This window comes from Acinonyx jubatus, chromosome E4 (genome assembly GCF_027475565.1).
Source record: "Acinonyx jubatus isolate Ajub_Pintada_27869175 chromosome E4, VMU_Ajub_asm_v1.0, whole genome shotgun sequence".
NCBI lineage: Eukaryota > Metazoa > Chordata > Mammalia > Carnivora > Felidae > Acinonyx > Acinonyx jubatus.
In genome coordinates, this window is record NC_069395.1 from 2114342 (window position 1) to 2249407 (window position 135066).

A 135066-nucleotide genomic window follows, 5' to 3' on the forward strand; every position below is an offset into this window, starting at 1 on the left:
AAACCAAGAACCTCTGAGGGTGCACTGGGTGTCCCTATGAAGGAGCAGTGGGGCCTTTGGAACCAGATCTTCCTGAGGTTTCCCCGTTCCCCTACCACCCCTGATGTACCCCCGCAGCCACCCCTGGGGAGCAGAGCACCTGTACCCACCCACCCCCCTTTGATGCCTCAAAGAATTCATCAGTGAGTTTTCCCTTGTTTGAGATTAGCACAAGGCTAGTGAGTCAAGCAAGGCTCTTACTAAAGGCAGGAGACCACAGATAGGAAATACATGTCGGGTTAATCGCACCTACACAACACTGCTACCCTTCGGTGGCTCAGGGCCTCTACATGACTCTTCTCGCCAGGCCCCCCAGCCTTCCTTCATGGTCCTTGGAGCTCCCGTGTCCTGAGGTTGATGTCTTCCATGGGTGACCAACACCATGAATGGCTTCCCTCTTCAGAAAAACCTCCCTGCCCACATGGTGATCTCACCCTCCAGGCCTGAACAGCATGACCATCTATCAACAGTGTTCAATGGCTTCCACGTGTACCCGGGACTCGGTTCATCTGAAACAAAACTTCCCTTCTCCAGACACACCTGGGGCTGCAGCCCGACCACCCCGTCAGAATTCCAAGGCTCAGTTTGGGAGCCACTGGCACTCCTCCGTTTCCTTCCTCCTGTACCTTCACCAGGCGGTTTCCAAGCCCTGTTATTCTCCCTTTTTAATATTTACTAAGGGGCACCTGGCCGGCCCAGTGGAATGTGTGACTCTTGATCTCAGGGTTGCGAGTTCAAGTGCCACTCTGAGTGTAGAGATTTCTTAAAAATAAAATCTTGAAAAATAATATTTACTAAATTGACCCTCTCTCACTTGCAAAGGACCCCACCTGGGCCTCAGTTCTGCTGTCAGGAGGAGCTTATACAGGCTGGAGCTTTCTGAAATGCAAATCTGACCAAACCCCTCTTTTACTTAAAACCCTTTGAGGGGGGCGCCCGGGTGGCTCAGTCGGTTGAGCATCCGACTTCGGCTCATTTCATGATCTCACAGTTCGTGAGTTCGAGACCCGCGTCGGGCTCTGTGCTGACAGCTCAGAGCCTGGAGCCTGCTTCAGATTCTGTGTCTCCCTCTCTCTCTGCTCCTCCCCTGCTCATGCTCTGTCTCTCTGTGTCTCAAAAATAAATAAGACATTAAAAAAAAATTAAACAAAAAAAACCCTTTGATGGCCTGACCGGGGCACCTGGGTGGCTCAGTTGGTTAAGCCTCTGGTCTGACTTCGGCTCAGGTCATGATCTCACGGTTCGTGGGTTCGAGCCCCACGTCGGGCTCTGTTGACAGCTGGGAGCCCGGAGTCCACTTTGGATTCTGCGTCTCCCTCTCTCCCTGCCCCTCCCCCACCCTGCCCCTGCTTGTGCTCTTTCTTTCTCAAAAATAAACATTAAAAAACAAAAAACCTTCGATGATCACACATCTCCAGAATAAAGTGCAAATTTTGGCAATCACAGCCCTTCACAGTGAGGCTTCAGCTTTATATGCTGTGCCCTCGACCTGCCCCATGCTCTTCCGGAGCACACCGCTCTCCTTCCCCACCCCACATGCTCTCCCTGCCAGCAGGAATGCCTTCCTTGTACATGTTTGCCCAGGAACTCCGGATGCCTTCAGACCCAGCCCAGACACCTCCAAGGAGACTCTCCTGATCTCTAACTGGCTTGGATTTGGGTGTGCCTCAAGTCTGATCCCACAGCCCACTCACACCCTTCCTATGTGACATTTAGTACAGACTGCTGAGTCAGGTGTTGAGTGTTGCGTCACTTGGCCCTTGTCCCCACTGAGCTGTGAGTTGCCTGGAGTCAGGATCTCGATGCGTCTGGTCCGTCTCTCCATCTCCGGGGCCTAACAAACGGGCTCACACAGAGTAGGCGCTCAATACACGCTTGTCGCATTTCAGACGGAAAGATGGCGGGAGCAAAGATACGAACGATCTGTCAGGGCCCGGAGCGGGCCTCCTGGTCGGCCTGGACTCCAAGGGGTGTGCAGCTGGGACACACGGGGACTAAGCCTGAACAAGAGTTTGGGCTGGCCCTTTGAGGGGGCTGGGAGCCAAGCGGTGGGGTTTGGACTTGGCCCAAAGCCCCCTGCGATGTTAGAGGACCAGAACTGCACAACGGGGGCGGGTGGGGGTGGCCGGGGAAGGGGAGGCAGGGTTCGAGAAAATAAGACAGCTATGAAATAGGCATCTTCCAGCTGATGAAACAGCAGCGTGGAGAGGGGGACCGCTCAAGGCCGCACGACCGCGAGGCGGTGGGACCGGCAGGCAAGCCAGCTGCGGACTGCAAGTTCAGAGACCTTTGTGCCCCGCCACAGGGGGTACCGCGGTCCGTGGGGCTTCGGGGCTGTGCAGGTGTGAGTGGATGCCCCATCAGTCAGGATAGGAGAGGTCATGGTGCAGACGCAGTACTAACATCTCTGTGGCCCGACACGCTTATTTCCTAGTCACACAAAGTCCCTGTCCTACTGGACAGCACCGGAGACCCCTTAGCGACCCAGGCCACTCTGATGGCTCCCGCCGCTCCCCCAACAGGGACAGAGCGCTTGGAGCACAAGCGCCAGTGCGATTTCGGGAGCGACGCATGTCTTGGCCAGAACCAGTCCGATGACCGCGCCTGACTTACGGTGACTGGGAAATACAGTCTTCTACGCGTCCAGGAAGGAGAGCAGGGCAGGAGATGCCTGTGGGCTGTAGTGATGCAGGCCACACAGTCTAAGGAACAGAGGTGCCAGAGACAAAGGACAGGGGTTTTGCTCGGGGATCCGGGTGATACTTCAGGGCACCTCGCGGGCGCAGGTGGGTGTCCCCTGGAGCAGTGTCTGCGGAAGCTCGGACACGGTGAGGACAGGGGACACAGGGGCCGCTCGCAAAGGCTGTTGATGGGAGGCCCGGGTTCTCGGTTGTGTGGGCCTCTCCCCGGGGCTGCGGTCGTGCCCACAGCGTGGCATCTGGCTTCCCCAGGGGCAAAGGACGAGACGGAGAGAGAGACGGAAGTCACGACTTGGCCTCGGCAGTCTCAGGCCTTCCCCTCTGCGGCGGTTCGCGGTCACGCATGCCCACCACGAGTCGGGGCGACGGACGGCTGCGCGAGGGCACGAGGGCCAGGTTGGGGCAGCTGGCGGCCAAGGGGAAGTGGAGTCACATCTGGAGGAGAGCGGGCCCTTCCTGCTTGGCTCCTCCTCTCTGTCTGCCGCGGGGGGGGGGGGGGGGGGCCGCACCAGTGAGGTGCGGCCCGCGGTGGCCCTGGGGAGGCAGGGCTGGGACAGATGAAGAACCCGAGGCCCAGAGCGTCAACCATGTGACGTGGACTCCCTCCACCTCCGTCTTCGCACCCAGCGTGGGCCTCTGCGCACACTCGGCAGGTGTGGGGGCGGGAACAGGGGTCCCCTGCCCCTGCTGGAGGGCACCAGCTTGGGGGGCCCGTGGGGATGCCTCAGGACCACAGGGAGAGGCTCCCCGGCACTGTCAGAGGGAGAAGAGGGCAGACACGCCCGCGCACTGTGACCATGGGATCCACGGCAAGTTGTTGTCACAGAAAGGGTTTCCAGTAGTGAAGCCTCCCCCCGACCATCCCCTTGTTCCTGACCTGGCCTTGGGTGCTCTTACGGGTGTTCCCGTGTCCCGAGATCCTTCGGGAGACTTCCTGTGGGACAACCCTCTCCTCCTGGGGCTGCCTCTGCTTTTGACCCCGCACCTGGAGGAACCTGTCACCGGAAAGCACCCCCTCCTGCTGAGGGGACACCCCCCACAGTCACCCTCTCCTCTGCCGGCCGCACCAAAGAAACCAGAACCCAAGCCCGAGTATCAGAAACGTGTATTCTTTTTCTTTTAATAGTAAACCTCTTTACAACAAATATAGTGAAAGAGTTTTCAAACAAAACTCATAAGAATCCCGAGGACTTTGTCTTCTTATTGTGTAGAATACTAAGAAAGCATCACCATACAGCACGAAAAGAAATATTGAAAACAAATCAACAGTCACACACTTGGACGCGCCCTGCCCGGGACCCAGGAGCGGCCCCAGGAGTGTGGGTGATTGTCGGGTTCCGGGGGCGGGGGGCGCCTCCATGCCTCCCCTCCCTCTCCCCCCTTCCCTCTGGGACCTGAATGGGGAAGACAAAGAGAATCCAGATTCTCCACAGAACATTCCAGCCCCCTGCCCCCACACAAACCCCACGCCTTCCACCACCGCTCAGGGGGTGGAGAGAGGCAGCGGAGGAGAGAACCGGAGTTCCCAGGCTGCAGGCCTCTCTCTTCCATGAAAGCCTAAACTCACCCCCACCCCTCCCCGGGAGATTCCAAAGAAGTCAGTTAAAAATATATAGATATAGATATTTCTAGATACACTTTTACATCATTTCTGTCTCTCCAAACAAATAAATAATCATCAAGAGAAGGTGCTTTACTTCCTTCCTGTCCAAGGTGGGGAGGGCTGGGTCAGGGTCAGGGGTCGGTCTCGCCGTGCCGAGTGCATTGCTGGGCGGGAGGGAAAATGGTGTGCTCCAACGGCATGGGAGGCTCCTCTTGCCCACTGTCCCCGCGAGCTTGGGAAAGCTGGGGAGGGAGGGGCAGTGGGGGACTCCAGTGATTACATTGGCAAATGCCCAGTTCTTAGGAGGAAGGAGTAGGTGGAGACAAATTTGGCTTGTGAGAGGAAGAAATGAAGTCCTCACTTGAGGTCCGGGTTCCCAGGGACCCATTCATCTGGCCAGCCAGGAGCCCCTACCCCCAAGAGAAAGCCCGGGGTACCGCATCACAGAAATGTCACATAGTCATTCACGGACCAGCCCCCGCCCCCAGGGGGAGAGAAGAAAGACAGACACACATCCACACGGGGGAATCGGAAGCCAGGTTTGCCATCACAAGGCAGACGGCAAAACTGGTGAATATTGCACCGCGAGCCTCAGGGGCTCCCGTCCCCGCCCCGTGTCTGGTGGTGGCCAAGCCCGGCTTCCAAAGGTGGGCAGACTGGCGGCAGGAACAGCCTGAGGAGGGACGGCCAGGCACCCGAGGTTTACTGAGCGCCGATCATTCACCCATTCGGCATCTATTGAGCACTACCTATGGCAGACACGGGGCAGGGCTCTGGGAATGCATGCACAAGGCTATACCCTGAACTGTCTTTCCAGGCCCTGATCAAGTCTCATCGACTCTTGAAAGTCCCTCTAGGAACCTGCAGGAAGACCGGACGCGCTGTGTGCCCAGCCAGCAGGTGGGGGTTAAACTCTGAGTAAGGAAGAAATCACTGCCCGGGCGAGGAAAATGCTTCCAGAAGGAACGGGAACATGAGTGTCACCCTGAAGGCAGGGCCGGGGTGGGGGAAGAGTGTACAGCCGGAAAGAGAGCTGTGTGTATGCAAAGGGCCGGGGGCCAGGGGGGCGGCCGCCTGTGCGTGGAGCCCAGGAGAGGTAGGGCCACAAGGACAAGCAAATGGGGCGACTGTCGGATCCCCCCCCCCAACTGCAGTGCAAGCCTGTCAGAACTCAGCGTAGAACAGGGCCGGGAATGGGGATCGGGGTGGAGGGGCACGTGTGGCACACAGCCACCTGTCGCCCCCCTCTCCCCTCCCCTCCCAGGCACGTGCACCCACAGAGATGCCCTCAGAGCTCAATCGACACAAGTATCCGTGTATATGCCCAGACAGGCTCAGAGACACACAAAGGTACGCCCATGCACACACAAATACCAGATGCCCTCGTGAACACGCTCAGGTGCTCGTGTGGTCACACACACCCCTTGATCTGGTTCCTTCCCTGCGTCAGGTGTCAGAATACTGCAAGCGGCTGGGTCACAGAGGCAGGCACAGTTTCCTGCCACAGACTGGGCCTTGTCTAGTCTACTTTCCCACTGGGCTGGGATGAAACCCCCAGGGAGCGCTGCACCCCCAGGGTAGAGGAGCAAGGCTTCTGTGAGGGATGGGGGCGCCCCCCACCCCAGTCCGCCTGCACACACTACCTCAGGCCAGGCCCCTTAGATGGGGGGGGGGGGGGAGGTGGATCGCAGGCTGGGGGCCTGCCCCCTCCGCTTTGATCTGTGATCCAGCCTGAGGTCTCAGGACCCCGTGCTGAGGCTGCCCCCACTGGGGCGGCAGCAGGGAGGGGTGGGCTGGGGGGGAGGGAGGCAAGAACAACAGCAGAAGAATCCCATCTGTACAGTACGGGCCGTTTGAGTCATTATTATTACAATATACTTTGACAAAAATAGAATCTCATTTCATATCAATACAACAACAACAGAAAAAAACAGTTTCCTGGACTGTTACACTGCTAACGTTTTCCAAAGGTTGCTATTTACAATTACAGTAGCCAAGAGGGAAGGCGGGATGCGGCCTGGGGGTGGGGGAACAGGAGGTAGCAGACCAGGAGGACGCCCGGAGCGGGGTGGGGGTGGCAGGGGCCCGGAGGGGGCCGGGGAGGGAGGGCCCAGGCGGGAAGGAGGGAGGCGGGCCTTCTTCGGACCTCCTCCCGCATCTCCCTTCTCCCACCCTCTGGCCACCCCGGCGTCCCTCCTACGGGGGTGTGGGGACGTGTCCGTGCAAGGAAGAGCGAGCCCCACTCACACCTGCCGCTGGACGCGAGGGTTCCGACCCTGCTGAGCAGCCTCACTGCAGCTTCCCTCCCCTCCCTGCGCTCTGGGGCCGCTTCCTGGGGCTGGTGTCAGCTGAGGGATGGGGCTATTGCACTGTGTGTCTCAGAGAAACCGCTAGGGAAGGAAGGGGGCCCCGATTCGCCCCGCACCCCAGCTCTCTGCCCCCAGCCTCAGATTCCCAGGCGGCCTTCCCAGCCCACAAGCTCGGCCGGCGCTCCCACACCTGGGGGTGCAGCTCGCTCGAGAATCAGTGAGTGTGTCCTGTGGAGGGGGGGGGGGGGGCATGAGGGGGCTGGGCTTGGATACTCCGCCCCACATGCCTGTGGCCGCAGGAACAGCCCAGAAGCAGAGACCCCTTCCAGAACCTCTGCCTCACCTCCCCGCCGAAACACAAACCCATCCGTCCAGCCGACTTTGGGGTTCAGTCTATTGTAAGGGGGTTTGCTGTTTGGTAGTTTTTTTGGTTATCTCCCTCTCTCTGGGGGACGGGGCGGGAGGGCTCGGCACCTGTCCTGTCCCAAAGGCCTATCGGGCTCCCCACCCCCTCCTGCAGCATATGTGAACAACGTGCAAAGTGTCCCCCCCCTTCCCGCAAAAACAGCACCCCTCGCCAGTAAAATGGTGGGGGTGCAGAAAGAGGGGACGGGAGCATCCCCTCTCCAAAGCGAGAATCCAAATTAAAAAAAATATAATAATAATAATAATAATATAATAATTATACACAAATGTAACCGTCAACAGGACACGGGGCACAAAAGGAAGTGGGGTCGAGCGGGAGGAGCCCGGGGCGGGGAGGGGTGGGCGGTGAGATTGTCAACTCTTCATCAGGGAGGCTGAGAGGAGGGGGGTGGGAATCGTCACTTTAATGTCTGCGAAGAGAGGAGATGGAGAAGGGGTGTGAGGGCCCAGGCTGTGGGGGTCTGCGCCCCCCACTCCCCTCTCCCTGCAGGGCCAGGGCACTGGAGGCAGCCGGCGGACACGGGTGCGGGCCTGGTGCTGGAGGGACAGACGGACGGGCCCGTGGGGGTGGCGGAGGTGGCGGTGCTGCCCCACGAGGGCGACGCAGGGGCGGGGGGGGCGGGGAGGGGGCCCCGGGGTGCAGCGGACACTGGCGGGCAGGAGGGTGACGCTACAGTACCCAGGTGTCGAGCCGCATCCTCTTTACGGCGGAGCCGTCGGCCTCGGGCTCGGGGGCCGGGCGCAGCAGGCCCAGCGTGGGCCCGAAGTCCCCCCGGCCGTCGTCCCGGTCCCCGGTCTCGTAGGAGCCACCGGCGGGGCTGCTGAGGCCGTCGCCAGGCTCAGGGCGGGTGGCCGGGAACACAGCTGGAGGGGGCGGCGCAGGGCTGCGCTCACGGCTGGGGGACACCGGCTCTGACTTGATGCTGATGTGCGGGTGGGTGGTGACCGTGAGGGCGGCCCCCACGTGGGGCAGGGGGCTGCCCGGGCTGGGCACCGGGGGGGCAGAAGCAGAGGAGGTGCGCAACACAGGGTGATGGGGGGGCAAGGGAGGGAGGAGGAGGAGGTGGGGGTGTGGAGGGATGAGCGGACAGAGAGGAGACAAGAGAAGAGGGGCCGCGGGAGGGAAAGAAGGAAGAAGCCACATTAGTTCTTTCTGGCCGGTGTCAGCCACGGCCCCTTGGTACTCTGGGCTGGCAGGGGAGGGGCTCCGGCTGGGTCTCCGGGGCCGCTCGGCGTTCAGTGCCCTATGCTGTCCGCTGGTGACAGGGCCCTTCGAAGGGGCCCCAGCTCCCCCAGAGGACCCCGTCTTCCCGCCCTCGGCTCTGTCCCCACCCCTCCCACGGAGCCCCGGGACTCACATCAGGCTGCTGAGAGACACGGGGACCAGGTGGGGCTGCGCCTGGGGTGGCTGCTGGGGCTGCTGGGGAGGCTGGGGCGGCTGGGGCGGCTGCGGCTGCTGCGGCGGCTGGGGCGGCTGCGGCTGGGGCGGCTGGGGCTGCTGCGGCTGCGGCCAGGCGGTGACGCTGCTGAGCGACAGCCCCCCTGGCGAGCTGAAGGCTGGGAGGGAGGAGAGCTCTGCGCTGGTCAGCTGGTAATCTGCAGGGGCGGGGGAGAAGGGGACAGGTCAGCGGGCGCACCCCCGTGCGGCGTCCGTCACTGCGCCGGGCACCGGCACCCACAGCTGAAGCGAATCGTAACCAGCACCAGGGGCTGGGTTTTTAAAACGGCCTTTAAGTCGTTTCTTTTTAACCACCCGTAAGTATCGCTTTCAGAGTGTCGACTGGAAAAGAAGAGGAAGAAGTCAGGAAGGCCCAATATACGTCTAAGTGTCACCTCTTCCACTGCCAGGACTTCCGGGGCCTTTCCCAGACAGAGGGGCGTCGCGGGGACACCCGGGGAATGGAGTTCTGGGGCAGACCACCGTCGCCGTCCTTCCACCCGCGGCCTCGAGACCGCCCACACCAGTCAGGGAGAGGAGGGCGGCGAGGCTCCACTCGCCTGCCCTGATGGGCCCCCGCGGAACAGGGGGGCGGGGAGGGGAGCGTGCCCTCAGCATAGCCGGCCAAGCCTCCCCCGGCTTCTCACTTTCTAAATTCCTGTCTTCTGAAGAAGCTGTGGAATCTCCATCAGAGACTAAACCAACGCGAGGGGGTTCACGATTTATACGCGCTGGTGTATTTCACGCTGCAGCCTGTTTGGGGTGGTTTAGTAGCGTCCCCCTGGGAGCCCAAGGTGACAACGGCAGTGGCAGTGGGCACGGGCGCACCCCGCGTGCTGTCGCCGCCACACCACCATGCTCTTCCTCGAGGAGTCGCATGCTGTGGCCCCAGCTCCGTGCAGGGAAGACACTGCCGGGCACAGAGCAAGGGGAAGGGCAAGAGCCACGTGGTCAGACGTCCTGGTGGCCTCCACGGAGGTCCGTGAGCGGGGACAAGCGCCTTGCTCCCTGTTTATGGACCGGACACACGAGAGCCAAACGCACCACACAGCGGTTGTGAGGACCGAGCTCTCACACGTGGGGCGCACACAACAGAATCTGGCACTCAGGAAATATTCCACATCCACAAACGAGGCAACTACAGCCTCTCATTTGGGGAGCCTCTATGAGAAGCGTGGGCTTCTCACAGAGAAAGCCAATGGCTGAGCTGAGGCAAGACCCCAGGGCTTCCGATTACCCGTAAATCCCCCCTAGGGATGTCCGCTCCACACTTGCCTCTGATCTTCTAAGATCAGCCAGCAGCTTCGAGACACCTGCTTAAAAACCAGAGCCAGGGCAGGAGGAGCCCCTAGGACCAACTCCTTGCCACACTCATCTTACAAACAGGAAGCCCAGCCTAGAAAGGCGCACTGCGTCCTTGCCCGCCACCCTGGGCAGGAGGAACACGGCCCACAGGCCCACTCGATCTGCTCCCGGAGCAAACAGAGCCAGACCTCCGCAGCCAGGGTCAACAAGGGGCCAGGCCTGTCCCTTACCCAGGACATTACCGGAGCCAGATCAACCTCAGCCAGAACTTGAACGGGGGCCAAGGACTATGAACGGGGAATAACTAAACAGCGGTGTGTTTGCCGGGGTTTTGTTTAGATACCTAGGGTCACCTGAAAACACGTGCTGTTTAAACCGAGGCCTGCTCACCTATTCCTGCAGCAAGAGAACCGGGGCCCCTGGTCTCTGGGACAACGTGAGGAAGCCCACACTTCCCGGCGGGGCCGCAGGGCCAGGCTCAGGGTCACAATCTGCCCTCACGCCAGACTGACAAACGGAGTCTAAAGTCTGGCCCTGCTGGGTGGGCGCCTGTCCCTGGTTCATGGACACTCACTAAGCTCCCCTCCTGCTTGAGGAGACCTGCAAGGGCCACAGAAGGCGGCAGGAAGGCACCACCACGTGTTTCGGGAGCCCCCCAGACAACAGCTCCTGGAGAGTGGCCTGCACTGCCCTCTGCCAAACGCCCTGCCAGCCCCCAGGGAGCCTGAGAGACCCCTTGCGGGCCCACGACTCTTCCAGATGAGGAGACCGGGGCCCAGGAGGACGGCCGCCTGAGGCTGCCCCAGGACAGCGTAACCGGGCAGTGGGTCCACGTACAGGAACACACACAGGGACAGGGGACTCATTAGACACCTGGGTGATAAGATCTGGACACAGACACACGTCAGGGTCTGGCCCCTCAACATGAGGTGCTTCCCCCAGGTCTCTTACCTGCCCCAAGGGGCATCCCTATGGACGCTGCTGGGTTCTAGATTTTTGCCCAGGGGGAAGAGATAGGCTCTTGTATTTGGTTTTGTTTTTTTTAATTTTTGAGCAATCTCTACACCCAACGTGGGGCTCGAACTCACAACCCTGAGATGGAGAGTTGTACGTTGTGCCAACAGAGCCAGCCGGACACCTCGATTCTGTATTTGTACAGGCGTCATGGTGTGATTCTGGAACCAGGGTGTGGGGTGGCTGGACAAGCGTAGGGGTCTTTTGGTCTAGTTTGACCTGATCACAAAACAGCCCTAACGCAAGCTGTTCCCGAGCGAGGGAACCGGCAGTGGGGGGTGGGGGCTGCAGAGGTTTCTTCCCGGGAAACAACTGCTCTGAAAGGAGGTGACAAGGCACGTCCCCACTGAGAAGTCCTTCCTGATGCAACAACAGAGTGCAGGCCAGGATGGCTGAAAGTGTCACAGGCTGTTGCTGGGAGGGGACAGTGGGCAACACAGGCCAGGACAGCCCCGGGGACCCAGCACAGCCTGGGCACTGGGTGTCCTGATTTCTTCTACCCAGAGGCCTCTCCTGCACCCCCTGAGAGGCTCTCCACCTTCACACCCCTCTCTGACCTTCCCTTTGTCAGGGCCCTCCTCTCCCCTCCCCATCACCCCCCCCACAGCAGAGCCACCTCCTGGGTGAGAGGCCGTCTCCTCCCTCCTCCCCCTGCCCGAAGCCCCCAGCTGGCCTTCCCCGAGAGGCTGGGCAAACCCTCCTGACAGGCCTCCCTCTCTCTGGCCTCCTCCACCTGTCCCTTCTCCAGGAAGCCTGCCCTGCCCCCCCAAGGGCAGCCTGAGTCATGTGCTCAGCCCCCCTCCCCCCCACCCCTGCCGCTGGCCTGGCCCCTCCTCAGACAAGGAGGTTCCTCAAGGACAGGAACTCCTCTTCCATTAGGTCCTGTATTAAAACGAGGGATCCCCAGTTAGCAAATTTGAATTTCAGAGAAAACAATGAATAGTTTTTTTAACACGAGTACGTCTTTGGGACATGCTCTAGCAGAAAAAAGTCTTTGACACGTATTTATACTACAAGATTACTCGCGGTTTTATCTGAAATTCAAATTTCAGGGGGCATCCTCTCTCTTTCTATTTGCTGAGTCTGGCACCCGCAGCCAGGTGGGGGCTCCCCGCTGGGGCTGGAGCACCCCCCTCCCCCCTCCCCCCTCCGGGGAACAGTGCCCCAGCGCCAAGGGCACGCAGCCACTCACCTGTGTTGTAGGCAGTGGGCATGGAGGAGAAAGGGAGGCCCTGGCTGAGTAAACTCGGTGTTGCCACGGAAACCACCGGGGTGGTGAGCGAGTGGGTCGACTGGGAGGCCCCAAGGCGCTGGGCGTTGTTCTGCAGGAGAGAAGCGGGTGTCAACGGGTGGCGGGGGGGCGGGCCCGCCTGGCGGGGACGCCTCGGCGCGGACACGCACGCCGACGCCGTCATGGGGACGCCGGGGCCCAGCGAGGGGCGCATGCACGCGTGCAGGGAGGAAGGCGCGCCCGGATCTGCCAGGCGTGGCGTGTGCCTGCGTGTGAGCACACACGCGTGTGGGGCTGTCAGCTCCATCTGCCGCTGAGTCACTTGTTTATTCCAGCTCCACGCTGGGGCCGAAACTGCCGCCGTGTTGGCCGCCAAAGCCCGCCTGCCTTTTCCAGCCTCTCTGGCCTCCCGTCAGGGAGCTGGGGAGGGAGGAGCCCCCGCCCCGCTCCTGGCTCGGGGCCGGGATGGAAGCGTGAGCGCGCGTGCGCGGCTGCAAGCGCCTGGGAGCGCAGGTGAGGCGGGCTGCGAGCGGGACTGAGCTGGGACTGAGCTCGAGGAGGCCGAGAGGAGGCAGGGAGTTACCAAGGACACCCCTGGCCTGGCCCTGGGCCGCAGCTGCCTCTGGGAAAGTGCTGCCACGGTCTGGCTGGCACCCCTCCCAAGGAGGTCCCTGTCCTGGGTTCCAAGAGTGCTCAGTGGGACTGAGTCAGAGGGCAAGTATGGTCCAGCCCCGCCAATGCAGGCGTCTTGGGGCACATCCAGACGGGCCCTCCAAAGCCAGGGGCCGGCCCAGCCCCTTGCGCGCGCGTGCGTGCACGCGCGCACACACACACATACACACGCACACACAGGGTTAAGGGGTGTCTGTGTGAACGCATCACATAAAGACGTCCACGTCCACACAGGTACAAACACATGCATGTCTAACCCTGACCCCTGCCCCATCCACCTCTATACCCCGCTTGGCACTGAGCACAGCTCCTGGCAAACAACCGAGTAAACAAACAACACACACGACACACGCAGGCGGGAGGCAGGGGGCACACGCACACTCCATGCTGGGGCACGAGCCACGGGTGGACCCGGACTTCAAAGCCACAGCACACACCTCACAGCCTCAACTTACCAGATCTAAATGGTCCTCAGTCTGGCAGCGGAAATAAAACCAAGGGGCTGGTTCAGTCTCTGACCTCTGCACCCCACCCCCAGACCCCTGTCCCCACGGCCACCCCATCTACCTCTTCACACAGGAGCGGGACGGCTCTCCAGCCTCGGACTCCAGAAAATGCTATATCCCAATGACCACCAGGTACGAAACCTTCACAATCCAGTCCTCATGCTTCCACAGGGATGTCAAATCCCTCCCTTCCTTCTCTCCCACCTCCTGTCCCTTCTTACTGCCCTTGTGGGTGGCACTTCCACATTCCAACCTCTTGCAGGGCCCTCGGAGAGAAAGCTCAGGAGAAGTCCCGCCTCTACAGTCTCTCTCCGGAGGTTCCACCTGCTGGCTAGCCTCAGGCTCTTCCCCCTTCCCCAGCCCCTACCCCTCAGTGAAGACACCCACTCACCAGGTGATGCATCAAGCCCTTTCCTCCCTGGGAAGTGATGACCCTCAGGTCGGGCTTGCGGCTGGGGGCTCCAAGCTGGGCGCTGTGGGCGGGCGGGGGTGGAGACTTGGCAGGGATGCCCTTGTTTAGACTGTTGCCATTGGCCACAGGGAGGAGGCCGGGGGAAGCCCGGGCACTGACGTAGCCATTCCCTGAGAGAAAGAGATGGGGGTAAAAGGAGAGATGCGGACCCAGCCCTCAGCCCCGCTAACTCCCCCCGCACCAGGACTCCACGCTCAGGCTGCCGGTGGGTGCCGAGCTCTCGGTTTTCCCCTAAAACCGCCCTGACTCCGGCATCGCCGGGCTCATTCCTCTGCCTCTAAGTGATGTGCGATGGAGCTCGCGGTCGGGAGCCCTAAGGCCGGTAGGAAGGAGTGGCCACACCCTGCGGCCAGCCCTTCCCACCTTTCCTCCGCTTGGTCTCAGACAGGAAGTCCTGCCAATCCCCCCACCTGCCCCGACTGGCTCACGGTGGCCCCAGCTGGAGAAGGGGTGGGTAGCCCGGAGCTGCCCTCAGTGAGGATCCCGGCCCCCGAGGCCAATCGACGCAAGACGGCGCCTCTGGCCAGGAGACGGGTGCCGCGACTTGGGTGAGTACATGACAACACGCCCGTGGCCCTGGGGCACACGAGCCATCGCTGGCGGCGGTGGCGTCACTGGTAATGGGGAACGGACGACACAGCCACCACCACAATTACGGTGGCAACAACAGGCATAATAACTACCTCTTCCGTCTGCCCCACGCTCGACACCGCACGGGACTTTCACGTGCACACGATCTCATTTAATCCTCACGCCCGCCGTGCGAGGCAGACCGGACGTGGCCCCTCAGCCCTATTCACAAAAGACCAGACTCGAGGCCTGGTTGCCAGAGGTGTGAGGACTGGCCCGGGGCAGCACAGCCGGGCGGAGGCCAAGCCAGGGCTCGCACCCGCACCCCACACGCTGGGCCTGGGCGCCTGCAAGGACCACCAGGAGTGCCCGGGAGTCTGCAGGTGCTTCTCTGGCCCTCTCCTCGAGAGGAAAAGGAAGTCGCCATCCCCGCCTCTGACCCCGACACACAATCACTGCCACCAAGGTGTTTATGTGGTGCCTGGGGCTCAGCTGGGGGATTCTAAGGCCCAGAGAAGTGGCGATGACCGCAGTCAGACATGTCACCTTGCTCTGTCCCCTGAGAGCACACTGTTCCCCTGGAAGTGTGGGGCTGCCTTCATCCCAATTCCCGGATCACTCTGGGAATGGCAAGAATGTCAGGGTGACGTCAATGGTGACATTCGAAGTCACAATCACCAGTCGGACAACAGCACAGGGCGGGAGAGGCTGTCGGCTGCCGGGGGTCTGGATGGGAGTCCATCGGCAACACCATACGCTCCAGATCCCACCCAGGTGCCCCCACTCAACTGAAAGGACTTGGATCTTCTCATCCAACTAGAAATGTTGGTTCATTCCCCCACTTTGCCCAGAACGCCCTGGGACTACGTCTCTGATGATCGTCCACACACCAGTCACTGCTACGGACAAAAGAGACCCATCCAACTCAGGCCCCAGCATCTTCCTCTCATCTAACGGGGGTCCCTCTTGGTCCCTGGGCCCGCGAGGCCGCGAGCAGGCAGGCAGCTGAACTCACCGACAGGGCTGGGGCAGGCTCCGTTAGCACTGGTGAGGTCTCCCCCCAGCATGGCCCCTGGGGGACAAGCAGAACTGTGATGAGTCGGCAGGACGCCCCCTTCCACGGTATATCCCGAGGGACCCCGCAGCGGGAGGAGCCACACAAACGGCAGAATGCTGCACTGGGTGCAGGGAAATACCCAGTGCTGGAGACGGAATCCCGAGGTCCCCGGCACGGCTCGGTCCCACCTCACCTGCACTGGCCGGCCGCTGGGGCAGGCCCGGAGACACGCTGTTCCTCTGCAGCGCTGGCTGCTGGGGGGACAGGAGCCGGGGGTCCGTGAGGGATGACGTCACCAGGGAGGGGGTGACCAAAGAGCCGCTGGGATTGCTGAACTGCAGTGAGCTCTGGTTGGACACAGGCACCGTGACGGGCATAGCAAAGTTGGGGGCCGGCACGGCTGACTAGACACAAAACGGAGAGGCAGGGTCAGGCCAGGTGACCCCTCGCCCCGGACCCACTCTGCCTGAGGGGGCAGGCAAGGCTTCCTCTTGTCTCTGGGCTGTGTGTCCGAGGGCCAGCAGCTCGACCTCTCTGCCCTGGGCCCTCTCGGAGGAAGTACGCGGGCGGGGTGCCGTGGGGTGGAGCTGCGCTCACCACAGACAGGCCCAGGGACGCCCCAAGGCCCCCAGAGGAGGTGGTTAGTCCTCAGCCAGGCGGGACACACAGGGAGCAGGTTAGAGGCCCTGCGTACAGCCCCGAACGCACCCGCACAGCTGGGAAGGGCCCGCTACCACCGGACAGGCCACCACGTCCCTTGTCGTCTCCCGGCGCCCCGCTCGCCGCCCTCCCTACTTGGAGGGGGTGTCGGCGCAGGCCCGACAGGGTCCCTGCCCTCCGGCGCTGTGGACAAGGAGCACGGGGTCCCTACTTCCTGTCGGCTGAAGCCCTCACGTCATCTACACACGCCTCGCCGGGCAGAGGGACGCTCCAGGCCTCTCCCGCTTGTGCTGCGTCCGACACGACACGCGTCTCGGCAAGGGTCACGGGGTTTTCACAAGCAAGGTCAGCGGCTGCTCGGGGGCGACCGACGCCCCCCACGGCGCAGGGCGGGCGTCCGTCGGGGGCAGCCGAGGGCCGGCGCGAAGCCACACCATGCAGCACGGGTAGGCGTTCCTCCACGCGACTACTCACGGCCAGTCTATAACTCTGCATCATTTTATCAAACTCCTCGTCTATCTTTTTATACTTCTCCTCCGTCTGGGGGGTCAGGGCAAACACCTCGTCCACCTCAGGGCTCTCACATTCCCTGTGTTTCTTGTGCAGCGCCTGGGGGGGGGGGGCCGGAGGGGCCGACAGGGAGACAGTGAGTGGGGCTCACCCCGTAGCGCCGGAAGAGCCCGTCCAGCTCCTCGCTGGCGCGTCGGTACTTGTCCTCCAGCAGGGGGCTCTGCTCCAGCGAGTCCTCCCCGTCGGGCTCCGGGCTGTCACAGCCGTTGAAGCCCTTCTTCCTCAGGGTCTGCAAGCGCACCACTGTGTCAGCTGGTGGGGGGGGGGGGGGAGCGGCCAACCCCACCCCGGGGTGGGGGGTGTGAACGTGTGCTGGGTGGGTGGGGGCCCTACCCCAGAATGCGGCATGCACTTGGCACAGACCCCTCCCTCCAGGGTGGCAGGTGGGGAGGGGCCCTCAGGAAGCGCCACGGGGGGGACGGCAGCCGGGGCTGGTGGTGCCCCGCGTGGCCCCTGAGCTCCGGGAGAGAAGCAGAGAGGGAGACGGAGGGAGAGGAAGGAGGGGGAGAAAGGTCAAGAGGAAAGCAGCGTCTCTGGAACCCCTACGATGCGACGCCCGAGCGCCGTCCTTGCCCAGAGGCCGGGGGCTCCTCGCACATGCCCACACGAGGTCGGGGCACGCCCGGTAGGCCTGGAGTAGACCCCAGGGCTGCCGCCTTCTTGTCAGAACATCTTCACAGATGTGGTCGGTCTTTAAAGTCAATAGCGAGTGTAAGTGTTCCGTCCTAGACCAAACCTGTTTTCCCGGACAGGAAACTAAGGCAACTTCCTCCCCACCTCGGAATTAAAGTCCCTCTCGGGGAAGGCAAGCCCGTGGCTTCCGGGCACCTCTTCACTGGCAGTTCCGTGCCCTGGGAGGGCACCTGAGCGTGGCAGGCTCCGAGGCCCTGGGAGGCTGACCCGCCCAAGGCCGTGTGGCCGGTCAGAGCCGCAGCTGGATCCCAAAGCCCGTGTCCTTGGACGGCTCGCAACACTGGCTCTTTTTGAAACGGAAAATTGGGCCACAGGGACCCACAGAGGGGCCGCGGCGGAGCAGGGGAGACAGAAACAAGGAGGGAGACAAAGGCAGAAGAGTGGGAAGCAGGAGCAGCCCAAAAGACGGAGGAGAGAGCGAGCAAGCGAGCCCGAGAAGCCAGAGCAGAGCCCAACGAGGTGAGCGTGAACTCGGAGAGGCTGGGCGGGCGGCCCCCACCCGACGTGGACATCCCGGTCCCGCCCGCCTCCCCCGGCCTGGGCTCGAGCGAGCGAGCGCGAGAGAGGATGTGGGTCCCACGGGCGAGGGGCCGCCAGGGGCGGGCCAGGCGCGCGCGCGCGGGCCCACCTCGATGATGTCGGCGTTGGTGCGGCTCTCGTGCGGCTCGTTGTACTCCGTGTACTTGAGCAGCACCTTGTCCATGTCGGTGCTGGCATACTGGAACAGCTTGTTGGAGTGGTTGAAGATGATGAGCGCGATCTCGCAGTCACAGAGCACGCTCAGCTCGTACGCCTTCTTCATCAGCCCGAACTTGCGCTTGGTGAACGTCACCTGCAGGTGGCGGGGAGGGGGGTGGCCAGGTCTGGCTCAGTCAAAGCCCGCCCAGGAGCCCCTGGCCCCGGGGAAGAAACAGGCCAGCGCCTCTCTGCCAACACAGGGCCGAGAAGGAGAGCCTAGAGCCGACTGGCTGAAGGGAGAGGGTGTGGACGCACAGAACGCCACACCTCTGCGCTGGGGGCTATAAGGAGGTCAGGGAAGGAGAACAGAAGGGCTTCCCAGCTCCTCCCCTGGAGTAGGAGGAGGGGAACAATCCCTCTTGGGGAAAAGGGGGTGTGCCCAGGGATGGCCTGAGGCTTGGGTATGGCTCCTGGGTGGGCAGTGGGGGGCACAGGTCCGTGTGCTTGCAGCAACAGAGGAGCCTCAGAGTTCTGAGACACAGGGTTCCAAGAGCTGCGGGAGGTGGGGGCTCCTCTCCTGCCAACTCAGTCCTTCCCCTTCCATGATAGCCTCCAGAGGCCCCCTCCTCCAGGAAGCCCTCTTGGACTGGCGGGAAGGAGTGGAGGCAGAGGCCAGCCCCCTGCCCTCCTCACCCCACTCTACGTGGCTCCAAGACCTCCTCACCTGTCGGTTCCGCTCATCAGTGATTCGCTGGATCTGAATCTTTTTCCTCCCCATCTTCTCCGGGGATCCTCAGTGCTAGGGAGGGGAGGGGATCGCTGGGTGGCGGGTCTCGGCACGCCTTACACTGTGCTCATGAACGGCCTGGGACCGGGGCTCAGTTCATGGTCTGCAGGACGCCTTCTGCGCAGCCTCCTGGGAGAGGAGGGCCAGGAGACGGCCGTCAGCCCGGCGCGTGCCAGCACACAGGCGTGCAGGCCAGGCTCACAGCACCCCCGGGGGAGGCTGGGCAGCGCCCAGCCGCATCCTCAGAATGAGGAAATGGTGACGTCCTGAGGGGACGACGGCATGCCGTAGCCAGGCACCAGCTGGAACTCGCACCCAGGGCCCAGGCTCCGGCCCAGGCTCTGTCCACACCAGCCCTGCCGCGCTCCGGTTCGAGATCACACAGAGCCGGTGTCCAGGGCTCTGGGTCTTGGAGGACGCCCTGCACCCCTTCCTCTCCCCGGACCCTGCCCAGAATAGAGACCTCGGGGTGCGCCGGCTGCCCCTCTGGCCTAGAGCGGCACTTGCAGTCCTGGAGCCCGGTGGGCAGAGGGCACCTGCCCTGCTGAGGCCGTGAGCGGCTACCTCGGTGCACCTGCCAAGACAGCAGGGCTCTGGGGCCCCCGGTCCGGAACACAGCAGAGCTGGGCTAGAGCGCTGGTCCTCGCACCAGCCTCACGGAACCCCGGAGCCTGGAGTCCCCGACGGGGCTGGGCGGCTGGGAGGGCTGTCTCCCCTCCGCCAGGGTTTGCTCCACGCCCATCGGCACTACTCGGTGGGCCTCGGCCTACGAGTTTCGTTAGAAGAAAGGGTTCTGCTGCTCAAAATGAGTCAATACGTGGCCACCGCCCCCCAGTCTAGAGCAGAGGCCTGCAAACTTTTTCTGTAAAGGGACAGGTAACAACTACTTTAGGCCTCACAGGCCACATGGCTCTGTTGTAACTACTTGACCACCACCGTGGCGGGAAAGCAGCAGCAGACGACACATAAACAAATACGCGTGGCTGAGCTCCAGCAAAACCAGATTTATAACAACAGGCACGGGTCACATAGGGCCCAGAGGTCACAGTGTGCCGAGTCCTGCTCTGGAGGAGCGGGCCACGTCTAGAACCCAGGTTCACAGCCGCGGGTGTGCATGGAGGAGGCCGGGGCAGGCACCGGGAAGAGGGCGCCCCATCTCACACACCCATAAACCAGTCATGGCCCACGGCTGAGGAGCCCCAGTTCCACAGCCAGGACGGAGGACGGGACACGGAGCCCTTCCAGGACGGGAGGGGGCGCGGGGATGGAAACCCAGCCTGACCCAGAAAAGGTACGCGCTCTCGGGTGTGGAAGAGGCTGGTGCCCTAACAGGCTGGGTGAGCCCTTGGGGCCTGGAAGGGCCCTGGGTGGGGTGGAGGCAGCTGACAACCCCTGGACCCCTTCAGCTCTGTGATTCCAGGAGAACTGGGGGCGGAGCCTTCCAGGACACCGAGCAAGCGGGCAGTGAGCACGAGGCCCGTGCGTCCTGAGGCCACTCTGATTAGGTCTTAGGAATCCAGGCCTCCCCTCCACAGATATCCCCCCCCCCGTAGAGCCCCAGGCAGAGACCCCACTGCAGAGTCCAGGGAGGTGGGTTCTCAATTCCCCCCCGGCCTGGGCAGAGGTGGTAGGCATGCCTGTACTTAGGAACCCCCTCCCCAACCCCCATTTCCAGTGGCTGCTGAGTTTTCCTGGAGCCTTTCCAGCCCCTCTCAACCGTGGCCCCCAAGGTGCCAGAGCAGAAACCAAAGTTCACCCTTGCCGGCATCTCGGCCACGGAGGGCAGGGAAGGAGGGGATCGGAGGACTTGGGAGGAGCCAGGGATGCCTCTTCCCACCCTTCTCCAGCCCAGCCTCAAAGAGAGCTTCTGCTCTGTCCTGAGACCTTCAGGAAACAGCTAGAGGGGTCCTGCACCCCTCTCTCGCCCCAGAGATGGATCCCAGAACCTCTTCCTCTCTTCCTTGCCCTCAAGGTGCTCCACGGGCCCTGGGCCTCCTACTGCCCCCCTTGGACAACACCCACACGGCCCAGGGGGCCCAACAGACACCCCATTCTTTGCCTCTGATGCCCGTCTCAGCCAAAGCCCCACCTCAAAGGCCCCTGCCCAAGGGTTACAGCTAGGCTGCTTCCCCGTGCGACCCCAAGGCTGTGTCTTCCGGAGCCGGTGATCTGGGCTTGGCAGAAGGGTGGGGAGGGAACGCGGAGGACAAGGGGGCGAAGACGACGGCTTTTTCGACTAGATTCTGGGGCCTGGCCATGAAAACCCCAATCTAGACTGGTTAATGCTGTCACTGCTGCACTTCTGTGGCTCAGAGCACCCACCTTCCCTCCAGCACCCCTGTTCCCATCTCCCTCTCACCACCTTTTGTGCGTAAGCAGGTTCTCGCGGAGACGCGCCTCCATCAGCTTATGGCCAATTCTGCCTCCTCCTCCAAGTGGAGAGAGAACCCTGTGTTTGCTCTCACGACCCCCTGCAGCCTGACCTTGTTCCTGTGGTCCTCGGGGCGCCCTGTTCCTTCCCTTCTAGCGCTCGTCACGACCGTCCGTTAGTCCAAGGCTGCGCTTCCGTTTCATGCCTGGCTCCCAAGTTGCTGGGGCTTCGTGAGGGCAGGACCCACATCTGTCCTTTCCACTACTCCACCCCTGGAAGGAGCAGCTCAGGAAATGTCTGCTGAAAGGGCAGATTCTGTCACTGCTGTGACCCTGTGAGAAGTGCTCCTCGTGGTCTAACTTCGGTCAGTCCTATTGCGGGACCGGCTCCTTTCCCTCTGTCCTCCGTGGGGGCGGAACCCTTCTTCCCCCAACCGCCCCGAACTCGTACATTTGGATACCGTCTACCCTCCAACCACGCCGGCCTCTCCAGGCCTCAACTCTCCCGGCCCTCCGGCTGGTGCAGAGGGTGAGACTCTAAAGTCTTCTAAGAAGCAGCCCTGAGCACATGGATGGGGTTGCTTAGGCAACTGTCGCCTGGCAACCAGCTCCCTGGCTGATCTCCTACACCACCCCCCCACCCCCGCTTCATGCTGGGGGAGCTGGGATGTGAGAGGGATCAGGGCTGAGAAGACAGGGAAGCCAGAGACCCCCTGAGCGTCCTCCGGCAGAGGGGAGTCAGGGATGAACAGACCAGGCTCCATCCATCCCCGGTCTCTGCCAAGGTACCCCAAGCACCTCTATAACCAACCGCCCATGTCCCCAGGGCCCCGTGCCCACTGCCGCCCCTACCTCTGTGCCAACAACACCTGCCAGAGCACGAGATGCCCCTGCATCGGCAGTCCTTCCTCCTATCTAACCAGGAGCCCTCCTACAGAGCAGGCTGTCTGTAATAATGTCTTTCCCCTTCCATCCTTTCTATCCCTTCTATGCTGCCGCAGTCTGAAAGCCCTGGGGCGAGGAGAGGAACGGGGCACACACTTTGGAAGAAGGGCGCTGGGGCCTGGGTGGGCACAAAGGACCCTATAGAGACCCTTCCCGAGGTACGGAGGCCCATCCTGTCCTGCTTCCCTCCTACTCAATTAGGAAGAGCCTGATGAACACCTGGACCTCCTTAATGAGCCCTCTGCCTGATCACGTCACCAACTGCCGGGAGCCAGAGGCCTGGGCATCTGTTCTCCAGGTGTGTACCTTTTCTCCCTGGCCCGGCCTGCCCCCATTCCTCTTCTCCTCTCTGGCCTGCTCCTCTACGAAGCCCTCCCAGACCTGGCTTTTGGCTGTTTCTCCTGGAGCCCAGAGCTTGAGGGGGCCTAGCAAGACGCCAAGGAGACAAGGGGTTGGCCAGGATGGCTTTCCGGCTCCAGTGGCCCCAGGGCCCGCCTGACCTCAGGCCACAGCTAGGACTCCTCAGGCTGGCAGCATCTGGGTCACCAAAAGCAGCCCTCGGAAGGCTCCGGCCGCTGCTGCTTCTGCTTCTCCCACTCGAGGCAGTGCTGGCAGGACCGAGCTGGGCAGGGTGGGCCTCCTGGGGGTGGGGAGCGAGGACAGAAAGAGCAGAGGGGGAGGATGGCAGCTGGGCTGAGCCCTGGGGAGGCGGGCACAGACCCACCTTCTTTGGGGAAGGGTGGCTGCAGAGAAGACTTAGCAAATGGAGAACAGAGAGGGACGCAGGGTAGGAGCTCATCTGACAACACCCCAGACGAGAAGGAGGGGCTAAGGGAACCAGAGACGGGAGGAAATCCAGAAGGACCCCACAGACAGACATTTGTCCAGGCCCAAGCCGGGATCCAGACCCAATGGGAAGCCAGAGGGTTGTATCTACATGCAAACGAGGTGCAAACAATATGCAAAACGCACCCCAAAGGGGGTCTCAGTCTGGAAGGGCCAAGGGAGAAAAAAACAGGCCCCTGCCTCCCCCAATTTAACACCTCTTGGTACCTGAGCAATGTTCAAACCATTCTCGGGTTTCAGAATGATGCTATCTCAGTTCCTGTGTGAGGGTGGCCTGGGGCCAGTGGGGAGAGCTGGGGGGAGCGGTCAGGGCAGCCGTGGCAGGGCTGGCCTTCCTGGGGAGCCCAGAAGTACCTTCCAGCAGCCAGCCTCCAGCCCCTCTCCTGCCTCCTCGCGTCCCCCATAGCCTCCCGCCCACATCTGCCTGCCCTTGGCCCCTATCTGCCTGCCTCCAGAGCTGCCGTACCGGTGCAGGTCAAAATGGAGCAGAGGCCCAGAGAGGCTGAGCGAGCGGCCTCCCATCACAGAGCACTGGGCTTCGCACGGCAAGGAAGGCAGCTCTCATTAGGCAGGCCCTCCAACCCTTCCTCCCAGGCTGCTCCAGGCTGCAGGCTGTGGACTGGAAGGGAAGGCAGGAGGCGCTGGAGACAGCTGTCATCCCTCCTCCCGCCCCTTCCCCGTGGCTGGGCTGCAGGGCATGAAATAAGCAGCAGGCGCTGGGGGAGGGGGTGACAATCCAATCCACCTGTCACCCCCACAGTCAGGCGGCCTCAAGCAGCCTGCTCACTAACGAGGGAGGAGGCGTGGGTGAGGCAGACACAGAGGGGGGTGGGAGAAGGGGACAGACACACAGATGCGAAAAAAGAGGCAGAGAGGCCAAGAGGAAGGCCAAGTGTGGGGCAGAGGCAGCAGGCAGCGACAGGCCAGAGGGCCAGAGGACAGAGGGCGAGGCTGGAGCCCAGACTCAGAGAAGCGGGCAGACAACAGAAGCAGGCTCAACAGCGCCCCGGAGCGGGGCTGGGTGCGTGGGCACAAGGGGATGGGCCGCCAGGCCTGCCCTCCGAATACTTGCAGTCCAGCCAAGAGACGGGCCAGGGAAGGGCAGGTCCCACCCAGGGCAAGGGCAGGGCGAGGCAAGCAGGCCCTAGGGGCCTGGACTGGGCCCAGACCCCGCTGGGATGGGGCATCTGGGCTCCTGAGGGCGGGCAGGCCCCCACGGCGGGCAGAGGTGAACACGAGGCCCAGGAGCCCTGTGGGTCCCCCTGGGGACCATCTCTGGTCCCACCCCAACCTGGAGCTTACAGCCCTCCTGGCCACCCTCTTGGCCCTGCAGCCCTCTTCCCCCCAAGCAGGGACATGTGGAAGTGCCCTCTGGAAGGTACGGTGGGCAGGTGAGCCCAGTGACGGCCCCAAACAGCGAGAGGGTGCAGGGGCTCGGGGCCCCTGGGGGACACACAGGGAGCCTTCCTCCGCAAACTCCGAAGTTGCCAGCAGCGGGGGGCAGTGCCCAGTTCTCACGCCCCCAGCCGGCTCCCCTCACTGCTCCCCTGCTCCTCTCTGGTGTCCCTCTTCGGTCCCGCCCCTCCCCCAGCCAGGGCAGCCTCTTCGTCCAACCCAGGGCTCCAGCGTCTGCTTTCAAAGGCACAGGCGATGCCCGTCCAGTCCCTAGCCTCCTCCCCTCAAAGTTCTGTTTGGCAGGCTCGATTCCCAAACCCCCCGGTTCCCACCATCTTCCCCTCCCTCGGGATCTCCCCTCCCCCAGCCCGGCAGCCTCAGGGTTGGGCAGGGGCTATTTTTAGCCTGGGCACTGAGCTAATTTTAACTCACCGACAGGGACCTGGGGGCGGGCTGGCAGGCTGGGGGGAGGGGGAGCAGCGGTCAGGGGAAAGCTGGACCCCGGGCACCGGTGGTCTCGGGTCCTAGGCGCCCCAGGAAGGCAAGTGGAAACAGGCTCTGCAGCCCGGGCTGAAGGGACAGGAATGGACTCGCCAGAGGAGCACCGACCGGAGTGGCCGCTCCCCGGGCGCCCTCCCCGCGGCTTCCGCTGGACACCTCTCCCGCGCCCCACCCCAGGCTTTCCCGCTGGGCAAATCTCCCGGGATGGGGTCATCCTGTTCTCTGCCCAGGAGATGCCTCTCCAGTGAGGGTCCGTCTCCCGAGCCTCCTCCGCTGCTCCCCCCAGCCTGTCCTTCCTGTAGTCTAGCTCCCATCCTTCCTGCAGCAGCTGTCGGTGTCCAGCTCCCACACAGGCAGCGGCCAGCCCACCCCCCAGGCTCCAGCACCGCCCACCGCAGCTCTGGCCTTCCCCTGGAGGCCTCTGGGCTGGCTCCGAGGACCCAGTTCCTCACCAGTTTCTGGAGCCACCCAGTCTGATCTCAGGAAGAAGTTGGGGGTCACAGGAGACTGAATCTTAGCAGAACAGGGGTGGGTGCGGTTGGGCAATCAACAGCCCAGGGAGGCATGGGGTCTATGGACACAGGGATTCTGGATGCCTGGGTTCTAGTCCCTGCTCTGACCCTAAATCGCAGCGTGACCTTGAAGAAGTCACTGCCCCCTCCAGGCTTTACACCGCTGGCCAGTACAATGGGTGGGTGGCAGGGACTAGGCACCTGAGTGCCCTTCCAGCCAGGACATTTGGTTCCCGTGCCCTTTGGAGAGGCCCAAAAGGGAGGTCGGAGTGGCTTATTCCATGGGGACGTAACAGAAGAGATGGCCCGGTTGGGTCCACTGTCCTCCAGCTTGGAGGGAAGGACAGCGTGGAGGCCAGAAGAGCGTAGGGATGGGGCTGATAAAGGGGGAAGGTGTTTTCTGAACAGTCATCCTCACAACAGATGGCGAGGGTCGATGGAGGCCCAGGGTCAGCCAGGGTGGGTACAAGGAGGGCACGCCAGGAGGGGACACCAGGGCCCTGGCAGCCGAGAGTCAGCTACCGCACTGCCCAAGCACACCTGGAATGCCTATCGGACCCAGGGCTTGGGGTCCTACTGCTGATTACTAAGTAATGACTGGCCCAAGGTCACGGTCATGGTCATAAGTGGGGTCAGTTCTGGAACCCGAGCCTGAGCCTTGCTTCACACTCTACCGGGGCGGACTGATCAGGAATGACTCACTACCACTCATCTGCATGAGGATTTGCATAGTGTCTCTGACCTTATTCCATCTGGGCTCAACTTCCCATTCCAGGAACTGCCCCCCCCCCCCCCCCCCAGCATCCCTAGGCACTTCGGATGGCGTTCTCCTCCAGAAGGCACTCCTGGATTGATCAACAGTCCTGGTGGTCCTAAGTTCTCAGGCAACAGGGTCCCCCACTTGTGCCCAGGTGCCTGTCCAGGTGAGGACAAGGGAGCAGGTGTAGTGAGGAGCGAGGGCTGCAGCAGGAGAGACTCGGGCAGTGAAGCGTGCCCGCCGCACGGCTGCCCGGGGCTCCCCAGGAGAAAAGCCCCGCCCCACGGCTGAGCACCAAGGCCCCAAGGCCGGGGCAGCAGAAGGATGCGGCGGGCTGTCCTTTACTTCCGCCCCTGTCCTTATTTCTAAAATCCATTTCCAACACTCCAAACGAGAGGGGGAGGCCCAGCGCAGCAGGCAAGACAGATGCAAAGCTACCGAGAGGACTTCCCAGGGCTGAAGTTTTGGCCTCAAAATAGTCTCTGGGGCTCAAGTTTGCTTTGTTAGAAGTCACCCAGGGGCACCTGGGTGGCTCAGTCGGTTAAATGTCTGGCTTTGGCTCGGGTCACGGTCTCACAGTTCATGGGTTTGAGCCCCACACCGTGCTCTGCATGGACAGCACTGAGCCTGCTTGGGACTCTCTCTCTCTCTCCCTCCCTCTCTCTGCCCTTCCCCACCTGTGTTCTCTCTCTCTCTCTCTCTCTCTCTCTCTCTCTCTTGCTCACTCGCTCAAAATAAATAAGCTTAAAAAGAAAAGTCACCCAGCCAAGCACGGGCAGTGGGTAAACGTACAGGAGAGCATGGGGACCTAGTACACCACTCCAACCGATGGGCGCCCCAGGGCCACCGGTCCCCTGCCTGCCCTGAGGAGGTCGGACAAGCTGACCTCTGCCTGTCCAGTTACAGTGCCGACGCTTCCAGCCCTGCCCTCTGAAACACGGGAAGCCCAGCAGTGGCCTCCTATCCTGGGGCAGTCCTTCCTGCTATCTAACCTCCTTCCCTCCCACAGTGGCCGATCCTTCCACTGGAACTTAAAGCCGCTTCAGTCGCCTAGAGGAGAGTGGTGGACAAGGGCCCCTGGCCAGATGAAGCGGTTGGGACGGTTAGTGTGTCACCTTCCACCTCCCCACCCAACTTCCCTCTGGGGTCTCAGGAGACAGAAGTGAAAGTGGCAGCTGGGGCCTTGGGGGCGGGTCAGCTTGGGAGCCGTTGGGTGAGCATAACGCCACCGGTGCCGTGTCTGGGCCGCCTGCCATAGGAGACGGGTGGGCTGATGGTTAGACCAGGGGAGGGACTTCCCGTGGAAATGAGGGCGTGGGGTAACTATGGACTGGAGGCCCCGACCAAAGGGAGAGCAGGCTAAAAAGGAAACAATGGAGGAAAGCGAGAGGGGAACAGTCTCGGAAGGGCACTCTCTTCCAGGGCAGCGCCTGGTCTCTTGTTTAAAGCGGTTAGATCTTTCCTTCCCAACCACAGGGCAGGGGCCCGGCTGAAGCAGACGGAGGGGGTCTGGGCCCTGACTGCCAGAACCCGAGGGCCAGAAGAGAGGAAGAGAAGGCCCGAGGCCTGGGCCCTCCCTCACACCGGGTGGGACCCATCCTGATGATGGGCAAGGTGGGGGTCAGAATGTGACTGTCCACCTACAGTCACAGTACACACCGGGCCGAAAGAGGCCAATCCAATCAGAGAAGGCAAATCCTCCTAGAGACATCATGACCTCAGGGAGCCACGGGGGATTTAAAGGGGCCGCTCAGGGCGGCGGCTGGGTCTCCTCCGGACTGGAAGGACAGTCCTCTAAGCCCCTGGCAGGGGAGGGCGGGCAGTGCGGCTGCGTGGGCCTGCTGAGGCGGCCAGCCAGGCAGCTCTTACAGGATTAGCTTGCTGCTTTCAGGAAAGGTGCCAGGTGGGGCTAAGATGCCCAGCCAGATGGAGGGGGCCCGGCGGGTGGAGGGGGGTACCTCCACACAGCTATGCAAACACTTGACCCCGCATTCAAGTCGCACCCCTCCCCGCTACCCCGCATCCCGCCCTTGCGTGAAGGTTCTGTGCAAAGACCCTCTGCTCGCCGGCCAGGACCCCTGGCTGTCGACCAGCTTTCTCTGCCTGTGATCTGGTGCAATCCTTCCTCTGAGCGGGGGGAAGTCCGGCCAGTTGTCCACTCTCAACCCTTCTGCCACACTTTACCACTGGGACCCACCCCCACCCAGGGGACAGAGGGGTTCCTACCCTCCCCTGCCGGCCAGCCCCTCACCCCTTCCCCCCCTGGGCTGACAGGTGGGAGAAACAAGAGGGAACAGCTGGGCCAGGACACCTGTCTCCACCCAGTCAGTCCGGGCCCCACAGGCCTGCCATGGGGGGGGGGGTGCACCGGGGAGTCAGCAAAGGCGGGGTGGGGGGGGCAACTGTGCCGGCTGGAGGAAAGGGGCTCAAAGGTCAAGAAGAGATGTGAGGGGGGAGGCCAAAGTCCCCCCCACCCCGTTCAAAATCAGCCCTTCCTCCTGGTCCACCCCAACCGTGACCCTTCACCAAACGCAGAACACAGACACGCTTTAAAGGAGAAAACTCGAGGTTTGAGGTCATCAGCTCCATTCTCTAGGCCTCCAGGTTACTTGATTGCCTGGAGCCTGGAGCAGGAAGGCTCCAGAAAGGAGACAGACCCCTCCTCTCCCCGCCCCCCCCCCCCGACCCCCACCGACTGTTTCCTCTTGAGGTTGGGGATGAGCTCTCTGACTCCGTATTCTCCCAAACCCGAACCCCAAGTATCTGCTGGGAGGGGGCGGGGTGGGGGGCAATCATGAGGACTGAGGGAGCATGCCAGGCCAGAGGGATCTGCTCAGACTCACGGCGAGGTGGAGGTGGAGGGGCCGGTTCTGAGGCAGGGAGGCAGCTGGCTGGGGAGGCAGGGCTCCGCTCAGTGTCCCCAGCCCATCCCAGAGTCAGACTGAGCCCTAGGCCCGGAGGCCCCCGCAGGGCCCCCTCAGTACCTCCCACACAACCGAGCCCCTGCCAGGACACCGCCTGCCCCCACCATGCCTTCAGGGCGGCCGCCCAGGGCCGGCAGGTCCAGGCCAGGCTGCAACTGGGGTCCAGAAGAAAAGAGGCACACCGTCTAAGCCCCCGCTCTCCGGACCGCCTCGCGTCTCCCCGCAGAAGTCAACTCAGAGCCGGGCAGGGACAGGCCCCCCGGTCAGCAGGTCAGCGGTGGAGCGGAGCGACAGAGGTGGGCCCACCGCACCTCCCTCCCCCTGGGGGTTCTAGCAACCCCTCCCAGGGCACAGGCCCCACCAGCCAGGCCTCCCGCCTTCCCACAAGCCAGAGCTCTGGCCCGGCCCGCCTTCCCGCACTGGTGTCTCGCTGTACCCAGCTCGAGGGGGCACAAGCAGGGGGTCACTGGGGCCTGCCCTCACACTCCTTGCCTGGGGCCCTCCTCCCGTGGCACTCCATCGGGGGACAACACCTCCTCAGGGAACCGAAGCAACATGTCCCTCAGTGTGCCACCAAACGCACCTCTGACCTCTGCCAGGGAGTCCTTCCACTCGTCCTCTTCCTCCTCCCAGGCCTCCCCGGGCCCCTGGCTACATGGCCCCGGCCGCAGGGCGGGACCCTTCCCTTCGCCTCAGACAAGGCCCCTGACACTTGCCAACTGGGAAGAGGGGCCTGTGAGGTCTCCCTACTCCAGCTGGATCGAGTGATGTGGAGACAGGGGTGGAGCAGACGACCCCCGAAGCAAGTGGCTTCAACCTCCAACTCGGCTCCCCAACTGGGAAGAAGTCGTGCAGACAAACACAAGTCTCTGTGTCACCATGCCCAGCACAGAGCTTGGCACACAGGGACATGACAAATGGAAGTTTCCTTCCTCCAGTCCCCAGGGATCTCAAAACTTTCAGTCTTAGGTCTCGAAAGTATACTGGAAAGTAGAGCAAAGGGGTACGGCCGACGGTGAAGTTCCCTTGCTCAGAGGGCAAGAACGCCTCCTTTCCTATATGCTTCCCTGGTCCGCCCAACTCCTAGGGGAGTGGCCGGAGCACCCGGCCAGGGGCACCAAGCCAAGGTCAGTGACCAGGCCTAGAGCCCGGAGCCTCCCGGGAGGCTGAGTTTAAATGAGTAAATATGGTCCCGCCTGGGTGTGGCCAGCAACAGGCCAAGCTCTGGACAAGTCCCTCCCTTCGCAGCCTGCAGCAGAGGGAGACAGCCCAGACAGCGGGCACTCCCCATCCCTGCAAAGGCTGTCGGGGTCCCGCGCAGAGTCCGTGAACACGTCCTCAGGTCTCCACGCCAGCCAGGACCAGCCAGAAGCATAGCTAGGCTCCCAGGAATGGGGGGGTTGCGGCCACAGCCTCAGGAAAAGGAAAAATCAGACGCAAAGGGGCTTGGGGACCAGCCAGGCTGAGGATCTACCCCCACAATGCCTGAGGACTCAGATGCCACCCTGCTCATCAGAGGGAGTGGGGAGGGTGACAGGGACCACAGCCAGAGCAGGACTCCCGGGTGCCCTGATCACAAGGCTAGTGACACTCCTGGATCCCTGGAGGGCTGACTTACCCCAGGGCACAGGTCAGCATGAGGGGCAGAGGCGGTGCGAGCCAGGGCCTCGGGGAGGGGCACGTGGGGATGCTGCAGGGGTGGTGACAGAGGTCAGCCGGGGGGGGGGGGGGCTGCCCAGCTGTGGTCTCACCTCCGTGCCTCCTGCTCTGGTCAGCCCTCCCTCTTACATGTTCTCGCCCCTCGTCCCCCACCCGTCCCAGGCCTCCGAGCCTTTAATCATCTTTCCATTTGCTGCCCTCCCCCACCCCCCTCGGACCGGCAGCTGCTCCGTGGGTGTCCACACGCTCGTGTGCACGCGTGTGTACTTGCACACCTTCATGCGTGTGCACCACTGAACTCTGGGGACGTGCCAGGTGCGTCTGGGCACAGCAGTCTGTAGGAGACCCTCTTCCTCCCCCAGCACCCCTGCCGGGGGAAAGGTGCCCAAAGACTCCAGACAAACTCTCCTCGGCTTCAGGCAAGGGAGCAGGACAGAAAACGAATACCCCGTCCTCACAAGGCCGCCGTGCGAGGCCTTTCAGCAGAGCCGCCTAGAACCGCCAGAGAAGCAAGTGCTTGGAGATCCCCGTCTTTCCCAGGCCAGGCTAGAGCCACCTCTGTGCCCTGAGCCAGCTCCGCCCACGGGTCCCTCCCCGCATGCTGCCGGGGGGGGGGGGGGGACAGGCCGGGCAGCATCAGCCACAGCACGGCCAGGTGTCCTGCGTCCCGCGCAGAGCAGCTAGCGCCTCACACCTCCCCCTCCCGCCATGAGTAAGTCACCAAACTGGGACAGAAGGACGGTCGGTTGGCCGGACTCCGGCCCCATGACTGGCTCATAAAAGCCACCAGCAATTACAGTGATGCTGAGGCTCGGCCGGCTCGCCACCTCCTCCTCCTCCCTGTAAAAAGGCAGACAATTGCCTCAGACCAGGTGGCCTCAGAGAGACCGGAGAGTCCCAGCCGTGGTCCCCAGGGATGGGGAGAACCCACCACCACCACCGTGCCACAAGACCCAGGATCTGGCCCTCGACGGCGGACTCCAGGCCCACGTCCGATCCTCACGTCCGCCACGGAAACTGAACGGACGTCAGCTACGACCCGTGCCCCGGAGGTCGGGCCTCCACGACCCACCCCCCATCAGCTCCCCTTCTCTGGTAAGGCCACGGCCGCCCGCACTAGAAGGGCAGAGAAACGGGGGCCTTGGCTCCAAAGGCAAGTAGGGAAATGCCGGCCCCACCCGTCTGTCCCTGCCTCCTCTTGCTCCCACACAGGCAGAGAAGGGGCTGGCAAGGTGTCCCGCACGGGGCCCACCCACACCAGGCCAGCGTGAGCGCCGAGATTCTGGACGCAGTGCCAGCCTCGGGAAGGCTGATGAAGGGGGGCACAAGTGCAGGCCCAGGTGGCCAGGAGAAGGTCAGCGAGATGAGCAGAGGACCAGGCCTCTCTGGGGGCACGAGGGCTCAGGATGCTCAGAGACACCTTCCCAGGGCAGGCTCAGAGGAGGAACAGTGGCAAGGGTTAGGTCACAATCAGTGAGGGTCTAACCTCAGGCTTCCTCTCCCTGGGACCCCTAAGGGGCCAGTGGGCCTACCCCCCCCCCCACCGCCGCCTCCTTGCTCTGATACTCTAGACCCCACCTAAGTGTATCCTCCACGCCCCCCCCCACCAGCACACACCTCCCAAGAAAGACCAGGGAAGATTAAAAAAAAAAAAAAAAAACCTGCTGGAGAAAGATTATATAACAGCAGCCAGAAAGACTATCATATCTCCCAGCCTGTGAGAAGAGCCAGGAGCCAGGGCAGAGCTGGGAAGCCCAGGCCCCTCCAGCCCCGAAGCAGAAGGGACAGAGTGGGGTGGGCAATGGGCAGTAACAGCCACCCTTCTAAATCCCCCACCACTCTGCTCCAGCCAATGGGTCCAGGGCACAGAAGCCCTGGAGGAACCTCTCACGCCCATCCCCCAACACAAGGGTTATGATGCTCTCTGACCAGGTCCCACTTCTTCCCTTGGACCAGGGGTTCCAAGAGCAAGAATTGTGGCTTCCTTCTTATGGCCTCTCCCTACTATGAAGCCATGCCTGAAACAGCACAGTGAGACTGAAGCTCTGACACAGACTTGCTGTGTGATCTCAGGCAAAAGGCTCAACCTCTCTGGTCTCCAGAGGAGTGTGAGTGAAAACTCTTCCTTTTCCAGGGAAACCAGAGACCCCTCCCTTACAAATCTACACACACGCATACACACACACACACACACACAAGCACATACAGAGTAGGTGGGGGGTGGGGGAGAGACAACAAAGAGAATATGACCACTGACACTTAAAGGTCCACACGCCTGTGCTAGGACAAAGCGGGAAAGAGCCACACATCAGCTCTAGTATCCCCCCAGTCACCCCACATAAACGGGTCCTCAGCCACCCTCACGCTGATCCCACCCCGCCCCCACCTCCTGCCCAACACACTGGGAAACCACAGGAAGGAAATTCATTCCCAGGCAGGCCGTGGGAGCTGGGACAGCCAGGCTAAGTCCTGGGGCGGGTGTGACCCAGCGGCCACAGGCGGGCTGGACAGCTGTGAACACTGACATGTGCCTTTTCAATGCTCTCCTTGGCTACCAGGACCTCCCTGTCCAGGGTTTGAGGACAAGTGGGAGGCGGACAGCTCCCTAACTTCAATACACCCAATCTCCAGCTGGCCTGGGCTCCCCTCCTACTTTGAGGCCAGAGCAGCAGCCCAAGGTCACCGCCCCAGACGGCAAACTTCCCATAGTCCAGGCTGGCCCCCGAATTGCCTAGGAGACCCGCGGAGGGGCTAAGGGAGGGGGGGAGGGCCACCCCCCAAACCAAAGAAACCAGGCCAACTGGGAACCCTCACAAAGGGGACTGGGCACAGGGAAGGGGGACACAGGATCCACCCACTGTACCCTCCCCCAACCCACCGTACCCTCCCCCAACCCACCAACAATGCACCCTTTAGGAGGAGGTACAGAGAGCCTCCCACTCGGAAGGACAAACCCGAGGTAACCCAGTCGCGGTGCAAAGTGTGCCCCCAACCAGGACCCTCCCCGCACAGGGACAGACCTCCGGAGGCTGCTGAGAGGTCGGCTGGAATCACGAAGAAGGAGCCTTCTGCTCATCCCCCTAAGACCCCAACCTGACAGGAGGGGGCTGGCGTGGGCGCGAGACACAGGATGCATCCCAGTCTCCTTTGGCCCTCCCTCCCCGAAAGCCCCCCAAACTCTCCGTCGACCCCCACTCCCAGACCAGTCCAGCCTGCCATTGGTGGAAAGAGGGACTGGAGAACTCGTGCCCAGATGTTGAACAGCTGCAAACTTCTGGCCAGGGTTTCTCCGACTGGGGCTGCTGCCGAACCAGATCAGGGGTCTCGGAACGGGGGTAGGAGGTCCCCAGGAAGGGTCGAGCGTGCCCACGCCCGCGGCGGCCCCGCGTCCCAACTCCACAGGCACCCGGCAAACCCGGGCCCCAGACACACACAGACTCACACACCCCAACCCACCACCCCGGTGTCATCTGAACGACGTCCCCCCTCCCTCCCCCGCTTCCCAAACAGCTGCGGCTCCCCCCCGCCCCCACCCTCCCGCCGCCCTCCCAGGCCCCCTTCTGCACCATTTCGGGCCAAGGAGGAGTGAACAGGCGGCGCGAGGAGGGAGAGGGAGGGAGGGCCGCCTGTTAAAATGTCAGTCGCTCCCGGCTGTCACCGGAGACCCCCTCTGAGGATGGCGCCCCTTCGCAGACCACTCGGAGGCCGTCGTAACCCCGGACACCCGCAGCCGGGCGCGTCCCCAAGCGCGGGTCCCCACCCCGACCCCGACGCGCAGGGGAATGAGCCCCCTGCACTTGTCCCCCGGCCGCGTCCCCCACACAAACAAGCAGCCCCCCACGTAGTCTCCCACCGACGCCGCCCGGAAACAGCCAGCTCCGCGAGTTCCTCCCACCCGGGGGCCACCCCATCCCACCCCTCAGGGGGACGGTCCCGACCACCCTCCACCCCAAACCCGGGACGGGGTGGGGGAGGGGGCCTCTTAAAGCGGCAGGCGCATTATTTTCCCCTACTCACCGGCCCCGCTGGGGGAAGGGGGTGTCACGGCTGGGACGGGTGGCCCTCGCCCCCGGTCCGGGGGATCTTCAACACCGGGCAGCCGCAGCTCCGGGCGGGGGGAATAACAAATGAGGCCGGCGTCCGCGCGGGCCCTGGGCGGCGCCGGGGGGCCTGGGCCCCCGCCGGGGGCGCGGGGGCGGACAGGCGCGCGGCGGGCAGGGGGAACCGGGGCCGAGCGCCCGAGCCGCCTCGGCGTTGTTGATATTTTGCTTCCTTCCTCCTTTCGGGCTCCAAAGGTAACTCCTCCAGCCCCCGGGAGTCGAGGCCGACGTAGGCACAGCTCAGCCTAGCTTGAGGGGTGGGGCCCGGGGCTGACGGGCAGGCAGGGGGGCCAATGGGAGGAGCCCGCGGCGGCGGGGCGGGGCCGGAGGGGGCGGATCTGGCCGCGGCCCCGCCTCGCGCCTCCCGCGGCCGGCCGGGCGGGCCGGGCGCCCCACCCACCGCCCTCCAGGCTAGGCTGCGGCGCCGGGAGCGGCGGATCCCTCCGCCGGCCGCGAGGGGAGGGGAGGGGTGGCGAGGCGAGGCGAGGCGAGGCGAGGCGAAGCGAGGCGAAGGGAGGGATGGGGAGGGGGCCGGGCTGGCGGCGCGGGGAGGCGAGGCTAGGCGATCGCGGAGGGCCGGCCGGCGCCGGGCGCCCCTCGGCGCTGCTGCCCCCGTGCGCTTGCCGCGGTCCTCCCCGCAGGCGCGGCAGCCGCCGCGCACCCGCGCACACGAGCGGCCCCCCTCGGCCCCCAAGCCCCGGGAGAGTTGGAGGTGGCGGTCTAAGTAGACAAATTCAGGGTGGACGCCAAATGGCGACAAGATTCCGGCTCCCCCACTTAGTGTGCGCCGAAGCCAGAGGAGCAGAGGAGCACGTTCTCTGCCGGGGGTTACCTGGGGAGCTCGCCCGCCCCTCTACCTGTGACGGGCGCCTCCCTCCCCGGGCCCGGTTCGGCAGACGCCCAGCAATTTAAAGCGACAGCTCATAGTTCTTGGGTGACCTAATCCCCAGTGCCTGCGGTCCCAGAGCACTTACAGCCGAGGGGGGCAATTTAAAGGGGCGGGACCTTAATTTCCCCCAGCACAGGAAACGCCCGAAAGCATCTTATTAAAGAAGCAGTAGTAGCTCTTAAAAAAAAAAAAAAAAAAATTAAAAATTAAAAAATCCCTAGTTGCCCCAGGGCGTGGTGAATCTTCACGTGCCCTACAACAGGAGTGTGGGTGCCATGCCTGCCTACCCCACTGAGCCGGCAGACTTCTTCTCCAGCAAACCTATTACCTCCGTATCCTGCTGCTTTCTACCTGCAGCCTTAGGAAATGATGGAATCCGGCTTCGATCTCTAAGAACCTTGCAGAACAGAGGGGCGCTCAGTTCTTCACACACCCTGATTTCTATCTGGCTGGGTCTGATTTACTGAACAAAGACGAGATTCTGCGTGAAGTGTTGGGTTAAGTTCTGGGTGAAGAGACTAACATATACGAGAGAGACAGCTAGTCGTGGTGATCGAAAGCATCAACAGTGGAGCAGTGGAGCTGCCTGGGTTCGAGTCCTCACCTTACCCTGCGTTACCTTCCCCCATGTATGTTACCTGTGAACATGGGTACATGGGTTAACCTCCCTGAGCCTCGTGATCCTCATGGCTAAAATGGAGATGGTGATAACAGTGCCTAAGTCCCACGTTCGGTGTGGAGATTAAATGAGCGTATGCAAGCAGACTGCTTAGAACAGTGCCTCACGCTACATTATAATAACTTAAGGGTTGGACTCCCAAGACAACTTTAGGCCCATTATCCCATACGGGCCTCAAAGGAGGCAAGATCAGTGGAACTGCTTTGCCAATAGATTGGAGGTTTATCTTGTATGTCCTGAAACAGGAAGCCAGCAGGCTCCTATTTCCTTGGCCTCAGTTTCCAACCCTTCCACCTGGCCCCTCCTTCGGGAAACCTGATTTAAACAGTGTCCTGCTTTGTCCCCAAATGTAGCTTCTCAGTTCTCCATCAGATCTGGGAGATGGGGCCCCAGCACCAGAAGATGTCAGTCTTCCCTGCGAGGCAGGGCTAGCTTGCCCCAAAGACCTCACTCAGAGGAGGCTAGGGGAGCCCATCTGTCCTGTCCCAGAGGACCATGAGAGGAGCAGAGCCTTGTGCCAGGGCTGGGGCTGTGGCAGTAGCAAGATGGGAAAGTGCCTCCCCCCTCAAGTGGGGAACCTCCCCTCACTTGTGGCCTCTATTTTTAGTGCTTCCCCAGGCTCTCGCTGGAGAAACCGTTTAGTCATCAGGGTGTTTATTTTCCGGCTGTTTCCGACGTCGGGAAAGCAGAATGTTGAGACTGGAGAGATCCAGGGCTGCTGGAAAAGACTTCTTAGGAACAGGCCTGGGAACTCAGCCTTCAGACCTTTGGGTCCCAAGATCGTAGTTAAAAACCAAAGTGGGCACGGGGCAGCCAAGCCCCCAGGAGACCGAGAGATGGGTTCTCAGCCTGCCTCCAGTTTGGAGTCTCTCCAAGCCAGAGACCCCTATGGCCCCAACTCTACTTGAAGGATTTTCTCCAAGAACATAGGCAGCCCCCAGAACAAATTCTCCCTGACCGCTGATTCCCAGAAACCCCCTCCCCAACCTCTGATAGCTCTGCGCGGTGAGCCTCCCGCCAACCACAGCTCCAGCCAATCTCAAGCCGGAGGCCGGCTTGCCAGGGCTGTGATTGGCTGGCTAGTCCTCCTGCCTTGGAATGTTGGGTCCTTAACAAAGGAATGAGGAAGGAAGGTGAGTCACCTGGGAGGGTGTTAAAGGGCCAGGAGCTGGAGAGAGAAAGGAGCGAGGGAACAGTTCAGTGACGGAGATGGAGTGTCCCGAACCCTGCGATGCTGAATGATAATTCGCTAGAGAACAGAGTAGGAGAGAGTCGCAGAGACTGACGTTACAAGCAGGATAGAATTTACATATATTTATTGGGAGAAATTCATGGAAAAGAAAAGTAACAAATACAAGGTCTTTATTTCCGAGAAAGACTAAGAAAGGATCTAGGGAGAAATGTTGCTGGGAGTTAGATTATAATAAAGACTTCCTGAAACTGACTCACCGCATCTTTGTCTTCTAGCCCCTGCACTACCCATCCCAGGATCCTTTAGGGGCAAGAATACCCTGGCAGCCTCAGGGGCCTGGGTTTTCATTCTTCCTTCTCCCCCTCTGGCTCCCAACCCATCTTTTGTAGAGAAAAGTCATCTTACAGCCCAAAGTTGCTATAAAACCCCCGAGGAGGCAGACAAGTGCCCACCAAAGGCCTGTAAAGTGTGTGACTCCTCCGTAACAGCGTGGCCCTCGAGGGCCCTCGTAGTTTCTACAACAAAGGGACACCCTTTATTCACACCTCCATCGTAATTGGGAAAGGTCTTCCTCACCCCCAAGGGCTGCTTCCCTTCTTGCCTGTTGTTCCAGAACCCTAGGAAGCCACTGCTGCTGTTCCAGCCTTCTTCTGGCTGCTTGGTTTGACCCCCTTCTCCTTCCTCACTGCCATTTGGAGGATCCCCGCCCCCCACCTCCCTCCATTTCATCCCTTCCACTGGGCTGATCATTCTTCCTCCCCATTTTTCAATCTCTCCTCACACCTTCCACCTTGTTTGTGAGGGCAGGGGCCATCAGCGGGGGTCTGGGGGCCCTCCTGTGCGCACATTCTCCGCCAGGGCCTGTGTATCATCTGCTTGTGTAGAGTGCTCTGTAAGCCACGTGGCTACCTCGCCAGTACACATCGGGCTGGACTGACATTTTTGGTTTCCAATTTACTCTTCTGCCCCAGGTCCTGATCTCCTTGAGGGCAGCAGTTAAATAAGCTTTGGTTTTGCAGGGCCTGGAGTGGAACGCGTTCAGCCAATGTCTGTTACATGAATCTGTGCATATCTGTGTACCTAGTAGCTGTGTATCTCAGTTAAGATTACAAAAACTTTAATGGATATCTCCTCTATTTGTCCATTGATTACTCTGTGCTGGCCCAGGGATGGGGCTCTGATCTGGGGCCCAGACAAGTCCAGCTCTAGGCCAGAAAGGGGGGCGGGGGGGGGGGGGGAAGAGTTAAGCAGAGAGTTGTCCTAGGCTGTGCTGGCAAAGCTGTGCCCCAAGCTCAGTGCCAGGGTGCCCTGTCTGGGGCCAGGCCCGGGGCAAAGGGCAGAGGCCCCACCCTGGATCTGAAGGGGGCAGGAAAGGGGTGCCAAAGCCGGGTCCTCGGTCCGTGCCCCCCCTACAAGAGTTCCCTGCCCCGGGCTGGGCAGGATGTGGTGGCAGCTGCAAGAGGGTGGGCAGGATGTGGGGGTGGGGGCAGCTGAAACGAAGCCTGACATTCGCCTCCCCAGCTCCTCCCTCCTTCCCTCCCCCCCCAACCCGCCCCCTCCAGGTCACGTGCTTCTAGCCCGGGCACCGACGGACTATTTCTCCCTTTCTGCGGAAGGACATAATTGACATGGCAAACTCAAGTCACCTTCGACTTCAGCGGTACCACGCCTTTTTCTTGCCTCGTAGCCCAGGACAGAAAGTTTGCCAGAGACACATTTCTTTAAAGCCCTGCTCACCAATTCGGGAGTGGCCCCTTTAAATGCAAATGAACCGCCTCCTCGCTCTCGCCCCCCGCCCCCATCCCAACTTCGCTCCTCGTGCCCAGACTCCGCCAGCTGCCATTGACGTCACGCGTGCGTCAGCGTCGCCAGCCCAACCAGACGGCACGTGGGGGGAAGAAGGTGGCCTTAAAGGGCCAGCCGCCTTCGGCCGGCAGGGTCGCAGCTGTGAGTTTGGCCTTGGAAAGGAGGAATGAAATGAGAGGTGGGGAAATCTGTTGGAGCGAGAGGACATGCAGGATAGACGTTAGGAAGGACAGGTAGGAGTTGTGCTCCTTCCCAGAGTAGGAGGGCCAGGCGTTTCCTCTAGACTCCCCAGAAGGTTGGGGTTTGCGCCCGGGAGAGCAGCGCTGGAGGAGAACAGCTCTGAGGGTAGAGGAGGCTGGCACTTAAGACTCGCCCAGTTATAATGTCAGTCCTTCCTTCGTCCCTGCCCCGCACGTCCGCAACGCAAGGAACTCGTTCTCCTCCGCATCTCCAGCACGGTGCATTTCCAGCACGGAGAGCAAAGCTCCTGGTAGGCAGGTATTCGGTATTTGTAGAACCAATGGGATCCAGTGCAAAGTCGCCTCCTTCAGGAGGCTCTCCCTGAATGCCCCACCGGCGGGCTAGCGCGTCCCAGCTGCTAAGGACGGACCGCCCACAGCATTCAATGAACCTGCGTCTTCCTTCCTTGCATTAGCGACCACGAGGCAGTGCTGAAGCGCTCAGATCTTGGAGTGATGTAGACACGGGGTCGAATCCCCTTTATACTGTTTACTGGCTGAGGGGCTTTGGAACAAGTGTGTTCATCTTACCTCTGCTAAGTGTCAAATGGGGCTAATGCTGCTTGGACCACGTACTTGTTAGCGGGATTGAAGGAGGCGGCCCCTCTTGCATGGTATCTGTTTCATTGCAAGCCGCTCAATGATGGTGGGGAGTGCGTTTTAGGATGCTTCCCTCCCCCACCAAACTGTGTGCTTATGGAGAGCGAGGACCGTGCCACACTAATTTATTCCCAGAACCCACACCATGCAGGGTTTAGGGTTGGTGATTTAAAAATGTTTGCTGAGTGAATAAACATGAGTGAATGAGTGATTTCAGTATTTCCTGAAATCTGGCCTCCAAACCCACCCCTGAAGCTGTTACCCAAAGGGAGAAAACATTACAAATGCCCCCCTCTGTGCCCCAGCTTTTCAGCTCTGTGGCAGAGGTTGGGGTGAGGCCCTAATCACTGTGGTTGAACCAAAAGTATTATGCAAACAAGCCAGAAATGATGGGTCTGCAGTGGAGAGTTGAGGGGGCCTCCCCACCCCAGCTCTGCTGCTTAGAACCCTGACCCGGGACCCCCAGGCTGGGCTGCCAGGGGCAGAGGACACTAAATGGAGCTGGACGAGGGGAGTTTCTTGCCCCTTCAGAGTCTCTTAGCCCAGACACGGGTCCATCTTGGGCCTCTCCTTCTCCGGAGCCCTGTCTGTCCTGTGCCCGGCTCTGCCTCCCATCCCCCACCCCAACCTTCATTCCTTCTACAGCTTCCCCGCGGTTATAGTGGGGGGTGAGGGGGGGCACAAGGCCTCCTACCACCTGATTCCAGCTCGCTGGCCAGAGGAGCAAGAGCCACCTCATCCTGGTTCGGCCTGGCTGCTTATCAATCTGATTTTCGATATCTGTCACCATCTCTGAAGTAGAAGGGCGTTCAGACAACTGAAGGAACTTCCTGCCAGGGGAGGAGCTCTGAGAGCCCTCTCCTTCCCTGAAGACCAGGGGGAAGTGGGGTGACCCTCCTCTGGGGGAGAGCAACCCTGTCAGCTCAGGAACCGCGAGGGGCACGGATGGGTCCCCACAGGACTCTCCCCGCTGCCTGGGTGCCGGCTCCACCCCCTGCCGGGGTAGGGTGCTGTCCAGGAGCATTCTGTGTTCCAGAAAACCCCAAAATAACCCAACTTTGCTGTCCAGCTGCTATTTCTGTCCATCTTGTTTAATTATTCAAACCCAAGTTGGGGAGTGAACTATAAAAAGCTCTCCTACTTGGGGACCCAGGAGAGCTGGGAGGCTCGCCAGGCTGCATTACCAACAGGGCCACATGGTTTGGGTGAGGTCACTCGGTCCGGTCTCCTGCCTGAAAGTTCCATCTGCTGTTTGCCTGCTTCCTCTGCTAGAAGGCAGAGGCCAGGCCTCCCTCCCTGCATCTCCGGCTCTGTGGCAGCCCGTCCTGCCGGGGAGCCGGGCTCCAGCCCGCACTCTGGAAGCGTGTGCTCACTGCTTCCTAGCCCTGGTTCTTATCCCACAGATCCTATTATCAGACCCAAGCATCCAGGACTGAGGGGGTGGGGTGGCAGGAAGTGCAGGTAAAGAGGTCAAGTCAGGTGGACAGTGCGGTGGACACTGGGCCCTTGGAGGGCACTCTGTCAGTGGGGGGGCTGGGGGACGCTTTTCTGGGTGGGGCAGGTTCCTGTCACAGGTGCTGAGCTTCTTCAGGGGCTTCTCTTGGGGACTCTGATATTGTAGCTGAAGGGACAGAGGGAAAGCAGCAGGGACTTTGTTTTTCTGGGCCTAATCCTCTTCTGGTCGCCCAGAAGTTCAATGTCAGTTTCCATTGAAACTGAAGCCCAGGTTGCAGGTGGCGGTGGGAGGTGCCGAAAGCAGGGTACCCCTGGGGGTCTGTTCTGGGATCCCCCCTCCCCCCTTAGGCCTTTCCCAGAGAGGTGATAACAAAGGGTGTGGCCACAGTTGCTATGGCAACTTGGGGAGCGTAGTGGTGGGGGGGGGGGTGTTAGGACTGGGCCTGGCTCAGCCTGAGCAGGAGGGGCCGAAGGAGAGGCCGGGCCTGCCCTTGGGACAGATGCAGGTGGAGGCAGACTTACAGGATGGACAAGAGGACTAGGGCTTTGAGCCCCAAGAGAGGAAGAGACCACAGGGGCAGACCCGGAGACCCAGGACACAAGGGGGGGGGCGGTGGGAGGTCCAGTGTGGGAGGGGAAGCGGCAGCCTGTGAGAAGCTGGGGGCGGCGGAGCCCGGCAGGACTTTCCAAGAGAGCGTGTGGGACCCAAGTGTTAAAGAGGGCCCTGGGCTTTACCCTCCGCCTGTCTGGGGGCTTGTTCCCACACATTCCCTGGCAGTGGTTCCTGTGAAGTCCAACCTGCCCCCACCCCTGCCTCGGCTCGACTGGAGCTGCAGGGGAAGGTGCTGAGGTAGGGGAAGAGGCTGGCCGTTGCTAAGCAACCAGAGGCTGTGTACCTGGAGGGCATGGGGGGCGGGGTGGGAGGGCCTCCCGCAAGGATCGCAGGCGCCAGGGAGGTGGGGAGACCGCGGAAGGCCTGGGTGGGTGGACAAAGCTCAAGGCTCCCTCTGCCATCGTCCTCCTGACAGCGGCAGAGGAGGGACGCACTTGTCACCCAGTAAGTGTGTTAATGAATGTGTAAGCATGTGGCCCCTCTCCGGGGGGCTGCCACTGCACACGGCCCCCGTGGGACTCTCTCTGAGGGCAGGCGGGGCCTGGGCTGGGGGTAGGGGCCGAAAGACAGTGTAAGCATCTCTCACTGGTTATGGGAGGGGCGGAGGGCTTGCCTGTCCGTTGAAGGTAGCGCCCCTATGGAGATGCCGCGGCTGGAGGGGGGCAGGTTGGGTGAGACAGGCTCCACAGGAGAGGCCGCCTGAAGTCCAAGTGCTCTCAAGGCTCGTGTTGTCCACCGTATTTCATCGTTTCTAATCTATTATTTTCAGCATATTTGGGGGCGGGCTGGAGATTGACAGAGGTCACCATCAAAGGGAGCCCTGTGGCCCACACACCTGCATCCCTGCCAGGCTAAGGAAGCCGCTCAGGCCATCCGCAGTGTGGACACACGACCGCCCCCGCGCGTGGCCGGTGGCTCCCCACGGACTCAGCTCCCATCCAGAAAGCGCACCTTCATGGGGCGAGCATTTGCTGTGCACCTGTGCCGGGGTCCTGGGGAAGTGGCGAAAGGTGGGCCCGGTGGACTCTCCCCCCCAACCTGCGGTCTCTCCCGGGATGGTCCCCAAACCCTGCAGGGGACCGCCTGTGCTTCGCCCCCTCCTCTCCATAAGCGCTGGCAGGTCGCGAGACCCCCACCCCCCCATTGCACGTGCTCCGGACTGACCCCCGAGGGCCGTGTTGCTGGGAAGACGCAGGGGCCTCCTGGTTGCTGACCCACGAGAAAGAGAAAAACCTGGGAATAAAAGGGTACAGGCTCATTTTGTTTTCATGCCCGCCTCACGGGGGCACCCCGGAAGGCATGAGGCATATGTTCTCAGCATCGCACCACAAGCCCACGGATGTCTGAATCCCCATCCTCCTTGTACAGATGACCAAACAGAAGCTCAGAGAGGTTGAGGAGAGCCATGTTCATGGTCACACAGCAGGAAATGGCTCTGGGATTCCAAGCCAGGCCTGTCTGTTGCCCCATAAACGATCAAGGGAGAAAACACTTTCCCTGTTGCCCTGACGAGGTGGTCACAGGGACACTGGAGGGGCCCAGGACCCCAGAGGGAGGGGAGACCTCAGAGCACGGTTAGGCAGTACCCCCGTGAACTAATAAAGAAGCAGCGGGCACTCAGAAGCCCTGCGTGGTCACACGGGGACTTCGGAATCGCTCAGGTTTAGAGAAAGCCAGTGCAGAAGGCTGGGTCGGGCAGACCGGAGATTGAGTTCCAGCTCGGCCGTTCCTAGCTGTGTGGCCTTAGGCACGCCACTGACCCTCTCTGAGCTTCACTTTCCTCAGCGTGAAGGTGACACTCCTGGGAAACTGCAGAGATTACGCAGGGCTATGTGTGGTGCCTTGCAATAATTCTCCTCTCCTTCCTTTCCCTGCAGGAGGAGATCGCGGGTGACCAAGGGCACATTGAAAGGCCCACGCAAACCTGGTGGCCGAGTGACGACAGTACTTTGGGGGAGCCTCGCAGAGGTTTGTGGAAGGTCTCTGAGGTGTGTCCCCCTCTCGTGGCGGGGGCAGCAGGGAAGCGATGTATGAAGCAAGAGTTATCAAGAAAGGGCCCGAAAGCTGTCCTCTGCTGGAGGGGTGAGTAATGACCACAGGTGACAGAGGGGACACAATGTCCATTCCTGTTTCTCACCTTTAAGACAGATTTTTTTTAAGTTTATTTATTTTGAGAGAGAGTGAGTAGAGCAGGGGAGGGGCAGAGAGAGAGGGAGAGAGAGAATCCCAAGCGGGCTCCACACTGTCAGCAGAGAGCCTGACGTGGGGCTCGAACTCACGCACCGCAAGATCATGACCTGAGCTGAAGTTGGATGCTTAACCAATTGGGCCACCCAGGCGCCCCCCAAGACAGATATTTAAAGTGGAGACAAGAGGGGCGCCTGGGTGGCTCAGTCGGTTAAGCGTCCGACTTCAGCTCAGGTCACGATCTCGCGGTCCGTGAGTTCGAGCCCCGCGTCGGGCTCTGGGCTGATGGCTCAGAGCCTGGAGCCTGTTTCCGATTCTGTGTCTCCCTCTCTCTCTGCCCCTCCCCCGTTCATGCTCTGTCTCTCTCTGTCTCAAAAATAAATAAACTTAAAAAAAAAAAAAAAAGAAGAAAGCCCATATGACTTTGGGCAAATCATTTTAAAAAAAAAAATAAATAAATAAAGTGGAGACAAGAGAATGGAAGTTCTAGAAAGGATGACAACAGATTCCCCAGCCCAGTCATCCGTGACTTCCTGTGTGCAACATGGGGATCAGCCGCTGTGCCCCGAACCCACAGGCGGCCTCGCCTGGTCGTGCGCCCGAAGCAGGTGTACCGTTATAGGGTAGTGGACTCGCAGGGAAAGAGGGAAGACGGAGCATCACTGCTGTGCCCGGTGCTTGGACTCTGTGCACAGGGCAGGGGTCTTTAAGGGTGGCCTCAAAGGCTAGGAGCTCGTCAAGGGCCCTCCCGGAGCTCCACGCAGGGCCCAGCGGCTTCCTTTGTTCGTTTCGCACAGCGGGCTCCCAAGTAGGCCTTCCTTTGAAGCCCCCTCCCCGGACCAAAGCAACCCCCCTTCCCCGCCCGCCGTGCTGCCTTGTGGAATGTCTCTGCCGCAGAAGGAAGGCCGCACGGCCGCACGGGGCGAGGAGCCGAGCCGGACCCGCCGAATGGCAACTGTCGTTACAGTGACTTACGGTTTCCGGGATTGATTGGGTTCCGCTGGGTGGTTTTCACTCAGCGGCTCGTGTTCTGACCGGGTTGGGGGTGAAGGCGTCCTCTTGGCCTCACGTGTCTGGACTCGGGCTGGGAACACTCAGACGGGCGGGCTCCAGAAAAGCTCTGCTGATTTCTCTGTCTAGCCCGTCCTTGTGGTCTTGCCAGCACGGGGCCTTCAGAATCCTTCCGGGCGGGGGGGGGGGGGGCTCAGGGCTCCAGAATTGACGTGTCTGAGCACAGAGAGCCACGGGGGGTCGGTCCTGCTTCTTAGGACCTGGCCTTGGGAGTGACCTAGTGTCGCTTCTGGGCCACGGTAGTGAGGCGGTCACGGGCCCCGCCGGGGTGGGGACGGAGCCTCCACCGGTGGACAGGGCGAGGTTTTGGAAAAGCAGTGGGATAGGAAGTGGCCTGCCCGTTTCTGGAAACCGCACTCTGCCACAGTATGTTTGCACACGTGGATGCAAATATACAGAAAAAAGGCCCCAGAGGATCTGTACGAAAATATCAGCAAGGCTTACCTGTGGAGGGGGTGGGGTGCAGGTGTCTTCTGTCTCCCTTCGTATGCATTACTTGAGTCTTTTACTTGGAGATGATATGTACGTTATTTTGTTGAATGGAAAGGGAAGAAAAAAGGGAGAGACACCAGGTAAAAGTTGGCTGTAAGCCCTTCATCGTAACAGGTTTGATAGATTGGTGTTTCTGGAGACTGTGGCACCAGGCATCTGAATTTCATGAACGCATTTCATTAGGTTGGTTATGTTTTATTCATTTTTTTAAGTTTATTTTTTTTAGTAATCTCTGCACCCGATGTGGGGCTCAAACTCACGACCCCGAGATCAAGGGCTGGAGGTTCTTCCGACCGAGCCGGCCAGTAGCCTCAGGTTGGTTATATTTTATTTTATTTTGTTTTGTTTATTATTTATTATATTTTATTTTAATTGTTTTAATGTTTATTTATTTTGGGGAGACAGAGAGACAGAGCGTGAGCAGGGGAGGGGCAGAGAGAGAGGGAGACACAGAATCCGAAGCGGGCTCCAGGCTCTGAGCCGTCAGCGCAGAGCCCGACGCGGGACTTGAACTCACTGACTGCGAGATCCTGACCTGAGCTGAAGTGGGACACTTAACCGACTGAGCCACCCCGGCGCCCCAGGTTGGTTACATTTTGAGTAAGATGCAGAAATGCGGACAGAGTTATTATTATTTTTCAGCGTTACTGAGATATCATTGACATATAACATTATATCAATTTCAGGTGTGCAATGTAACAATTCGATGCAAATTCCTATTGAGAAAGGATCACCATAGTAGGGTTAGTTAACATTCCACAACCTCACACCATCATCGTGTGCGCACGGGTGTGCGTGGGGAGGACATTTAGGACCTGCTCTCAGCAACTATCACGTGTCGCTAACTGTAGTCACCACGCTGTGAGTTACACGCTCAGCACTGGCTCCTCTCCTGACCGGAAGGTTGTGCCCTTTGACTAACATCCACCATTTCTACCCCTGCCCCCGAGAACAGCGTGATTCACTCCTTTAACAAACATTTATTGCCTGCTGCGGCCGTACCCGGGACATCTTGCTGGCGGGTCTGAGTTAGCTTTGAGGGACATCTCTCTAGGTCCCTCCATGGCCGGGTCCCGCTCCCCACGTTTACGTGGAAAGAGAAGAGTGGGTCCTGTCGAGGAGATGGCGTCAGGGTGTAAAAAGACTTCAACGTATTAGATAAAAATCGGGGCACCTGGCTGGCTGTGGAGCGAGCAACTCTCGATCTCCGGTTGTGAGTTTGAGCCCCACGCCGGGGGCACAGACTACTTTAAAAAAATCTTTAAACGTGTGTCTGTATATATGAAATAAAAATAGTGAAGATGTTCCTCTCCACCCTCGCGATTGTGTATTGCTATGTAACGAACCGCCTTAAAACGTAGTGGCTCAGAACAACAATAACAACGTGATGGGTATGATTATGGTTCTGGGCCTGACCGAGCTCAGCCGGGCGGCTCTCTCCCAGGGCCGCTCCTGTGGCTGGAGGGCCCCCAGAGGCTTCCGCTCACGCTCGGTTGTCAGCTGGGGCATCCACCGCCAACGTCCCTGGACACTGACGCTTCTGCACGAGACCTCGGCTTCTTCACCGCGTGACCGGAGACTTCCAAAAGAGGATGTCCCCCAGGACCAGACAGAAGTCACCACATTTCTTACGACGTTGCCGTAGAAGTCAACAACCTCGCTCTCAGGGTGAATACAGATTCGAGGGGAGGGAGCACCGATGTCGCCTCTCAGTGGCAGCCGTGCTGCTGTCACAGCAAGCACACGGGCACGGGGATTCTGTCCTGTCCACCTTAGAAGATACAGTCCGTTGGGGCACCCGGGTGGCTCAGTCGGTTAAGCGTCCGACTTCGGCTCAGGTCATGATCTCACGGTCCGTGAGTTTGAGCCCTGCGTCGGGCTCTGTGCTGACAGCTCAGAGCCTGGAGCCTGCTTCCGATTCTGTGTCTCCCTCTCTCTCTGACCCTCCCCCGTTCATGCTCTGTCTCTCTCTGTCTCAGAAATAAATAAACATTAAAAAAAAATGTTTTTTTTAAAGACAGAAAATACAGTCTCCTACGTTCAGTAATTATCAAGGAAATTAAAGGTAAACAGCGATGCTTGTGTTTTTCAAACGAACAGCGGACTCAGTTGATGCGGTAAAAGCTGGGCCTTCTGTGTCAGGCCATGAGCTAAGCTGTGCTCCAGTGAGAGGCGCCCCAATCCCAGAGCAGGAGCCTCAGTGCCCGGGGGCACCCGGCTGATCCAGGCAGGGGACTGTGCGACTCTTTTTTTTTTTTTTTAATGTTTTTGTTATATTTTTGAGAGAGAGAGACAGCATGTGAGCAGGGGAGGGGCAGAGAGAGAGGGAGACACAGAATCCGAAGCGGACTCCAGGCTCCGAGCTGTCCACACACAGCCCGACGCGGGGCTCGAACTCACGGACCGTGAGATCATGACCGGAGCCGAAGTCGGATGCTTCACCTGCTGAGCGCCCAGGGAGTGTGCGACTCTTAATCTCAGGGTCGTGGGTTTGAGCCAGAGATTACTGGGCACAGAGATTACTATTAATTAATTAATTGATTGATTAATAAACAAACGAAAAGAAAAAAAAGTCTCAGTGCCAGACAGTGGCTGTCTCTGTAGGGTGCTACCAGCCGGTGACTGGGCTCAGGACACGGGTCACACGGCGGGTCCCAGGCTGATGGAGGCTCCAGGGCTGTAGTCGCTGCTCCCCCTGGAGCACAGATACCACACCAGGGAAAGGAAGACTAGAGAATCACAAGCGGGACTTTTATTGCCTGAGCCCGAAGGTAACTTGGTGCGTTTCCACTCCCGTTTCCGTGGCCGGGCCGGTGGCACGGCCCCGCCTAACTGCACCAGAAGCAGAGTAAGCACGGCGGTGGGGGGGGGGGGGGGCCTCTGCCCCAACCTGTTTGGCACCTGGAAGGCCACACGTGGTCTGTGTCACCACCTTTCCTCCAGGCGTCCCCACGGCTTACCTCTCCTTCCTTGTCAGTGCTGAGATGTCTTTTCCGCGGGAAGCCCCTCCTGATCACGCCATTTAAAATTGCAGCCCCCCCATCCCCGTGCGTCACCCGGGATGTCCCTTGTTCTGCTCTTTCTGTTTTCCTGAACACTTACTGCTTTGGACATACCGGAGTATCTGTGTCCCCCCCCGCCACCGTCCGCTCCGTGAGGACACTGATTCAGGTTGGCTTTGTTTACTGTGCGTCCCAAGTGCCTGAGATCGCGAGGCCACGGAGCGCGTGGCAGTGTAGCGTGCCACGTGGCCTCGCCGTCTCAGGCACTTACTAAATAGTTGTTGAAGGACTGAATTTCTTAAAAATACTTGCCGCTGGCAGGGCTGCGGTAAGACTAGCGCTTCTGTGCCCTTTCGGCGGGACTACAAATTGGTGCAAACTGTCGTTTTAAGTCAACTTTCAATTTGGGCGCAGCGTCACATTTACAGAAAGGTTGCAAAAGCAGGACAGAGAGTTCCCGGACAGCACTCCCCGGTCTCCCCGAGGTTAGCGCCCCGCGTCGCTGCGGTCCATCTGTCAACACGAGGAAACCAGTATTGACCAACTCAACTCCAGGGCTCAGTGTCACCGGTGTTCCCGTTAACGGCCCTTTTTTCCCGTCCCAGGATCCCGTCCAGGGTCCCACACTGCATCTGGCAAGCCGTCCTTCTTAAACGTGTGTGTTCCCCGCAGAGAAAGGAGTCCTCTTATGCCTCCCTGGCGGAAAGGCAGTGGACGGGTTTCACAAGACCCGGCGAGGGCGGGTTCTGTTGATTCGCAGGAGTCAGGCTGGGCTCCTTTCCGGACTCTGGACGGCTGACCCCGGCGCGCACCCCTTCCTCTCGCCTCCTGTGCCCTCTTTCTGTGAGTTGGTGCAGGTTTTCCGGACGCTTGGCTGCAGGTAAGAAGATCCTTTGTAAAGTGCACACCCTGCGAAGCAGAAACAGCCAAGGGGATACACACGGGCACGCGGATCTAGGTGCCGGGACAAATCGGGAAAGCGGTCTTGGTTAGCAGCAAGAGAGGAACGTCAAGCAAGAGGTGACGAGAGGCTTCCAGGCTTGTTTGGAGCAGAGCGCCTTGACCCGGGAGAGGTGACGGTCTGACCCCCCCCCCCCCGCCCCGGGGACCCCGGTGCCAGAAGCTGGTGGCCGTCTCTGCAGGGTGCTGCCAGCGGGTGACTCAGCCCCATCCGGCTTCGCTTCCTGGGTGCCGCCCTCAGAGTTCAGAATTCAAGTTCCCACGGCCGAGGGGAAGGAAGTCTGAGTGTCTGCTCTGGAGTCCTCAGCCCAACGTCCTGGTGGGAGGCAGTTCCGCTGTTAGCCCCACGGCTGCGCGGAGGGAGGGGGATCAGCTCCCCAAAGGAGGAGACCCAGAGAGACTGACGCCGACAGGCAAAGGGTTTGTAACACAGCTTTGGTCTGCCAGAACATAAAGCATCTAGATAGTTGTTGTTTCTTTTTAAGTAATCTCTGCACCCAGTGTGGGGCTTGAACGCACGACCCTGAGATCCAGAGTCACACGCTCCACCTACTGAACCAGCCGGGCACCCCTGCTTTGTCTCATTTAATGTGGGAGGCGCGGGGGCACCTGGCTGGCTCCGTGGGTTAAGTGCCCAACTTCGGCTCAGGTCATGATCTCTCGGTTCGTGGGTTTGCGCCCCGCGTCAGGCTCTGTGCGGACAGCTCGGAGCCTGGAGCCTGTTTCGGATTCTGTGCCTCCCTCTGTCTCTGCCCCTCCCCTGCTTGTGCTCTGTCTCTCTCTCTGTCTCAAAAATAAACATTAAAAAAAATATACGGGAGGCTGTTTACAATGTAAATAGAAAAAGCAGGTTATAAAATAAGATGCACAGTGTGGTTCTAATTGCAAATACGATTGGGAGAAAAGACATCAAAATGTTACAAGTGGTTATCATTTTGTGACAGTGTCATGAATTGTTATGGGCCCTTTTTTGCTTTGTAAATATTTCCCAAACTTTCTACAATGAATATGTAATTGGGAAACAGCGACAATAATTTCATTTATTTATTTTTAAATGTTTGTTTCTTTTTGAGACAGAGAGACACAGAGTGTGAGCAGGGGAGGGGCAGAGAGAGAGGGAGACACAGAATCCGAAGCAGGCTCCAGGCTCCGAGCCGTCCGCACAGAGCCCGACGCGGGGCTTGACCTCAGGAACCGTGAGACCGTGACCTGAGCCTCTACATCTGAAGTCGGAGGCCCAACCGACTGAGCCCCTCGGGCGCCCATATTTTTTTTTTTTTTTAACTTTTGGATTTATTTTTATTTTTCTTATTTAAGCAGGCTCCACACCCACGTGGGGCTCAAACTCACAACCCCGAGACCCAGAGCCGCACCTCCACCGGCTGAGCCAGCCCAGCGCCGCCGGACCGACATTTTTGGGAAATACCACAAACGCTAGTTACTAGAAAAATGCAGCGAAAAAGTCCCGTGAAATACAAGCTCCATTTTTGCTCTGTAGATTCGGGGCTTAGGCCCCTGCCGGCCGGCTGTAAGTTTCCGAGCGCTTGGTCTCAGGTTCTGCGTGCGGCTGGGGGCCAAGAAGGAACAGCTCGTGGGGCCCGCGGGGAGCTGCCGCTCTGGAACAAGGGACGCTCGTCCTCAGCGTGTGCTGGCTCTCCCCTTCCTGAGAGTGACGGAAGCTCATCAAAGTAGCAGCACAGACACTCCCCCCCCCCCCCCATTCTAGTCCCCGAAGGCGGCCACCGCCGAGTTCCCCGGGCATCGTCCGGAACAGCACACACGGGGGCCGCTTTTCACACCAGTCCGCTCGTGTGTACTCATCGTCGCCATTGGCCGTGCCATGTCCCATCATGGGGCTGCTCTGCCGCCACGCACAGTCCTCTGCCCCCACGCACAGTCCTTGCCCCATCCAGGTGTATTCACGGGAAGCATCCCTGCTGGGTGTGTGCAATTACAGCCTTAAAAAGTAACCGCTTGGGGGCGCCTGCGTGGCTCCATTGGTTGAGTGACGTTAGCTCAGGCCGGCTCACGGTTGAGGGGTTCGAGCCCCACATCAGGCTTTGCGCTGTCAGCTCAGAGCCTGCTTTGGATTCTCTGTCTCCTTCTCTCTCTGCCCCTCCCCTGCTCCTGCTCTCTCTCTCTCTCTCTCAAAAATAAGTAAACATTAAAAAAAAAGTACAGCTTTATTGAAATATAACTCACATACCATAAAATGTACCCTTTGAAGATATGAAATCGAGTGGTTTCACTATGGCCAGAATTGCAGCCTTTAGGGGCGTCTGGGGGGCTCAGTCGGTTGAGTGTCCGACTTTGGCTCAGGTCACGATCTCAAGGTTCGTGGGTTTGAGCCCCGCGTCGGGCTCTGTGCGGACAGCTCAGAGCCTGCATCCTGCTTCGGATTCTGTGTCTCCCTCTCTCTCTGCCCCTCCCCTGCTCATGCTCTCTCTCTGTCTTTGAAAAATGAATAAATGTAAAAAAAAAAAAAAAGGAATTTCAGCCTTACTACTTAATTACAGAGCATTTTCAGCACCCCTAAAAGAAACCCCACACCCACCAGCACTCGCTCTGTTCCCCCTTTTCGCCAGACCCCGGCGCACTGATCGACTTTCTGTTCCTGTGGATTGGCCTGTCCTGGACCTCACACAAATGGAATCAGACATACGTGACCTTTCGTGTCTTTCACTTTGTGTGTTTTCGAGTGCCCTCTGTGTGGTAGCGTGTGTCGTGACTTCATCCCCTTCGATGGCCAAACGGTACTCCCTTCGTATATATGGCCCTCTCTTCATCCGCTCATCAGCTGGTGAGCATTTGTGCCCAGACTTTCCTGGCCACATCGGCTTCCAGTTCTCTCAGGTACGTGCTCAGGAGGGCGAGTTGCTGGCTCATATGTTTGACATTTCGAGGAGACGCCAAATTGTTTTCCAAAGTGGCTCCACCGTTTTCCAACCCCCCGGGCACCATAGCGATTACAGTTTCTCCCCATCCTCAGCAAACCTTGTTGTTAGCTGTTTCACTTCAGCCATCCTCGTTGGGGATGAAGTGGCATCTCATTAAGATTTCATTTGCGGGGCGCCTGGGTGGCTCAGTGGGTTGAGTGTCCCTCTTGGGCTCAGGTCATGATCTCGTGGTCCGTGGGTTCGAGCCCCGCGTCGGGCTCTGTGCTGACAGCTGGGAGCCTGGAGCCCGCTTCGCATTCTGTGTGTCTCTCTCTGCTCCTTCCCCACTCAGCTCACACACTGTCTCTCTCTCAAGGATAAATAATAAAAGATTTTAAAAAATTCATTTGCATTATGCTAATACTAACGATGCTGAGCATCTTTTCATGTGCTTATTAACTAATTGCATCTCTTTTTTACAGAAATGGCCACCAAAATTGCCCATGTAATTGGGTTGTCTTTTTATTTTTGAAATAAGTCCCTTACAAGATAACACAATTTGTGGGGCGCCTGGGTGGCTGTCGGTGAAGCGGCTGACTTTGGCTCAGGTCGTGATCTCACAGCTCGCGAGTTCGAGCCCCGCGTCGGCCTCTGTGCTGACAGCTCGGAGCCTGGAGCCTGCTTCGGATTCTGTGTCTCCCCTTCTCTCTGCCCCTCCCCCACCGGTGCTTCTCTCTATCAAAAACACGCATTAAAAAAAAAAGACAAATGATTTGCAAACATCTCTCTCCCTTTCTGTGGGTTGTCCTTTCATTTTTTTCAACTTTTTAAAAGTTTATTTTACTATTTTTTAGCGTTAATTAATTTTTTTTTTGAGAGACAGTGTGAGTGGGGGAGGGGCAGAGAGCGAGGGAGACACGGAATCCGAAGCAGGCTCCAGGCTCCGAGGCGTCAGCGTAGGGCCCCAACACAGGGCTCGAACTCACAAACTGCATGAGCATCACCTGAGCCGGAGTCTGATGCTTAACCGAATGAGTCACCCAGGCACCCCTAAGATAATTTATTTTGAGAGCAAGAGAAAGCATAAGCGGGGGGGGGGGGGGGGGGGGCGGGGTAGAGAGGGAGAGAGAGAATCCCAAACGGGCTCAGTGCTGTCAGCACGGAGCGCAACGCGGGGTTCCATCCCACGAACCGTGAGATCATGACCTGAACCGATCTCAACCAACTGAGCCACCCAGGTGCCCCTGTCTGCATTTTCCTGAAGGTGTCCTTTAAAGCACAAGTTTTTGACTTTGCTGAGGCTCCAGTGTATCTAATTCTTGCCGCTGGTGCTTCTGGTGTCTTCAGAAACCATCGCCCGATCAACGTCATGCAAATTTACGTTTCCTTCTAAGAATGCTATAGTTCTAGCTGTTACATTTTGGTTTATGATCTGTTTCAATGTTGGTATACGGTATGAGGTAGGGGTCCGGCTTCATTCTTTTGTACGTGGATATTCAGCTGTCCCAACACTGTTTGGTAGAAAGACCTCTCTTTCCCCATTTCTGATGTTGTCAAATTGTCCCTGAAGAGAGTGTACTCCCCCATAGGACCTACGTGCCTCTGTGTCACATTGGCCATTGACAGGAAGACAGTGATGAACCGGGGCGTGTCAGGGGCCACCGGGAGGATTGAGCAGTGGGCTTGAAAGAGGGCGGCACGACAGGGTGGGCTGAAGGAAGTGGAAATGTTTCTCTCAGATAAGACACGAGGTGGGGGAAGGTGAGCCCGGAGGGGGTGGGCCCGAGTTGAGAGCCCTGCTCTGCCCCTTGCCAGCTGTGACCCAGAGCTCCGAGCCTCAGCTCTGTCACCTGCCCGGCAGAGGGCGGGGGCGGGGCGCTCCCCTCTGCGGAGTTGCTGTGAGAAGTGCCTGCAAAGAGCCCCGCCACACAGGCCCTGGTGACAGTAGCCACCGTGACGAGCCAGCGCGTGCTCCACGCGGCTGAGCCCACGCGGCTGCTGGGGAGCATCACGGTGGCACCCGGTGCTGGAGCCGTCGGGTGAGTGTGAGCTTTTCAGTGACGGCTGACGGTGTGGGGGAACCCGGATCCGCTGTGTGTGTCACTGTCACTCAGAGTGAGGCAGTACCGCCAGTCTCTGCTGTGACACGTTACGGGAAGGAGACGATGTGACAGCGAGACAGATCCTGAGTGACGGAGCGGAAGACAGACCCGCCAGGCAAACCGGGGGTGCCCAGCAGGGGCTTCTGGGCAGGATGTCAGGGCGGGTGCCTCTGTACTGTTCCCTCGTCCCCAGGCTTTGTCCCTGTTCCCGGACAGCAAGGAGGAAAGGAGGGGGGCTCTTGTCGCGGAAAGGGGGTTTTGCTCAGCGCACAGGGGCTGCAGCACACGTGAGCAGCTGTGGCCAGAGCACACGAGGAGAAGCTGCTGGAAGTATGTGCGGAGCGGGTGGGGCGCAACGAGGCCTGGTTCCTCCTCCTCTTGGCTTCTGACTCCTGGGCTGCAATAAAAACAGCACCAAAACCTAAGCACTCCCTCCCCGTCCCCGTGCCCCGGGGCAGGCGGGAAAGGAACCAACCCTCGTCTCATTAAGCTTTTAGGAGCTCGGCCAGGCGGGCGCTTCGGGGGCTGCAGCGAGGACCACCCCCCCCCCCCCCCCGGCTCTCCTCTCCCGGGCGAGAGCCGTCTCAGAACCCGGAGACCTGCTCTGCAGGAAATGAAGCCGGGGGTGAACCGCACATGTGCGGGTGACGGCTGCTTTTATTCAAGTGACATCAGGGGCAGACGGACAGGAAGTCGGTGGACGTGGGGGAGAGACAGTGGCAGGGACAAGAATGCAGGCACTGGGGCCGCCCGGAAGGGTGAGCGAACAGAGGAAAAGACGCTCTTCGTGCCGTAGGAAGGGGACAGGACGAGTCTGAAACATGAACGGGGACCTTCCTGCCCCCCACCCAAGGTGTCCTGCGCACACGGCGGGAGGGGCTGGCGGGACTGTTGGGAGATGGCAACGCCTTCTCTGAGCTCAAAGAGATGAAGGGGTACACCCAGGAGGGGGGGCCACAAGGTGACCCCCAGTGCCAGGGGGGGTGGAATAAATATCCTCGGAGCGGGACTTGAGGTAACGGGGGGGGGGGGGTCACCCGCTGCTGCTGAAGAGGGAGGAGGGAGTGGTAGCCTGGCTTTGGGGCCTGCAGGGAGCAGGGAGGCAGAGGCGGCCAGGACAGTGCTTGCAAATATCGGGGTGACCGCGGGAGGGCAGCAGTGGGCAAAGAGCAAGGGCCCAGGTCCCGGCGCTGCAGTCCGGCGGGGACACCGAGGGGCTCTGGGGCTTATCGGCCACACGGCCGGCCTCTGGGCAAGGCTCACTGTCGCCAGGGAGCCTCCGTGTGGCCCGGTGGGCCAGCTGCTCCAGCCAGGGCGGGGGGGCGGGGGGGGGCGGGGGGGTGATGCTCCCGGAGCTCGGCCCAGCCCTGAGCCCTGGGCATCCGCAGGGCTGTGAGCTAGTGTTAGTGTTGAGACCACAACCTGGCAGGGAAGAGGGGCTCGCGGAGCGGCCCCTGCCTCCGTCACTTCCGCAGCAGTTTCTTGTTGAGGAGGAAGATGAGAAGGTTGACGTTGACCTTGGCCTTGTTGAAGAGCTTCATAACAGCTACACCTTCGTACTGGAGCTGCAGGAGGTCCTGGGGAGAGGGCAGGGGTGGGGTGCGCGAGGGCTCCTGGTGGTGGCCCGGCCAGTCTACACAACACTCATGCCCCCGAGCCTCCCTCGCCCACCCAGGGGCACTGGCCATCAAAACCCCAGTTCACAGATGAGGACAGCAAGGCCAAGAGAGGCACAGGGACTTGACCAAATGTCAATTCGAGCAGAGTCAGGGCTTCAAACCCCTTCTCTCATTCAAAAGGCCAAAGGCAGAACAAAAAGACGTGGGTTTAAAGTCACTGCTTCCTGGGGCGCCTGGGTGGCTCAGTCGGTTGAGCGTCCGACTTCGGCACAGGTCATGATCTCACGGCTTGTGAGTTCAAGCCCCACATTGGGCTCTGTGCTGACAGCGCGGAGGCTGCTTGGGATCCCCTCTCTCTCTCTCTCTCTGCCCCTCTATAGCTCGTGCTCTCTCTCTCAAAATAAATAAACCTAAACAAACAAAATCACAGCTGTCCTGAACACTGGCCTGTGTCTCAGGCTGCGTCTTGTATCAGCCTCAGAGCCTGGAGAACAGGGGTCACGCTTCAGGGCTGTGCAGAGGGCCGCAGGGCGGCGTGTGCGAGGTCCCAGACACGTGCTGGGACATCAGGACTCATCCGCTCTGACAGTGCCCGCCAGCTGCACGCTCTGTGCTTGGCGGTGGGGTCTGGGCCAGGGCCTGGGGACAGAGGCGCTCGGGCCGCAAGACCCTCACCCTTCTGTTCAGGTGCTGATGGGCGGGGCGGGGAGCTGACATCCTCCGCGGCTGAGAGGAGCGAGGCGGGCCCACTGTCCTCAGGCGGGCACCCGAGCCAGGCCGGCGGCTTGGGGCCCCTGGGGGGCCTCTCACCTGGTAGTGAAGCTGGAACCGCTCCACGTCCACACCCAGGAACCGGGCATTGACTTCGAACTTCCCTGCCTCGTCTCCAGGGCTGATGTCAAAGATCACATTTCTGAAGCTTTCAGGGACGGGATTCAAAACGCAGACTCAGTGCTTCCTTCCAGGGCCCCGGCCCCCCTCCTCCAGAGCCCAGACTTCCCATCAGCGCTCGCGGGGCCCCGGCTGCCTCTGTCTTCGGCGTGCCTGGCCCTTACGGCTGTCCCCTCCTCCAGGACGGGTCCCCGGTGCCCTCCCCCTTGGGTGTGTCCGGGGCTGTGCCGGACCACGTGCGCTGCCCTTGGCTTTCTGTCTGGAGGTGTCCCGTCTCCCCATCACCCCGCAGCCCCTCCAAGGCGGGGCCACGCTGGGGCCCGGTGGGGGTCTGACACTGTGCCCTCCGAACACACGTACTGAGAGGTGGGAAGGCCCTCGATCTCCAGCAGGACCCCCTTGTCCAGGAGCTGGGCAGCAGTGTAACGGAGCGACGGCTTCTTCCCTTTCCCGGAGCTCCTGGTTTAAAAAAGGGCCCAGGGAGTTCATGGAGCCGGGTCTTCAACACCAAAGACCCCAGTTCTCCCTGTGGCGGCCGACTCAGGCCCTGAGGCTCTGTGAGGGGACCGAAGGCCAGAATCAGAAAGGGACCCTGCCGTCCCGGGGCGACCTCCCCTTCAGGGGTCACGTGGGCAGAGGTGAGAGGTCACGGGGAGCGGGAGGAGGCACCCACTTGGGGCGGGGGGCCAGCTGGTCCAGGCAGGCCCGGATGTACTGGCTGTAGTGGTCGCCCTGCTCCTCGAAGAAGGTGGCCTTACTGTCCAGGCCGCGGAGCGTGGCCCCCAGCTTCACCAGCTCCGCCTTCCGCCTCTGCCGGCAACGGCGCTGGTTGCGGATGTCCTGGGGTTGGGGGACAAGGGAGGGGGAGTTGCCCCCTGCGATGGGAGCGCCTCAGGGCCTGGCGGGCCCACAACAAATCCCTGTGAGGGTCTCCGGGAGAAGCAGGAAGAGGGAGGTTTGCCAGCTGCTTTTCCAACGAGGAGGAGGGTCTCGAGGATTCCAGCCCGAACCCTCAGGGCCGGGGCCTCGCCCCCACTGAGGAGTCACGGTTTCAAGGCTCCTGGTCTTTCAGTACAAGAGCGCCCTGAGTAACGTTCCGACCTCCCCTTCAAAACGGACCCTCTGGCCGTGCCTTGGCCTCCCCCGGCTGGTGAGGATCTGGGCGGACACGTGCGGGGGGGTGGGGGGGGGGGAGGGGGGTGGGAAGGGGGGGCGTGTCCCAAGGCGCCCGGGGTCGCTACCTTGGCCAGTTCATCCACCAGCCCCTGGTAGCCGTCGCTGGCGCTGACCAGCCCCAGGCCCTCCAGCCGGCGCAGGTTGCGCAGGACGCGCCGACGCTTGTCCGCCAGCGGCAGGAGGGACTGCGCGGTCAGCGAGCGGTGCCGTCGCAGGGGCTCCGGGGTCTGGCTCTCACGGGCCTGGCGCCAGCTCGTCAGCCGCTCGTGGGCCGCTTCCTGAGGGGCAAAAGAGCTGCAGGGATCCGCCGGGCCGCGCCACTCCGCCCCCCAGGCGGGGCGGACCCCAGCTCATCTGGGGCAGGGGTGGGTGCGGTGGGGATGTCAGAGACGGGCGAGGGCCTCGGGGGTCCCCACAGGGGAGCAGGAGCCCAAGGAGACAGGGGCGGAAGCCGCAGCGGAAGGGGTTCTGGACACACACCTCCCAACACCGCGATGGCTCCAGGGTATCTGGGGCGCCCCTCTCCTCCATCCTGTGCTTTGGGACCTGCCCCCACGGGCCATCCTCACCTTCTCTGGAAGGCCCTCGGCTTAGTCTTTGCTGCTGGGGGCCCAACCGGACCTCCACCCAGTACCTTCTCTGCCTCCAGGCCTCAGGCGGCCGCTCTCCCCGTAGGATGCCTGCCCTCCAGCGCCCATTGGGGTAGCTGCGCGATGCCCCTGAGCCGCCCCCCCGCCCACAGCACGGACATCAGGGCCTTTGGGGTCCCTGCAGAGCTCACTCTCGCTGCAGGGGGAGCCGGGACGGGGGTGCTATTCTCATTCCTGGGGGGCACATCTGTCTGCTTGTGGAGCCAGGGTGGGTCTAGGGGAGGAAATGGGCGGTGCCAGGAGGGGGGGGATGAACAGACCAGACTTGGAGCTACCCGGCCACTCACCTGCTCTCTGGACGCCGGGAGGGACAGCATCTCCTCGAGGGAGTCCCCAGGCTGGAACTGCATGATGTCCACCAGCATCTGCTTGGTGCTGCAGGAGGAGGGGAGGGACAGGGAAGGGTCTGGGCCCGGGGCTGGCCAGGAGCTGAGGGTGGGTGCACCCTGCCCCACGTCATGGCTGCCAGGGACCTTGGGAGGTCAGGAGAACAAACAAGGAGGGAGACCCCAGGGTGAGATGCAGGGCCTGAGTACAGAACCCCCTGTGTGCACACACACCGGGCCGCCTCACCCCTGCCCTCACCCCCGGCCCCCTGCCAACAATGCCCTCCCACAAACTGTCGTCCTGAGTCCATGAGCTAAAGGATGTGCCTCCTCCTGTGGGAGACCTTCCCCAGCTCAGGTGTCCCTTCTCTGAGCTCTCAGGGTGCCTGACGGCCACCTTCCTCTTGGTGGCTCTGGCTGCGTGCTCATGCCTGGCCCCGCCCTGCTAGAAGAGTGATGGCAAGACAAGGCCAAGGGCCCAGCTCACTGGTTCACTGGGCAAGTGGGTGGGGAGGGGCCGCCCTGCCAGCGCGGGACCGAGGCGGCGACTTGGCTCCTCTTCTGCCCAGATGGCCGGCCAGCCCTGCGGGGCGCCCCCCTCGCTTTCACAGGACCAGGGGCGAAAAGCTCCCGACCTTCTCTCTCAGCAGGACACCCACCCCGGGTCTCTACACTAAAGCAGGGAGACCATCCCTGACCTCACGGTTGTCCCTCGGGTCAAACGGTCACAGCGCAGAAACACACAAACGTCAGGTGTTACCAACACCCCCGCTCTCCCTCGGCCTCAGCTCAGCACAGAACAGAGGCCGAGATGGACAGCGGAGGCCCGGCGAGGGCAGTGCCGGTGAGCCTCAGGGGGACCCGCCCGAAGGACAGGAGCCCAGGAAGACAGTGGAATGGCCTCGCCCCCCATCCGAGCAGGGGCCGGGGCTGGGGCCACCTTCACCCACCTCAGAAGCAGGCTCCGGGCACTGGCATCGCCGGGGTCCGTCTCCAGCCCTTCAAACTTGTTGGCGAGCGTCAGGGACACCTCCAGCTTGCTCGGGTCCAGGCTCCTGTCCGCGGCCACACCCTCCCCTGAAGTGGAGGGAGGGATGAGACGAGCGTGCCCCACGTGCAGACAGCCGTGCTACGTGCCCGCTCCGGGCCCCTCTATGCCGGGAGAGGCGGGTCCACCGGGGGCAGCACCCACAGGACGGCTCTCGTCCATAGAGCTCAGCCTCCCGGTTCCTGCGGATGAACCTCTGACCGACACCCTCTGCCCAGGTGTTGGGGCTCCCAGCTTTCGATGTGCCACCACCCCCACCCTGAACTTCCACCCCTGCAGGGCCACATCCTGTCACTCCATGGACTCAAGGCCCTGTCAGAGAAACCCTTAGAGACTCCAAACGGACCCGTATTCATCCACACCGCTCTCCCACGATTTGATTGGCCGTTCGCACGCTGGCACTGGGTCCCTCTACTGTCTGTCCCCTTTCTTCCTATCAGTCCAGGTCCCTGTGTCCATCTCGGACCAGAGGGAAAGGAGAGGTGCTGTGCGGACTGGCTTTCCGGCACGCGTCCCTGGCTATGGAACTCCGGAGAGAGCCTGCCGCCTGCCATTCAGTCTGTCCGTCCCTCCCTCCCTGCAGGCCCTGCCCCGCCCACCCGCTGCCGGGCCCCCTCGCCAAGGACGGCGCGCACCGATGAGGTCAGGGATGGTGGGCAGCTCCCCCAGGTCCTCCAGGAGCTCGTGCAGGGGGTCGCAGTGATCGGGGGCAACCGAGTCCTGGTGCTCCAGCAACAGCTGCAGGTGGAAGGAGAGAGCAGCTACAGATCCAAGCCAGACCTTCCTCCGAGGGCCGCCCACGCCGCCCCCCCCCCGCCCCCCTGCGACCCCCGGCCGCGCCCCTCACCCTGTGCGTGTTGACCAGCTCCCCCACGGTGATGTACACCACGGGTCTGGCCACAGCCACCATGTCCGAGTACTCGTCCATCGCAAAGCGCTCTTCCGGCTCAGGCACCTGGCAGGCTCGGCAGACGAACCTCCTGTCTCCAGAGGAAGGGTGTGGGAGAGGGCGGGCGGCACCCCCACCTGTTCTGTGCGCCCCCGCGGGGCCGCCCGGCCCCCCTCCCGGTGTCCCCTCAAGCCCACTGCCCTGGACGGCCCTCCTCTGTCTCCGCCAGGCGATGCTTCCAACAACCCACGCTCCGGCTCCCTGACCACCGCGCCCCCGCCGTGCCGCACTTCCCCCATGGCCCGGGGTGGGGGGGGGGGCACGGCAGAGGACGAGAGCAGGAGAAGGGGACAGGAGGGACAGGGTGCCGGGACGGAGACCTGAACTTGAGGTGCGTCTCCTCCAGGTAGTCGTTCAAGACCCGCAGGTGCCGGCTCTCCCCGCGGAAGGCCTTGCCGGCAGCGGCGTGCTGCAGGACTTGGGCCACAGCCCCGAGCGCGTGGCGCTGGGGGGCGGCCAGGGCACCGCCCGCCGCCACGGCCACGATGTCGAAGGCGTCAGGGGCCACGACGGCAGGGTTCAGGAAGCGGTAGTACAAGAGGTTCCCTACCACCTGAGGGCAGAGGAAACCGTCCCAGAAGCGTCCGGGGGTCCGCCCTGGCAGCCCCTGCCCCGCCCCCCAGCTCCCAGGCTGGCGACCCGCTCAAGGTCACGCGGCGAAAGCTGGGCAGGGGCTGGGACCGGAACCCAGGTCCCCTGGGCCCGTGCGGGGCTGTCCGGCCTCTTAGCTCACGACCATGCGCCTTTCCGCCCGCCGGCAGAGGCCCTGCTGGTGAGCCAGGGTGAGATTTCCCCGCTTGATTTTTACAGCGTCGGGTCTTCTCTCCATTTGTCTCAGTCGGGGTTCACCAGCAGGGCAAAAGGGAGCTCGCGAGTCTGGGGAGGGGACACTCGCCTTGTAGACCTCATTCTCTGGGGCGTCGGGGAACTTCTCCGCCAAGGTTGTCTTCAGGACCTTAGCAACGTACCGCATCCCATATCTGCGGACAAGGTGTGCGTGAGCCGCGGTCCGCCCGTCTCTGCCGGAGCTCCAGGCAGTGTCTCCCTGCTACTCACGGCCCGCTCCCTGCCGCCCCCTCCCCGGCCCTAGTGTCAGTGCCCAGGACCAGGGCCCTGCCGCCCCCTCCCCCGCCCTAGTGTCAGTGCCTAAGGACCAGGGCCCTGTCTCCCCCTCCCCTGCCTCGGTGTCAGTACCCAGGACCAGGGCCCTGTCGCCCCCTCCCCTGCCCTAGTGTCAGTGCCCTGGACCAGGGCCCTGCCGCCCACTAAGCTTGCATGCGGCCTTCAGCCTGGCCCGAGACCCTCTTCTTTGCTCGTCTCCCCTGGGGAGCAGCCCAGGTCCCGATATTCACTTTGCCTCCCCCCACAGAAGCACCTTCAGCGTGGACCTGGGGTGTGGGGCACTCACAGCCAGAACCCTGTCCCAGGACAGCCTGGGAGGCTCTGGGAAGGCCAACCTTGTCTGTCATCACCGAGCACCCGGGAGGGGCTGGATTGGAGGCGGGGCCCGAGGAGAACAACAGATGGGGGCTTACCCCACCCCCTCCCCCTCGCCGACTCCTTCCCTGGTCTGGAAGATGGAGATGGCCATTCTTGCCCTCCCTCTAGTTCAGGGATTTTGTGAGGATCAAGTGAAACTATGTCGTGGAAGTAACGTACGATGACAGAACAGTGTTCAAATGTGTTAGATCCTATTATCGTCCCTGTTCCTACCATAGATGTGCCACCTACTAATTTAACCTATTCCCGCCTCCTAGAGTGCTGGACACAGAGGTTTACAGCTCGCCTGGCCTGGCCCTCTTGAGGTCCTGTGCCCGGGCTGGGGCGTGGCTGATGCACTTACGGAATCTGGTCCACAGAGGAGATGATGGCTGCAAGGAACTTGTCCGTCACGGCGAGGAGGCTGCGGAGGGAGATGTCCAGCCGTCTCTGGACCTCGGGGTGGCTCAAGGCCTGCTCTGGAGTGACGTCATAGGGGAGGTGGCTGTGGGCAGAGAGAGACAAGGTATCAGCCAGAGCCCCTCCCATGGCCTCCCCTCCCGAGTTCCACCCTTTGAACCCTCCATCTAACAGGATTGCGCGTGCGTATACCTACACACGCGCTAAGGGCGGCCCCGCGTGCTGGAGGGGACCAGGTCGGAATAAGAGAAAGGACTCAGAGGGAATGGAGCGAGGTGGGTGGAAGGCGAAGGAGGAGAAGCTGAGGGCCCACGGGGTGGACGAGGAGGGACGAGCGGACGGCCACAGTCTGCGTGGACTCCTCAGCGGGGCTGGAGGCAGGGCCATCCCTCAGCTAGTCTTTGGCGGTTGGGGCGATCGGGAAGACGGCCTCGGCCTTGCAGCCCCGACACGCAGGCCCGTGTGCCACTGGAGAGGCCGCCAGCGCGGGCGGCTCCTCGGCGGTCCCCTTCCCAAGGACCGTGCCCCCGAGTAGCACCCCCGGTCTACAAGGCCGACCAGCTCTCCTGCCACCTCGCTTGTCTATCCGCCTGCAAATCTGGGTGCTCAGCTATCCCCCATCAAGGAGGCGTCCGTATCCCAACTCCCGGCAGGTCGGACGGGCCGCTCTCAAGCAAGCACCGACACGCCAATTAAACACGTTTGCACGTTCACCTGTGTTCATTCTACACCCAGGTCCGTGTCATTTACATCAGTTCCACGTTAACCACCAGAGGGGGCGCTAAAAGCGACTTTATTTCATCCCGCAGGGCCGGCGTCGTATCTGCATAAATCAGCAGCTCATTTCTATGCCACCTTCGGAGCTGGTCAAAGGAGCTCTCCCTCTGCTGCTGCTCACCTGCACCGCCCCTCACCTGCGCTGGCCGGTCTGGGCCTCGCTCTGGTTGATCCAGCTCTTGTAGAGGTGAATGGGGTCGATGTGGACACTCAGCGTCTTGTCCTCCAGCACGTCCTGGACGACTCTGCCCAGGATCTCGCGCAGGGCGCTCTGGCCCCGCCCATTACGGTAGAACCTCACCACGAGCCCCACTACCGCGGGGTTGCCTGTCACCATGTCCTGGGGCTGCTCCACCTTTGACCTGTGGTTCGAGAGGTCACCGGAGCTGGTCTCCTGTCTCTGTGTAGGACAAAGAGCTGCTCCTCTCCGAGACTGTGGCCCTTCAAAGCCTGCTCTGCTATGGCCCCTCTCAAGGCCTGTCCTGACAGCCTGTGCGCTAACTTGCCCGCCCACATCCTCCCTCCGTACTGTCCCCGGAGGCTCTTACAGACGCTCCATGTGAGGCTGAGAAGAGGTCTCGTGATTCCATTTCTGCCCTCAAACCTCAACAAACCGCCCCCTTGTGAAGGGGCCGACGGTGGCGTCTCTCAACCCGTTCCCTTCCCACTCGTCTGGGCGTGGAAAGCCTACCTGATCTCCTCCTGGAGCGCTGTCTTGAAGAGCTGGAGCAGGAGGTAGGCCTCGCGGCGGTTGGAGGCATAGTTGTACAGGCTGAAAATCACGGACTCCATGAACTTGGTGGTTCTGTTCTGTGGCATGTGAAAGATCAGCTTGGCCAGGTAGAGAGGCTGAGTCTGCAAGCAACGGGGGAAACAGGAGGCGTGTGATGGGCCTCGAGGGCCGGTGATGCATTAGAGGCTCTCCCGATGGGGACCAGAGAGGAGAAGGCACCGGCCCGCTTCCTGGGAGGTGCGAGGAACCTTCCAGACAAGCAGCAGTGGGGGGCAGTCTCCGGGGTCAAGGCATGAGGGTTACGGGCACAGAGAGGCCTCCGGGCCCCAGACCCTTCGGGGACGGTGGGGTCCTCTGGTTCCAAAGGCTCCTGCTCACCTGCAGCAGGTAGAAGAGGTGCTGGTAAGCTTCTAGTTTCTGCCTTTTCTCTCTGCTCAGTGACTTCAGGCCCTTCTGCTTGTCCAGAACCATCATACCCGACAGCTGCTCTTTGTTCTTATTGGTCAGCTTCTTGCAGTGGGAGATCACCTCCTGCAGGTGCCGGGGGGCACGGCGCGGGGTCAGAATCAGGCCTCGAGGAACCGGGCCTTTCTGCGGTTCCAGGCGCCCCCGCACACGGTTCGAGGGTGTGCGCCCCCCCGCCCCCCGCCCTGCCACGCCGTCTGGCACCTCTGCTTCCACAGGGTGCGTCCCGTCCCCAGAGAGGGCCGGCTAGCAGCCCGGGCGTCGCGTCTGTGGGATTTTGCTCATTTCTCACGTCGCGCGCCCGGACTGGGGCCATCACTGCCGCTTCTACCCACACGGCACGGCCTCGTAATTTGCGGTTTGAGGAAATTTCCCGTCTGTCTACACGGGCCTGGTAAGGTGGGCGCTCTGATTATTCCCACCTCCGAGGAGGAAACAGACTCAGAGATTAAAGAGGCGGCTGGCGGCCCCCTCACTGGGAAGCGGCAGAAGCAGGCATTCTAATTCCACCGTCACCTGCCCCCCGAAGCGCCGCGGGAGCGAGGACCTGAGCCAGGTGATGAAATCCGACAAGTAACACGTACTCGAGTAGCCACCTCCCTGGAAGCAGCTGGGTCTGGCGGTGGGCGGCCCGGCCCCTCACCTGCAGGGTGATCTGGTTCTTCACCAGCAGGCCGATCTTGATGTCCATGAGGTTGAGGTCCTGCTGCAGCTGCTGGTTGGACCGGATCTTCCTGACCACCTCTTCCTGAAGCTTCAGCAGCTCTGCCTCGGCCAGGAAGTCCTCCTGGCTTTGATTCAAGAGGTGGGCAAATCTGCACACCACGCTGAGAGGGGGATGGGGCACGTGCACTGGCGGGAAGGGAAGAGGCGTCAGGACGAGCCGAGCCCTCGCGGGGGCTTCCTCAGCAGCTCCCTGCCTCTTACCACCTCCTGGTCCCCAGCCTGCTTGAGGCCAGCAGGCCACCTCCAGGCCGGTCCTGTCCCCGAGCTCCTTGTCTCTTATGGGCAGTTATGATGGAAGAACCGTCCTTCCCTTGCTCTCCTCGCCCCTGGGCCCAGGCCAGGGACCTCTCCCACCCCCAAGTCAGAGCCCTAGCTGCCTCCACGAACCCCCTACTCCAATTTGTTCTTCTGATCGGCTGAGTGCCCAGAGTCAGAGATGGGCAGGTGGCACCCCTGCGGGCAGGACGGGCAGAGTGGGGTAAGAGGGACGTCTCAGGGCAGTGCAGGCCACCTGATGCCCAGGAATGCTGCCTCAGGCCTGGAAGGGAAAGGGGCCCACCTGTTCTAGAACCCAAGGACTGGAGGAAACTTGGAAATGGACCCTGGGTCTACTTCACAAAGAGCAGGGCATCCAAGGCTGGGCTTCTGGACTTTCAGGACAGGAGCCAAGAACGGCCCAGAAGGACCCCTTTGAGGCTTTAGGTGTGTGCCCCGCTGAGGGGACAAGGGGCAGGATGACAGAGGACCCCTAGGTGCTGGCACTCAGTCCTGACACTGCAGAAGGCTTCATGCACGGCCCAGAGGCCGGAGCTGGGGGAGCCACGGGTCACGCAAGAGTGTGGGGAGAAGCCCCTTCCCTTGATTACTTTGCTGGTAGCAACGGGGAGATAATGGAGGCCTGGCACAGAAAGAACACGCTCGAGGGAGTCCTCCAGGGGACCGGGCCATGTTACCTGGCGGGCAGGAGCTTCTGCTACAACCCCTATCGGACGTTCTGCACAGACGTCTCCTACTCTCTCCCTGCTGTGCGGCCCCAGGAGGGACATCTGGACCTGTCTGAGCCTGGGGGATTTCCTGTCTCTACCACCAGACTGGGGGATCCCCAAAGGCAGAGCACATGTCTTCACTCCCACATGCACGCCGGGTCCTGAGCCATATGCTCAAGGTCGGGGACATCAGCTGGCGACGAGGGCAGGGGCTCAAGAAGGGCCAACGGCGTCTCCAGAGCCCAGGCTGCAAGCTTGGGCCGGGGGGAGGGGGGGGGGGGGGCGTGACCCTCTGCCTTGCTGACTCTCGGGGGCCACGGGCTCGCGCGGACAGGGGAGGGCAGGCCGTGTACTCACGACAGAAAGGAGACCAAGCCGCGTACCTAACATTCTGTAGTCATCCCGGGCTTTCCGGGCTCGGAAAAACGCCTGGATCTTCACAATGGAGTTAACCTGCAGTGAACACAGGTGCGAAACGGCTGCTGGCCGCCCCTGCCCTGGTCTCATGCATGAAGGCCGGGCACGGGGACAGCAGGAGGACACTCACATTCTTCTGGAAGTATCCCAGACGCCTCCGGTACCGCCTCCGAGCTGCCCACATCCGGACCCAGGCCTGGATCTGAGGACGCGCACTGCGTCAGAGCTCCAGGCTCGGGGGCCACCCTCCGGCCCGGGCCAGTCCAGCTGTCCCCAGAGGCCACGAGGCAAGAGGACTAAACAATTGTTCTCAGAGGGCCCTTCAAGAGACAGGAACCCACCCAAACCGTGACAGCTACCTTGATTATGGCGTCCGAGTTTGCTTTTAAATACTGCAGCCGTCCCAGGTAGGTCTTCCGCTGCCTGTAACCCCGCCAGTGAGCCTGGGCGTCAGGACAGGAAAGAAGAGCCTGGCTGGTCCCCGCTAGCCTGAGAGGCCCTCCAGGGAAGCAGGAGGGAGGCAGGCAAGGGGAGGGGGAGGGGGAGGGGTGGGGGGAGGGAAAGCCAGCCCTGGTGTCAGAGAACTTCCATCCACATGGGGAGACCAAACGCCTGCCGCCCTCCCTGGTCCCGGCCCATGCATATGCACACGCACACACCCAGGCCAACCAACACCTCCTCGCAGGGACGCTACTGTAAGGCAATGAGCTTAAAAGACAGTAGTAATACAGTCTACACCCCGTCACCAGAGCATGTGCCGTGTCCCCCCAAACACACGCACGTGCTCCGCCATCCCCCACGCCCAGTCTGGGGAGGCGCACAGAGACACAGGCACACAGGCAGAGCCGTGTGGGCCGCGGGCCACCCACGCTCCCCTAGTCACACTCCTGTTCCAACGACCCCACCCCGCTCGCACCCAGCCCTGTGCCAGCCTCCCCTGCACAGAGCACAGAGATTCAGGGCACCCGGCCCTGGCTGTAAGTCAGGCCCTCTTTGGTCTCTAAAACCAAACCTTACGGCCCCCTTCCCTCTCAGGGGCCTCTCCCCTTTCATGCCAAGCCTGTGTAGATTAGTTTCCTAACGTACTTCTCGGACTGTGTCTCTCTCGGCCCCAAATTTCCAGAAGTTCTCAACCATCTGACACACACACGTCCCCCCACTGGCTCCTTCCTTCGTGATTCCAGCCACACCAGCCGATTCACTTTCCTCTAAACATGCCTGGTGACTTTCTGCCCTGACCCTTCATTTACGCCCCCCATCCCGACCCCCAGCCCCACCTACCCCCAAAACCCTTCCTGTCTTTTAGGGCTCACATGGAACATGTCCTGGGCGCTCAGGCCCTGGGTGATACCCCATCGCTGACACTGGGGCTGGTGCGTTTGGAGTATCCCTTCTTGACTAACTGCCCTCCCAGCCCTCCCCAGAGCCAGTCCTCCGGGCCGGGCTCCCTCCTGAGGCTGACCGTGTCACCCTGTTGGGATGGGGTGTAAAAGAGGCAGGGTGGCCCCAGGACAGCAGCTGTCCACCCTGGAGCCTGCAGGCCCAGGAAGCCCCCAGCCCAGGCCTTTTCCAGGTGCTGCATCCTCTCCTTCTACAGGTACAGACTGTCCCTCTGGATACCTGCTGCCGTGAAAAGCAGAGGGGACCCCTCTCCTCTCTTCCTCTGCCCACCCACACACAGCTCCTTCCTAAAGAGGCCCCTCCCCCAGTCTGGACTGGTCGAAAGGCAGGACAGGGACTGGCTCTCAGCCAGGCTCAGAGCCTTCGGGAGAGTGGGAGGTCTCCGTACGCCCCACCGACACCATTGCTGACCCTTACTACTTCTCTACGGCTGGAGGACAGGTGGCCCGAGAGGCTCTGGGCCACCTCTCCCTTCCCCCGCCTCCCAGGACCTGGGCCGGAACCCGCACAGCTCCAGGGCTGGTGGCAAATGTGCCCTGACCCCATCCCTCTGCCACTGCTGCCGTGGCTTCTCAGCTCTGTAGTTTTGGGGTGAAGTTCCAGTCCAGGCTCAGGCGGGGGGGATCCCTGCGATCAGACCACTCAGTGCTAACTGGTAAGGTTCTGCATTGACTTCTGGGACCAGTGCCCTGCCAGGTAACCTGGTATCACGGCCACCACCAGTGGAGTGCTCACCAGCTCAGCGCTACATGAAACTGTCCTGCTCAACCCTCACAATCCACACGTGAGGTCAGGACCATCGTCGTGAATGAGGGGACGGTGCTGGAGAGGGCTTAGGGAAGGCGCCCAAGGTCCTCGTACGACCCAGAAATGGCAGGACCAGGAGGCGAACTCCGGCCTCTAACTCTAAAGCCCAAGCCCTCCGTTACCACCCCCCACACCGGCTAGCGCATACTCAGGGACCACTCGCCCTCCCCCCCCCCCCCCGCCCCGGGGGACTCTTCTGGGTTGCTCTGCGTCCCTATCAGCACAGCATCTAATGTCAGCTGTGTTCCTGGCCCCGCCAGGGGAGATGTGGTCACTCCTCTGTGTGTCTCCCGTCCGTCTCCTGCCCTTGCCCCGGGCCAGCGGGCGTCCTTGCAGAAACCGGGTGTGCGCACGTTCATTATGTAAAGTATCTTCACGGTGCACACGTGCCCGTGACACCTGCAGGTCGCATCTACCTGGGGAGTCTCTGTGTGCTCGACTCCCATCTATCCTGGCTCGTACGGTGGTCGGGCCCGAGGCCCACCTTCCGAGTTGCCCTGCCCCCAGTTACTTGTGGGACCATCCGCAGGTCGGAAGGATACAAGTAGAAAGGGCTGGCTGGAGACAAAAGTTCCCCTTGGGGCTGGTCCACCCTTTCCTGTTTACCCCCGACCCGGGACGCCCCCCTCATGTCCGAACCCCAATGGCTCACTAAACCTCACTCCCTCCTCCCCACGGGGAGGCAACGAAGCAGCTCATGCCCTGGGGACAGTGATGGTGATGACAGTGACTGGCACTGTTCAGATGCCCGTTGGATGTCACCTCGCTTAGCCCTCATGACAGCCCTGCATGGGGGGGGGGGGGGGCGCTACAACATTCACGTTTCCATTCTGCAGACGGGGAAGCTGGTCCAGAGTACGTGCCTGGCAGGGTCACGTGGTGACTAAGTGGTGGAGATGGGACCCAAACCCAGGCTCTGGAACCCATGCTCCTCTCAAACCCCACCGCTCGGGGGCCGGAAGATCATCCCCCTCCCACTCAGCAGAGAGCAGGCGGGAAGGAAACCCCAAAGCCCAGACCCCAGGCCCTGGACTTCCAAGGCCAGTGCCCGCCACCTGGATCTTGATGACCGCCGGCAGCCAGGTCCTCAGAAAGCAGGAGCGCTCAGCGAACTTCTGCCGAACCAGGAAGCCGCGCATGCGGGCCTGGAGCTGGATGACTAAGCCGACGTTGGCCTTCCAGAGCTGTTGGCGGTCACGGGCAGCCGTGACCTTGGTGATGGCGGACTGTGGAGGCAGGAGAGAGCCTGTGGTACCCTGGCAGGCGGAGTCTCAGCTACAGGGAAGGCCCTCCCCGGCCCTTCCTGCACAGGGGCTCTGCCAACCTGGATCTCCTCCCGAGTCAGGTGGGACGTGTTCAGGCGGCAGCCGGTGGGCGGCTCCCAAGTTCCCCGGAAGGTCTGCAGGTGCAAGTAGTAGGCGGAGCCATCCTTCATGTCGTGTTGGACCCAGAGAGCCGCGTCCCCTGAGCAGAAGCCAGGTAAGGACGCGAGGCTCAGAGGAGGCAGCGGGCGGCTGGGACAGGCGGCGGGAGGGGCTGGGGCCATTACCTGGACGCCGCTTCTTTGCCATGGCTCCTTCCAGGACTCGCTGGTAGCTGTCGGCGCAGTTGGGAACCACCCCCCGGAGGGCCACGGAGGGGTTCCTTAACACCCGCTCTGTCTGGGCCGCCTTGCCCTCCTTGATGGCCTGGTTGATGGCGGCCACACCGAGAGCCACTGACAGGGGCATCAGGAGGCAGGGGTTGGTCCTTACCCCTCCCCCAAGTCCCTCCCAAGCGCCCTGTCCTGCCTACGGGGGTGGGATTCACAGGACACAAAAGGCCCATCTAAAGGAGGGGACAGGGAACCTCCCAGCATGGATGCAGACATAGATGAAAACAGAGCATGCGGCTGTGCCTGGAGGAAAAGGTAGCAGTCAAGGAAGGCTTCCTGGAGGGAGGCAGCATGGGGCTGGCTGGGGCGGGGTAAGAAGACAGCTCCAATCTCTCTCGTACAGAAGCTCAAGGGCAGGATACGGGCAGAGAAGCTCAGGGCAGTTTCTTAGGGAGAGAATAAAGTCCGAGAAGTGCAGCACCTGCCTTCCGTCACGCAGACAGACAGACAGACAGACAGACAGACAGACAGACAGAGGGACTCCAGACAGTACGGACCGACACCACCAGCACGCGCTCTGCAACGCAAGTGTCTCTGTGTACTGACCCCCGCCGCCCACGCCTGAACACCCCCCAGCCAGAGCGGGCGGTATGGGTTGGACCTCCGGCCGCCATCCAATTTCACATGCTCAGGCTTCGGGGTCAAGTACCCACTGGAAGGCGTGGACGGAGGCACGGGTGGGCTGTGGGCTCTCAGCCCCTGAGACTTGCCAGCCCGGCTGCTGGAAGCCCACCCTCTAGTCCGAGCAGCAAGGCCCTGCTCTGGTTCTGGCCCATCTCCCTGGGTGGGGAGCCCTCACCTCTTTCCCTCCCCCAGCCGCCACCCCACCCCGGCCACCAGACTCCTGCAAGGCCCCCAGGCCCACGTACTCTGCTGTGCGGCGTGCGTGTCCTGGTTGGCTCGAGCCACCTCCCGGTGGATCTCTTCCAGCCACAGCACCGCTCCGGGGTCCCCCGTTGCCTGGGATGTCAAGAGGTGTGGGAGAGGTGAGAGCCGGGCCAGGCAGGCCCCAAGCTCAGCTGCGCGAGGACCCACGTGCAGCCATGGCCTTGTCACCTGCTCCGGTGGGCTGCTGCCAGGCTCAGAAGGCTCGGCCCGGGCCTGCTCTCAGGCTGGCCAAGCACCGACTCAGCTTGGCCGCAGCACCCCCAGAGCCTCCGCCCTCCAGGCAGCTCACCTCCCTGCCCTTGTGCCTCAGCCACGTCCCAGGAGAGCCCGGACCAAAGTCTCCCTGCACCTGCCCTGCTCCTGCGTCCCTGTGCCTCATTGCGCACTTTCTCGGGCCGATCCTGACCCTGGCCTCCCCTCTGTCCTTCCCATCCCTGCCCTGAACCTTCTACACCACCAGGCGTGGCAGGCTATGTGTGACCACAGGCTGAGAGAGTCTGTGCAGGCCACAGGGTCAGGCTGGTTCCCCACTGCCCCACCCCCCTTCACCCAGCCCCAACCCCAGACTCTGCTCCCTGCCAACCCTCCTCACAGACAGGAGGAACTTTTTTTTTTTTTTTTTTAATTTTTTAACGTGTTTATTTTTGAGAGAGAGAGACGGAGCGTGAGCGGGGGAGGGGCGGGGGGTGGACACAGAATCCGAAGCAGGCTCCAGGTTCTGAGCTGTCAGCACAGAGCCCGACGCAGGGCTCGAACCCACGAACTGTGGGATCATGACCTGAGCCGAAGTCGGATGCTTAACCGACTGAGCCACCCAGACGCCCCACGGGAGAACCTTTCTAAACAAAACGTGACGGGCCGCTGTGCTCCAGGCAGCGCTCTAAAGCACTTTCTTTGGAACCGGCTTTTGTAAAGCCCACAAACGATGCTCGGCCCAGGAAGAACCCAGGCAGCTTTACCAGCACGCCATGTCACCGAACCCCTGACCGCGAGACACGTCGACTGTCATGTCGTGTCTGCAGGTGAGGAAACAGCAGGACGTGGGCAGAGTCAGCCCACCAGGATGCACATTGAGGCGTCTGGCCCAGCAGGCCTAGCCCTCAACCCCCCGCGCCACCGTGGGCTCAGGGCGCTACAGGCTTAGGACCCCACCACGCTCTCTGATCGTGTGATTCCCCCATTCCAGAAGGCACGTAGAACCAGCGCATGCAGCATGTTACGGACGTGTTGGCAGAGCTCAGAGACACGGGATTTGCTGGAGGTCACAACGTCGCTGAGTGTCAGAGCAGGAAGTCCAGCCCCGTTCTCTGGCCCCCAGGCCTGTGCTCTACCCACGCACAAGCCCCCACCACTCTCTGCATGCTGGCATCCGGAGCTCAGTCCAGCGCCCTGGCCGTGGGGCCACCTACCCCCACGGCCCCTCCTGCCCTCCACCCCCAGAGGGGACTCTCATCAGACTGGGCTGGCCCCAGGTGCATCCTGGGCACAGCTCTGCCCACGGCGGATGCTCTTTCTGCTCCAGCGACCGACGCAGACCTCACCTGGGCCTTCTGCCTTTTGGCCGCCACAAGGAGGAGATGGTACCGAGGGGCCACAGGCAGGTGGACGTCGTCCAGGCCAGCCGAGGGGAGCAGGAGGGCCGACAGGGTCTTCTCGGGGCTGCCCTGGTCCAGAGCCTCGTTGATGAGGCTGACCGCCAGCACCTCTGGGCAAGACACACGTCGGTGGGCAGAGGGACTAGGTAAGGGATGGGCTGCCTCTGCCCGCCCTGGACTCCACTCACGATCGGTTTCTTCCTGCACCTGAGCGTTGACCTGGTTCACGGTGGCCTGCAGGTCATTCCAGCTCAAGACGCTGTCTGGCGCACACCCCTGCCGCAGCGCCACCAGCGCATCAAAGTAACTGGCAGCAGAGGGAGAGAGGGTGGGCAGCGGGGGCCCCGCCAGCGGGAAGTCAGGGGGCTCGCCGTGCTCTCCTCCTCCTCTTCTCCCCTTGTCCACTGTTCTTCCGAGGCCCCTGTGCTGGCTCCCCGCCCTGCCCGAGCCCTGCGTGCCCCAGCCTCCCACTGCTCGGTCTCCGGACTTGTACCCTGACCTCACGGCTCGGGACGCCGAAACCTTAAGGTCTCCCCAACCCGCCACCCGTGCATGAATGCCAGCGGCCTCCTCGCTCCTTCCACGGATGCTGGATGTGATCACACGCCTGCTGCTCACACCTGAGCTCTGCACCTCCATTTGGCCTGTGTGCCCCAGTCCTTCCCACTCCTGTCAACACACACTCCAATCTCTAAGGGAGGAAATCTTGGAGCCACAGGTGACCACGCTCTCCCCCTCACAGCCACATCCACACGCAACCAAGTCCCGTCAGATCCACTTGGGGAACAGACCCGGGAGCAGACTCCCCTTCGCCACCACCCACACCCGCTGCCCTCGGCCATGACTTCCTCGCGCCTGGCCTGGAGGCTGCCTGCCCGTCCTGATCAACCCTGGAGCCATCCCCAGTGCAGCAGCTACCTAGAGCCTGGCAAAAGGTCACATTGCCCCCTCCTCACTGAAACCCTCCTGTGGCTCCCTTCCCAAGCTATGGCGTGGCCCCCACTGCTTCACAGCCACCACTCTCGGCCTGGCCACGCCGGCTTCCACGGCACTCCCTGCACACACCAAGCAATGTCCTGCTCTGGGCCTGTGCCCCACGCAGCTCCCCACAACCACAGATGCCCCGAGGTCCCTCTCAACGCCCCCTTACCGACGGGGCCTTCCCTAACCCCCCGCCTGTCCCCAGCCTTTACCCCCTCGGCCCCTTCTGGTTCTGCCATGGCTCTTCCTCCCTGCCAGTCATCCGGCACGTTGGCTTTGCCTGTCCCCTCTACGAGCACGTGGGTTGGATGAGAGCCGGAACTTGGCTTTGTTCACTGCCATTTCCCACCACCCGGGATAGTACCTGGCACGGGGCGGGACTCAAACCTCTACGAAAGCGCAAGGAATGGAGGAAGGGGGGATACTTGAGCCCCACTCCCAGGACGAGTCACGGGCCAGGGGCTGCGAACAGCCCCAGAGAGGGGCCTGGGCTCAGGAGCAGGGAACCGCGCAGAAGGCTGGGTCCCAAGCAGAGGGCGGAGTCCTGGCTCCGCCCCCTCCTGCTCACACCTGCTAAACCTTCTCACCGCTGAGCGTTCTCTCCTTGCACCTCGGCCAGGCCCGTGGCAGGGTTCACCAGACTGCTCCAGAAGCCGCCGACATCCCTGGCCTCCAGGGCCTGGTCAATCAGGACCACGGCTGACAGCATCTCCACGGCCACAAAGAGCTCCTCGTGGCCGAGCTCCTACAACAGGGGAGCACCGATTCCGTGGGGCGGGTCAAGGGCTTGGGGCCACTGCCATCCTGCCCCCAAGGCCCTCCCACATCCCAGTCTCTATCCCAAGCCCCAACTCATTCGCTAATTCACTGTGCCCAACACTGAGTGTGCTCACCGTGTGCTCAGTGGGCAAATGCTCCACACACACTCACTCTGTCCTCGTAACAGGCCAGCGAGGGAGGTACCATTAATGTCCCCACTTTGCAGATGAGCACACAGCGTAAGTTGAAGCTAGCCGCCTGGTTCCAGAGCCCACGCTCAGCCAGAGAGCCGCACCGACTCCTTTCTGATTCCTGGCACACGCCAGGGAGGGCGCAAGGCCCCAGGAGACAGAGAGGGGGACACAGGGCCCACTTCCCGGCCCAGCTTTCTCCTCCCTTCCAAACACCTGCGCGTGCTGTTCCCTCCTTCTAGAGCACCTCCCTGTCCCGTACAGAAGGAGTACCGCAGATAAGGGTCACAGCAGCTGAGCTCACATACCGGGGTCACTTCTAAGCGCGTGCGGTGACGCGTGTAGCCCTCACAACAATCCTGTGGGGAATTATGTTATTGTTCCCGTTTCACACATGAACTGAAGGGCAGACAAGGAACTAACGCCCAAGGTCGCACAGTGAGGACACAGCAGAGCCAGAAGCTGACTCCCGCTCTGCCGTCCGTGGCCCGGGTCACCGTGCGCCACCTCCTAGGGCTCGTCTTCTCTGCCTCGTACTGCAGTCACCGGTATGGAGACCGTGCCCTTCCCGAAGGCCATGACTGGGGTCGTGCTCTAAACTTCCCTGTGGGTATGATTCTCCACGGGTCTCCTCTCTTCCAGGAAGCCTTCCCGGACTTACCCCCAGCTCTGCTCCCTCCATTTCCTAGTCTGAAGTCCTCTGCCACTGACACCATCCGTTTCTCCCTCCCTGTGACTATCTGGACCCTCAGGTGTCTTCCAACTCCTGCAGGGACTGGGACTTCCCTGCAGGAGGGCTCTGTCACCTCCATGTCTCGGGAGCCGTCTGGACAGGGGTGAGGGGGCACACAGAGAGGTGACAGGCACAGACTTCCACGCAGCCGGCTCAGCATGCCTTCTCAGCACTGCCGGCCACGGCCGTCAGGAGCCGTATCCACCTCTGCCCCTCAGTTCCCTCACCTCTAAATGGAAATCTTCCTCACCCGCCAGGGTTCTAGCAAGGATCAGTGACCGTGTGGAGCAGCGTCCGCTCAAGAGTGCTAGCTACTATGAAAGCTCAGGATCCCTCCGAGGGTGCTCTGCACGGACCACCCCGGGCCCCCCCACTGCTTAGGACGCGGGGGCAGGACCCTCATTTCTGGGGCTCACCCCTCCCTGCTGCTGCTGGAGCACTGCCAGCTCCTGCTGGTACACAGCCGGGGCGCGGGGGCACACCGGAGGCAGCCGGGCTTCTGGGCACATCAGCTCCGCCACCGTGTCAGCTGCCACTCCCCTCCGGATGGCTCCGTTGATCCTGCACACGGCCTGGAGCGCTGCAGGGGAGGAGGGAGAGGGCTGTACGGGCCGGGCGTCCAGGGCCCGTCCTAGTCTCCTGGCTAACTGGCTTCTGCTGGGGTACCTGAGGGGGAAACGCCTCTTCAAAACCATTCTGCCTTCTGCTAGGTCCAGAGCGAGCTTCTAAGTGTGTGTGAGGGAGGGGTGCTGAGTCACTTTGCAAGGCACCGAAAGAAGCAGTGCGTCAGGCCCAGAGACGGAGCAGCTTGGCAGGTGGCAGAGCGGCCGCCTTGGCGGGGGGAGGTGCAGGGGCGGTGGACACAAGACCGGCAGGAGGCTACGGGCACGGCTAAGAAGAGGTCAGTCAAGGGCTCTAGGGGCCACATCTCGCCGACAGCACAGAGGGGTAGGTGGAGCCGCTTGGGCCACAAGGGGCAGGAGCGAGCTTGGAGGGGCCACGGGGCACCAGCGGGGTTCCGATTTCAAACACTGGGGCTTGGGAAGTGCCGAGCAGATGCAGGCCCTGCTATCAGGATGCATCCCCTGGGGAGAAGTAAGGGTCCAAAGACACCGGCCACTCCATGCCAGCGCTGCCTCCCGCCCCAGAGCTCTGGCAGCCGGGGAAGGAGGGGTCCTGGTGGGAGACGGGGGACGGAAGGGGCAGAGGCGGCGCTGACGGATGCCATCACCCGCTTTCCACGGGTGAAAGTGCGCAAGGAAAGCAGCCTGGACGACCGAAGGGAAGGACAGGCTGTCCGGCCGGGCGAAATGGGCGTGTGACAAGAGGAGGGGGCACCGGAGGCCTCATCGGCCTCACGGAGCATATGGGACCGAAGTCCAGGCCGAGTCAGGGAAGAGGCCAGGAAGGCCCGAAGACACGCGACACAGAGGTGAGCGTCTCACACCCGTACGCGACTTCTAACGGGAGTTACACGGCTGAAACAGGGCTGGTGGCCACAGGCTGTGGCACCCCCCCCCCCCAACTCTGCTTCACTTCACTCCTGCCACATGCTGACCTCCCGGGAGGGACACGATCACCAGGCCACACTCTAATAAAAAATTGTATTTGTATATGATGTTTTGTTTTTCAGTTGGCTTCACGCCCAGCGTGGGGCCCAGTGGGGGGCTTGAACTCATGACCCCAAGATCAAGACCTGAGCTGAGATCAGGAGCTGGACACTTAACCGACTGAGTCACCTAGGTGTCCCTGTAGATAATGTTTTTAAGGGAAAGTGAGTTGATCATGAGTTTCTCACTACAGTCGAGAGGCAAGGACTCAAGCAGGTTGAAACCGTCCAGATACAGGGCAAGTGCCCTGAAGAAAACTGTCTGCCCCAGGAGCCGGCCTGATGCAGGACTGACTGTCGTTACCCCTAAGGCCTTAAGGAACCCGTCTGTAGTGTGCATGCAGGCAGCCTGGACCCGGGCACACCAGGGAGGGGAGAGGTCCCGCTGGAAACGTGGGCAGCAGTTTGCATCGCCCTACACACCCCTACACAGAAGCCAGCCGAGGGTTAGATGCCGCAGTGATGGGCCCGGGGCCAGGCCTCAGCCTGGAAGTGACTTACTGGCTTGCTCCTGATAACCCTTCACGTTGGCTGCAGCCACACCAGCTTGGACCTCCTCCTTTTCCAGAAGATCCACCAGGCCCAACTCCTGGGGAGGGGAAGAGGTGACGTAGGAGAGAGCTCTCACAGGAGCTGCCCTCACGGGCTCCCAGGCCCACCCATCCCCACCTCCCTGCCTCTAAGTCTGGCTCTTTCTTACGCAGCAGGCACTGAACTAACAACACAGGCAGCACGAAGAGAGTGTCATGGAGAAAGCCAATGGCAGCGAGGACGAGATCCCATCACTGAGGCCCCCATTCAGCCATGGGGGAGCACGTCACTGCTCGCCGGCTGCCCCCGGGGACCCCTTGGTCAGTCTGGGCCATTAGGCTTTGGGGTGATGTAACCATTTACACACATAGTCAGCACTTACTGAATACAAGGAGGGGACGGAGGGGATGCCTAAGGAAGAGGCGGTCCCCATCCCACAGCAGACAGACAGAGCAGGGAGCAGGTAATCAGCTGACCTGTGCCTTCTGTTCTCTGTCTGAGCTCAGCTGTTCCAGGTACCAGTCAGCAAAGTCTCTCCTCACTCCGCGCAGGGCCAGGGCAGGGTCATGAAGGGCCTCAAGCAAGGCCCCAGGGCTCTGTCTCTCCAGGGCATCATCAACAACTTCTAGAGCCCCATGGACTGCAAAGACCAAGACCCCACAATGAACGATGTGCAGAAGCCCAGCCGGTACCACCCCAGACCTGCCCTGTTCTTCCTGCCCAGCATGACCCCCCGCCCTAAACCTTGATCTTGGCAGCCTCCCCTCCTCCCCACCCCAGACCGGGAGGACATCCTGACCCCAACAGGCAGATGCCCACTCCATCCTGGGCCTCCAAACAGCCCCTCCTGCCCTCGTGTCCGCCCCACCCCATCCATTCCTCGCAGCTCCTTCTCCCAGGACCCCGGGCCAGCTGCCCTTCTACCAGCAAGAGCTGGAAGGCCTGTCCTTTGCCTCTGCCCTGTCCACGGATCTCCATTCAAACAGAAACCCCCCGGACAGGGTCACTTCCCTGGACAGCGAGAGCCGAAAAGCAGCACACACCCTGCTGTTTGACTTTGGTCTTTCCCTGAGACCAGGGTTGGCCCAAGTGAGGCTACAGGGCCTCTGGCCTGAGAGCTATCCCTGAACCTCCCGATGCGGGGGCTTGCCCTGGGAGCACCCCGAAGCCCTCCTGGCCCAGGTCTCTTACCGTTGACGTGGTTGATGTGCCCCTGGATTTCAGCCTGAGTCAGGTAGCAGTCATATATGTCCCAGCTTTCTCCACCATCCTGCAAGGACCATGACGAAAGGGAGACCTGGGAAACCAGCTCAGTCCTCTCCTGCTCCCCCCTCCCTGTCTCCAATTCTTCCCTCCCCTGGGCGCCTTCCCAGGCCAAAGGTCAGCCTGGTCAGGAGGAATCTGGGGCTGCCTGGGGGGGCTCAGTCGGTTGAGCGTCCAACTTCGGCTCAGGTCATGATCTCACGGTTCATGAGTTCGAGCCCCATGTCGGGCTCTGTGCTGACAGCTCAGAGCCTGGAGCCTGCTTCAGATTCGGTGTCTCCCTCTCTCTCTGTCCCTCCCCTGCTTGCACTCTGTCTCTCAAAAATATATAAACATTAAAAAAAGAAGAAGAAGGAGGAATCTGGAGAACCCCTGGGTTCAAGCCCTCGGCATGGACATGGTTAAGTCAAATCTCCTGTCCAGTCTTGGCCAGTTCTACGTCCCCACCTCAGCCCGGCCAGAAGATCCAGTCCCCAGAACCCGTCTCCCGCCTTCTCTCCTGAATCCTCATCCCTGGGTGCCTCCTCTGCTTCTCTACAACAACCAGCAAGCGTTTCTCTCAGCAACTCTGGGGCGTGGAGACAGGATGTGCCGGAGTCCTGTCCGCCAGAGGCCTTCTGGGCCACCCCACTCTGCACGCCTGCACAGCAAAGGCTCCTCCTTACTCGGGTCTGGGCGCTGGCAGTCTTCTCTGCCTTGGCCTGGGCCAGCAGCTCCTGGTAGATGGCTGCCAGACGCTCTCGAAGATTCTCCAGCAGAGCACTGGGATTCCGCAAGGCAGCCAGGGTGTCCTCAACCACCCCTCGCTCCACCGCCTCATTGATGGCGAGGACCGCCGCGTGGACTGGGAGGGGCATGGAGACAAGGTCAGGAGGCCAGAACAAACCCCAGACCGCCGCAGCGCGACCAGCCACAGGCCACCCTGACACCATTCCCTCTTTCCATCCAGAGGGCCGGGCAAACCAGGTCACCTCACAGATGACAGCCAGAATGCATTGGAGGCTTGGAGTCTGCTCTTTCACACGGAGCCCACCCCCCAGCAGGGCAGAGCCACACCCCTACCTGCAGCTTCATCCACCGACAGCTCATTGGCCAGAATGCCCCCGATCTTGCTGAAGGCCGGCAGCTGGAGGCCGTATTTGGCCAGTTCAGAGGCCATGTTGCTAAGTTCCTCGGCTGCAATGACACCACAGGTGCCTTTCCTCAGGGCCAGAGCCCCCAAGACCCTGCCCACACGAGCGGCTGGGGAAGGAGCTGGGCTCACCTGAGAATTTCACTTTCCCGTAGAGATCATGTATCTGAGGGGCCAGTCCCAGCCGGAAGAGGAAGAGACTGGAAAAGAATGGAAGGCGTTGGGGCCTATTTATTTTGACACGGTCTGCAGGAGATGCCACAGGGACCTGGACAGGGAGCCCACCACACCTGCTCCCAAGTCCCCCCAGTCCACTGTTACTGGAAGTCAGGCCGAGGCAAGCGCTACAGAAGATAAGTACGATGTTCGAGAGGCTAGGGGGCATCGGGACTTCACAGAGAAGGGCACACTGCAGTTACCAGATGGACACAGAGGGTAAGGCAAGCAGAGACCGGCAGAGCCGGGCGGGCTTAAAAGGGCGTGGGAAATGAAGTCAGGACGAGACGACACGACAGACGCAGGAACTGGTCGGCCACTTTAAGCTCTAGCCAGCTGGATGCTGATGGCCGGTTCTGAGAAGAACCAAACAGCCTGAACATTCCCACTAGGTGAGCTGCATGGGACGCTCTTGACGGCTCGTTTTGATTCCTTTGGGCCCCAGGCACAAACTGAAGACCCTTCCCTCCTGCCCTTTTCCTTCACCCCTGCAGGTCACACACAAACGTGCGCATAAATCTACGCACAACTGCAAAACTCTGAAGTCTCACTCTCCTGAGAAGCGCCTGCCTTCCTTCCTGCTGCCATGTTTCCTGTATCCACCTGGAGGGCGGAAGTCTAGGGCCTCTCACCTGAGGGCATGGATGCAGTAGACCACCCGGGGCATGTTCTTCTTGTCATAGATGTCTGTGGTCTCCGGGAAGAAGGTCTGGAGGGGAAAGCAGCTGGTTACTGCCGCTGGAAACGTGAAGCAGCACCAGCTATGGAGAGAGGGGCTGAGGCATGGGTCTTCCTCTCTGACCCGGGGAGATACTCCTTTGTTGCCTGGGGCTTCGAAGTCAGCCTCCCCAACCTCCGACAGCCAGCACTGTGGCCACACACACCAAGTGTTAAAGAAAGTGAGCCGAGGCCCAGGCGCAGACGCACATCGCCAGATTCACGGGACACAGGCAAGACTATTGCGGTTAGAGGATGCAGGCCGTGTCCTCCAGGAGAAAGAGGCCCCCTATGCATCCCGTAGACACAGCGAGCCTGTGCCCCTGTGGACTCTCGCCAGGCAGGCGGCATGTTGGGGCGCTGGCCGTGCTCCCTCGGAAGGCCCAAAGAGGCACACGCTGTCCAGGACCACCGAGGGCACAGGGCGTTCATCCCTGTCTCTGGGCCACAGGCCTCTGATCAGTGGGGTCCCCTCGAAGAACTGAGTCCTCCCTCCAAGACACGGCGTCCCATTCCGCCTGGCGACTCCCATGAGGTCGAAGCTCAAAACCTCTTGGTTACTTCAGATTCACAGGAAGGACCCAATCTAGAGACTTAACAGCGTTCCAGCCTCACTGAGGACAGCTGGCCCCTATTACTCCTGCCTCCCACCAAAGTCCCCTTACTGCTGCTTCCTTGTCGCACAGTTGCCTGTAGGAAGAACCCTGCAGAGTCCTATCATGCCTTAATTGGTACAGTTCCTTAGGATTCATAAAGGGAACTCACGCACATCATCCGGTCCTCCTGACAGCTCACGGGGTACACAGGGCAGGGATCACCATCCCCATTTTACAGTCAAGTAACACGCTGAGATCCAAAGGGCAAGGGGACGTGCCGTGTGTGGCCAACAGGGGACCCGGGCCCGGGCCTCCAAGTCCACCACCAAGGGATATGGCCCGTAGCAAGCCCACATCACGCCACGAAATTCTGGTGGAAGGCTGGCTAAATATGCATCCCCTGCGTTGCACGGGGGGTCTCGCTCACTAATGGGGACAGTGCAGCTTAGGTCAGGGGGCCTTCACCTCCCTCCACTTCCCTCACCCACAGGAAGTAGAGGCAGAGACCAAGTAACGTGGTTCAAAGACACCTGCAAGCAATTTAAACCCTCAGGTTAAGTTAGCTAAGGAGACACATGATGACGAGGGCTGAAGGATCCGGGGAGACAAAGCGTGCGTGGTGGGGGTGGGGGGCCGGTGGAGAGTAAAGATGCACCCCAGTCTCGAGGCCCAGCGTTACCGAAGGCAGGCCGATGTGGGCTATGGCCGACAGCCAGAAGTTGATGTTGTCTGTGTGGCGGAAATGCAAGCCAGTTGCCTGAAAGGGAAGGAAAGAGAAGAGAATCTATTTCTACCGTTCTCAGAGCTCCCCATGGGCACAGCCCAGACCGCAGCTTGGAGATCTGGAGGGCGGGGTGGGGGGTGGGGAGCCAGCGGACCCTGCCCTGCAGATTTCCCATACTCCGTCCCCCGACCCTCCAGGAGAGAGTCACAGACGGAAGCCACCAGGAATGGATGACCCAGCAGGACATTTGGGAAGGACGGCAGACGGGGGATCAACAACCTAGTAAGGCTTCCTAGTAAAGGGGAGTCCAGAGGTGAGGCGGGAAGGAGACAGGGCTGTGCCGGCCAGAGCGTGGCGAAGGGGCAGCGCGTCCAGGAAGTAGCTTCACGGCGGCAAAGCCCCCAGGCCTCTGAGCGTAGACTTGGGTAGACCAGTTTGCTCAGAAGCCTCATAGCAGGGGCAGCCCGGGGCCCAACTAGCAAGAGTCCCTTGCTGCTAAGGAGAAGGGCAAGCAAGAGGAAGCAGGCAGAAGGGAGAGGCCTCCCGCCCCACCTGGTACCGCAGCTGCTCCACATCATAGATCTTCTTCAAGGGGACCACGGCGGGTGCAAAACAGTGGCCCAGCTTGGCCAGCAGCACCCCGTTCCGGAGGCTCTCCTCCAGCTCCACGGGGGGAGGAAGCTCCTCCTTCAGGCAGGCCTCCATCCAGCTGAAAGCACCAGAGCAGGACTGTGCCTGCCACCCACCCTGGCCCAGCTCCCGCCCCTCCCCCAGCTCCCCTCTCTGCCCACTGTCTGGGTGCTCCCACCTCACCCCAAGCCGCCCCGGACACTGGGATGGCCAGTCCTCAGCCCCCTCCACCCCTGAAACTCCTCCCGGTCAGATCCTGAACCCGCGCATCCCCGGTGTGGTTCAAACGGGCCAGAACCTCCCACCCGGTCCGGTCACGCAGGCCTGCTGACCACACCGAACCTGCTCGCATCTGTCATTCTGCATGTTTTCTGGGAACCCAGGTACTGAAGGGTTCTGTCCGCCCCAGTGACCTACACAGCTCATAGCCCAGCTTGGAGGACGATGCGGGTAGTGGGGAACCCCCAGGCTTGGTGGGAGGGGAGCAGCACACAGGGCCAGGAAGGCCACAGCCCTCCGAGTCAGAAGTCCTGCTTTCCACACCATCCCCCACTTCGCCTTCGGAGCCTCACTCGTACAACTTGCAAAATGAAGAGAACGCGACCTGTACGGTCTCTGCCTCGGCAGTAAGTGAGCTAACGAGAGCGAACATGCTGGGGACAGAAACGTAAAGCATCATTATCACTGATGGTCGCGCGAGGGGCACAAGGGAGAGCGTAAGCGTTCTTCAGATGGGCTTTCCAGGCTTCTCCCTGTACGACGTCTACAGGAAAGTGTCTGTTTCCAGAGCGAGCCAGTCACACCGCGCTGCACTCCGTGCCTTCCCTGCCACAGATGCCTGCTTTCCTATCCACTCATGCTATCTGTTTTCCTGGAGAAGATTAAAAATACGCTATTGATTAAAAGGACAGAATGAACCATTTCCTGCTGCCTTAGAGCCCACATCCATTTACAGGAAACACGGGTACAGAGGAACAAGCTGGCTGAAGCGAGGAAAACAGACAAATCCAGGAGGGGAGATGAGCTACGGGGCACATGAGCCGGTTTCTTCACCAAGTCCGTGACGTAAAGAACTGAAAAGGGGAGGTGGGTCATCCTGGATTAAAGAAGATGTAAGAGACACAACGTCGGATACAATATGTGAGCGTTTTCAGATCCTTATTTGAATAAGCCAGCTGAAAAACAGGCTATTTTTTTCAGACAATCAGGAAAATTTGAAAATGGCCTGGGTATGGACCTTCCCAGGATTGATGAAGGACTTATTTGGCTATTATAATGGCATCGCGGTTAGTATGTAAGCAGATGTCCACACACTTTAGAGACAGGCAAGGACGTGTGTAGGGGGATAAGAGGACGGGGTGTTGTCTTTGTCCGCAGTGTGACCGTCTCCGTGGAAAATCGGAAAGAAGGCGACACAAAGCCTCCGGGACCCAGTAAGGAGCGCAGCAAAGCTGCGGGACGCGGGCTTAATACGCTGAAGTCAACCACTGTCCCATATACTGCAGCGAACAGTGGGATTTGAAAAACACACACGGTTCCCATTAGCACCCCCAAAATGAAATACTTAGGTCTAAGTCTAACAAAATACGTACAAGATCTCTGAGGAAACCTACAAAACCCTGATGAACAAAATCAACGGAAAACCACACTACGTGGAAGACGCCCCACGCCCTGTACTGTGAGGACGCCAGCTCTTCCCAGCTGGATCCACACGCTCGGAGCCATCCCGAACGAACTGCCAGCCAGTTACGCTGTGGATAGCAAGACCCCGATCCTAAAGCCTGTATGCGGAGCCTGAAGGACCAGGAGAGCCAACACGACATTGCAGGAGAAGAACAGAGTTGGAAGACGGACGAGACCCAACTTAGCCACAGGAATCAAGGCAGTGTGAGAGAACAGACAGACCAACGGGACAGGATGCAGAGCCCAGAAACAGACCCACGTAAACACAGCCAGCTGATCTTTGACAGAGGAGCAAAGGCGATCCGATGGAGCAGAGATCATCTCCTCAACAAATGGCACTGGAACAGCGGGACGTCCACACGCAAAAGAAATCCATCCAGAGGCTGACTTCACACCCTTCACAAAAATCAACTCAAAAGGGATCATCAGCTTAAATGTAAAATACAGAACTATAAAACCCCTCGAAGATAACACGGGGGAAACCTAGGTGACCTTGGGTGTGGCGATAACTTTTTTTTTTTTAAGTAATCTTCGTACCTGACGTGGGGCTCAAACTCACGACCCCGAGATCAAGGGTCGCATGCTCCACCGACTGAGCCAGCCAGGCACCCCTGGCAATGACTTTTTAAATATAATGCCAAAGGCACAGTCGTTGAAAAAAAATAATTGGCCAGCTGGACTTAATTAAAATGAAAAACTTCTGCTCCAGAAAAGACAATGTCAAGAGAATAAGATGAGACACACTCTGGGAGAAAATATTTGCAAAACACACATCTGATAAAAGACCAGTATCTGAAATACACAAAGAATGGGACGCCTGGCTGGCTCAGTCGGTAGAGCATGTGGCTCCTGATCTGAGGGTTGTGAGTTTGAGCCCTGTGTTGGGTGTGGAGCTTATTAAGAATGAATGAATGAACGAATGAACGAATGAATGAATGGAAGCAAGGACTCTTAAAACTCAACAATAAAAGAACAGCTGATTAAAATATGGGCCACAGATACCCATCAACGAACACCTCACCAAAGACACACAGGTGGGAAAGCACAGGAGAGTTGCCCCACACCGTATGTCATCCGGGAAAAAATGAAATAGAAGCAATGAGATACCATGTCACCTGCTGGAATGACCACAGTCTGCACACCGTCTACACCCGGTGCCGCAAGGAGGTGCAGCACCAGGAGCCCTCGCTCACTGCTGCTGGGAAACCAAAATGGTGCAGCCGCCTTGGAACACGGCTTGGTGCTTTCTTACAAACCCAGAATTTTCCTACCATACAACCCAGCTCCCTCACCCTGGGTAATTGCCCACAGGAGTTGAAACATACGACCACAGAACAACCTGCATGCAGGGGTGCCTAGGTGGCTCAGTTGGTTGAGCATCCAACTCTCGATTTTGGCTCAGGTCATGATCCCAGGGGTCCTGGGGTCAAACCCTGCATTGGGCTCCGTGCTGAGCATGGAGCCTGCTTAAGATTCTCTATCTTCCTCTGCCCCTCCCCCGCTTGTGCTCTCTATAGAGGGATGGATGGATGGATGGATAGATAGATAGATAGATAGATAAAAACCCTGCAGGCAGATGTTTATAGCAGCTTTGATGGTAAATGGCATAGCTTGGAAGCAACCAAGAAGTCCTTCAGTAGGTGATCCCTCTCTGCCTTTCCCCTGATCACGCTTTCTCTGTGTCTCTCTTGCTCTCAAAACTAAACTTAAAGGGGCGCCTGGGTGGCTCAGTCGGTTAAGCGTCTGACTTCAGCTCAGGTCATGATCTCATGGTCTGTGAGTTCAAGCCCCACATCGGGCTCTGTGCTGACAGCTCAGAGCCTGGAGCCTGCTTCGGATTCTGTGTCTCCCTCTTTCTCTGCCCCTCCCCTGCTCGTGCTCTGTCTCTCTCTGTGTCAAAAATAAATAAAAACATTTAAAAAAAAAAATTAAAAAAAAAAAAAAAAAGGAATGAGCAGTCAAGCCCTGAAAAGACACGGAGGAATCTCAAACGCACGTTGCTAAGTGAAAGAAGCTAGTCTGCAAAGGCTACGTACCTTATGGTTCCAACTATGGAGAAACGATGGAGACCGTAAAAAAGATAAGTGGTTGCCAGGGGGCGGGATGCGGGGACAAAGAGGCAAAGCACAGAGGATGTTTAGGGCAGTGAACTTACTCCAACACACCACACTGACGGATAACGTCATTCTACGTTTGTGACGCATTCCACAGGGTGTGCGACACCAAGAGTGAACTCCAAGGTAAGCTGCAGGCTTTGGGGGATCACGTGTCAAGGTGAGTTCATCACGTGCAACAAACGTACCACTCTTGGAGATGCTGATAGTGGAGGAGGCTGTGTATGTGTGGGAGCAGGGGGCATATGGGAAATCGCTATCCTCCTCTTAACTTTGAGCCTGAAACTGCTCTAGCAAGATAAAGTCTTAAAACAAGAAGAAGAAAAAAAAAAGATGGGGTGCCTGGGGGGCTCGTCCATGAAGCATCTGACTCTTGATCTTGGCTCAGGTCATGATCTCACGGGTTCGTGAATTCGATCCCTGCGTCGGGCTACGAACTGTGAGTAGGCTACTCTCTCTCTGTTCCTCCCCCGCTAACCTGCTCTCTCTCTAAATAAAAAAATAAACTTGAAAAAGAGAGAGAGAGAGAGGTGCTATTTCAACTCTCCCTCTCCCACAGAATGGGCTCCTTTTGCATTGGCTAGGGGGCAGGTGCCTGGGGCGGGCAGGGAGGGGATGGGGCTCCAGAAGGAGGCAGCCCCTCCACTTACCGCTTGGCTTCCTCCAGCCGGCACAGGTACTGATAGGCCACGTTCTGCCGCCTCTGCTCGTCCATTTCCTCGGCTGTGAGGCGTTCATCTGAGGAGTCAGGGGGATAAGGTCAAGGTGGGGAGTATAGGACAAAGGGCCATAGCACTGAAGCTGCTTCTTAACAGACTTTCTTAGGCAACTCTGCCCAGTGACCTGGATCACCTCACACGTCGGTGCCCCTCTTCCCGACAGCCCTGGCTCCCATCTCCAGCCCCCACCCCGTAAAGCCGCTCTGGTCAGCACCTGCAACAGGGGGCTCCCCTGTGTCAGAGGTGTTCCCTCCTGTTCCTCTCCAACCAGCTCCTGACCCCTCCTTCCCCTCCATTTCAAGCCCTTCCCTCGAGGTCTCCCCACACGGATGTCCAGACCCCTCCTCCGTGGCTGGGAACTTAGCTCCGTATTCTATCCCTAATAGCCTCTGAGTTCTCTAAGACCTGGGCCCGTGTCATCCTCCCCAAGGACCCTCCCAGAGACTTAGGCTAACAGGACCAACGGGACTCACCATCCCACAGCCACTCATTCACGTGCTACCTTCTGCATGTCAGGCCCTGGGCTAGCAGACCCTTACTCTCAAGAAACAGATTCTCAGGGCGCCTGGGTGGCTCTGTAGGTTAAGAGTCCCACTCTTGATTTCGGCTCAGGTCATGATCTCACTGTTTGTGAGATCGAGCCCTCCAGGCTGATAGCGAGGAGCCTGCTTGGGATTCTCTCTCTTCCTCTCTCTCTGCCCCTCCCCTGCTCGCTCGCTCGCGCTCTCTCTCTCTCTCAAAAAATAAACATTAAAAAAATTTTTAAGAACAAACAGGCAGAAAGGGGCAGAGGGGGAGGTAGTTCAACAAAGGGAATCGTGGAAAAGGACAATCACTTAGGACTAAGTGGAAAGAGAGAGAGTCTTAAAAGATCACAAAGCTATCTTTACTCTCCTTTCTGGTATAAGTCACTTGAGGAGGAGAATAATCTCCAAGCTCAATAAAATGCAGATAATACTCTGACCCCAAACTTGAGAACTGGGGTCCCTTAAGTGAGAGAGCACACGTATTGTGCCCTCCCACAGCCCCCCTCCTCCTGTCCCCCACCTCTGGAGTCTCCTTAGGGAAGACAATACAAAACCAGACGCAGTGAGACAAAGTTGCACGCACACACACACACAAGAAATAAACACAGAGGGCCTGAAAAGAGACAGAGCTGAATCAGTCTGTCTTTGACTCAACACTTCATGCCAATCCTACTCTTTACCTCATTTCCTTATCGTGCATATCCTGCAACATGATTTGGAGGAGGGGCAGGGCTTGTTGGAACCGGCAGTTGAGCAAGTTAAAACACACACACACACACACACACGCACAAAACCTCCGCGTTCAGATCCGAAAGGCCCAGCCAATCATAGGAAATCCATCGGTTCCCTCCAGGGAGTGTACAAGGAACAAGTGTTGGCTGCTAAGCACGGAAAATCGACCAGTAAGGGAATGACATCACCTCAGAGCCCCGAGCTGAGGGTTGTGTGAGATGGGCGGGGCTTTGTACACTCATGGGTCTTAAAAACAGTCTTCCTGCCCTTCCAAGGTCTGAAACTAGCTTCCCTTCAACAGAACGGGGAACGGGGACTTTGTTTTTTGAACGCTAACGGCAAGGAAGGGGAAGGGGCGGAAGAAAGAGATTTCGCCTTTCATTCAGAAGGTCAAACAGAAACCTTTCTGCCACCACACCTCCTGACCCCGGTCTCTTTCTCAAGCAGTGTATTTGCAAGCGCGGCCCACGGACTACCTGCCTGATTACGTGGGGTGCGGGAAGCAGCGCAGCGGGCTTGCTACAAACGCAGAGAAGGGCCCCAGTCCAGACCTGCTGGAGCTGAAGCTCTGGGAGAGGGCTGCGGAATGCGGATTCGAAACAAGCCTCCTGGGTAATTCTGACCCTAACCTTTGAGAGGCCTGATCTCAAAGCGGCATCAAAAGCCGAGGTCTCTGGGCGTCCCGCCCCCCCCCCCCGCCTTCCCCGCGTAGCGCTGGGCGTGCAAGCCTGCCATCCGTAACTGTTGCCTTTCTACGCGGCCACCCAGGCCACCTACACCCGCTCAGCCCCAGGGCCCCGGAACGTGGGGATGCGGCAGAAAGGTCGGTAAGCTTGGAAGCGCGGCGGGGTCCGGCGTTTCGCCGCTCCCGGTGCCACTGCGGCCCGCCGGAGACGCGACTGGGGGCTCCCTCCCCGCGCAGCGCAGGCCCGCCGCCCTCCTCGGTCCCCTCCGCACTCACACGGCGCCGGGCCCGCGCCCGCTCTCCGCCGCTCCATGTTCCTCCTCTTTCCAGGTTTGAATCTCCCGCCGCCCGGCCACCGCCCTCACCGACGCCGCGGCCGGAGCGCACTTCCGGCCAGGCCGCGGGGGGCGCTGGGATTTGTAGTTCCAGGCCGCGCGCGCGCGCGCAGGCGCAGGAGCGCCGCCAGGTGCGGAGGCGGAGGCCGCCGCGGGTGGGGGAAGGGCGGGGGGAGCCGCCCTCCCTTCTCCGCCCCGCCGTGGGCGCCTTGTTCCTCTAGGGCTCCTCCGCTGCTAAGGTAGCCTCTGCCCTTGCCGCCGTCATTTCTCCCAGGTGTCCCCACGGACCCCGCTCCGCTTCCTGTAGCATTCTTGGTTCCCGCTAACTTGCGGGCCAGCTTGCACTGCACTAGATGGTGCGGATGCAGAGGTAAATCAACATGATTAATGCCTTAAAAGCCGCTGTTCTGGAATCGGTGACAGATCTAAAGTCAAATAAATTAGAGGTCAGTGATACTCAGAGGGACGAGGTCACTGCTGCCGCGAAGCTAAGGGCAGGGAAGGTCAGGAAGACTTCCTAGTGGAGGCGGCAGCTGATCTGGGTTGGAAAGGGAACAAGAATTCATCAGACTGAAAGAGGAATTTCAGTCCGTGGAAACAGCATGTGCAAGAGCCCGGAGGTGAGTTCAGGAAATAAGAAGCGGTTCGCTTTTATCGGAGAACGACGCTCGGTCGGGGAGACGCGGGAAGAGAGCCTGGAGGGGCACGGCGGGCGCTGCGGTACCTCGCGGGGCGCTGACGTGCCTGGAGGTGCTCTGGGGGGCTGTCACGAGCCGAGGAACACTTCGGACCCAGGGCAGCGCCAGATTCCGAGTTTATAAAGACTCCTGCAGCCGGGCGTGGAGTGGGGGATGGCTAGGGGCAGAGGCCAGTGGAGACGGCAAGGCAGTAGCACAGGTGGAGATAGTAAAGTCTGAACTCGTAAAAATAATTCTGACACCTGTCCTGAATTTTATTTTATTTTTTTACTATATTAACTAGCAGGCTTCCCCATCTGGTGTTTCTCCTTTTGCCCTCCCCTCCACCCCCTCCCATGCCTCATTCAAGCAAGGAGGCAGCCTAGGTTCATAGCCTCAGGGGAGGGATGTGAAGGGGTACGAAACAGAAAACATCCAAACCTTCAGAGGGACAGAAGAGACTCAGGGCGGAGACAAAACTGGGAGATGTGGGGTTTGAAGACAGGGGGTGCTCCCTGAGATCAGAAGGGATCCCCTTTGCTCTCCACCATCAGGAAAGCACAGAGAATCTAGGCTCCTGGTGATAGAGGTCGCACTCCCTGCTTTCCGGGCAGCACAGGACCCTGACAAGGAGCAGTTGCATAATGAGGTTGTGCAGAAACTCCCCGGCTGAGCCAGAAAGGAAGTACCCGGATGGGTTAACCTCACTTCTGCTTTGGGATGAGGGCCCCTGGTCCTGTCAGGGCCAGGTCCATGAGATGAAAGGAGGTGTCGGTGGATAGTAAGTAAATGGCTGAGGACCCAACGGGCCTTCCCTCTCAAGTCTTAGCGTCCCATACTCCCTGCATCCTGGGAGAAAGGAGGGGACAGAGATCCCGACTCATATTGTCTCCACCATCCCAGTGCAACAGGGGCTGAGCAGAGAGGTATTTCTCGCATACCAGGGTTAGGGACCAACACACAAGAATGACACGACACGCATCTGGTGTTGTTGCCTCCTGGTACTATATTTAGCATTATCTTGTTTAGTCTTCACAAGAGGGATGAGGGAACCGAGGCTTAGAAATGTCATACAGCTAAAAACTGGTGGCACCAAGACACAAGTGCAGCCCCAAGCTTGAATTCTCCACCGCTGTGCGCTAAGCCGCCTCCATGGCCGTGGCTATGAAACAGCGGAGGAGGGCGCGCTGGGGAGAGGTTTCAGAGGTAGAACCGTATGACCCAGAGCGGAGGAGAGGGGTCACGGATGCCCCCCGCGTTCCCAGCTCACGGACTGGGTTGGTGGTGGGGCAGCTAACACTGGGAACATGGGGTCAGTAGATGGGAGGAAACAGGAATTTTGCTTGGACGAAGTAAGTCTAGAGATAGGCATGTAGAAATTATTGGCGGGAGGCGGGGGCACGCCTGGGTGGCTCAGTTGGTTAAGCTTAAGCGTCTGAGTCTTGATTTCCCCTCAGGTCATGATCTCATAGTGATGAGATCAAGCCCTGCATGGGGCTTTGCGCTGACATCGCAAAGTCTGCCTGGGATTCTCTCTCTCCTCTCTCTCTGCCCCTCCCCAGCTGGTGCTCACTCACCCTCTCTCTCTCAAAATAAATAAATAAACAATAAAAGAAATTATTGGCTTATCAGTGGTGTGAAAATCAGAGGCGTGGATGCAGTGTTCGTGGAAGTGTGCGTAAGGTAAGAAAAGGGCAGAGGGCAGAGCACTGGGGACCGTTAGCATTTAAGGGGTGGACAGAGGGCCCAGCAAAGGAGACAGAGAAGGAACTGTCCGGAGAAAAGAAAGAGCCAGGACACGGGTCCTGGAAGCCCTAGTGAGGACGGAGTTGCAAGGAGATGTCGGATAAAGTGGGGGGGTCAAACAAGAAAATGATTCGGAAATGATCACTGGGTCATTGAGAGGTCGTTGGAACCTCGGTGAGAGTAGTTTGAGTCCCTGTACCTCCCTAAAACCTCTCCTCTTAAGGGAAGGCTGCTGACTGGGCACAGAGGAGCTGCCTGGCAGGCCCTGGCTGGGCTGTGGGAGCGTCCTGGAGGCCAGCCCACGGGAGGGAGCTGCAGGCAGCTGGGAAAGCCTGCGGGCACGGGCCCTGTCTGTGGCACAAGGCACTGTGTCTGCAAACCGCAGACGTTCAGCAAACACTGTCCAGCCGTTTCAGGGGAGCCCGACTACTTCCTGGTAACTTGGTTTCTGGCGAAGGCCTCTCTACTTTAAAAGAGGCTTCTGGGGGTGCCTGGGTGGCTCGGTTCGTTAAGTGTCTGACTTCAGCTCAGGTCATGATCTCGCAGTTTGGGAGTTCGAGCCCCGCGTTGGGCTCTGTGCTGACAGCCTGGAGCCTGCTTCGGATTCTGTGTCTCCCTCTCTCTGCCTCTTCCCTGCTCATGCTCTTTCTCTCTCAAAAATAAATAACCATTAAAAATTTAAAAAAAAAAAAAAAGGCTTCTGCCCCAGGTAAATGAGGACACTTGCTTTCTAATGCCAGCCACCCTCAGCGAGTTAGCACAGTAGGGGCCGCTGTCACGGGCCTGCTGTCCTCTCATTAAGCAGAACATGGATGTTGCAGATCAGAGCGGGGGCAGAGAGACTCTTCTGATCTCCAGGCCTTTCCTGACCATCACCTTTCCCCGCGTTCCCAAACGTGGAATGTACCCACACAGGAGCACAGTGTGTGTGTGTGTGTGAAAGGGCTCACTTCTAGGACAGCCCAGGCTTCATTAAAGCTTGCAATCCCAGTGCAGTGGAAGGGACCCTGGGCTAATCAGCCCAGAATCAGAAAACCTGGGCACTAACCCCAGCTGCATGGTTCTGTGACCTCAGGCAAGTCCTACCTGCTTTCTGAGCCTGGTCCCCTCCTCTGCGGAATGAGAGTTTGGCACAGATGATCTCTGAGGTTGTAACCAGGCACAAGCCTGTCACGCTTTGGCTCCTTGCTTAAAGTGAGGGACTTGAGGGGTGTGTGCAGAGGTGGGCAGTGGTGGGGCAGGAAGGGCGATGGAATCCAGGTAACTGCCCAAGTGCCATCAGTGATTCAGCACTGGGATAGGTCGTCTGAACTGTCCATCAAAAAATTCCCTAGGAGTGGAGGGCGGTGCCTGGTTGTCTGGTAACCCCGGGGCTTTGAGCTAAGGGCTTGGGGAGGTAACCCAAGCCAGAGGGATCATTCCAGAAAGCCGGCCGCAGAGAGGATCGAGGGAGTTAAGGTATCCTGTGGCTGGGGCCCCGAGACCTGGTGGGGTTAGCGCGGAATGTCCCAGGGATGAGGGCCTTGAAGGCAGGATTCCTAGGTGTTCTTAGTTGCAGGGGGAATTTCTTTGAAAAGAGAGACATCTCTGCCTGCCTCTTCCAAGAAAGAGGGGAAAGAAGGAAAGAAATGGGGGGAGAGGGTGCTGAGCGTGCAGGCCCCAGTCTTTACCACCCTCCCCCCGGTCTCCTGGGAAGAGAGTTCAGGAAAAGGCTTTGCCTTTCTAGGAGAGAGATCCTAACAGGGAAGCACATGTGATGACTGGAGCAGGGGGCCCAGAGCCAGCCAGTTGTGGAACAAGAGGCCCCGAAGTGGGGCGTGGGCATGAATGGCTGGACGGCATCCTCCGTCCTGAAAGCTGACTCCTTGCCGATTCAATAGCCCTCTCAGCTCCGCGTCCCCGGCGCCCTGTATGGCTCACGGGGTGCAGCAGGTGCTCGCCGAGCATCTGTTGGGCTGACCCGACCCACACCCAGGAGCGCCTAGATTGTGAGTGCGAGGGTGTCCGTGGGGAACAGTGATGGTGGAGGAGAACAGATGATGGAGGGGAGGCCCTGCGCGTGCTCCGTTCAGCTGCCCTTTCGTTTGCTCGTTCAGTGAATGTTTTTTGTGTTGTGGTAAGGTACACATACCTTTTTATCCCATCAAGCCGTTTCTAAGCGCACAGCCCAGTGGCAGCGGGTACACACGCATTAACGCATTAGCCATCGCCTCCAGCCATCTCCATCTCATTCGATGGACGTTTATTGAGGACCTACTATGTGCCAGACCCTAACGTCGTTCCAAATCTGGTAGGAGAAGTAGACAAGAAAGTCAGCAACTTTCACCCGGTGTGATAAACGCTGGAAAAGACACGGGCACAAGGTGCCGTGGGGTCCGGAAGGACCCAGATGGCTGAGGGAGGAGGCTTTCTGTTACTTGAACTGGGTCCTGTAGGAGGACAGAGAACGCAGTTGGGACGTTGGAGTAAGGGCTGATGGGGCGCCCAGTAGGGGTGCGGAAGCGGAGTGCGGTGGCGGCAGCGAGGAGTCCTTACGGCCCTGGGGGCGGGGTTAGAGCTGAATCACCCGAGAGGGAGCCTGCTTTGGAGGAAGCCCAGGGTGACATATTGACCCCCCTGCTCCCCAGTGTCAGCACGATGTCTTCCTCCAACCCTGAGGATACCCCCCGAGAGCCTGAGTCTGAGCCTGAACCCTCAACCTCCAAGCAGAAACAGAGGGGAAAGCGGCCACAGCAAGAGGCCAGCGTCCACGCCCTCACCAGGGCTGGCCACGGGGCGCTCCTGGCTGGCCGGAACCACGAAGCCCTGACCAGCTTCCAGAGGGCCTTCGTCCTGGCCTCGGAGGCCCCGCAAACTCACGACACCCCTGTTCTCCGGGCCTGTGCCTTCAACCTGGGGGCTGCCTACGTGGAGACCGGGGACCCAGCCCGGGGCCTCGAGCTGCTCCTGAGAGCCCGACCTGAGGAGAAGGCGCAGGGCAGGCGTCATGGAGACCAGTGTTTCAACGTGGCTTTGGCCTACCACGCCCTGGGCGACCTGCCTCAAGCTTTGGCCTGGTACCACAGGGCCCTGGGTCACTACCAGCCACTAGGTGACCATGGGCAAGTCCAGGCAAAAATGGGAGCCTGCTACCAGGCTCTGGGACAGCCTGAGCTGGCAGCCCACTGTCTGCAGGAGGCAAGCCGGGCCTACGCCCAAGCAGGGCAGCCCCAGGCTGCGGCCTTGGCCTTGGGGGCTGCGGCGGGGTGTATGCTGAAGAGCGGGCGGCATGGGGTGGGCGCGGTGACGCGGGTGCTGGAGGAGAGCCGGAGGCTCGCTGAGAGGAGCCCTGAGCACAGACTGCTGGGTGAGGCCTGCGGGCAGAGGAGAAGCGGGGTCTGGGGAGATCAGACCAGGCGATGCTCTGAGACGTGGGGTGCAAGCGGAGGCTTTTCCGAGGGCTGGGGAAAGGGCCGGAGGACCCCAGGAGAGGGGGACGGGGGCCACACAGGGACAGCTGCAGCTGACCTGCCTGCCCGTGACCCTGGCCACTCCCTCCAGGGCATCTCTATAACGACCTAGGCCTGAGCTACTGCCAGCTCCAGCTGTTCCCACTTGCAGCGGAGGCCTTCCTGCGGGCCCTGCCCCTGTGTCGCGGGCCGGGAGAGGAGGCCATGGTGCTGAGAAACCTCGGGACGGCCCACAGTGCCCTCGGCAACTACCGGCAAGCCCAGGAGTGTCACCAGAAGGCTGCTGACCTGCATGGTGGGCACCAGGGGCTGGGGGCTGCGTTGGGACTGAAGGACTAAGGCGGGGGGTGGGGGTGGGGCTCCAGCCGGGGCCCGAGGCTGGAGCATGGACGGACCTTTGGGACTGGTTATGAGGCCAGGAAGTCCAGAGCCAGGAGGTGAGGGCTGGGGGAGCAGGAGATGGGATGGCCAGACAGGACGGTGGGTTGAGGGCCCGGAGACGAGGCCTGGGGCTGGGGGGGACACGGGGGCGGGGGGGCAGAGGGCAGAGCCCCGGGCAGGAGAGGAGCCTGATGTGGAAGCCAGTGCCTCTCTGATTAAGTGGTTGTGTGCAAGTGAGTCCCTGTCGCTCTCCGAGCTTCGGTTGCTGCACGTGCAGGAAGGGAACTTTGCCGCTTCGCAGGGTCAGGTCGCAGGGTCGTTGCCCAGCTCAAGGTGGCCAGCGGGGGTGGGGGGTGGGGTGCACTCAGGCCTGAGGAGAGGCCTCCGCGGTGCAGCTGGAGGCGCGCGGGGTCTGAGCGCCGGGACTCCCGGGGGCCCGGCCTTGGCCGCCAGGGGATACGCCTCAGAGGCCAAGGTCCCCGCTTACGATGGGGTGGCTCTGTCGTCAGGCTCTGGGGGGCAGCGGCGGGAGCAGGGCCGGAGCTTTGGCAGCCTGGCATTTGTACTGAGCCAGCTGGGGGACCACAGGGCAGCCAGAGACAACTACCTACACGCCCTGCAGGCGGCCCGGGACACTGGTGAGTGGCAGGGGGACGGGCGGAGGGTCCCCGGGGCCGGTGGGGAGGGTCAGGCGCGTGGGGAGCCGCCAGAGGACCCCCGGGCTCTCTCCCCAGGGGACACGAAGGGCCAATGGCAGGCCTGCGAGGGGCTGGGGGCTGCCGCAGCCAGACTGGGGCAGCACGACCAGGCCTTGACGTACTATAAGGAGGCGCTGGCTCGGAGTCAGGTGAGACCCCGCGCCCCAGAACCTAACTCTCCCTGCTCCCCTCCTCTGCTGACACTCCTGCCTTCGCCTTGTCTCCCCCACCACTCGTCACCCACCAGACACACTGGGCACAGTGTGCTGGGCCCCGGGACACTGCTGGCAGGAGGGGTTCGTCTGTCCACAACTGTGCGCAGGCGGTGACGGGATCCCGGCAAAGGCCCGGGGCTGCGGTAGAAGAGAAGGAAGACGAAGCCCCCTTCCCTCCTCCGCCTCCTGTCTCTTTCCTCCCCAATCCCCAGAGGACCCCCCACCACCCCCGTTATCCACCCTCCCTCCAGAAGGAGCCAGACTCTGTGCGGGACCGGCTGGTGGCCAAGCTGGAGGACGCCATGAGGACCCACCTGGCCCGGGCCGGGCTCGTCCCCACGCACGCCCTGGTGAGGTGACACCTGAGACAAGGAGTGGGGGCGGGGACAGGTGGCCCAGAGAAGGGGGTGGTGGCAAAGCAGAGCTGATGCCCTCAGGGCTGCTGCCCCGGGCTGCTCGTGTGTGTGTTCACCTGCCCCAGAGCCCGCAGAGTGGACACGTGTCGCTTTTCCGAGGACACCTGCGGGTAGGGAGGTGGGCGGAGTGGGGGGGTTGTGGCCCGTCTCGCAGCGCTGGGCAGTGCCAGGCCTTTGCCTGGGTGGTCACTAGCCCGGAGGCTGAGCCCTACCCAGAGGAGCCGGAAACCAAGTCCCGGGCTGCAGTTCTCCAAAAGGCCACACGGTGGCGGCGGTGCTGCGGTTCCGGGTCGGGTGGGCTCTCCCTGCGTCTGCACCACCCCCTGGCTCTCTGGCTCCCCCACCCTCTCTCCGCCTCCCTGCCTCTCACCCCTCCAGATAACCTCGGGGAACCTCCCACCCAGGAATTAAAATTATACTCGACTATTTATTATATTTATTTAATGGGATTCATGTCTTCTCTTAAAGACTAGGACACTGTATTTATAACTTGCAAGTGAAACTAAATTAGCCTGGTCCGGGCAGAGGACTGGACTGGGGAAGAGCTGGGGTCCGTCTGAAGGCAGCCACCGACTTCCTGTGACTTTGCCCCTGGAGGCCCCAGGCAGGATGAGGTGGAGGCCAGGCTCTGGCCATGTCTGTGAGCCCGAGTTCTAACTTGAGCGTTACTAGCGCGGACCTTGTCACGGATTTCCACTCTCAGAGGCGTGGCCCATCCCAGTTAGCGTCTAGCACCGCTCTGTGTGGGGCCGCTGCGTGTGGAGGGAACATACGCTCGCGGATATGTCACAGCGGGTTCCCTTTACTCCCCCGCCATCCCCAGACTTCGGCTCCAGGGAGGCCCCAGGCTCCAGGAGGGCCGGGAAGGGGCAGAGTGGAAGTGAGGCACAGGTGAGTGGGGTGGGGCCGGGGCTCCGGGGCTCCACGGGGGTGCGGACGCTGGTGGGGTTGGGGCCGCGGCCACGCAGGCACCCCAGGGAGGGGGGGGGGGACGTGTCCCTGGTGCTGCTCTGCCTCCTGTTCCCCACCCCTCCAGGTCTTCGGGTGGGTGGGAGGAAGAGGAATTGGAGGAGGGCCAGGAGGAGAGAGAGGACCAGGCCCCACCGGATGTCCCCCCCGCGTCTTGGGCGCAGAGGCTGGAGTGTGAGTGGCAGCAGGCTGTCCCTAGCTGTGAATCTCCTACCTGGACACAGGAGCACTCTCTCCCCCACGTTGGTTTCCTGGATGCCCCCGCCTCCCCCTGGGTCTGCCACTGAGGCCTGACCAGCCCCCGCCCCTTCCTGCTCACCTCTCAAGGCCCTGGCCCAGTCTCCCTGACCCCTTTCTCAGTCACCTCTTCCTGGCCGCTTCCTTGGCTTTCCTAACTTCTAGAACTTTGCATCTTAGAACACCAAGTTTTATTGAAAGCCTACCACGTGCCAGGTACGGAGACCGAGTGATTTTCTTGCCCTAGCTCACCGTATACCAGCCTCGTCCCCCAAAGACTTCGACCTCTGGGGCCAGAGCTGTTTGCTACTTGCTATTCACACTTGAACCCCCTGTCTTCCGTTCAGTGTGTCGTCCTCCGGGCAGCGGTGGGCGGCCCAGCTTTGCCAAGCGCCTGCCCCATACGGAGGGTAGTCTTTCGTGCACCCCGTGCCAGCGCCCGGTGAACGTACCCCGACACGCACCCTCCTTGTTCTTCTCCCAAAGTTTTCTCTTTGCACCATGTGGTTCTTGGCGCAGAGAGGCCTGTGATGAGTGTGCCCATCCCTCTCTATCCAGGTCCAGGATCCAGGGCCCATCTCCCGCTTGGAGGCCAAGGCCCCCTCCGAATGGAGCATCCTGGCATTCTGGTCCCCAGTGGCCCCCAAATCAATAGGTGGGTCCCCGGGGGAGGGAAGAGGCCTGGGGAATGGATGAAAGGAGTAGGAGAGGATGTGGCTTTGGATGGTTTTAAGGGGGGTGGGGGAGATACGCCCCCAGTACTTGGGGGCATAGTGCTTGGACCCTCTCTGTCTGCCCTTGAGCAATCTTTTTTTTTGTTTTTTTAAATATAATTTATTGTCGAATTGGCTAACATACAGTCTTGGTTTTGGGGGTAGATTCCCATGGTTCATCCCCTACATACAACACCCAGTGCTCATCCCAACAGATGCCCTCCTCCATGCCCATCACCCGCTTTCCCCTCTCCCCCACCCCACCCCGTCCACCCTCAGTTTGTTCTCTGTAAGCCCTCGAACACTCTTAACAACACTCACGCAACTCTGGAGCCCTGGGTGTCCCCTGTCTTCTGCACAGCCTGACCGTAGGCCTCCCAGAGAGGGAGAGTCCCACTGAATGGGGGGGCGTGCAGCTCAAGCTTGCCCCCTCCTGCCTGGGGCCCAGTGGCCAAGGTGAAGGCTGCCCTCTGCTCTGTCCCTGGCCGCTGCCCCTGGCAAGCCCTCCCCGACTCCCGCAGGTCGCCCGGATGGCCCAGGGAAACCCCAAGCAGGAACCCTCAGAGGAGACTCACCAAGTCTGGCTTCTGTACGATCATGTGACTCCACTCTGCTGGCCCGGAACGCGGCCTCTGTGCTTCCTCCGCAACACTCAAACGTTCCGGGTTTCTGGGACCAAGCCTCTTCCCGGGGGTTCAGCGCTGCATGGACACGTGATGTGCCACCATTGACAGATGGGCTGCTGTGCACATTGAACAAGGGCTTGGCGGTCTCGGCACTGAGATGTCCAGTTTGCTCCTCGCTGGAAGTTTGGGGCTCAGGGGGCTAAAGGAAGGAGGAACATGGACAGTGAATTTCCTTCTGGATCCAAACCTAATGATTGCTAAGGCCCTTGCCAGTTCCAAAAGCTGTGACATGTTGGCCAAGAGGCTTTGCAGTCACTGACGTCTCCAGACGTCTATTTTCTCGAATGGGAAACGGGGATATAGCCCGAGAGAGGACACCTCTGAACGCACTGCTGTACCGTCGCGGGTTTGGGAGGCAGCCCCGCAGGCCTGTGGGACAGCCGCGATGAGCGGTCACACGGCGATCACACAGGGCACAAACCACACGGTGCTTCCTCCTGCAGTCCTCACAGTGGATGACCCCCTTTCCCAGATGCGGAAAAGACAGCACCAGGGTTAATGAGTTTGTCCTCTCAGGCTACACAACTAGGCAGTGGGGAAGCCGGGACTCAAACCCAGGCCGTCAACACCTTCTAGAACGTGGTGCAGTTCCGCGCCTCCACCCCCGCCCCAGTCATGCTGGTGCTTACCAAGAGCTGACCATGTTGGTACCAAATGTGCTTACGCTGGCGTATGTGTTATTGCAATTTGTCATTTAATTAAATATCATGCAAACTGGTGAACCAAGTGTGAAAACAAGCACCGTTTCTATGAAAACTAAGTCGAATCCTTAGAAGTCTTGATTAAGGTGACTCAATTCAAAAACTACTATTGAATTAGGTGGGACCAAGACAATTATCACATTTGGCTGCAAAATAATAAAAGTCTAGATGAGTTTTGCACTTAGATTGCTTCAACCACGCCACTCGCTGTTCCCCCCCCGCCCCGTGAGCAAACTGGAAATCACAGGTGGTCCATTTATGCGCGAAGGATGAAGAAGTCAGTCGCGGCCTGTTCTCCAAGAAGAGACCCTGGCCACACGTTGACAGACGGCAGATGAATGTATTTTTTTGTTTTAAGTTGAAATAAAAGAACCCATTCCAGGTCGTGTCAGAGAAGAGGGTTTCCACTACACCGTGAACTCCTCACCGTGAGATTTTGAGGATTCATTAAAATATCTGCCGAGGGCCTACCATATGCCCAGCATGCCACGAGCTGCTGAGGACACTGGGGACACGGCCGCTCACCTTTCTTATTGTCTCGTCAGGTGTTGGGGGTGTCTTGATTTGGATGCAGGTTCACCAGCTGTAACAGAGTCCAATGTAATCTACCATTTATTTATTTTCTTTAAAGTTTATTTATTTGGAGAGACAGGGAGGGGCAGAGAGAGATGGGGGGAGAGAGAGAGAGAGAGACAGAGAGAGAGAGAATCCCAAGCAGACTCTGCAAGGCCAGCCACGGGGCTCAACCCACAAACTGTGAGATCATGACCTGCGCTGAAATCGAGAGCAGGACGCTTAACCGACCGAGCCACCCAGGAGCCCCGTAACTGTGCCTTTAAACAGAGAGAACTTTACTCCTGTCTCACGTAAGCAGTCCCCATGGAGGCGGTGGCTTCCTGGAGCTCAGGGAGTCAGGCAGGACGCTCTGCCGTCCCCAACACAGCATTCCCATGCCATGTCCTAAACTGGCTGCCCCACCCACGGCATAGCACCTTCATTCCTGCCGGTAAGAAGGAAAAAGGAAGTGGAGGAAAACCTGCGTTTTTTAGAAGGTGCCATCTGGCAGTTTCAAGTCATTTCTGCTCGGACCTCATTGGTCAGAGTTTAGTCACATGTACATGCCCAGCTGCTGCAAGGGAGACTGGAAAATGTAGTGTGTAGCCGGGCAGCCGTGTGGCCACATAAAACTCCGGGGTTCTGTTGCCGAAGGAAGAAAGGAGAGTGGATTTTGAGGGACAAGCAGCGGCAGCTGCCACACGGGAGTATCACCACGGGGTCAGGCCAACCCCATGTCAACCGTCACTGACTCTACTACGGAATAGCTGTATTATCTTAGGAAAATGACTTCTCTCTGTGCTAGTCAATGTCCTCATCTATAACACGAGGATAAAAATGCATCGTAGGATCGACAGGGTGAAATGTGTAAGCATCCAGAACTCAGGAGTGCTCGATCCATGAGCCTTTAATAAATTGGTTTTGAAGGCATTTCTCAAAGAAAACTCTAGAAGCCTGGAAGCAGAAATAGGATGGAGTAGGTCTTCGGCTCCACTTCCTGGGGACATGGGGTGAGATATGCTTGTGTCACTGTCCTATACTTAACATCTCATCAGAATGAAGATAGCAATGACAACCCTTTAATTACATATTTCCACACCACAGAGGGCAGTTCAGTACAGAATAATGCCTTAGAGTGCAGACTCTAGGTCAGGCTGTTTGGACCCTAGCTCCCCCTCCACCAACAGCTACCGCTGTGTCATCGGGCACGTGGTTCAACACCTTGAAGCCTCAGTTTGCTCTCCTGTAAAATGGGAACGATAACAGGGTTGCTGCAAGGGTAAAATGAGCTGATTGATGTTAGCATGTGGCACATGTAAGTATTCAAATGTTATCTGTCAAAAAAGCATGCTCCATATTGTGTTTTAGAAATAAATCTTCAGGGGGCACCTGGCTGGCTCAGTTGGTGGAGCGTGTGACTCTTGATCTCAGGGTCATGAGCTCGAGCCCCATGTTGGGTGTAGAGATTACTTAAAAACAAAAAAAGAGATCCTAACAAAAAGGGGAAGGACTTCTACATACTGGTGATGGTATAAAATGAATGAGGTCTTGGATAAGATTATCCAATTGTAAGGTACATTACAATTTAGATGTAAAAACCCAATTTCCAGCCACAAACACAGTCTAACAAAAACAATTTTCCACCGCAAATGCAGTCTGATAAATTCTATTTCATACAACAAACATGTAAAACAAACATAGCTGGGGGACAAGGGTACATCTTACAGGAGATGATAAATCTTTTATAATTCAAAAGGAGAATAGCAGAAGAGTAATTAAAAGCAGGGGGAGTTCTTGCCTTTCTCAGTGAACTAGCCAGGATACAATTCATGGCACAGAAAAATAACATGGAAACAGGACCTTCACCTGGTTAACTACTTTATCTTAATGTCTTAGTGGTAACTGGTGTGTCATTCCCAAGACTTCCCCCCGCCCACACTCCGCGGCTTAAGTATGTGAGAGTGTGTGTTTGCATTCTATTTATTTAGTTATTTTATTTATTATTTTTGAGGGGGGGTGCAGAGAGAGGGGAACAGAGGATCTGAAGAGGACAGCGGCAAACTCACCAAATTTGAGATCACAATCTGAGCCGAAGGCATATGTTTAACTGACTCAGCCACCCTGGCACCCCTCTTTTTAGTTTTTATTTTTTTATTTTTGTATTTGCGTTCTTAAAACCTCTTGGGTACAAATTGCAGTCTTCCCCTCCAGGTGTTTCTTGATATGTTATTGGAATCTGGAGTCTATGGTTTCAACTACATTTTTAACCATGACACTCTCAACCTATTTAAGGTTTATAACTTTGTATTTCCATAGCCATTATGTTGATGACAGGGAACAAGTATTATGTATGATTAGAGAAATGAAGCATGCTATCCTGGTAAGCAGAGGTAGGGGCAGGTAATGTATTTGGGAGAGGGGTCTTAAATTATACTGTAAACAGCACTGCAACCACTTTTAAGGGTTAACTTACTTCAAGCTTAGGGGCTCCTTGCTTGCTGACCTAAGTCCCTTGGTCTGTAGCAGAACACCTACTTTCCTAGGGATTAGACCACTGGCCTTGAGGAATGAGGGATCAGGCTCTCCGGGAGGGAAGGCCTGCCCAAGATCATGACCAGAAACGACTAAAGGCCCAGGCACCACCTTCCCTTGCACCAGCCCCCACGTTTCTGGCACGGCCCTCCCATTTAAAACTCTCTGGCTTGGGGGCACCTGGGTGGCTCAGTCGGTTAAGCCTCCGACTTAGTCATGATCTCACGGTTTGTGGGTTCGAGCCCCGCGTTGGGCTCTGTGCTCACAGCTTGGAGCCTGGAGTCTGCTTTGGATTCTGCGTCTCCCTCTCTCTCTGTTCCTCCCTGCTCTCACTCTGTCTCTGTCTCTCTCTCAAAAATAAAGATTTTAAAAAAACGTGTTTTTTTTAAACCCTCAGCTGTGCGGATGGGGAAGATGGCCTTTGGGGTGTTAGTGCACTCTCTTCCTGAATAAAGCAAACCTTCGTTTCCCACCATCACTTGTTTCTCGAGTACTGCTCTTCCAGCCGGAGCAATCCATCCCGCGTTAGGAACCGCTTGCCGTGTGACAACATCAGCTCAATTTACCGAGCGCCGCGTCGCGGGCGCGGTGGCCGGCTCTGCAAGCGCTGGCGCCCGTGGAGCGCGTACTCGCAGGGCACTGACACCAGGGGTGCCACATGCACTCGCAGCTGGTACGTGCCCGGGCCGCCCTCTGGGCAGGACCCGCAAGGCGACCAGCCACCGCCCACGCCGCGGCGAGCGAAGCGCTCCGCCCCCAGGGAACGCGAGGCCAGGCGTCCGCGCGCTCGCGAGAGGGCGGGATGAGTCGAGGCCCCGCCTCCAGGGGGCGGGGCGCGCGCCGCGCCTGCGCCGGACGAGGCGTAGGAGGGGCGCGCGCCGCGAGCTCCATGAGGGCCCTGCGGGCGCTGCTGGGGTTCGGTCTGCTGGCCGCCGGTTCGCACGTGCAGCGCGTCTGGGCCCCGGCCGGGGTCTGCCGCGCGAGGCCAGCCTGGTGGGGGACGCGGCGGCCGCAGTCGGGCGGCCGCGGGGACCCGGCGCTCATGGCGAGCCCGGCGGTGAAGTACTTGAGGTAGGCGAGGCTCGGGCGGGCTCGCTCGCTCCGGGGCGGGGGCGGGGGCCGGGACTGGGGCGGCCGCGCGCCCGCGCTCCGAGCGCCCTGGGGCGGGACTCAGGCCGTGGGTGTCCGCAGCCAGGAGGAGGCCCAAGCCGTGGACGAGGAGCTGTTCAACGAGTACCAGTTCAGCGTGGACCAGCTGATGGAGCTGGCGGGGCTGAGCTGCGCCACAGCCATAGCCAAGGTCGGTGGCGCCGGTCAAGCCCGGGGGGGGGGGGGGGGCCGGGGCGGCCTGGGCCGCTCAGGGCCCCTGTGACGCCCCCTGACTCCGCCTCCAGGCCTATCCCCCCAAGTCTATGTCCCGGAGCCCCCCCACGGTCCTGGTCATCTGCGGGCCCGGGAATAACGGAGGAGACGGCCTGGTCTGTGCCCGGCACCTCAAGCTGTTTGTGAGTATCGGGGAAGGACTGGGCGGGGGTTTCCGAAGTCTGACTTTGAATGACCCCTCTCCTTCCTCCTAGGGCTACCAGCCAACCATCTATTACCCCAAAAGGCCTAACAAGCCACTCTTCGGTGCACTGGTGACCCAGTGCCAGAAAATGGACATCCCCTTCCTTGGTGAAATGCCCCCGGAGGTAGGTGGCTGTGCTCTCCCCTCGTGTTTCCAGGCTGAGCTCCCCCGCCCATGTCTCTGGAGGACAGACTCCAGGCAGGTGGGGGAAGTGCCCCGCACAGGTGCCTAAGTGTACCGTTTGACCAGGAACAGTGTGAAGAGCCTGCCCCCGCTTCAGCAGTGCCTGAGGCCGCCTCTCACATCCATGGCCACACCTTTCCCTCTGACTTCTGAGGTCAGGGCCTGCTGGGCAGGCAGTAACCCCCTGAGAAGGGGCTAATGTGACTGCCTCATCCTAAGCCCTTTCTGCAGGGACATGGACCTAAGACATGGGACATAAGAACTTTGCTTTTGAAGTTTCTTAACGCATTTCACAGGTGAAGAGACTGAGGTGTTGCAGAGAAAGCAAGGGGTCTGTCCTGCCTCCAGCTGCAGGCGGCCCCACCCTGTACCCGCCCCAATGGCAGGCAGGCGGACAGGCACTCGGAACAGAAACCACGTGTGGACTCTGCTTGGTCTAAATCACTGACCAGTTTGCACCGAAGTCTCTGAGGGAGATAAAATGACCCGTGTGCCCCTGAGTGGCGTGTGCAGGGGACAGCCCTGTCCGGTCAGGGGCTCCCACACCCTCTCCTCTCCCTGCTCCACCACAGCCCATGCTGATCGACGAACTGTACGAGCTGGTAGTGGATGCCATCTTTGGCTTCAGCTTCAAAGGGGATGTCCGGGAGCCATTCCGGAGCATCCTGAGCGTCCTGAGCGGGCTCACCGTGCCCATTGCGAGTATCGACATTCCCTCAGGTGCCGGGTCCGAGGAGCTTGGGCGGGATGGGGCCTGGGTCCTGCCCTTTCTTGAGATAGGTACCCAGGAGTCCTCATTCTTCCAAGGCTCAGACCAAGCTCTAAACAAGCTGAGCCTAAAGGGGCAGAACACAGTTTTTGGGATTCCACAAAAGGGCCAGGGGGCAGGCCGGGAGCACCTTTTGTGTGCTGGACCCAAGAGACCAAAGCCTAGGAGGCCATGGCCATGGAGCTCCAAGGATGCGGGTTCCCCAGGCGGAGACACGGGGCCCCCACTCGTTCAGGACAGGGGCAGAACAAAGTAGGGAAGAATGGACACCTGCTCTCTTCTCTCTCCCTGAATACACTCTCTTTTCAGGATGGGATGTGGAGAAGGGAAATTCTGGAGGGATCCAGCCAGACTTGCTCATCTCCCTGACTGCACCCAAAAAGTCTGCGAGCCACTTCACTGGTCGCTATCACTACCTGGGAGGTCGTTTCGTGCCTCCTGCTCTGGAAAAGAAGTACCAGCTGAACTTGCCGCCCTACCCTGACACGGAGTGTGTCTACCGTCTGCAGTGAGGGAAGACGGGCGGGTGTCCTTCCCAATAAAGACTTAGCGCCCCCCTCCTACCGCCGTGGGGTCCTGGGAGCTGTTCTGGCAATAAAAGTTACTGGGTGGCAGAAGCTGGACAGCAAACTGAATGAGACATGGCGCCACCTTTCTGGGAGAACAGAGCAGGCAAGGGAGGTGGCCATGGCATTTGAGGGCAATGAAAATGGACTTTCAGATGCTGAAAAAAAACCCAAGTGAGGTTCTCCGAGCTTTCTCCGTCCACTAACAGGGTAGCCAGATGGAGGTGAACAGAAGAAATCCCTTCAGAGGCATCCCAGGAAACGAATTTGTATTTAGGATGTTAGCGGGGGGGGGGAGGGGGGTGGCGAGGCCAGTCAGGACTTGACCTGGCCTGGAGTCCATTCTGCCCACACTTGCATCTGCCTTCAGCAAGGGTGCCCCTCCAGAGGGCCTCTGCCTTCCTGTCCCCACAGTCCCCAGCGCTTGCCCACACCGTCCTGTGAGCAGCTGGCGCTCCGGCACTCAGCATCCTCCTCGGGAGGGACTCCACAGGGAGGGCGCAGGAGCCCTTGTCCACTGGGGTCTCAGACTTCAAGTCCTGAAAAGGAATCTGTAGAGCCCCGCCTTGACCTGCCCTTCAGTCTTTCTTCTGTTTCTCCTTCCTTGTTCTCCCATCAGGGCTGACTCCAGCTCTGCCCCCCTCCCTTACATCCTCCTCCTCCTGGGGCCACTGCCTTTTCTTCTTGCTTCTCCTGCTTTTCCCGTCACCATGCCTTCTGCTTGCTAACTCCTGGGCCCCGCTGTCTTCGGCAGCCCGGACCGTGGCTTCTGCGCCCAAGTCTTGCTGCTGCCGCCTCTGCTCGCGTCTGCTGCCCGGCTCCACGTGCACCCCGCTCTCCGCCTGCTCCGGCCCAATGCCTCCTGTTCCACCCGACACCCCCACCTTCTCTGCTCGGTGCCGCCGCTTCTTCCTTTTCCCGAAGGGCTCATCCGTTTGCTCCCCGTTCTTCCACTCTTCCAGCTCACTTGTTCCTGTGGCCTCCCCGTCCCCGCCTCCGACAGCTGTGCCCCCTGTCTCATCTGCAACCGCCTTTTCTCGCTGTTGCCTTTTTTTCTTCTGGCTTCTCCTGGTGCTCTGGCCTGGGTCCTCTGGGCACTCCTCTTCTGCATCCCCATCAGTTGCTGTAGCCTCTTCCTCCCCTTCCTGCTTTCTTTTCTTTTTCTTCTTTTTGCGGGGCTTGCTCTCAGACTGTAGTTGAGAGGTCCCGGGGTCCTGGCCTTTGAGATGAGCCAGGAAGGCCTGTTCTTGGGCCTCCAACCGAGCGAGCTTAGCCTTCATCGTGATCCCAAGACGAGCAGCCCTGAAACACATGGAGGCCCAGGTCGGAGTGAGGTATGGGGGAGCAGGCCTAGTCCTGAGATTGTGTGCAGAACTGGCAGGGGAGGAGCTGCCCCTCTCTCTTTCCATCGTTTATTGTTTTGAGAGAAGGCGCACGTGAGCAGGGGAAGGACAGAGACAGAAGGAGGTTCCACACGGTTGGCACAGAACCCGACGTGAGACTCAATCTCATGAACCGTGAGATCATGACCTGAGCCACGATGAAGAGCTGGACACTTAAGTGACTGAGCCCCCAGGTGCCGCGGAGCTGCCTGCGGGCAGCTGGAACCCTTCCCCCTGGGGTGGGAAGACTACAGAGTGGCGCACACCATCCTCTAGGGTGGGCTTGCGACAGGGAGGAAGGCAGGGAGCCCGGGGAGCCGAACACTACTCACTTGTGTGCTGTTCGCCCCTCACAGGCTTGGAGCAGCATCTCATCGGTCAGACTGTGGGGTGGGGGGATCAAGAATTACACACAGAGCTCTTGGAAAGGCCTGCCCTCTAAGGCATTCCTTCACCACTGACTTCCTGTTCGGGACCTGGCACTTTCTAGGTGCCAGCGATGCAAAGATCAGTACAACGCGGTTCCACCCGAAGCAGCCCAGTCAGGCATGAGACTTGGTGCCTTCTCTGGAGGTTCAAAGGTCTCTTCTCCCGCACCCCCCCCCCACCACTGAAATGAGGTCTCACATCTTTGGAGGCTTGGACCCCTGGCTGTCATCATCACTGTGGCTCTCCACGTCTTTGTCTGGCTGTTCACCACCTGACGTCAACGTGGCCGTCTAGAAGGAGTGATCATGGGGGTGGACAAAGCCCGCTCAACACCACTGCCAATCCCTCTCCCCTCCTGGAACCCCCCCCAGGAATTGGTAGCCATAGGCACAAATCTGCCAGTCCCCGATACGGCTCCCTGAGACCCCCAGGGAGGTGTGCCGAGCTGCATACTTCCAACTTGGGCAGGAGGTGGGCTGCAGCTGTGGGGGGTGGGGGGGTAGTGGGCAGAAGGGAGGAGGGAGCGCTCCGGACCAGCAGGTCCTCATGGTGCTAACTGTAAAGACGGTGCTTCTCACCCCTCCCCCACACCTACACACAGGGCTTTATTTAACCAGACTGAAAACCTACCACGGGCCAAGGGTTGGGGTACACAGTCGAACAGGATCGAGAGGTCCAGCCCATGTGAAATCTACGTGTGGGGCGAAGGGAGGATGGCAGAACACAGGCCATCGTGGTGAAAGCGCTGCCTGTGCCAGAGGAGGGGTACCCAAGCTGACTTCAGGGTTTAGGGAAGCTTCAGGACCTTGGTGAGCTCCGGAAGACAGACAAAAGTTGGCAGGCAGAGGGGGAAAGGCAGCGGGAGGAGCACGTGCAAAGCCCCGAAGGTGAAAGAAGATGGTACATTCCTGAGAACTGATTCTATCCGGCTAACAGTGCAGAGGTCTCAACAAGGGTGAGTACAGGACCAGGCTGCAGGGCCACATGAGCCAGTGTGACACATCAGGACTGTCCTCCTAGGTCAGGGATGAGCCAGAGCCCCAGTGAACTCTTACAGAGAGCACTCTGGACGCTCTGTGGCACTGAACTAACGGGGTGAGGAGTCTGCGTGTAAGGCTGGGACAAAATCCAGCAGAAAGGACAACGGCCACATTGATGAGGACCAGGGGAAAGGGCTGCTACATGACACAGAGCCCATAGCACATAACAGATGCTCCCTTCTATCAGTATGCTGGAAAGCAGGAGTCTGTAGACCTAGGTTCTAGTCCTGTCTACAAGCCACTTTCCCCACTCTGGGCCACAACTGCACAATACACAGGATGGGTCAGATCCTCTCTCAGGTCCCCTCTGGATTTGGAGTCCTTTGCACCGGACATCCCCTCTCACCCTGCTCTGACAGCATCTCTGTCTCCCCACCCTCTATCGCCGCCCCTCAGCAGATGGTAGGATCCACGGGACCTGCAGACCTCAGTCCTGGCCGAGGGCCAGGCAGTCTAGACAAGCAATGGCAAGGTTGGTCACAGAATGCGACATTAGGGTGGTCCCCAGAACAGGTAAGGCATGCAAAGCAACTGTTCAGGCCCCGGGGGAGGCCAGGGAAGGGGGAAAAAGGATGGACCCTCTCATACCCAGCCCCTGGTACCTTTACAAACTTCTGATACAGCAAGTTGGGCTTGGGACGATTACGACGGGTAGTCTCCTTAGAAAGATGCCTTATCCGGACTCCATCCTGGGGGAAGGTGTCAGTCAATGGGTGGCACAGGCGTGTCCCAGGCCCCCACGGTCCAATGGCCATCTGTCAGCACTCCTACCTGCCCAGTCTCCACAACCAGGCCGGCTGCAGTCTTGTTGAAGAGCTCATTCCACCAGTGGTCCGTGAACTCCTTGGCAGGGTCATGTCCCACCTGCCAGAAAGAAGTGTGAACCCTGAGGACCTGTCCCTGCCCTGTCCCCAGAGTCCCCCTCTCCCATCCACGCTGCCCTCCCTCAGCCTGCCCAGTCTTACCCCATGAGTGTCCTGTTTCAGCGTCACCCTGAGGGCCTGGGTGATGCCATTCTCCTTCCGGCCCAGACCTTTGCCTGCAGGACGGGGAGCGACCCGTTTATTCCGCTGCCTGCCCTGAGCCCCCACTGGGAGGGCCACTCTGCCCTCCCACACGGAGCGCTGGGTACACTCCGTCCGGGCGGATGCCCTCCAGTCCCACTGTTCCTGGCATTTCTGCACACAGTGTCCCTGCCTTTGTCTGAGCTCAAGCTGTCTTTTCCTTCATGCTTCCTCCAGGACAGAGGTTGTGCCCCTTCCCCCCTCTCCCAGTCCTCCCAACCACTTCTTTCTCACGGACCCACTGTAAAATTTCTTCCACTCTTCCATTTTCTGGAAAAGCTGGGAATTTTCACCTGTAAATTTCCCTTTAAACTAGCTTTTCCTCCTCCAGCTGCACGGATTACAAATGGGTAGCCCAGGACGCCGCCGCTCCCCTGGGCAGAAAGTTGGAAGGATGTGGAAGGGGCGCCACGGGGATGACCTTGGGTCCATCCATGCTTCAGCAGCTGCTCCTCGGCAAACTTCATCCCACGACTCTTAATCTCTGGCGTGACACTCATGGTGACGGGAGGGTCACTAAGCTCAGGCCCTCAGCAGAGTAGACGACATCATTCTCATCCCTTCAAGAGAAAAGGAGAAAGTGCCCAAATCACCCATCGAATCCATCCTGGCTGCTCTCATAAAAATTCTTTTCCGAACCTGGGGCAGAGACAGAGGAAGGAGGCCCAGTCTTTGGGGAGCTCTCTGTCTGACCACAGAAAGGTCAGCAAGTCGAAAAGTCAAATCCTAGTGTCAATAATAATACCGAAATGTACCGAGAGCTCACCACATGATGATTTCACTCAATCTTCCCAGCCCGGGAAGAGTACTCTGCATTCAGAAAGGTATTACTCTCCCTACTTTAGAAATGAGGAAATTAAGGCCTAAGGAGGTTAGGCAACTTGCTCCAGGTTACACAGCTGATGTGTAGACGGCAACCAGACATCTTGTCTGCAGACTCCCTGCTCTTCACCACTGCCTGACAACATCTCCCACCGTTATTACCATGTAAAAACAAAGCTGAGAGTCTTTTAACCTGAGTTATAAGAATACTCAACAAAGGGACGCCTGGATGGCTCAGTTGGTTGAGCGTCCAGCTTCAGCTTGGGTCATGATCTCGCAGTTCATGGGCTCGAGGCCCGCTCTGTGCCGACAGCTTGGAACCTGGAGCCTCCTTCAGATTCTAGATCTCCCACTCGCTCTGCCCCTCCCCCGCTCGCTCTCTGTCTCTCAAAAAATAAAATAAACATTAAAAAAAACAACAACAAAAAAACAATGATGACCAGTCTGGTTAGGTATGAAAACAAACTCCGAATGACTTCCATTTCTGTTCACGTTCTTACCGTGAAGGACGATTAAAGGACGATTACCTGAAAACCTGATACTCCGAGAATCCCAGCAGAAAAGCGCTGAATGAAAAAATGGCTCTGTCTTGCTTCTTGAATTTTTAAGAATGGTAAAAAGACACTGGGGCCTTTAAGGCTACCTCAAAACTCTGCCTCCTCCCAGAAGTTACCGCTGATGCATCAGCCCCCAAATTTCAATAATAAAAACATCTAACACGAACACATTTACTCGATGCCAACATGCTGCTAATTGCTTTACACAGATTATCTTATTTCCTCCTCCCAACAATCCTACTAGCAAGTGTTGCCATCATTTGCAAACGAAGAAATGGCACGGAGGAGTTTAGCTACCCGCCCAAGTCAGAGAGCTGGCAAGTCGTGGGTCCGGGATCTCAGACATCCCAGAACTGGTGTTAATACCCCCTCGGTCTCTAACGGCTCTCTGTGCTTCCCGACGAAAGGTTTACCGCAGCCTCTCCCTCGTGGCAGAAACCATTCGCCCTGGAAATCGGAGTCGGACTTTGTTCTCCAACCCCAGTGCACTTAACGCAGCGCCCGGAGTGAGAATGCGTCCAGCCGGTATGACACAGGTGGGGGCTGCTTTAGCCCGCTGCCCATGGATAACTGTGGACAGAAGCAACTAGATCCCAGGCTGCGCGCCGCAGGCTCTGTGAAGTCTGCGAGCGCGCCTTCACGAACTATCTCCTCTCCTGTCAACCTGAGTTTTCTGGGAAAGTGGCCTAGGCCAGTCTCCAGACAGCAGTTCCAAAGGGCCGCTACCCTCTCCCTAGCCTCCTTCCTCGTGAGGTTTAAATCCCAGCCCTCCCGCCGCGGTCCCGCCGGGCAAAGCTTCTCTCCTGCTCTAGCCTTTGCTCCCGAGCCCGGGCTCCGAATGCCACCGTCGCGGAGGGCGGTAGCCCCTTACCGTCACCGCGGGGCCCTCTCCGCAGGAACACGTGCCTCCTCCGACCAGTGCGCCGCCATCTTCCCGGAAGTGCCGGGGACTCGGCCCCTCTAGGCTGCCGAAACCATAGAGACCATCACGGGCCCCGGAAGCCCGGGTCCTTGGGGCCTGGTGGGTGTTGCGGAGGCTCCCTGGCGGGTATGGTTGCCATGGAAACGCGCGCGCGCGCGCGCGCGCGCGCGCCCTTGCCCGGAGGTTCCGGGGTGTTCTACTCGCCGCCAGCCTACAGCCCCGGAGCGGCCGAGGGACTTGTCCTAACTGGCCCCGGGAACGCCGAGAACAGCTTTGGCTGCGACGCTGAGCTAGTCCCGCCACAGACGTGGGGAAGGAGTCTCCGGGGAGCGCGCAGGGGTCGGGAGGGGGCCCCTCGGGAGTGGTTTCGGCGGGACCAGTGCTCAGCTTGCGGGAACAGGCGTTTGGAGGTTTGAGTAGGCTCATCAAACGCTGTGCCGGGACCTGCCTCTTTGGTACTGATGATGCCCTGACTCGGGAGCCTCTGGCCTGGCCGGGGTCGTTGACACCGTGAGTGGGGCTGGAGGAGGTGGGGGTGGGGCCCGGAGCGAGACGCCGGGCCCCGGGGTCCCGGAATGCGCGCCAAGCTGGGGACTTTGCACTTGCAAGGTGGCTCCACTGAGCAAACTGTGCAGTTAGCTGCACTTGGCTAACAAGTTAGCAGAAGTTGCACATGCCCCCAGCCACACCCACTGTGCCTGGGCCTCGCCAAGCCCCCCGCAGAACTAAAACCTGAAAAAATCCGCCCATCGGCCTCCCTATATCAGTATTTACGGGAAGTTAAGGGTGCACCTGCTCCAGAAACTGGAAGAGGAAAACCGGCATCTCCCGGTAAGGTTTGTCACAATTGCTCACTTTGTCACACTCCTCTTCATCACATTTTCTCCGTAAAATTAACTTTACTTTTAAAATATGCTAAATGTGGTGCGGAGGGAGGAGGGGGGCGCCTGGGTGGCTCAGTCGGTTAAACGTTGAACTCTTGGTTTCAGCTCAGGTCATGATGTCACGGTTAGTGAGTTCGAGCCCACGTTGGGCTCTGCACTGACAGCGCAGAGCCTGCTTGGGATTCTCTGTCTCCCCCTCTCTCTGCCTCTCCCTCTCTCTCTCAAAAATAAATACACATTTTTTTTTTTTTAAACATGCTACATGGAGGGGCGCCTGGGTGGCTCAGTCAGTTACACCTCTGACTTCGGCTCAGGTCATGATCTCAGGGTTGGTGGGTTCGAGCCCCCCATCCGGCTTTGTGCTGACAGCTCGGAGCCTGGAGCCTGCTTCCGAGTCTGTGTCTCCTTCTCTCTGCCCCTTCTCCGTTAGTGCTCTGTCTCCTCCTCTCTCAAAAATAAATAAACATTTTAAAAAATGCTACATGGGAACACTAGTTTAAACAATGGTGCTCGGTTAGTGGAATTCTAGATGCTTGCCTAGTGAAATTCTTCGTGATTGCTACGAAGATGCTCCTCAAACACTGGATTCAGTTTTGGAATCTTCTGTGAATGGGAGTCACTTCTGAGTCCTTTTCTCTGCCACTAACTGTGGGACCTTGAACAAGTCACTTCTGCTCAAGAGCACCCTTTCCCTATCTGGAAAATTAGAATGTTGGACTAGTTAAATCATCTTTACAGACTTGGTTTTTTTGTGGTCTCTCGGGGGCCACTGAGGGAATCCCCAGACCGGGCTTCAGTTTCCACCACCTCCCTCTCCATTTCTTCTCTCTCCTCTCCCTATCCAATGTCTTACATCATATTGTGGTGATAAAAGAGGTTTGAAAACTCCGGAATGAGGGAACCGCAGGGGCCCTTCCCAGCTCACAATACTCTGTGGGTCACTCTAAAACCCGAGTGGCCCTAATTCCCTGACCCAGGGCCCCTATTCTGGTCTAAGGCCTTGAGCTCTGTGTTCTGCCTGACTCATTTATTCAATAAACACTTATTAAGGGTCTTCTTTTTTTTTTTTTTAATATTTTTAAACATATGTTTTAGTTTATTTATTTTGAGAGAGAGAAAGCATGGGAGGGGCAGAAAAAGAGAGAGAGAGAGAGAGAGAGAGAGAGAATCCCAAGCAGGCTCCACGCTGTCAGCACAGACCACGATGCGGGGCTCAAACTCACTAACTGTGAGATCATGACCTGAGCCAAAAGCAAGTCAGACCTTCAACTGATGGAGGCTACCCAGGTGCCCCCATTAAGGGCTTTCTATAGACCAAGGGCTGGAGGTATAAAAGTGCTCTGTCTTGTTGGCCCTCACAGTCTTGTTGAGATACAACAAGTTGCCAAGCATTTATATCACAGGAACAAGAGCTCTGGTGAGGTTAGGACACAGTACTGGGGTGGGGGTGGGGAGTAAGATGGCTGCACCTGCCCGTGTTCGGGGGCCCCCGGGCGAAGCTTTCTGCAGGAGCCTCCCTTGAAGGTGCAGGCCTGGCCCTGGGGATGGTGTGGGATCACAAGGGAAGTGGGCCTCAAGGAGTTCCAAGTGACGTGGAGTCTCACGCCTCCTCACAAGAGTAGAAACAAAGGCTGTTAGAACAAGAATACGCGAGTACTTAGAAGGAGGTAATCTGACTTGCAGACATAGCACGGTACATAGAAATACTTATTACAATAATATCTAAAAATGGAAAAACTGTAAAGAACCTAAGTAGCCCACAACAGAATGGCCAAATAAGTTAGCGCGACCACACGGTGGGCTAACATGCAGCCTTAAAATATGATGTTGAAGAAGGATTCTTAATAACTTGGGGGAAATGTCTATGATGTAATTGAATTGAAAAGAGCAGATACAAGATGGCGCCCATAGGAAGGGCTCATCCTTGTTAAACATCCATAGGTAAGGGCTCATTCTTGTTGTTGTTTTTAACATAATTTATTGTCAAATTGGTTTCCATACAACACCCAGTGCTCATCCCAACAGGTGCCCTCCTCCATGCCCATCACCCACTCTCCCCTCCTCCCCCACCCCCCATCAACCCTCAGTTTGGTCTTAGTATCCAAGAGTCTCTTATGGTTTGCCTCCCTCCCTCTCTGTAACTTTTTTCCCCCTTCCCCTCCCCCATGGTCTTCTGTTACGTTTCCCAGGATCCACATAGGTTTTCACTCATATGTGGATCTTGAGAAACTTAACAGAAGGGCTCATTCTTGTTAAGCATCCATAGGTAAGGGCTCATCCTTGTTAAACATCCATAAGTAACGGCATCAGAAGGAATAAGACAGTTAAGCATTAAAGTAATATAGCAAAAGAAGTACAAGACTTGTACATGAAAACAAAATGTTACTGAAAGAAAATAAGGAAGATCTAAATAAATGGAAAGATGCCCGTGTTCATGAATGGGAAGACTTAATGTCACAATACTCTCCAAATTCAACACAATGAATCTGCAGACTCAACACAGTCTCTATCAAAATCCCAGTCAGCTTTTTGGCATGAATTGACAAGCTGATCCAAACATTCATATGGAAATCCAAGGAGCCCAGAATAGCCAAAACATTCTCGAGAAGGAACAAAGTTGAAGGACTAATGCTCTTTTCTATTTCAAAATTTACTACAAAGCTACAGTAATCAAGAGTGTTGTTCTGGTATAGGATAGATGTACAGGTCAATGGAATAGAATCCAGAGTCCGGGAATAAACCCATAAATTTATGGACAATTTTTTGGCAACAAGAATGCCAGGATTCAATGGGGAGAGAATAGTCTTTTCAACAATGGTGATGAAACAACTGGATAGCCAGATGCAAAAATAAAAAGAGAAAAAAAAAGAATTTGGACCCTTCCCTCATATCATGCAAAAACTAACTCCAAATGGATCAGAGAACTCAATGTAGGAGCTAAATCTCTAAGGCTTTTTTTTTTTTTAATTAAAAATGTTTTGTTTATTTATTTATTTTGAGTGAGACACAGAGAGAGCACAAGCCTGGGAAAGGCAGAGAAGGGGAGTACAGAGGATCCAAAGCAGGCTCTGTGCTGACAGCAGAGAGCCCAACGCCGGGCTTCAACTCACAAACAGTGAGATCGTGACCTAAGCCAAAGTCAGACGCTTAGCCAACTGAGCCACCCAGGCACCCCTCTCTAAATCTCTTAAAATTAAAACTTTTGTGGTCCAAAGGACATTATCAGGAAATTCAAGAGACAATCCACAGAATGGGAGGAAATATTTGCAAATCATATATCTGTTGAGGTTCTAATATCCAGAATATATAAAGAACTCTTACAACTCAACAATAAAAAGACAACAGAATTTTACAGTGGACAGAGGATCTGAATACACATTTCTCCAAAGAAGATCTACACATGGCAAATAAGCTCATGAAAAGATGCCCAACTTTATTAGTCATCAGGGAAATGCAAACGAAAATCATAAGGGATACCATTTCACACCTACTAAGATAACTAATTTTTTTTTTTTTTTTTTTTTTAAGGATAACAACATGGAGAGGATGTGGAAAAATTGGAGCCCTCGTGTATTGCTGGTGGGAATGTAAAATGGGGCAGCTGCCTTGGAAAACAGTTTGAAAGTTCCTGAGAAAGTTAAACATAGAATTACCATAGGACACAACCATCCCACATCCTGGGTGTGCGCCCAAAGAGAATTGAAAACCTATGTCTGTATGAAAACTTGTATGTGATTGTTAAGGGAAGCATCATTTATAATATTCAAGAAGTGAAAACAGCCCAAACATCTATCAACTGCTGGATGGATAAATGAAACATGGGAGGCCCACGCAATGCAATATTACTTGACCATCAAAAGGAGTGAAGGGCCGGTGCTCACCACAATGTGGAGAAACCTTGGCAACGTGCCAGGTGAAAGAAACCAGAGACAAAGGCCTCATCCTGTGTGGTTCCGTCTACACACAATGTCCAGAACAGGCAAATCTGTAGACACAAGTCAGTTGGGGAGAGGGCAACGAAGAGTGACTGATCTGGGTACAGGGCTTCTTTTTAGATTGATGAATTGTTCTGGAATTACATAGTGGTGCCAGCTAAACTCGTGAATATCCTAAAAACAACTGAATTGCATTTTACAGCATGTGAATTATACCTTTAAAAAATGCACAGGCACACTAGAACAAAGGAAGAACACGAACATGTTATAAGCAGCCGTTCCTAGGTGAAGGGAGTATGGATAAGAGTTTCCTCCTCTTTGTACCTTTTCCCTGAATTTCAAATTTTCTGGAGTTAGCATATATTATTTTATCAGAACATAACTTAAAAAAATTTTTTTTAATGTTTATTCATTTTTTGATAGGGACAGAGCATGAGTGGGGGAGGGGCAGAGAGAGAGGGAAACACAGAATCCGAAGCAGGTTCCAGGCTCTGAACTGACAGCACAGAGCCCAACGCGGGGCTCAAACTCACAGACTGTGAGATCATGACCTGAGCTGAAATCGGACGCCTAACTGACTGAGCCACCCAGGCGCCCCTTGGAAAATAACTTTAAAGCAGCAAATGGGTACAGCCCAGAGTCAGTGCTGAGGGATTTGGCACAGAGAAGAGAAACATAGAGGAAGTGAGCATGGCCCTGGGATTACCGACTCAAATTCCTTTCTGTGTTTCTGGACTCGAGTGAAATCCTCAAGGTATTGGGTTAATTTTCTGTACTGCGTTTAAAGCCCCCCTCCCACCTCCAGCAAGGCCCGAGGGCTCGTGAACGCCTGAGTCACTTCTCTTCCCCAGCTCTTGTCACCCCTTTTTTTTCCCCCTGCAGATAAAACCTGAAACTGGGGTGCCTGGGTGGCTCAGCAGGCTAAGCGTCCAACTCCTGGTTTCGGCTCAGGTCATGATCTCAGGGTTCGTGTGCAGAACCTGCTTGGGATTCTCTCCTCCTCCTCTTTCTGCCCCTCCCTGCTTGCGTTCTTGCTCTCTCTCAAAAATGAGTAAGTAAATAAATAAATGAAACAAAACCTGAGAGCGAGCTCAGACAAAACAGCTTGTGGTCGCAAGTACAATGTGGGGCTTTGAAAAGCCTGTATCACAAGCACTGGCATGTTTACAGAACAGCCTCTGTTCACTTTTGTTTCCGGGTGGAAAAGAAGGCGCCAGGTCTCAGTTTTCCTTAGACCGAGATGACTTCCTAATCCCTCGCCTAGGCAGTCTCTCGTTTTTCTACCTCATTGACCCAGTTCGCGATAATAAACACATTACAACCCTCTGCGTACAGCGCTTTGCTAAAAAAACTAATGGTTTTTATAATGGTGGTTTACAGTTTAAAATGCCATTTTCACAAACATTGTCATATTTGATCCCCATCGTGACCCCGCGTTGGATGTAGTTGTCCCTATTTGCAGGCAAGTCAGCGGAGGGCCAGAGGGCACACAAAACGGGGATGGAGAGAGAGGACCGCGGTCTCAGGGGGAGACAGGTGTGTCCCAGAAACGCCACTGCCACCTGCGCTTGGTACCGTACTCCTCCCTTCGGGGTCAAGGCCTGAACTCCAATCGCTGTCTCCCCACTGCTTCTGTGGACCTTTTCCTGGCCTCATGTCCCCCCTGAAGGGGCCTGAACCCCGAACGCGGAAATGCTGGCCTTGGGATGGGGTGAGCCTGGAGGGCGAGAGGGGGCAGGCGCCAAGGGGCCCTCTGTCCTCCGCAGCTCTCGGCCACCTCTGGAGTCACCCTGGAGAAGCACAGTGTTCAGGGGAGCGGATGCATCCACATTTGGGTTGCTTGTTTTCTATTTGTTTTATTTATTTTTAGGTGCAAAAGGTGATTTTATTAAAGCACAGGGAGGACCCTGGGCAGGAAGAGCTGCCCTTTTTTCTATTTTTAAAGTGCAGTCCTTCCAGAGACCTCAGTGGAAAAGCAGTGGGGCCGGTCCTGCAACGGATGGCGTGGGAGACCCCGCAAGCCCCCGCCCCCAACTCCCCGTCTCGGAAAGAGACTTTGAGAAATCGGGACTCCGCCCCCTGCGCCCCGGGGTCGCGAGAGAGCGAGGGTCGTCCCAAGGGCGAGCGGACACCTGCGCGCGCCCCCTGCTGGCCCTCGGGCGCCCTGCACGCTAGCACGGCAGCCCAGACTCCCGACTCAACCCACGTGATCCCAGTCCTGGAAGTTTGGAAGGACAAACAAGAAAATGTTCAATTTACTCTATGTGGTGGGATTGAGGGAGATTTTCATTTTTAATGTTTTGATGTTAAGTTGTATACAATTAAGTATCATCGTGTGATCGTGTTTTTAAAAAGCAATAAAAGTTGCCTTCCAATGGAAAAGTTGATTAGTCTGGGATTCATTTTGGCTTCACTGTTACATTTAATTCTCTAAGATTCCTGGAATTGATTTAGTTTATGGAGAGGGTTGTGGCTCATATACATCTATATTTTTTCCCTCAAGATGTCTAACTAGTTGTCCCAACCTGTGGCACCGTGAAGGTCCACCAGGGGGCGTCAGGGTAAATATGCTGCAGTCACCCACTGGGACACATTCAGACCCAGAACGAAAGGAAGCTTTATGTCCCATGCTGATGGGACACCTGCCATACACTATTAGGCGAAAAGAGCAAGGCAGGGAACAGCTCCTAGGATATGATCTCAAGTGATTTAAAAAGCACATGCAGGGCACCTGGGTGGCTCAGCAGGTTAAGCATCCGACTTCCGCTCAGGTCATGATCTCACGGTTGGTGGGTTCGAGCCCGTCGGGCTCTGTGCTGAGGGCTCAGAGCCTGGAGCCAGGCTGCTTCCGCTTCTGATTCTGTCTCCCTCTCTCTGCCCCTCCCCCACTCACACTCCGTCTCTCTCAAAAATAAAAAAATAAAAAGAAAATAAGAACATGTAGGGGCACCGGGGTGGCTCAGTCGCTTGAGGGCCCAACTCTTGGTTTTGGCTCAGGTCTTGATCTCACTGTTTGTGAGTTCAAGCCCTCCATTGGGCTCTATGCTGGCAGCATGGAGCCTGCTTGGGATTCTCTCTCTCCCTCTCTGCCCTTTCCCTGCTCTCTCTCTCAAATAAACTTAAAAATAACTTAAAAAACAAACATTGATTTAACTCATTAATGAGGGAACAAGGCAAAAAAGGAATCTCAAAGTAAGATTACTAATTTACATATGAGACTGGTCGACTTTCTAAGGCAACCAAACTGAAACACTTTTATGGTTAACTTCCGTATTGGGCAACAACAGCCGATTACTTTATCCACTTCTGCGGGTTAACCACCAATAGGACGGAACTGTAAATGTCTGGTTGTGGACCATTTATCAAGTAGACTAACAACAAAGGTACATTCTCCAGGCGAGTCCGGTGGCTGTCAAGCAAGCTTTTAGACGATGCTCGAGTGATACCAAAAAACCACCTGGAACAAGCACTTGTCCATTTACCTTTTCCAAGTTTGGAGGAATTATTCTGTCACAGAAGGGAGGAACTCCTCCAGCTTTGGACATAAGCTACCTGGGTTACCTAGTGGCTAGATGACCTTGAACAAGTTACTAACCTTCTCTGGACACTGGTTTCTGTGTCCACGAGACGGGAATGATGCTGTGACAGTGTATCTCCCGTGGGAAAGGATGGGAGCTCTGGGATGGGGCTCACTCTGTAAATTATTCAAATTCTGGTCTGAGAATGGTAGATGGGTACGTCCTTCTGGGTTTCAGTTTGATCCACGGGAGCCTGGGAGTGGGGGTCTGCACACAGTGCGGTGGGACCTAGCCTCGACCAGCTGGGCAGAGAGCACAAGCAGGGGTGTGGGAGAGCCCCAGGCCCCGCACCATGAGAACGGCTGATGAATTGGGAGTCGGGGTCTCAAGGTATACGCAGGAGGTAGTTGAACAGAAATACAGTTTCAATGGTCCACTCGTGGGGCGCCTGGGTGGCTCAGTCGGCTGAGCGTTTGACTCTTGATTTCGGCTCGGGTCACGATCTCACGGTTTGTGGGATCGAGCCCTGTGTCGGGCTGGGTGATGACAGCGTGGAGCCTGCTTGGGATTCTCCCTCTCTCTCTCTGCCCCTCCCCCTCTCAAAAATAAACAAATAAACATAATAAATAAATAAATAAATAAATAAATAAATAAATGCCCCCCCTTGAACACAATGGCGAACAGACTATTAACAAACAGAATGACAGGTGACATGACTTTTAAAAAGTAAAATATAATTGTAGGGGGCACCTGGGTGGCTCAGCCGGTTAAGCGTCCGACTTCGGCTCAGGTCATGACCTCATGGTTTGTGAGTTCAAGCTCCATGTCGGGCTCTGCCGACAGCTCGGAGCCTGGAGCCTGGAGCCTGCTTTGGATTCTGTGTCTCCCTCTCTCTCTGCCCCTCCCCAGCTTGTGCTCTGTCTCTCTCTGTCCCTCAAAAAATAAAAAATAAATGTAAAAATAAAAATAAAAAGTAAAATATAATTGTCAAATCTTTGCCACCATGAAAATACCTTCTAGATGTTTGTCTTTTACTGTTCTCTGTGCTTCCTGCCATTTGATCTTACCCTCACCTCCACCAGACATCACCCCGGACTGGGAACTTCCATCCGTTAGCGTTCTCTGCACACTGAGGCCCTTCAGAAAATTGTCATTTTATTTTTAACGTTTGTTTATTCGTTTTGAGAGAAAGACACAGAGAGAGAGACAGAGAGACAGAGAGAGAGCTGGGGAGGAGCAGAGAGAGAGGAAGAGAGTGAATCCCAAGCAGGTTCCACGCTGTGAGCCTGGAGCCTGACACGGGGCTCGATCCCACAAACCACGAGATCATGACCTGAGCTGAAATCGAGTCAGACGCTGAACCGACTGAGCCCCCCGGGCACCCCCAGAAAATAGTTTAAATGGATCGCAGTCCCGTTGTACAGGTGAGGACACAGGCCCAGTGAAGAGGCCGTGCCCCGGGGACACACAGCCTGCAGCAGAATCATGACCGGTACCCAAGGCCGGCTCAGATGCAGGCTCAACCGTGCCCCGCGGCTGTAACGTTTGGACCCTGGAGCTCTGTCCTGCACACACAGGGCAGGTGTCTGTCTAGCTGGTGGGTACATCCGTGGCCAGGAGCGGAATCCAGGTGAGGGGTCGAATTGAGCAGAATGCTGAGTTGAGCACTGCTGCCTTTCGTCCCTCAGGGAAAGGCCAGGGACAGCCATGCCTTCTAAGGCTCTGTCCGCTCTCCTCTGACAGCCCTCTGGTGCCGTGAGAAGTTTCCCGCACAGGAGGAGCTCCCCTGCCCCCCAACAGGCCCTCAAAATAGACAGGGCTGATGGACCGGAACACTGGCCAGGTTGGGTGAGCACCAGGGGACACCCCCATTCCATTCCCTTGAGACTTTGCCGAGCCAGGCAGGAGCTGCCCACGCGGCCAGCCAAGTCCTCCCCCTGGACACGGTCAGTCCCGGTTTCGAGGTCCCGGTCCTACTGAAGTGGGCACCGGGACGCCCACTTCTCAGGAGCCCCAAGCTTTAAAAGGGCTCAAGAGGGGCGCCTGGGTGGCTCAGTCGGTTGAGCGGCCGACTTCAGCTCAGGTCATGATCTCACGGTCTGTGAGTTCAAGCCCCGCGTCGGGCTCTGTGCTGACAGCTCGGAGTCTGGAGCCTGTTTCAGATTCTGTGTCTCCCTCTCTCTGACCCTCCCCCGTTCATGCTCTGTCTCTCTCTGTCTCAAAAATAAATAAACGTTAAAAAAAAAAAATTAAAAAAAAAAAAAAGGGCTCAAGACACTGAGCTCCATCCAGGACCTCCAGGTGGGGCCGGGCCACCGAGATGAGGAACAGTTTCCTGCCAAGGCTCCGTGGGGCCTCTGAGGCACGGAGGTGACGTCCTCACGCTCCGCAGACAGACAGAAGTATAGAGAGTGGGAGGCAGCGGTCCTGAGTGGAAAAAGTGCCTTTTCCTGAAGACTGACGCGTCCCCAGCCTCCCCCCTACCTCCTCCCACAGGGATGCAGGGATCCAGCCCCCCAGGAGGCTCCGCCTGGGCCAGAGAGAAGCGTGGCCTGGGGCTCGCAGGGTGGAGGAGGGAGGCAGCTGTGTGTGAACCTCGCTGGAAGGAGAGGGGGTCCTGCCAGTCACCCACAGCCTCTCCCTGCAACCGCCTAAAGGGCTGCCTTGCCAACTGTCCTCATCCCTCATGCAACAGTCAATGGGACCTGCTCGTGCGCAGCAGGGATCAAGAAGCTGGTCGCCGGCTGCCTGACGCCAGGTCTGGGTGCTCGAGGAAGAGAAGTCAGGGCTTGTGCGGGCTCGTTCCCGTCACCTTGCTGAGTCTGCAGCAGCGGGTGGCAAAGACCTCCACCCAGAAGAGCGAGCCCAGCAGCCAACCCTCCCGGTCTGCTGAGTGTCTGGCAGACTGAGGACCGGGGGTGAGAGGACCTCAGGCAAAGGGAGTGCAGTCTGGCTCACTGCACATTTCTTCCGGGGCCATCCCTTCCCCAGCTCCATCCTCAAAGGGCTCTTTCTGCCTCCATCAACTGTTTCCAGGCCTTCTTCCCTGCCAAACTCAGCCTCTCGTGGGTCCACACACCTGAGACTTGCAAACCACGGTTCAGAAGTGATCTGGGGAGGCGGGAGGGCAGGCCGGGGGGCCTGGGCGGTGGCAGAGCCGCCGTGTCCCCCTCCGAGCCGCTGCAGGGGGCGGTTTGTCTGAGTTGGGTGTTGGCCAGTCAGATGCGCGGGATCGGATCCGGGTGTCCTCGGCCCGAGACAGGGGCCGTTTGTCCTTTTCCTCTGGGAGGAGGAGGGAAGGGCTCGGGACGGGGATGGTGATGCAGGACGGTGGAGACTGTCCTCCAAAGCCCTGAAGGGAGCAGGTGGCGTGGGCTCCCTGTTAGGAGATGCGGCCCCAGCGGAGAAGGCCGCAGCCTGCGGACTCGGAGAACCCGACTGAGGCTCCAAAGAGGGATTGGCGGGAACAGCAGCAAGTCCCAGCCTCCACAGCTGCCTTCCGTGCGGGCTTGGGCAAGGCCCTCTCTCACCAGGTCCTCTTGGTCGGTGACTGAAGAAGCTGGGCGTCCTGAGGTCCCCTCCAGTTCCAAAAAGCGCACGATCCCAATAACGCAAAGCTACTGATGTGGGGTTGCCGGGCAGACAGAAAGTAAGGCTAAGAGGGACCGGAAGCTGGAACCTTCCTAAATGGCTATTCCCGGAGAGAGTCCTCCCTCTGCCCTGACAGCAAACAAAAAAGAAACAGGCTTATCCTGGGCGTTGAAACGTTCTATATGCTGATCCGGGGCTTAGTTCCGTGGCGTGTATACTGGTAAGTGCAGTGAGCTGTCCACTGGAGGTCCCTGCTGCTTGTCGGAGGCAGATTGTCCCTCGACAGAAAGGTCCGGACTGGGCGTGTGAACTCCAGCCGCTTAGACTCCAGGGGGCGCTGTGGAGAAGCGTATGTCCTCCCAGGGAGGTCGAGGACCTCCCTTCTCCGAAGCACTAGCACTAGGAGGAGGCGGGACAAATAAACCTACCCCTCTTTTGGAGAGCTCTCCGAAGTCCTTCTCGGAAACTCCCGTTACCCTCCCGGGCGCAAAAAGCCCTCCTGCTTTCGCTCCCAGTGCTATTCCCACCACGCGTTCTGCCCTCCACGGGGCCCCGCCACCCCTGGCCTCACACCACATCTCTCCCGAGGCTTGAAGCCTGGCGTGGAGGGGACCCCCCCTCCCTTCAACCTTCTCACCAACCGCTCTCCCCGCCCCCACTCCCCTCTCCCTGGGGATGTCCAGTCCTGTTCTGAGCCTGCCCCTACCCCGGCCCTTTTTCCGGTGCTGTGTGCCAGCCGGTCCCGCATCCCACATCCCCAGCTGTTGACATTTCGTTGCCCTTGCCCACAGGATAAAGAAAGGGCCCCTGTTATTCAACAATAGGGGGAAAGACAGAGACAATGGGAACTTGTGCTTCCGATGGGGTGGGGACGGAGCGGGAAAGAACAGACAGACGGACAGACAGGGGGCTGGACAGAAGGGGTCAGGTTTCTTGAAGCAGCTGGAGGTCCTGGAAGTCTGGGTCCCACCCTGAGAGCCTCCTCCCACAGGCAATGCGCACCCAGGCTCCGGAGGACAGAGGTGAGGACTGGTCGGGGGAGGGGAGGGTGCTGCTTGGAGGAGGCCCTCGGGGAAAACCGGAGACAGCGGGGGCTTGGCCACAGGTCCTCGAGCTCACCTGTAGCTCGTCCGCACACCCAGCGGCCAGCATCTTCATACCCATCAGGCAGTCTGCTCCTTCTCTGGCCCTCGAGCATCAGGAAGAAACGAGGCACCACCTCCTCCACGTTCTTCCAGGCAATCCTTCCCGGGTGCCTCCTTTACTGCATCCCTTTGGGGGTCCCCACCCCTGGCCCCAAGCGCCGCATCTTCCCCAGGCCCAGGACAGTGAGCAGTGCTCATACAGTGCCGGGTCACGGGCTGGACACAGGTCACTTAGCCTGGCTTAGTGGAGTGGCGAGGGGAAAAAAGCTCTCGGCACCTTGGCTGCTTCTGCGAGCTCAGGGCAGAAGCCTTTCCTCAAAGGTGCAAGAGGAGGGACCCCGCTGATCAGGCGCCCAAGTCCCAGGGCCCTGAAGTGCTTGGATCTCGCAGGGGCCCAGGCAGCGCCTTCACTGGAACCTCTTCCTGGAGCAGGACAAGACGCCGCCAGTCCCTGTCGCTCCCGTCCCTGTGAAGAGAGCGGCTTCTAACAGGTAGGCAACTGGGGCTGTCGGCTCTCTGGTTCTCTGTAAGGGGTACGAAGAGGGTATGTGTGCGCCTGCTTTCGAAGTACAGACCGGTGGGCTTGCGCCTGACCTCAAATACGCGTTCAAATCCCAGCAAACCCTCGTCTTACCAACTGTGCGACCTCCCTCAAGTCTCCTAGAATTTGTGCCCTTTGTCTGAGCATGCGTAAAAGGGGATTCGTACGTACGAGGGGAGGGCCGGGCGCGCTCTCACGCAGGTGCGTCGGCGTGGCTTCCCACTCGCCCTCGGCCCACGCGGCCCTCCCGCCCTGGGCGCGTCCCCGGCCCACGCACTTGCCCTCCAACCACCGCGAGGCCCTGCGTGTTCGGCCCCGTTTCTCCCGCGGCCAAGGCCTTCGTTTGCAGGAGGAGGAGGGGCTCGGCTCCACCTCTTCCGACTCAAGCTCTGTCTCCTCCTTCTCCCTCCCGGCCGGCTCTCCTTCCCAGAATCCTTCGTGTGGGCTCATTCACTAACACACACACTTATTTAGCACCCACTGTGTGCCAGAAGCGAGGCTGGATGCTGCGGATAATAGCTAACACATACATGGCGTGCATACCAGACACGATTTTGAGCACTGTACACGTTACTTCAGTGAGGTCGATGGGAATTACTACCCGCATTTTACTGATGAGGACTTTGAGGCCGAGAGAAGTTAAAGAACTCGTTCAGAGTCACGCAGTTAGCACTTGGAGGAATCAGGTTTAGAAAATGAGTCAAGCTAGACTAAGGGGTCCTTTAGTCCAACTTCTAAAAAATGGTCAAGGTGATAAAGAACAGATAGAATAAGGCAGGGGGGAAACTGGGGCGCCTGGCTGGCTCAGTTGGCCGAGCATTGACGCTTGGTCTCAGGGTCGTGAGTGCTGGCCCCACGTTGGGGGTAGAGCCTACTTACTAAAGTCAAATAAATCTTTTTAAAAAGAAGGGGAAAATCAACATTGAAATAGACAATTGTGTTTGGAATTAGTTTTTATAATTTTGTAACTGCCTGAAACCTCACTGATACGGCCTACACGCGCATATGTATTAAAATTCACACAGTTAATTCAGTGGCTAATAAAAGTCCTTCTAAGACCAAGTGTCCAGGTCAGTGTGGTAGGCCACAGTGCACTGCTGCGGGCCGGGGAAGAGGAAGGTTTTCCCAGAGGCGGTTTGGCCCGCAGTGACGCCTGGGAGAACCAGGTGAGAGTGAATCTGGGCACTTTTGGAGCCAGAAGTGTCTGGAAGACTGTGCAGAGGGCACAGCGGGTGGGAGGCGACATTGAAGGCACGGTGAGAGGCTGGATCCCAGAGGGCCTTGGAAGCCCTGGCTAGCAGACCAGACTGTATCCTTAGGGCAAAGGGAGCGACTGCTTTAAGCAGGAGAGTGACAAGGTTTCGTTGGTCACTCTGGCTCCGCTGGCGGGTAGCGTTGGGAGAGGAGAGAGACGGCGGTGGCAATCTGGCCAGGCAATCCGGGTTTCAGGACCCAGATGGGATGGCCCCTGGGAGGGGAGGGGGAGGGGAGGCGGCGCCAAGTCTGGCCCTGCGGTCTGAGAGGGGCGGCCCAGCAGGCCTGGGGGAAGGGAGTTTGTTACTGCCCCTTCCCCCATCACCTTTTGCCCCCAACAGCCCCCTTCTCTGCCCTCACGCCTTCCAGCCGGACCCCTCAGGGATCCCTGATAGATGGGAGCTCATCTCCAACCCCACTGCCTCCCCGCTTTGTGCCCCGCAGACGGCGCTGGGCTGACTCTCCATCATGCCAGGCCTGCTTAGTCTCCCAACATTCTGCCACTTCCTTCTCCCCTGGGCCCTCGCCATCTTCCACAAAGCGCTGGGGGACCTAGGTAAGACCTCAGCCCCGCCCAGACTCTGGGGAAGGTGGGGGAGCGGCTCCAGGGGTGGGTAAAGTGGATAGGGCAGCCCTCGGAGGTGTTCAGGGAGTGAGAGCCTTTGCTGAGTGCGCAGTGGGGGGGGGGGGGGGGAGGTCTGGGGAGCAACGTCTGGACGGGCACCTGCAGTGGGGGTCAGGGGGTTCCTGCCACTGTGGCCCCCTCTGCTCAGCACCCCACCCCGGCCCCCACTACCTCCTGCCCCCCATCCACGAGGTCATTCACTCTCGTCGTGGGGCCACGGCCACGCTGCCTTGCGTCCTGGGCGCCCCGCCTCCCAGCTACAAGGTCCGCTGGAGCAAAGTGGAGCCCGGGGAGCTCCGGGAAACGCTGATCCTCATCACCAACGGCCTGCACGCCCGGGGCTACGGGCCCCTGGGGGGGCGCGCCAGGATGCGGAGGGGGCATCGGCTGGACGCCTCCCTGGTCATCGCGGACGTGCGCCTGGAGGACGAGGGCAGGTACCGCTGTGAACTCATCAACGGCATCGAGGACGAGAGCGTGGCGCTGACCCTGCGCCTGGAGGGTGAGGCCCTTGGGTTCCCGCCCCCCTCTTCTCCTGTGGGGCTTTGGCCGCCCCAGCTCGGGTCTCCCAGGGTCCCCCAGCCCTCTCCCCCGTCTGTCGGCCCTCCTCAGGCTGTCGGCGTCCCCCCCAGGTGTGGTGTTCCCGTACCAGCCCAGCCGGGGCCGGTACCAGTTCAATTACTACGAGGCGAAACAGGCGTGCGAGGAGCAGGACGGGCGTCTGGCCACCTACGCCCAGCTGTACCAGGGTGAGCGCCCGACCTGGGCACCGCCCGGGCCTGTCGGGGCTGTCACCCGGCTCCGCGGGGGGCGAGCTCGGGTCAGGTTCCTGCCGGGACCCCTCTGACCCCCGCCCCGTCTCCCCCTGCCCGCCAGCGTGGACCGAGGGCCTGGACTGGTGCAACGCGGGCTGGCTGCTCGAGGGCTCCGTGCGCTACCCCGTGCTCACCGCGCGCGCCCCGTGCGGTGGCCCGGGGCGGCCCGGGATCCGCAGCTACGGGCCCCGCGACCGGAAGCGCGACCGCTACGACGCCTTCTGCTTCACTTCGGTGACTGCAGGTGAGCGCGCGGGCGGCGGGGGGGGGGGGGGGGGGAAGGGGTGACGGGGGGCGGGACCTGGACCCGCGTGGTCCCTGCGTCACTGCGCGGGCCAGGCTCCCGCCCCCGCCTCCCGCGCGCCTGCCTCGGCACCCCCACCGCTGCCCGGCCTCGGTCCCGGGGAGGCTTCGGCCGCGGAGGGGGTGACGCGCCCCGCTCCCCAGGCCACGTGTTCTTCGTGCCCGGGCGGCTGACGCTGTCTGAAGCGCACGCGGCGTGCCGGCGGCGCGGGGCCACGGTGGCCAAGGTCGGGCACCTCTACGCCGCCTGGAAGTTCTCGGGGCTGGACCAGTGCGACGGCGGCTGGCTGGCGGACGGCAGCGTGCGCTTCCCCATCACTTCGCCGCGGCCGCGCTGCGGGGGCCTCCCCGACCCCGGCGTGCGCAGCTTCGGCTTCCCGCGGGCGCAGCAGGCGGCCTTCGGGACGTACTGCTACTCGGAGTAGGGCCGCCGCGGCCCCCGTCCCGCAGCCTGCCACGGTCGGGGTCCCAGGGTCCCGGCCGGGCGGGGGAGGGGAGGTGGCGTCGCCCTGCGAGAGGGGGGAAACCACCCCCCCGGACGCTCGCACCCGGACCGGCGGCCGTTCGCGCGCTCCCGCGGTCGCTGCTGGGGGAGGGCGAGCGCCCGGGGCATTAACCCACTTCTGTCCACAGCAGTTAAGTAACTTGAGGACTTTGTGTGTCGAGGCGGGCCGGGGGTGGGGGTGGGCACGGGGTGGCCTTGGGCCCATCCGGCCGACCACGCTCCCGGGGAGACAGTCAGAGGTGGGGCCCCTGCCGCTGGGAGCGAGCCTGCCGGACGGCGGGGGTCGCGAGGAGGGGGCCCCAAAGGTCGAGGGGGACTGCGGGCACCGCGGGCGGCAGAACCCGGGGACGACGCGGGAGAACGCGGGGTGCTGTTGCGCCGGGCGCCACTCGGGGGCGCCACGCACCCACCGGAGACTGTGGTTCAGACAGTCCAAACCCGCAGGCCTGCCCGCTGGGCACCACGGAACGAGCAAAGATGAGCCTACACATATTTCACAATGTGTTTGTATCCTGCCAGTCTCCTACCCTGTGTAGGAAACTCGTAGCGTTGTTCCGCCGACGGGAAGCTGACCGTGCTCGGGGAGGAGGCGGCCAACACCAGCACCAGCTAAGGCCACCAGCCACATGCCGGGCTGAGCCTTAAGGGGACTGTGTGTCCGGCAGCCGCGAGGCAAAGCGGGGAGCTGGACTGGGAGCATTCTTAACATCCGGCTGCAGGAAACAGACCGGGAACTCAAGACACAAGCTCAACTCTCATTAATTCGTTTTTCTTTAATATGTATACTATTTTAATTAATTGCCTAATTCGTTTGTTTATTCATTTTACTGTTCAAGCAATCTAACTGCACCGCAACAAGCTTGGGCTAGTGACTAACCACTGGAGCAAAGGGTATGAACTTTCTAATGGTGCTTGATATATATGTTGTAAAACTGCTTTCCGGGAGGGTTCTTGGCTGTAATTGTTAAAGGGACGTCATCTCATGGGGTTTTATATAAAGGACAACAAATGATCAAATGAACGGCATCTTCGATGACTCTCAGACAGCAAGTGGAATGTTTGTGGCAGTTCCTAAGCTTTGCTTTTCTGATCTTGGTCACGGGGCAGGAAGATCTGCCTCCAGGGTCTGCCGGGATCAGTAATTGAGACGACGGGTGGCACGTCCTGGGGGCACATAGAGGTGCTCAGTAAATGGTACCTGTGATGATGGAGGGTTGTTATTACAAGAATACTAACAGTAACAGAACAACCGCAGCAATTATTCAGGTTCTTACCAGGTAGCCTGTAGGACTGGTTGCTGTATGGTGCTGTGTTCACCAGGAGGAGCTCGGTTATGCTGCGGTAACAAACGACCTCCGAGTATCAGGGACTTAAGGTCATTTCTCCCTTAGGCTACCTGTGCATGGTGGTCAAACAAGGGGGCTCTTCTCATTTTCTTATTCAGGGACCCAGGCTGCTAGAGCCGCCACTGTCTCAAATGCCGCCAGTCCCCACACCAGGAGGAGAAGATAAAAAGAGCTCTGGAGGGTCTTGTCTCTGCAATTAGCCACCGCCGCCCAGAGAGACACCTGTCCCTTTCTGTTCACAGCTGTTTGTCTAGAACTAGTTACAGACCTCGCTCAACCACAAGGGGGCAGGAGAGAGCAACCCTACTCCGGCCTAGTAAAATTGCAACTAATTAATTGTTCAGCACCTGGCAGCAGCCTCACCACAAGCACCCGGGAGGGCAGCCTAGATTCTGGAACATGCTAGCAGTCATCCACTCCTCCAGGGCCCTTCTGGCTTTTCTAAGTTCTGGCCTGTCATGGAGTCAGAAAGCCAAGACACTGGGCCCAGCACCGCTTTGTTCTTTCCCGCGCAGAAAAAGCATACCCATGACCGCTCATTTCTACAACTACTCTCCGTGCTGCTGCTACTTTTTTTTTTTGAGAACTTCAAACATACACAAAAAGTAGAACATTGGAACCCTTCATCATCTGGCTTGACCATCCCCAAATTCTTTCCTGTTCCACGAATTCCCTCACTTGTGTTCATGTCTGCTAGAGTATTTCAAAGCAAATCACCTGTACGTGTTCACTATGTATTTCTAACGTATGATGACTTTGAAAAAGAACCATACTTAGGACACCTGGGTGGCTCGGTTAGTTAAGCGTCTGACTTTGGCTCAGGTCATGATCTCAGGGCTCGTGGGTTCGAGCTCGATATTGGGCTCTGTGCCGACAGCCGGAGCCTGGAGCCTGCTTCGGATTCTGTGTCTCCCTCTCTCTCTGCCCCTCCCCCGCTCATGCTCTGTCTCTCTCTCTCTCTCTCTCAAAAAAATAAATAAACATTAAAAAAAAAAAGAATATTAAAAGAAACTGGGTTATTTCCCTGTCAGGTTTCCCATGTTCTAGATTCAGTTGAGTGTGTCCCTGTCGTGACAATTCACGTGGTCCTCTGTCCCCTCTAATTAATTTAGAAGTTTGATTAAACATACATTTATTTTTAGGGGCACCTGGGTGGTTCAGTTAGTTGAGCATATGACTCTTGGTTCCGATTCAGATCATGATCTCACGGTTTCGTGGGTTTGGGCCCCGCGTCGGGTTCCGCACTGACAGTGCAGAGCCTGCTTGGGGTTCTCTCTCTCTCTCTCTCTCTCTCTCTCTCTCTCTCTCTGCCCCTCCCCCCCTTGTGCTGTCTCTGTCTCTCTCAAATAAACAAAATATTCTTTAAAAATATTTAAACATACATTCTTTTTTTTCCCAGGAATATTTCATAAGTAGTACCGTGTATCCCATCAGGAGGCACGCGGTGTCTGGTTGTCGATGCCGTGGTTGATCAGGAAGTTCTGGTAATTTCAGCCTGGTCCATTCATTACAAAGCTCCTTGCTGCGTTAGGTGCCTACAGCCGCTGTAACAAAGTACCACAAACGTGGTGGCTTAAGACAACAGAAATGTATTCTTTTTTTTTTTTAATATTTATTTTGAGAGAAAGAGAGAATGTGCAGGGGAGGGGCAGAGAGAGAGGGAGACAGAATCCCAAGCGGGTTCCACAGCGCCAGTGCAGAACCCAATGTGGGGCTCGAACCCACGCACCGTGAGATCATGCCCCGAGCCGAGATTAAGAGTCGGACGCTTAACGGACTGAGCCACCCAGGCGCCCCAGGAATGTGTTCTGCGGTTCTGGAGGCCGGACGTCCACACCGGGGGTGACGTCCTCCCTCTACAGACTCGGGAGAATCTTCTTGCCCCTTCCATCCCCTGGTGGCAGGCGGCCCTCGTTGGCTTCTCCGGCTGCACGGCTCCCGTCTCTGCCTCTGAGGTCACGTTGCCTCATCCTTTTCAAGTGTCTGTCTCCTCTTCATCTGTCTCTCTCGAGGACACTTGTCACTGGACTTACCCCACCTGCTAATCCAGGGTGATCTCATCTCAAAACCGTCAACTGAATTTCAGGAATGAATTCATGTAATGAGTTACATCCACACAGACCCTTTTTCCAAACAAGTTAACATTCTCGGGGCTTCAGGGATTAGGATGCGGACGTATCTTTTTGTGGCCGCCATGCAGCCCTCTAGGTCCATCGCCTTCTAATCTAATGGCTGCTGATGACCATTGTCTAGACCTATCAACCGTTAGGAGCCCCAAACAGAGACCCTCCAGTTGTGTCATTTCCCCTTCCTTTGTTCTTAGCTGTGAATTGTCTCTAAAGAAGAGTTTCCCTTGTCGATTATTGTTACCCTGGCTTAGAAGCACTCAGGGAAGGTAGGATTAATGGGACAGGTGCTACGGCGTGAATGTTTGCACCGCCTCCCCGAGTCCTGTGTTAAAGCCCGATCCCCAGGGTGATGGTTTTGGACACGGCGCCTTTAGGAGGTAGTCCCAGGATGAAGCTGGTGCCCTTATCAGAGAG

General features: G+C 59.0%; 6 protein-coding genes and 2 long non-coding RNA genes across 27 annotated transcripts; 4 read left to right on the forward strand and 4 right to left on the reverse strand.

Moving 5' to 3' along the window:
* Positions 1-3826: 3826 nt before the first annotated feature.
* Positions 3827-34970, reverse strand: MEF2D (myocyte enhancer factor 2D). 6 transcript variants are annotated; one of them, XM_027048631.2, is made up of 12 exons: positions 34656-34970; positions 18667-18858; positions 17893-18096; positions 16476-16610; positions 15535-15745; positions 15300-15356; positions 13634-13824; positions 13192-13212; positions 12026-12155; positions 8435-8672; positions 7756-8062; positions 3827-7486 (listed from the first exon to the last, which is right to left on the reverse strand). In XM_027048631.2, the coding sequence occupies exons 2-12, from the start codon at positions 18718-18720 to the stop codon at positions 7475-7477; spliced, it is 1560 nt and encodes a 519-aa protein (XP_026904432.1). In that variant the 5' UTR covers positions 18721-18858; positions 34656-34970; the 3' UTR covers positions 3827-7474. The 6 variants fall into 6 exon arrangements, with proteins under 6 accessions (XP_026904432.1, XP_026904431.1, XP_026904429.1 ...); XM_027048630.2 differs by lacking the exon at positions 16476-16610 and adding an exon at positions 16663-16800 and having other exon boundaries at positions 18667-18741; positions 34656-34964; XM_027048628.2 differs by lacking the exon at positions 16476-16610 and adding an exon at positions 16663-16800 and having other exon boundaries at positions 34656-34963.
* Positions 34971-39122: 4152 nt separating this feature from the next.
* Positions 39123-47219, forward strand: LOC106981549 (uncharacterized). Of its 3 annotated transcripts, none has more exons than XR_003416987.2 (5): positions 39123-39537; positions 44089-44293; positions 46188-46276; positions 46371-46545; positions 46648-47219. It is a non-coding gene; the product is annotated as an uncharacterized LOC106981549 (long non-coding RNA). The 3 variants fall into 3 exon arrangements; XR_001431237.3 differs by having other exon boundaries at positions 39138-39537; positions 46367-46545; XR_008292984.1 differs by lacking the exon at positions 46371-46545 and having other exon boundaries at positions 39173-39537.
* Positions 47220-55928: 8709 nt separating this feature from the next.
* Positions 55929-90947, reverse strand: IQGAP3 (IQ motif containing GTPase activating protein 3). Its single transcript, XM_027048635.2, has 38 exons — positions 90727-90947; positions 88438-88525; positions 83913-84069; positions 83316-83393; positions 81956-82032; positions 81240-81307; positions 81038-81151; positions 80641-80819; positions 79904-79982; positions 79189-79352; positions 78683-78770; positions 76989-77152; positions 75477-75634; positions 74097-74215; positions 73855-74018; positions 72295-72385; positions 71321-71488; positions 71096-71235; positions 70827-70997; positions 67923-68006; positions 67694-67765; positions 67530-67599; positions 66078-66286; positions 65348-65500; positions 64928-65091; positions 64374-64598; positions 63404-63544; positions 62456-62540; positions 61881-62113; positions 61459-61591; positions 61247-61349; positions 60514-60640; positions 59525-59612; positions 58653-58865; positions 58085-58251; positions 57772-57870; positions 57331-57439; positions 55929-56478 (listed from the first exon to the last, which is right to left on the reverse strand). The coding sequence occupies exons 1-38, from the start codon at positions 90761-90763 to the stop codon at positions 56365-56367; spliced, it is 4893 nt and encodes a 1630-aa protein (XP_026904436.2). The 5' UTR covers positions 90764-90947; the 3' UTR covers positions 55929-56364.
* Positions 89926-100770, forward strand: TTC24 (tetratricopeptide repeat domain 24). Of its 8 annotated transcripts, XM_053208905.1 has the most exons (11): positions 89929-91405; positions 92017-92243; positions 93077-93145; positions 95836-96554; positions 96749-96952; positions 97548-97676; positions 97773-97885; positions 98203-98301; positions 99191-99258; positions 99404-99510; positions 100132-100770. In XM_053208905.1, the coding sequence occupies exons 4-11, from the start codon at positions 95846-95848 to the stop codon at positions 100398-100400; spliced, it is 1698 nt and encodes a 565-aa protein (XP_053064880.1). In that variant the 5' UTR covers positions 89929-91405; positions 92017-92243; positions 93077-93145; positions 95836-95845; the 3' UTR covers positions 100401-100770. The 8 variants fall into 8 exon arrangements, with proteins under 8 accessions (XP_053064883.1, XP_053064884.1, XP_053064880.1 ...); XM_053208904.1 differs by having other exon boundaries at positions 89929-92243; XM_053208906.1 differs by lacking the exon at positions 92017-92243 and having other exon boundaries at positions 89930-91405.
* LOC128312955 (uncharacterized) lies at positions 98792-102295 on the reverse strand. Its single transcript, XR_008292985.1, has 2 exons — positions 102199-102295; positions 98792-101111 (listed from the first exon to the last, which is right to left on the reverse strand). It is a non-coding gene; the product is annotated as an uncharacterized LOC128312955 (long non-coding RNA).
* Positions 102296-105603: 3308 nt separating this feature from the next.
* On the forward strand, positions 105604-107894 carry NAXE (NAD(P)HX epimerase). The gene is made up of 6 exons (XM_027048637.2): positions 105604-105831; positions 105952-106060; positions 106155-106265; positions 106338-106451; positions 107083-107230; positions 107589-107894. The coding sequence occupies exons 1-6, from the start codon at positions 105650-105652 to the stop codon at positions 107789-107791; spliced, it is 867 nt and encodes a 288-aa protein (XP_026904438.1). The 5' UTR covers positions 105604-105649; the 3' UTR covers positions 107792-107894.
* A 285-nt stretch (positions 107895-108179) lies between these two features.
* Positions 108180-114131, reverse strand: LOC106981540 (G patch domain-containing protein 4). 2 transcript variants are annotated; one of them, XM_015079688.3, is made up of 8 exons: positions 114011-114131; positions 112182-112320; positions 111662-111735; positions 111468-111560; positions 111299-111385; positions 109855-109946; positions 109560-109610; positions 108180-109147 (listed from the first exon to the last, which is right to left on the reverse strand). In XM_015079688.3, exons 2-8 carry the CDS (start codon positions 112258-112260, stop codon positions 108424-108426), a joined length of 1200 nt encoding a protein of 399 aa, XP_014935174.2. In that variant the 5' UTR covers positions 112261-112320; positions 114011-114131; the 3' UTR covers positions 108180-108423. The 2 variants fall into 2 exon arrangements, with proteins under 2 accessions (XP_014935174.2, XP_014935175.2); XM_015079689.3 differs by lacking the exon at positions 114011-114131 and adding an exon at positions 113110-113902.
* Positions 114132-125665: 11534 nt separating this feature from the next.
* Positions 125666-132194, forward strand: HAPLN2 (hyaluronan and proteoglycan link protein 2). Of its 5 annotated transcripts, XM_053208912.1 has the most exons (9): positions 125666-126209; positions 126981-127011; positions 127132-127227; positions 127525-127625; positions 129374-129485; positions 129703-130056; positions 130187-130303; positions 130431-130613; positions 130817-132194. In XM_053208912.1, exons 5-9 carry the CDS (start codon positions 129398-129400, stop codon positions 131095-131097), a joined length of 1023 nt encoding a protein of 340 aa, XP_053064887.1. In that variant the 5' UTR covers positions 125666-126209; positions 126981-127011; positions 127132-127227; positions 127525-127625; positions 129374-129397; the 3' UTR covers positions 131098-132194. The 5 variants fall into 5 exon arrangements, with proteins under 5 accessions (XP_053064887.1, XP_053064888.1, XP_026904484.1 ...); XM_053208913.1 differs by lacking the exon at positions 126981-127011 and having other exon boundaries at positions 127157-127227; XM_027048683.2 differs by lacking the exon at positions 125666-126209 and having other exon boundaries at positions 126232-127011; positions 127567-127625.
* The last annotated feature ends 2872 nt before the right edge of the window (positions 132195-135066 follow it).

Coding starts and splice junctions, on each gene's coding strand:
- MEF2D (XM_027048630.2), bottom strand. CDS start 18,720: ATGGGGAGGAAAAAGATTCAGATCCAGCGAATCACTGATGAGCGGAAC. Junction 15,746..16,662: donor GGCTCTTCCGGCGCTACGGG/GTGAGCCCCACT, acceptor TTTTGTGTCTAG/TCAGCCGTGCCGGCCCCCAA. Junction 8,673..12,025: donor GCCCACTGCCTACAACACAG/GTGAGTGGCTGC, acceptor CCGCCCCTGCAG/ATTACCAGCTGACCAGCGCA.
- IQGAP3 (XM_027048635.2), bottom strand. CDS start 90,763: ATGGAGCGGCGGAGAGCGGGCGCGGGCCCGGCGCCGT. Junction 84,070..88,437: donor CGGCTGGAGGAAGCCAAGCG/GTAAGTGGAGGG, acceptor TGGTGCTTTCAG/CTGGATGGAGGCCTGCCTGA. Junction 81,308..81,955: donor TACTGCATCCATGCCCTCAG/GTGAGAGGCCCT, acceptor ATTCTTTTCCAG/TCTCTTCCTCTTCCGGCTGG.
- TTC24 (XM_053208904.1), top strand. CDS start 95,846: ATGTCTTCCTCCAACCCTGAGGATACCCCCCGAGAGCCTGAGTCTGAG. Junction 97,886..98,202: donor AGGCGCTGGCTCGGAGTCAG/GTGAGACCCCGC, acceptor CCCTCCCTCCAG/AAGGAGCCAGACTCTGTGCG. Junction 99,259..99,403: donor AGAGTGGAAGTGAGGCACAG/GTGAGTGGGGTG, acceptor CCACCCCTCCAG/GTCTTCGGGTGGGTGGGAGG.
- NAXE (XM_027048637.2), top strand. CDS start 105,650: ATGAGGGCCCTGCGGGCGCTGCTGGGGTTCGGTCTGCTGGCCGCCGGT. Junction 105,832..105,951: donor CCGGCGGTGAAGTACTTGAG/GTAGGCGAGGCT, acceptor GGGTGTCCGCAG/CCAGGAGGAGGCCCAAGCCG. Junction 107,231..107,588: donor GAGTATCGACATTCCCTCAG/GTGCCGGGTCCG, acceptor CTCTCTTTTCAG/GATGGGATGTGGAGAAGGGA.
- LOC106981540 (XM_015079688.3), bottom strand. CDS start 112,260: ATGAGTGTCACGCCAGAGATTAAGAGTCGTGGGATGAAGTTTGCCGAG. Junction 111,736..112,181: donor GAAGCATGGATGGACCCAAG/GTCATCCCCGTG, acceptor CCCGTCCTGCAG/GCAAAGGTCTGGGCCGGAAG. Junction 109,947..111,298: donor TGTATCAGAAGTTTGTAAAG/GTACCAGGGGCT, acceptor CACTCCTTCTAG/ACGGCCACGTTGACGTCAGG.
- HAPLN2 (XM_053208912.1), top strand. CDS start 129,398: ATGCCAGGCCTGCTTAGTCTCCCAACATTCTGCCACTTCCTTCTCCCC. Junction 130,057..130,186: donor GCTGACCCTGCGCCTGGAGG/GTGAGGCCCTTG, acceptor CGTCCCCCCCAG/GTGTGGTGTTCCCGTACCAG. Junction 130,614..130,816: donor CTTCACTTCGGTGACTGCAG/GTGAGCGCGCGG, acceptor CCCGCTCCCCAG/GCCACGTGTTCTTCGTGCCC.